Source organism: Chlamydotis macqueenii, chromosome 2, assembly GCF_036417535.1.
Source record: "Chlamydotis macqueenii isolate bChlMac1 chromosome 2, bChlMac1.mat, whole genome shotgun sequence".
NCBI classification, from domain to species: Eukaryota; Metazoa; Chordata; class Aves; order Otidiformes; family Otididae; genus Chlamydotis; species Chlamydotis macqueenii.
Window position 1 is genome coordinate 18,886,085 of NC_141557.1, and position 144,179 is coordinate 19,030,263.

The 144,179-nt window shown below is 39.6% G+C and overlaps 1 protein-coding gene across 3 annotated transcripts; it reads left to right on the top strand.

Moving 5' to 3' along the window:
• Positions 1 to 2,049: 2,049 nt before the first annotated feature.
• PIP4K2A (phosphatidylinositol-5-phosphate 4-kinase type 2 alpha) lies at positions 2,050 to 118,153 on the top strand. 3 transcript variants are annotated; one of them, XM_086742183.1, is made up of 11 exons: positions 2,240 to 2,358; positions 34,294 to 34,458; positions 67,808 to 67,905; positions 68,984 to 69,080; positions 84,605 to 84,757; positions 96,020 to 96,166; positions 98,763 to 98,801; positions 109,442 to 109,555; positions 112,765 to 113,008; positions 113,915 to 114,018; positions 115,847 to 118,153. In XM_086742183.1, exons 2-11 carry the CDS (start codon positions 34,375 to 34,377, stop codon positions 115,925 to 115,927), a joined length of 1,161 nt encoding a protein of 386 aa, XP_086598309.1. In that variant the 5' UTR covers positions 2,240 to 2,358; positions 34,294 to 34,374; the 3' UTR covers positions 115,928 to 118,153. The 3 variants fall into 3 exon arrangements, with proteins under 3 accessions (XP_086598310.1, XP_086598308.1, XP_086598309.1); XM_086742184.1 differs by lacking the exon at positions 34,294 to 34,458 and having other exon boundaries at positions 2,050 to 2,358; XM_086742182.1 differs by lacking the exons at positions 34,294 to 34,458; positions 98,763 to 98,801 and having other exon boundaries at positions 2,080 to 2,358.
• The last annotated feature ends 26,026 nt before the right edge of the window (positions 118,154 to 144,179 follow it).

Here is a 144,179-nt window from a genome sequence, read left to right on the forward strand (position 1 = left end):
TATGGATTTACTCTGGAAAGAAGATGAAAGACACATGTGACAGATGTTAGTCACGTTGATGTGTGCAGCATTGGATGGTGCTCAGATGTCATGTTCTAAGCATAAATGTAAGGAATAATACGGGTACTGAAGTCTTCTGAAAGTCTGACTTCAAATCTATATTTAGGCATCTAAGTGACCTGCTTTTATTCAAAGTTGCTGACTATTCAGCTGCTTTCATTGAGTGCAGTAGAAATATAAGGTTTTTGTTGTTGTTGTTGAATCTATTTTCAAGACAAAAATTACAGTTTAGTGTCTAACTCCTTGCTCTAAAAAAAAAAAAAAAAAATTAAATAGAGTATCCCTGTTCTCTCCTGCTCTTCATAAGATGCAGAGAAGGGACCATAGAATAAATCCTAGTAACTGCTTCTATGCAGGAAGGAGATTAAACGCTACTGGTTTGGACTCCAGCATGATAGGTAACTTTGCTATTGAGTTCATAAGGGCAAATGAGAAATGAAGAGGATGACACAAACACTTGAACAACTGTGTTTGGTGCAACAAGTGTTTACATTTGTAAGCAGCTGTGTGAGTCTGCTTCAGGACTCTGAGTGCACCTATTGACCTTAATTGCTCTGAGCAGCCTCCCCTGGGAGCACCCTCTGCCCAGGACCTCCGCTTAAGCTTGGGGAGGGCTCAGTTTAGGTCTTTGCCTGAGCTATGTTGTAGGTACATCTCTCTCCAGCACTGTCTTCTGGGAAAACCTTGGGCCTATGTTATAGGTAGCTTGCCTGCAGTCCTGTTTCTGGCACTGTCTCCTGGATGGACCCTGTGCCTATGCTGTGCCTTCCTGGATGGACCTGGTTCATCACCTCAGCTTCTCTTGAGTGCTGATGTGTGCTGTTGCCAGCACCTGGCTCTGCCCAGTGTGCGTGGACACTGTGGGAGTGGTTCACATCACTGACAGCGCTGCCTAGATTGGGATGACCCTTGGATGCTGGTTTATGCACCCTCATGGAGCAGCCTTGCTCTTGCCTCTCCCTAAGGATCTGGTCGCCTTGCTGAATGATCAGTCAATGAACAAGGCAAAGAGCTACAGCAGGCAGGTCAGTTTGTGTGATTCAGATGTTGATGGATGAGTTCTTGTAACTGCACAGAAGATGCATGCTCTGCGTTATCCGTGTGTATTGACCCTGAACAGTGACTACAGTTGTCATTAAGGTTCCTCGTTATATGGCAGAGGAAAGTGTATGTTTGGTACCGTGTTTCTCAGTTGGGCAGATGTGCCTTTGCAGGATGTCTTCTATCACTGACCACATCCTCTGTGGCCATAGAAGCAGTTAAGAAACATTTTTTTTTGTTTGGTTTTTTTTTTTTTGTGGGTATGAATAGAGGACTGTATTTCACAGGGGTGCAATACCTTTAAAGAAGTGTGAAACTTCTGCAGGTGACTGAGTTTTCAGTGTTTGCTGTATGCTGGCTGAAACGCCTCGCTCTGCTCAGACTGGAGCTGGGTCAGAGCGGTTGGCAAAGTCCTCGCTCGGACAGCCTCTCTCACTCCTACAGGTCTCTTTATGGGGAAGGGAGCTGGGAACTTGGGCAGATATTGCAGAAAACCGCACAAAGTTAAGGATGTGTACGGCTAGTTATGTAATGATCAGGAGGATGGCAGGTTTTGTTTCCCAGAGGGCTTGGGGATGAGTGTGACGGTGGGAAGGCGGGGTGGATCGGCAGGGGACGACGCCGAGTCGGGGCTGGCTGGTCTCGGCAGGCCCCGTCCTCTCGGCGAGGGTGACCTCCTTCGCGCCCTCCCCCTCTGGGCCGTTGCCTCGCTCGAGGGCCGCCGTGAGGGCGCGGCTTCCCCACAGCGCCGGCGCAGGCGCGAACCCCGGGCGGGGGCGGAGGGGGCATGCGCAGTGGGGCGCCAGGAACCGAAACTCCGCCGGCGTTCCCGCGCCGGCTGCGGGGGCGGGGCGCGGCGTCGCGGTGCGTGGCGGGCGGCGGCTCCCCCGCGCGGAGTAGGGGGGTGAGGGGGGGGAGGGAGAAGGGGGGCGGGGCCGCGGCGCGCGAGCGGGGCCATTTCAGCGCGCGGCACCGGCGGCCAGGCCGGGATGCGCGCGGCGTCCCGCGGCTGCCAGCCCGCCGCCTGTCCCCTCGCCTGCCCGCTGGGCTGGGGCGCTGACTCGCCCCTTCCTCGCCCTCCCGCCGCTTCCCCACGGCTCCGCCGCCGGCAGCGCCATGGCGGCCCCCAGCAGCATCGTGCCCGTCATGGCGAGTAAAACCAAGACCAAGAAGAAACACTTCGTGGCGCAAAAAGTGAAGTTGTTCCGGGCTAGCGACCCGCTGCTCAGCGTCCTCATGTGGGGGGTCAACCACTCGGTAAGCGCCGCGCCTGCCTCCGCCGCCCGCCCCACCGGGGGCTGCGGCGAGGGGGGGGAGGGACGGGACGTGCCGCCGGGAGCCGCCCGCCGGTGATCGCCCCTCCGCCCCGGCGGGGGCTGGGAGCCCGGTACCGAGGGCGGGGGGAGGCCGCGGGGTCCCGGCGGGGCGGGGGCGGTGCTCGCCGGGGTGCCCGTGGTGCCCATGCCCTGTGGATCCGGCGTTCCGCTCGTTGAACGGCGAACGGGGGGGTACCCGCCGGCCGGGGGACCGTGCTGCCGGAGGAGCCCCAGCCGCTGGCAGGGCGTTGCGTAAATGGACGGGGGGGGGGGGGGGGGGGGGGGCAAAAAATACCCGGTTATTAGCGCTTAACTGGCGAAGTTTTCGCCGTGCAGTTGGGTTAGGCAAGTGTCTCTCTTGACGGTTTTGTGCGCTTGGGGGAGGGGAGGAGGGCCGGGTTTTGATGTGGTAAAGCGGCGGAATTGCAACGCTGGCGGAGTGCTCCATCACCCTGCGGATGATGGGCTGCTCTGCCCCAGAAGGGTCCCGGACCCGGCCGCGGTACCGCCGAGCCGCTGCTCTTAAGGAGCCCGGTGAAGATGTCACATGGTTTGGGCATTACGAGGCTCAAGTCGCAGCTTTACATCTTTAAATAGCTGCTGTGGCAGGTTAAAAGTGTAGAGCCCAGAGATCACCTAAAATAGGATACCGTGGCAGTTAAGCCAAAAACTTCTTTTCTTGGTGATACAAAGTCCGTCCATCCAAGTGTTGGGTTTGTGTGGGTTACGTCTTGTTGCTGCGTGAGAGCTTGTGAGAAAACCTGTCAGTGTGCAATTTGAGATTAGACTAGAAATTTTCTAACGGCTTCATGAAACAGGCAGAGCAGTCCACAGTATTAAGCTGATATTTCTTTTGTTTCCTACACACCCAAATTCTGGGAGGTTTTTTTCTTTGTGTACGTTTTGGTAGTTTTTGCCCAAAGCCTGGAGGCTGAGCATCGAGGCTACAGACTGTTAGATCTGAGTTAAACAGCACATTGCCTGGAGTGATGATCTAGGGGGGAACGTTTTAACTTGTACGTACCAGTATGGTGTAGATGACAGGGGAGAAGCCCTGGTGAGGTTAAACAGTCTGCTTAAGATAGCCTTGTGAGGGGGTAGAAAATGGTGACAAAGGATTTCAAGTTTTCTGTAGGTCATTTGTAAGCAGTGACATGCTATGTCATGAGCTGATAAGAAACCAGATGTTTATCTACAGAGCAGAGATCTGTAATTGTGGAAGTGCATGATATGCTGTTTGTCAGAATTGGGCTTAAATACAAGGGTTTCTCTTGCTCCTTCTTTAGTGGCTAGCATTATTCGTAGAAGAATTCACAAATGGGCCTCTTTAATGAAAGAAGCAAGCTGATAATTACAGGGTGAGAGACTTCTGAGTGGCAGTGTGCTGGCTATCAGCAGTCTCTCTGGGGAGAGAGATAGGGAGAAGATCTCTGACAAGAAGACAAATCTTCCTATTGCAACAGCTCATTGCTATGTATGTTCATACTGGAAGTACCACTACTTTCAGAAGGAGGACTTATTCACACAGTGCTGGAGAACAAAGTAAATAGTGACCAACACAACACTGTACATGACTCCTACAATCATGTGCTACTGCAGTGTACGTAGCTGTTTGTGTTAGAAGGTGTAATAAAGAGGCATACTGCCTCATGCACATAAAACTAAAATGCTTTCATTGGGGAGGCTCAAAGAGCAAGCTCAGCAATATGGTAGGCTCAGAGCTTCGTGTTCATAAAGACAATGGTAGGAGGTGTGAGAATCTGCTGCATGTTCTGCAGATATTCTTCTTTTCTTTACCCTGCTGGAAGGTGTAGTTGTGAATAATGCTTTGGGCCCTACGGAAGCAAAATCCCTCTGAATGAGAGAGCATGAAAAATAAGTTAATTTGATGTGTCCAGATCTAAACATCTGTGTTCTTGGCTAAGGAGAGCATTGGAGTGTTGCAGGCTCCTCTGTTAGATGCCCTGTCAGTTTGTGATGCTTGATGTGACACTGTCCAGCAAATGAAAATAGGTGTTCAGTGTAGTTGAACTCTGTTATCACAAATAAGAATTTCTCACAGGAGAAATACAAATTACATGTGTGGATTCATTAAGAACAGAAAATTAAGTGTCCTTAAGTTTCTTAGTCTAAGAAACAGAAATCCATAAGAAAAGGTTAGGCTAGGACATGAGCACAGATCATAGTTCATGATGAGAGTAATTAAATAAACTTAGTAATCTGAAAAACTCGTATTTAAGACTGCTTCCAGTGTGATGCATATCAATTAACAAGACAATAGCAGTCTGAGTCTTACTGTCTTGGGAGATAAGTATGTATTGATATACTGAAGCTGAGATGCAGTTCCCACATTTCTGACAGGATGCTGCCTGCATTGGAAGGAAGCACGTAATGAAGATAAAAAGGGAAAAGCAGATTTTTTTTTTTTCTGCACACTTTTTAACTTTATGAACACAGGGGCAAAATACTGCTATACTTGATAGTTGAGTTTTGGAGGATTTTCAGATTTTAAATTGAATGTGTGAATGAGCTTCATTTAAATAAGTTACAAGAACTATTCTCTTAACTCTCCTGTCCTAGGAGGAAATGTGGCTCTAGAAAGCGAGTTATCAAGCACTGGTGTCACAAAGCAGTCAGGCTTACAGCAAAGGTGTGAGTTCTTAATGAGGGGGGAGGAGGGGGGAACTACAGGGAGATGTCTGTTACCCAAGGTTCTTATTAATTACCCTCCCATCCAAGAAGCTGTAAGCAGATTGCTTTGGTGGTTTCTGTTGTTGTTTAGGCAGAAGTAGAGAGATACACAATGCAAAATTCTGCTTAGTTAATGCAGTCAAGTTCGGTAATAACTTAGGATGGCATATAAGGGGAAAACATGTAAACATTACCCGAGTATCTGAAGAAGCAAGAAGATACGTGATCACATTCAGAGCTGTAAATTCGTTTCTTGGTATACTGAAATACACTGTTGAATGAAACTTTCTGCTAGGTGAAACGGAAAGCAAGTGTGTCCCATTTTGTAGATGAGATTATAATACTGATGACTTGTAGCAGCAGAGACTAATTGTTGTGCGCTTGCATCTTGCAGGCATCTGCATCATTAAGAGTTGATCTTATCTGGTCTCTTACCCTGTGTCAAAGATAATCTGGCTGTGCTGCTGAAACAAATACTTAAACTCGACAGTTAGTATGACTTAAAGCTGTATTTTTAGCTAGTTAACATAATTGTAATAATGTTTAATTTACAACTGAGATGGTGAATAACATCCTTGTTCTTACCTCCACATTGTCAGTGCTGGTGGATTTCCAGTAACTGTGGGAAGGAAGGTGGTATGTAACTTAATTCTTCCATCCTTGTTTTCTGTACCAAAAATGAAAGCCAGGTATTCTGTTTTCTGCAGCCTGTGATGATTGTCCCAGGAACAATGATAGCGAGTCTGCTCCCACTTGTGTTGGTTGTCTGGTTGTGTTAGAAGCTTGTTAGGAAAGCTGGGAATTTGTAGAAAACTAGGCTTAGGTCCTTCAAAACATACCACCCACAAAGATGTAAGAAAATTAATTGGAGGGGGGGGGGGGAGAGGGGTGTAACTAATTTTGAGGTAAAGAATGGACTGCTGGAGACCTTGCCTACTGTGTCAACTGTTAAATGAAATATATTTAGGAGAAGAGAATGAATGCCTAATGAAGTTATTGAGCATACTGTACAAGTTAAAAACAAAACAAACAAAAAAACCCAACCAAACAAAAAAACAAAAACAAAATCCTGCAACCAAAACCAAACATCACGCCTCCCCCCCCCCAGCCCCTGGAATCTGTAATCGCCATCTGTTTCTTGGATGATTACAAGCTGATCTAAAAATTTAGCACTGCCTGACTTCTCAGTGGCACTTGCTGCCTAATGAGCAAGTGGAACAATACAAATACATGGATCAAATTGCTTCCCCCCCCAGCATATTGCAGAGTACATCAGAAAGAGTGTACTTCCCGTGGGTGAAGAATTCAACAGATAATAAACTCTACGGCCTCCTTCAGCTGCTCACGTGAGGCACTGTGAGCCTGATGCTGCTGTTGCACTCTTGACTGTAATCTGGCTTGATCTTTGTAACAAAACTGGAACAACACAAGGACGAAATAATAAAAGGAGTGAGAGCCATAGGACTCCTCTATCCATCAGTGTAACTCCTGAATTCATTCACTGTTACACTGGGAAGTGGTGAGAAAATAAAGCGTGACACGTAGATGCATCTTTCCCCCTTATACATACTAGGATATGTTTGATCATGTTAGGAAAGCTTCTGTATCTGTACAGAAAGCCATAAAATGTCTGTGTTCCTGACAGTTTTCAATTTGTTTTTTTTTTTCTTAGCTAGCTTACTTGTCTTTCCTGTTACAAACTTTTATCCAGATGAATACACAAATAGTTCACTCATGCCTGTCCTTATGTTTTAACATGACACTGGAGAGCTCGTTAGGTAAATGTGTACCCTCTTGGTTTGTGGCATGAATCAAGTTCCTCAGTACTGACTTACCTAGCCTCTCTCCCAAGAATCTCCTATCCTGAAACATTTTATAATTTAGGAAAATAACACTCAAAGGAGCTTATTGAGTAGATCATTAGAAAGTTGAAGCCTAAATTAATTAGAAGCAAGGTTATGCCCACTAGAGTAAAAACTATTGACTTAAGTTTACAGTCAGTTTTCTTTAAAGAGGGGAGAAAAATCCACAAAATAAAGCCACAGTACTTACTACAAGCAATATATCTTTGTAAGTTACAGGAGCTGATAACTTCTGGATCCATGTTTTTAACATACTCTTAAATGATGATGAGACTAGTGACACCCTGAGGATACAGTACCATAGTGTTGACTCATGGCATAGCTGTCAGCACAAGAGGTTGGTTGCAAACTGTCTGAGAAGGGGAGGGCTGCTCATCAGTTGTGTTGTCAACTGTGTTACTAGTATTTGTATTTAATGCAGAACATCACTACTGGAATTGTGCTCTAAGTGGCTTTTCAAAATGCCTGAGACAAAGTAAAACTAAAGTTACTGATCTTAGAGTTAACTCGAGATTTGTAATAGTGGGCTTGGGAAAGAACTGCAAGCCTTACGAATTGTTTAATGGAGATGATGGTAGACTACGTAGGAGAAGGCTCTTTCTAAGAAGCAGGAAGAAACAGCGTATTAAAAAGCATTGATTACAGCAGAGCAGATAATAAAGCAATTAAAACTATTTTAAACTAAAGTCAGCTAGGCACTCAGCCCAGATGTTTGTGTATAGAAGGAAGTAGAACAGGAAGAGCTATTTATTGAAAACTTGTTTCTTTTTTTTGGGTGTCAAGCTCTGTGTATTGCAGAAGTTAATATGATACTGCTTTTGCAACTGAGTGGATGGATTAGTAAAAATACAAATTGTAAATATTTATTATGATTGGGTTAAAGGTAGTAAACATTCCTGCGAGAAATATAAGTGGGAGTGGTATTTCATGTCCTTCTCTGAACTATTGAAAGCAACCCATACAATAGATAGCTTCTATTAGGGGTGAGATGGGAAGGGCTGTGAAAAGAGCTCTGACAGCATTTTCTAAGCTGCTTTTCTGTAGTTTCTCTACTCTGCAAGATAAGGTGCTGCAAATGCTAGAGGTTTTTACCTACAGGTTTTTGAAACTGAATCTCATTAATCACAGCAGGGAGGGCTGGACAATGTGCAGCAAAGCAAACAGGCAGCACAAATTTGTTTTGCTGACTCAACTTACTCCTCTTATTTGAGTATCCTGCATCAGGTGCCTTAAGAGTCTCTAGGAGGTTAATTTTAAATTCCTTGCTCCTTAAAGCAGACACTTGCATTATGCCCATTGGCCAGATCCTGATAGATGTTTGTTTTCTTCTTGTAGTTTCAGGGTGGCAAACTTTAATACAACTGACTCACCCCGTTATGCAGTTCCTGCTGTACAGTCCTGTTTTCTGCTCTTCCTTGAAAACATCTTGTCCTGTAGGATTCCATAGGCTATATGCTATGCAACTTTAGAGTAAAGTGAAACTACCTATTATTTGCTGATCTTCAGTATAATTTTGCCAGAGCTAAGCTCTCAATTACAGTTGTAGTCAGATATCTTGGCTTGTTGAAAGGTTAGTCATCTTTGTTGGACTATTAGGTTTTAAAGGCTTGAAAGAAGTACACACTCATCTTCATTTTCTCGTGACTTAAGTGATTGAATGCTGTTGTGGATAACAGACTCCAGTAAGAATTCGTTATTTTGCTTACTCCCAAGGCCTGTTTCCATGTTTTTCCACTTTTCATACTTGATGCTTACTATTTAGATGTCTAGCAAAAGTTCTGATTTCTTTTCCTCATTTTCACTGTTGGTAAAGCACGTGTTTGCACTTTGCAAAATACTGAAGCAGTCTAAGAAATTGCTGCTTCGGCTATGGGATGGTAATGACAAGCCTTGCTAGTTTTCATGGTCTACATCCCGGTACATGGTGAAATGGGTTACTTTTGAATTGTTGAGATGGTAACTTCTCGCATGTGGTTTGCTATGTGAACATCTGTCTTATGATCTTCCTATAAAGCCTGTTCTATAATGAGTTAATTAGTTTTGTGTTGAGAGATTGCTTAATAAGGGTGTTGTGAAAATTGTTTGAAGTAGCTGAATGCTGTAGTGATGCATGTCACAAACTGAAAAGAAAACAGCTCTATCTTCAAAGACCGAGGTTGAATAGTTTGCAGTAGAAATACTTAATGGCCATACACCTTTTAGAGTACTTATTTTTCATCAGACTTGGTGAACAACTACCTTGTGTACTGAGGCACAGTAATTAGTCTAATCCAGCTCTTTTGTGTGTATTGTAAGTTCCCAAGGCAACCTTAATATTCTTAACACAACTGTGAGTATATGCATGATCCTTTTAGATTATAAGACAAAATGAAAAAAAAAAAAATCACATTCCCTTATATGGTGTTATTAGAAAGCCCGTGGAGCTCCTTGGTGAGGCTGAGACTTTCAGAACCACCTTGCAGCTGCTTCAGCTAACTGGTTTAATATTTCATTTTTTCCCAGTCTCCCTCTTGATGTCTCCATCATATGCTGCCTCACCTCTCAACTCTGCTATTCCTGTGTTTGCATTTTATCAATCAAGTCTCTGTAATTCCAGTCTTCCTGGCTAACAAGTTCAGCCCTATCTATTTTCCTTATCAGTAGTTACCCAGCTCCATAGTAATAATCCAGTAAAAATAATACGCTTTGGGGAGTTTTTAGATGGACCATAATTTGCTGAAGTTCATCGTGCAGCCATGCGAACAGCTGTGCCAGCACAAAGAACGTGGAGTTGGTGGAAAAGGAGAAATGATGGGGCACCATAACTTCTTTGTAAGGAAGCACCAATTTAAACTAGCATTAGGTTAGTCAAACCGTAGCCTCCATGATACTGAAGCCGGCTAAAGCTGGGGCTGCTGGACTTGTTTCCACTCTCTGGCATTGATCTGATCCTATGGTAAGTTCGTCTGGGGAGATGTGCTAGAGGCAAAACTAATGCAGGAGAGTGAACGGGGTAGGGTTTTTATACCACAAGAGGCCATATCCACAAGTGTCAATCCCAGCGTAATAGAGGAGCTGCAAACGTGCTGCAGGGTGGAGGAAAGAGATCGATGTACGTGTAGTTTAAGGTGAGTTTTTATAGTTGCTTAAGAGAGTTGGAGGGACCTGGATAGCTCTGGTGTGTATTCTTTGACAAGTGATCTCCCATCTACAGCTTGGTTTCATGTTTGGTAGCCTGGAGTTACACTGCCCATAGTAAAAAAAAAAAAAAAAAAAACAAACACCACTTGATTAGAGAACTCTCACTGTGGACTCTGCACTTTCAACACAGAGACCTTTCTCAACTATTTTAACCTTTTGAATTAGTAATGTATTTTGTAAGAGACAGAACTGCCTATATTGTTGATTTTTGGTCATCTCTTCAGTCTTGGTCTTTGGAACATGCTGGACCATCTAACCTCATAGTTTGCTTCCAGGTAGGAAGTAAACATCTTCAGAAAAATTGTGATGGCTTCCTAGGGACTTTGACTTTTTGATGTTGCTTTTAGAGGTAAATGGCAACATTTGGAAAACCTTCTAAACAATGGTAATTATTGAGAATCCTACCTTAAATGTTCCGTTGTGGGATATCAAGCATGTGACTGTAGCAGTCACTGGGTTTTTTGGAGAGAGGAAAATACCTGACTTGGTTAGCCTGAGACCAGTCAAAATAAAGCAGCTTAGTAGCAATATTATATGGAACTGCGACTGAGCAATATCTGATTAACTTGTGGTGCTAAGCCTCAATAATTCTATTATTAAACTATTAGTTCTGATATAATGCCCTTCACCTGTGGCATATCTTGTTGTAAAGTAGGCTTAAAGCTGTTTTGCAGAATTTGGTTCTGCTTTGATCTCATTGCCCAGTTTTTTGTAGACCCTTGCTAGGTCATCTAGGTGCCAAATGTGTTTTTGGCACAGCAAGTTCTGATGCTGCAGTGTTGCTGATTGTTTCTGTTTAAGTGTACTTGTTTTCTCCCTCAGCTGTGTAAGTTGTCTGTAGTTAAAGAGTACTTCTTGGTGTTATGGTGTAGTGTGGCCCCCATTGTGGGCTGGATTCTGAGTGTTTATAACAGAAAACTTCCTAGAGGAACTCAGAGGGAAATACTCCTTATGTAATTGTTAGGGCCTTTACAGAGTGCAAATCTGATATATTATGGTTGCCTGGAGCTGGGGGAAAAAAAAAAAAAGCCAGGACAGTCTTTCTGACTTCTTGTATTTTCATCTGAATCTAAAGCTAGTTTTGGGAGACCAAATTGCAAAATACCAAAAATTGAGAAAGCAGCTGCGTGAGGAGTGGGATATCTATTTTTATTTTGATTTTTTTAATTTTGTAGTTATGATCCTAATACTTCATGTTGCTTTTTTCTTAATAAAGGCCTAATGGTAGACAAGGTTACTTCTGGCTTCTATGTAATTCTGAGAACAGTGGCACAAACCTTTGCATTCTGGCTAGTGGTTCTAAAATTTGTGCCTCTTTAATTGAATATCCCTTTTTCATGAAGTATTGTGTGATTTTTCTTTTGCAAGTAATGAAAATAATCAATAAGATGCTGTTTAGGTAGATCTCTCTTCTCTGGAGTTTGTACTTATGTACTATTCTGTTTCCAGGGGTTTTCTGTGCCTTTTTCAATCCTGAAAGAAAAATGATGTGATCTCTTCCAGACTTGCTCAAACAGCCTGCATAAAGTTATACAACTTCAGTTTTAAAGATGGTATGCAAATCAGTTCTTGATTCATAAAGTACATGTCTGAGGCTGGTCCAAGTAGTGATAATATTTTAAGGCTTATACTTGAAATAAAATTATTTTTACAGTGAGTCCTTGAAGAGGAAGTACTTAGCAACATATTCTGTCTCAATTGGCTGTTCAAAAGAGCTGGTTGGCTTTCTGGGAAAGATAGCAGTCTCAAACAAGCTGACTTCACTGGAAAGCCCATACCCAACCTCCTCCTCCTCATGTGTCACCGCAAACTTGCAGTTGGAGGACACAGAAATGACTCACTGGAGCTGAAATGCAGTGTCAGATGCTCAGCGAGGTGCTGCAGCTCAGCACCACCCTCTTGTGCAGCAGCTTGGGGATGATGTAAACTAGGGTTTCTCTGCTTCTCTGGAGAAAATAGGGTTAGCAGAGGATTGAAGGGAATTTTTCTGGTATAAGTATTCTTTTAAGTCGTGAGCAGAATTGTCAGATTAGTTGAGTTCGCAGTCTGACTCATGATTCACTTGCAGTGTGTGATGTGTAAACCAGCCTTCTTCTGTGCTTGCACAGTGGACCAAACAAACAAGAAAAGCTTTCTGGGTATTCCACAGGCCAACAGAAGACAAGTGGTAAAACTATCTTACAGGAACAAAATCTTAGTGCTTGTTAACAAACACATGTACCTGCTTGCAGGCAAAAAGCACTGCAACCACCATGTTCTGTTTTCAGAACATCTTGCCTGTTTCTATGGGTGTAGGGAGTTCCTGATATAGCAGTTTCTCCAGCTGTTATTTTGGGCTTCAGCTGATTCAACAATGCTGCTTTCTTTCCTACCTACAGCTGCAGGCGGTTGTAGCTGGTTATTTCGTTTGAGTGAGCAATGTCCTTCGAGCTATGTTGGCTCAGGGATGTTAATAGGGCTCAGATGTCTCTGGGCTCACAGGATCCTGCACTCCTTGTCCCTCCTCAGCTTGTTCTGCTGTAGAACATCAAAGCAAAACAGTGTTGAGATCTTTAACATCTGAAATCTTGCTAGTGCTCTATGCCTTTTTATTGTTGAGAGTGGGGTGGATTTATTTCATTTTCCACCACATCTCCCAGTATCGCTTGTCAGGGTTTTTTTTTTTGCCTATGTACAGCAATTATCTGTGGTTGGTCGTGGTTTTTGGTTCCCTTTTCAAGCTAATTACTCTTCAGGCATAGTTTTTGTGCTTGATCTTTCAGAGAAGGTATATTGTAAGTTTCTCCTTGGAAGGTGTCATGTGGCAGGATGTATTTTAATATTCCCCTTTTGTTGAGGAAATCTTTCAGGCTTTCATATTTAAGTTGCCAACTTTTTCATTTTCCTGTGAATGACTTACTAAGATTTTCTGGTTGAACATGACTTGCTTCACAATTAGAGGCTATGCATCTAAGAATTTACTGGAACAGCCTGAAAGTAGTGGTTCCTGCTGCAGGATGTGTTGATCACCTGAAAGAAAGATGAAGGTCTATCAGGATCTAAACAGTGGTGATTCTTTTACAATGGGCTTGTCCTTGCTAACTAATGTGGAGTGATGTGGCTGAGGCCTTGTTCACACAACTATAAATGCCCTACAAAATGTGGAGACTCTTCTTTCCTGAAAAGCCATGTTTCCAACCATTTTACAGTAAAATGTATGCAATGATGGGTAGTTTGGGTGTTTGTGTGTTGCCCAAGTGGCTAAGCCGTCCTTATGTTACTTGACATGTACAAATGCCTTTTTGTCTATATCTCTTAAGAGTTATTAGGGGCAGGAAAACATTCCTCTTGTTTGGCTTCATCACAGGATACCATACTATTCTTGTGGCAACAAAAAGCTGAACACAAGTTCTGAAATTAAGTTTAATTAGGAACAGAGGGAGTTGAGTGGTATAGAAATATGGCTACCTGGCAGACAGTATTCAGTCCCTTAAGTAGCTGTTCCTATGTGTGTATGTTTACCTCAATAGCAAGGCTAAAAGTAATTTTTAAATTACATTTGTAGTTTAAGGGAGCCTGTGTTACTTTGTTTACAAAGTGGAATTAAAATGTCATGGTTTAAAGAAATTTGTTACTTTTTGTAGTTAAGGTGGCCAAAGGCATAGACATCCTTGTACTCAGGTGGTGGGACGTAACTCCTGAAACTGAAGTAACCTGCTTGCTTTTATTTTTGGTGAAGACCTCATCCAGGAGATCTGTCACATATAAACAGATGACTCATGTTTCAGAGTTGCTTGTTAAAACTCAAACTTGTATTCTGACCAATGTTAGCCTCTTGATAAGCAAAAATGAAAGGAACCTGGATCATTGGTGTTTTGCTGTTAGACTCCTGACATACATACATATATATATATATAGCCTGCTCCTCAAAAAAAAAAAAAAGGGAAGGGTGTTTGAAACATTCTGTGAGCATTGGATTTACTGGTTGAAGGTTGGAAAGAGTTAACTTGGGAAACTAACACATTTCTGACATGGTAAGCACTGTTTATATTTTAAAAAATTAAAAAAACCCAATACTATGCCCTTTGTTAAAGGAAGAACTTAGATTTTATTGTGTAAAGTTCTCAAAATCAAAGTTATATAGCTATTCATAAAGACAAGTATTTTTACTGCAAAGGCTTCCTTGGTTTTCTTCACCTGCTGCTGAAAACTGACTCAAATAGTGGTGCAAGCTGACTTGGATAATGAAACTTAATGCTATCTTCAAACAGGTGGAAGAAGCAACAGAGGGCTGAGATAGTGAAGTGTGATCCTTGAGCTGCATGTTCTTCACAACTTACCATTGTTTTCCTAGCTGACAGGTTTGAACTCAGAATTGATTTGTCAAATTCATGCTAGCTGTTTTGTGCCATTTTCCCCTTATTTAATAGACTAAAGAATTGAGCCCTATAAGTTTTTCACGGAAGCTATTGCTGTGTGTCACCTCCCTTGCCATGCAGCTCCACTGAGGGATGCAAATACTCAGCTTTCCATGTACTATGGAGTGTATCTGAAGCTTTGCTCTGTGATTCTGATGCACCCCATTTCTTCCATACCAGATTGCAATATGGGCTAATAGTTGTCTGGGTAGTCATGTTTTTTCCCCTCTCCTCATTTGCTTGATATGCCAAATACTTCAAATATAATTCTGCAAGTTGTAACCACATAGTGTACTCAGCTTATGAAAATGATCTCTTGGTTGTTGAAATGTGTTTGGTCAAGGAATGCTAAGCCTTGTTATAGCATTGATGTTGATGCTGTTGTGCCATACAGTAATCTCTCTGCAATTTGTGCCAGACTTCTTAACCACTCTTTGGAAAACATGCATATGTCTGACAAAACTAACTTCTGGTTAGTTTTAGGCGAGCTTTCAGATATACCTCAAGCTCTAAGCCATTAGATATTGTGAACAAAAGGGTCCCCTCCCACCTTCTGCATTTCATGTTGTTTGGAATTGTTTTGCAGTAACAGCTCTTCCAAACTGAGGCTTCAGAGACCATTTTTTCGAGAAGCTTGACAAACTAGGAATGTAAATGCTCAGCTTTTAGACTGCTTGAACATAACATAACAGCATGCAGTGAGTCACAGCACTGCCACTGCATAACTGAAGGGAGCTTGCAATTTTTTAATATTTTAATTGGTTTAAGAAATAGACTAGTCAAAGGATTGGTATTGTTGTATCTTCCAGGACAGAACAGATGATTTCCTGCCTAATTAACCTATTGCTTTGTGAAGTGTTTTCTAAAGCCTTGAGTTCCTGTGTATTTGCATATATTTGCATAAGTAATGCAAGGAGGAGACCGCTCTGGAGAATCTGACCAGCATGTCTGGTGGAGTTGGCAGGATTTGCTCTTGCACTAGCTACCTGTTTCATGGTTCCATCAGAGCAGACAGCTTTGCAGCTACCTTAGAAAGGCATATTAAATGAAACAGTGATAAAAATGCAGTCAGACAAATCCAGCCACATCCTCTGCTCCTAGGAATACAAAATGTTTCCTGTGTCAATATAAACATATTTTATACAAGTGATATTATCCTTGTCACTTAGCTCCAACACTATAAAACTGAAGGTATTTAATCTCGTTGACTTTCCATGTGACTTACCGATGAATGATTTCAATTATTTATTAGCTCTTTTTTCTTTTTCATCCCTTCCAAGGGGTGCTTAAGGTCAGGAAGCATGAAATAACTAAACCAAAGCCAGTAATGCTGCAGTGTAATGGCTTCACTACTGAAGATTTCCAGAGATCTAAAGCTGCACCTTCCCTCTCTCTGTCTGGAAGGGGAAGAGTGTTTCCTAGGACAGAGGGGAATTTTGTGTGGGGATTTACATGTTTTTGGACAGAGTTATGTTTTGCTGTCCAAACAAGTCCACTGCAGCTTGATGTGTCTGCTGGTGTAGGCTTTACCGACAGACTTATCTTAATAAGCCAGTTTATTCTTGAGTTTGTTGTCCTCTAGCAGCAGACACTAAATTCTGTCTGATCAGTTCTCTTATAAGTACCTTCACCTTTCTTAACACTTAATCAATATTGCCCTTTCTATGTCATGAAAAGAAGCACTAAAATCTGATGACTCTGATATTGCCAGTTTAAATAGCAGCCTCTTAGCAGAAATGTTTTTCAGAGGTATTGGCAGCAAATGCCAGCTGACTAAAACATAAAGGAAACAAAGGTGTAGTCTCTGTGTGGGATTTTGTAAAAAATACTTTGGAATACAGATAGTCAAATCCATAGTAACTTTTGGGGATCTTGGAAATGCTTTTGTTTGTCCCAATGGGAGAGACTGACACCAAGTCTTAAGTCTATTGCTGAACCTAAAAATGAATATATTAGCCTTAATCCATCTTAGTATTCTGTCTTTAATGCTGTGGTTTTTGCAGTAGGTGATAAACCTCAGCAAGCTGTTCTGCATTTTTGTCAAGAAATGGGAAAATTATTCTGCATTTTTCAATTAGTCCTCTGATGAGACTCCTTCCTGGCATTATGTGAAACTATGGAAAGTCATCTTTACAGAAAAGAAATTTTATCCCTTTTTTCCTGTGCTTAGAGTCTGTTCCCTTCTATTTTTGAATGTGCATCACTTACACCTTTGTGGCTGTGTCCTGTTCCAGTCTGGGGTTGTTTCTTAGTAAATCTGTCCCCTGAGGGAAAATTTATGCTTACTCAGAATAACAATTTGCTGGATAGGTAATGCTATATTAACTTATTTGTATCTGCATGTCTTTAGAAAATCTGACTATATGCTCCCAGTAGGAGTCTTGGAAGAAATAACTTAAACCTTTGATTCAGTTTTAGATGTTACTTCACTTTTACCTTCTTTGAGCAGCAGGAGTTGTTGGTCTTTGTCCTGTTCTTCCCTTCCTTTTTTTCACCAGGCTGTTTAACTTACCAATTCAACAGGAAAAATATCTTTCTAGGGAGGAGGAGATATTTTTAGGAAGTTAAGTAGTTGTTGATGGAATCTGACAAGTACCAGAGCCAGTACAAAAGGGATAGGCAGGCGGAACCGCCTGGCAGGGTGCAGGGAGTAGCTGGGCAATGAGTCTGTCCGCCTGGTGATGGGAGCGAGCTGTTGGGTTTGGTGTCTTGCATCCCTTTAGCCTCATTCTTTGCAGTTTTAACTTCACTCATGTTGGGTACACTTGCAAACTCTTACAGCAGTAGTACTCTATAGCTGTCTTGAGCAAGCAGATCTATTTACATGGGAAAAAAAAAAATGTAAGAGGACTCTCCTTGAAATGACATACATTTTTCTGTGCAGCCACAGTGCACTGCCATGTGTTTTGTATGGTACATCTAGTAGTTAACTGGCTTACTAAAAAAAACTTCACTTCTGCATCTACTGCTGTCCAACACACTGTTTTAATTTGTGTCTTTGTTCAGAGACTGATATAACTCTCCTCTGCCACTCCAATAAGACATGCTTCAAATTCAAGTGGTTTTTCCCCTGAGTGGCTTATTTGGCTTTTCTTATGTGATCTTTCTACTAGACTGTGTCCCGTCAGTATAAATTGCAGCAGGTCAGCAGTACTACCTGTGGCATAAGGTAAAGGGATAAATAACTCTAATCAAGGCCTTCTCAACTGCGTCTGGCTTTAATAAAAGAAGGCTGATTTCCTACTGCTTATTTTATGCTGGCTCTAGTATTTGTTTGATCATCCAGTAAATCAATTCAGCTTATTAAAAGACCAGACACAAATCTGACAAAAAGTCTTGTGTTTTGGGCTTTTGTTCTCATTTTTGCTGGGTTCATAGGCTGGGCTGGCTTGCTTTCTGATTGAAGGGCTTGGTAGAAGAGGGGAAGAGGAGGTGAGACTGTTCCCACTTGCCAAGCAGCAGACCATGTAATTCAGTTCAGCCCTGAAGCAAAAGGCTGGAAACCAGCAGCCTGAGCTGATCTAACTGCTGGGTACTGGTAAGGTCAATCTCCACCAGCTGAGCTCAACAAAAGGCCTGTCAAATGCCAGAGGTGAAGGAGTGCTGGATCTGACTGTCAAGCTGGCTTAGATGACCATGGAGCTACAGCCAGAGAAGATGAGCAAAACTAACACTGTGGTGCTGCATTACATGTACAGTAAAGTCTTGTGCAGGTGAAGTAGTTATTCTGACAGTGAGTGTTTTTACTTTCTTATACTGTTAGGCTTCCATATGTCAAACCTGGTACCTGACAGTACATATTAATGTGCTTTCAAGACCAGATTCTAGGCTGTGCATGAGTTACGGTGCATCTGCTTTGTGCAGCTATTCTAGCTCTTCCTTTTCTTTAATGATAGGAGGTCTGTGTGGGCTTGAGGAGTCTGCAGAGTTGAGTTGACTCCACGCAGGACATGGGCATCAAATACTTCCAGAGTATTCTGGACCTTTCTGAAGCAGACTGGTTTTGGTTTTGGGTTTTTTTTTCCCTGCTTCACTTTCTACCATTGTTTCTGCAAGAGTTGTTTTAGTCATGGCTATCAACCTTGATTTTTTTTTTTTTTTTTTTTCTGATATCTTAGATCAATAAAATACTATCAGCTGAAGGTCTCCGGAGAGAATTGTGGCTGCATGCAAATGCTCGTGTTCTTGGAAGACGTAGCACTCCCCAGCTTTCTTGGGATGTGGCCAAACTTGCTGATCTCATTATGATCTTGTATCATAAAGACTTTTGTTATTGTGATTGGTTTTAACACTTCCTCCTTCTTTCAACGTTTTCTACGCAATACTATTGTAAGAGCTATGTATTAGTGTATGCCATGACTCCGATGAGCAGTAGATTTGAATTAGCTTTTTAGGCAAGAATTTTGATGCTTCACTCTAGCATACTTGTAGAAAGCACTGGAAAGTGCTTGGGAACTGTCATTTTATCTCCATGGGTTACATTTAATACTTGAACTCAAATCTTGGATGCTAGCTATAGTTCGTTTCTGTTAAGTGTCACTACTGTCTTGCTTTCCTGTGGCTGAAGAAGTCTGGTGATGTAAGGGTTAGCAGCTTTGCAAAAGGTACTGAATGTATGTGAAATTTAGATGATGTTAGGTATGTCTGACTGTGTGTGTCTAATATGCAAATTTACTGGTGCTGAGGCAGACAGCTACTTTCTGTATGTGCAACAAAAGCAAATTGTGAATACTGTACCAGAAGTGGAGAATGGCATATTCAAGTACATCCTTGTAATTTCAGGGGACTTAAAACACAATCAGTGGTCTTGGCAGAGGGCCAGTGGCACAGGTGGCTCCTGGAACTTTTCCAGCTGCTAATGGAGTGGGGATTCTGATTAAATTCAACTGTGGCCACTGCATCTTGGTCTGCATGTTTCTGTATGTGTTAAAATTTATGTTTTTCTAACTATTAATATTTCATTTAAAATTCTATTTTAATACTCAAAGGCAGCTCTACAGTATCCTCACAACGTTCATCCCTCCTATATGTTAAGCACAGTAAAGATCAAAACACCAGTGTTGTGTGAGTGAGAGGCCGCAGTGTACTACATCACATTTTCTAGGGCTCTACTATAAAAACTAGCTGTTCTGAAAGCTTTGAAATATTTCTATGTTGGCAGCCTCAAATCCTCCCAAGAAACACTGCTGCATTAGGTTTATGACATCTTTTCTATTGTTGACATAATTAACTGATTTTAAAAAAAAAAGTAGTACAGCAGAATTGTGGTGTGGTAGATGGGGCCTTTGACAAGACTTCAGGCTTGTAGTTTGGACGCCAGCCTGCTAGATCAGTTGTCTGCTCATCCATTTTACTACAGCTAAAATGGCTGCAAAGAAATGGAATGATAGGGTGATCCCTTATACTTCAAGATATGTCAGTGAAGGGAAGAACTTATCAAAGCAGGGTGGTAGGATGAGGTTATTTTAATTTAATTTGGAAGAAACGGGAGTTGTCAAACTTCGGACCCCAAAGAATAAATATATAAGAATTACTAGGCAAGTGCATTCCTGTTAAAATACTTCCAAATGCTTTTGACTTTGCTGCCACAACTACTATGGGAGACTGTAGCACCTGTATGGGTGCTGGTACTATCCGATGGAGTAGGTGGCTATATTGCGTTAGTTCAGCTCTATGTAGAAGTATGTTAGGATATTTTTTTTTGCATTACAGATTTGTCAGGTTAAGGAGTCAATCTAATTTAATTCAGGAGCAGTAAAAGGTGAGGTAATGCTTTCTCTGTAAAACATCTTAGGCAATTGATGCAAAAACATAACTGCCTAAATGTCTACAAAACTGAATGGCTATGCCTCAGTAAACTTGTAAAAGAGTTGTTGGTGAGAAGACTTCAAATAAGACTGTATCTGTAAGAGAAATAGAAGTCACCCATCTGAATGATTTGAGAAACTCTTTAGGTTCTTGGTTCTTGCTTAGGTGTTTTTTGTTCCCAATTGTTAATATATCATTTTACAATACAATGATGTAACTGAAGTGATGTCGTCTAGATACGTTTTAGTGTCTTTGAACTGCCCTTATTATTCCTTCAGTGTTGTTACATTCTGTAATAAAACTTGCAATGATTTAATGTGCTGTTACATATGCAATGTTATTATAGAGATCTATGAACTTTAAATAATGACTTTTTATTAATTAAAAAAATGATTAATCTGATTCATTGCTGCATTTCTCTCTCCAGTCTTACTTTTGGACCTTGCACTGGTGAGCTTGCAAGGTGTTGTAAGTGAATAGGGAGAAGTCTATGTGTGGCAAGGCTTCTAAGTTCCTGTTAGACTTTGCAGTGTTTCTGGTGGGGCTCCAGCAATACTTGCCACTTTTATATCTTTAAGCAAGACTCCTGTGTAGTGAGGGGAGGCTATTGTGTGCGGAGTAGTACCTTGACTCTTATGGAAGTGGAAATGTGTATTGTACAGAAGAGCCACAAAAATTAAATTATCTTGAGACTAAGGCAATTAAAACTAAAGCTGAGAGGTAAAACTAGGGAGCTATGTTCTGTCCCTCGCTGAAAAAGTGTAAGGTTAAGTGACTTGTTAGTTATCATGATGTGGTGAGCATTAGATATGTCTATTTCAGTGTGTTCTAAAGCCGATATTCTACTTCTAGTCAGAAGAAATATTGACTATTTGGAAGTCAAGTATAAATGTCAGTTGGATATTAAATATGCCAAGTACTAAAAATCTTGTTTTAAACACTGAAGTTTTGAGGGAAGACTAAGGAAATAAAAATCAAAATTATTTTTACTGTTTTTGAACCTCCATTGTGTGTTGTGGGTAAATCAAGGCCCTGTCTTCACACTCTGGAACTACAGGGTAACCTGTTTTGAAATGCATTAGCCTCCTTCTAAGCACCGTTATTCTGGAAACTGATGGGAAAACTAATTCTATAGCTAATGCAAATTTAATGTTGTGGCATAAATTATAGATATTCATATCTCTTGTATAAGAAGTGATGCATGGTCTGTAGCCTGCGGGTGGGGAAAATGAACAAAATTAAGACTGGGTTACACTGTTCAGGCCTTTGTAGTTCTTGTAGACTTTAACTGTTGTTCAGCACAAGTTGGTGATAAGACGATAGTTACTTGTCACTGCAATGTGTGTGCATAATATACATTAACATCTGAAACTGAGTGAAAGAACATTTGGTCTTGTATGTAGGTGGTGTTATTTTTTTTTTTTCGAGGAGAGTGTCACCTACCTATCAAATCAGAACTGACCCTTTTAAAGCTGTCTTGATGTTTCAGGTAAATCTAACAGGTCCCTGAGTAGGTAACACTAGCTATGTTGAGCTAGCATTGTGAAGGAGAAGCAAATGTGTATTTAAGATCATGTAGTACCTCTTAACCAAGTACAGTTTCTTCATGTGAATCTCATAATTGTTTAAGACAGTTTTTCTGTTTTTAAATCCTGAGTTTAACTCCTGTTTTGCAAACATAACTTGGATAGTGTGGTCCGTCCCCCCCCCCTTGTTAGAGCACTAACCTAAAAAAGTTTGATGCTTCTCAGAGATGGTGATTACTTTAGCTGGTAGAGCATCTTCTGTTCCTATCTATCCTACCTTCAGAATAGCTGTGAAGGGATATTCTCCAACAGATGTGTAGTCCAGTACCATTTGGAAAACCATTGGCTTGAATGAAGCGGGGAATTTGGCTGGCCTCACTCCTTCCTTTCTGAAAAAGCACCAAAAAGAACAGTATCGTGCCCAGCTCCGAGTCTGCCTTCTGCTTTTCCTTACTGTGTAAATCACTGTGGGGATACAGACTTATTTACAGCAGTAGCTGGAAGAAGCAAGCTTGATAGAGAATACCTCGAATGTGTGGGTATTTCCAACTTTTTCTATGTAGTATGCTTTATAATTTTGAAAGGTTAAGTTGTCTTTTGTCTGATCAGAGCACTCGTGTTTTAAAGCATACTTACTGCACCTATTTCCTTACTGATGCCGAATAAAAGCAAGGTGAAACTGAGCATGGAAAATACATGAAAGAAAGATGATGCTCTGCAGCGAGTGGCTTAAGTCTGTGGTGTGCTCATGTGAATCTGGCTGTTCTTACTCAAGACTGTGTAAACTTAAGCATAAACGCAACAAACAAGTGTCTGTCTGTTTTCCTATATTTACAGAAGGGATTTCATCAGACTTTTCTAGTAATTTCTGAAAATCCATTCTCTCCCATCATCCCACCTTTTAGCAACTATTGGAGAAGACATGTTTTATCAAAAATAAAGTACTCTAGTTTAAAATTAAGTTTGGGGCACGTAGCTTCCTTCTGTTCAGGAAGATAAGGAGGGACCCTTTAAAAAGCAAACAGGCAAAAAAAACTTTAGCCACAACTTTCTTTTAGCTATTGCTGTTGGTTTCCTTATGCACTAAGTAATTCTTGGCCTTATGAGTGTTCTGTAATGGCTGGAGTTTGTCCTCTGTGCTGGGATCTGTAGGTCTTCAGTCATTTGACTTGAGAACACTAGCATATATAGTTGCATTGAAATAAAGACTATGCATGTGAGGCTTCTGCTTCACGAGTTGGAATAGCTACTATCATCTCAAAAGACTACTGAAAAAACATTTCTCCTTGCTAGGATGTGTGTGGAACATGCAGTCAGAAGTAACACCTGCTGTACAAGATGTTAAATAAGACTTTTTATAAATAAAGAACGTTTTACAAGGACTACTCTGGAAAATGAAATATTGAGCTATATTCTTATTCGCAGTATAGCTGTAAAGCTTTTTGCATTGTATGAATTGTCCCAGCTATTATATAGCAGTGCCACCTGTATCCATGACGCTTACTGCCTGTTGCTCACATCCAGTTACTGAGTGCGTATATCTGACCAAAACAGAAACATTAACCTGCATATTGTCGATTTTGGTCATAAGACAGCTTCATATTGTTTACTTCAGTTACTGATTTGTGCAATATATCCACATTTGAAGCACAGTAATCTATTTTAAGTGATATTAGCAAAAATTCCTGAGGTACATGGGAGCCTCAATTGCAAAATTGTGTATATGGGACAATGCATATGAAAGGACCAGGTGAAAGATAAGCAGTTACTACTTCCTTTAGGAAATGCTTCAGCTTACAATCTGTATAAATCTGGTCTGCAGATTTAAATATGGCAAATATCTGCTAAAAATGATCTGAAGTCTGCTCCCTCCTGGACTTCTCACCTGTTTAAACCAAGACCCTCACTACTTTGATTTATTTATTTTTAGACCAATTGTCTGCTGTTGTATGATGCTGAAACCAAGTTGTCTCTGCTTGAGGCTTGGCTGATGAACGCATGGCTGCAAAACCAGGAGTGGTGCTGCCCTTCTAGGGTCTCTGACATCCTGGTCAATAGTAGGAATGCTATTAGAAAGTAGGCTTTTGTTGGAAGGAAAATGAGATTCTCATAGTGCCAGGGAAAGGATCTGGATCTCAGGAGCTGCAGAGTGTTGAGCACAAGTGGTTTGACAGCAGTACTTGATTATCAGCCAGTAATTAAGGTAAGCAGTTCACCTCAGCTTGAGTTGCTGTGTGCTGACTGCTGCTAGTTTAGCACTAGCTCTGGTATCTTCCTGCTGTGTTGCAGCCTCTGGGTCTTTTTTTGTTTGTTTCCTGTGGTGTGGGGTTGCTTTTTGTTTGTAGGGTTTTTTTACGTTAGTGCTCAGACATACCAGTTACCGAAAAGGATGATGGAGGTATTTTTCATGCCTTTATTTCAGAATGTTGAAAAGAATGATTCTGTTCATCTGCTTCTGACAGGTATATTCAGAACTCTTTAACTGTATTTTAAACATTTTTTGATGATGAAGGAACTTCTCCAAAAGGCAGAAAGCAAGAGCTTGGCTGCCCTCCACCCCTCCCACACATTTTCCATACATGAAACTTTGTACACAAGGTTAATTTCTCAATGTGTTTGTCTATTTTCCTAGGCTCTGCTCTTGCTCTGCCTCTGCTGGGGAGCCTAACTTTGACTTCTTCCATAGCTCCATCTTTAACAGGGGAAAGCTTGATCACTTGCCTAGGGAGTAACCTATGTGATTAAAAGAGGAACAGGTCAGATTTTCAGATAGTGCAATACCATGTGTGTTTATGAACTGCTGACTTAGCTATTTTCTCTTCCAGAGGAATCCTTTCCATTCCTGCACAAAGGGATTTCATCTTCCCCTTCTCCCTAAGCTCCTGTATGCTCCAGATCTCGGAGTCATCACATCACATACTTGAAATAAAGATCCGTGTTAATGCTCCTGTATCTTATCCCACAACAGTAATTCATCAGTATTTGAAAGCAAGCATGTATTTAGCTGATCTGCAAAAAAACTTTTAAAACAAATGTGATATTGAGATAATGCTAATGCTTGTGACTAATCATATCTTTGAGCACAAATGCACTGTTTTATCCTGTGGTCTCCTTTGAAAACATGAGTTTCCCAGATCAGTCTTATTTCAATATAAACTCTTTTGAAGCCTTTTAAACCTAACCTTGATCTAGCATGTGTGCCACGTGTGATCGATGTAAAGGTACTTGTCTCTCTGTTCAGACTGGTTCCCAAGTAACAAACTACTGCCATGTACTCGTTTCCTGTAATAGTCAGGGTTTGTAAACAAAATAGTGTTCTTGTTTGTGAATGGTTTTGTGTAGTTTGTCAGTAATCCATAGGGACCCTGTCTACAAGGGTATATCAAGTGATTTGGTTTTATTGACTTTCATTGAACTACTTCACAGTTTGGATGATAATGTTGTGGAGTTTTAGGGGGAGGATGATCTGGGTGCTTTTTAAATTCGCATATAAATATGTGGAAACTGGATTTATTCCAGTACTGATACCTTGCAGTGAGAGAAGGACTTGGTGAACCAAATAAATTTCAGCTACCACTTTATATATTGAAAAAGAAAAGAAAAACACACACAAGCCCCCTAATAAACCAATTTGGCAGAGATTTAGGAGAGCCATATATCTAACTTTATCAAATCCATGCTTCTGTGTCTTTGGAACTTTTCGCCCACTCCCTCCCTTTTATTTTAGGGGATTGAAACCTAATTTAAGAGTCAATGGAAGCATCTGCTTGTGGAACAAATACTGTGGTGTGCACCAGCTGTGCTTATTACACACTTCTCGCACAGCATGGCTCAAAGAAATAGTAGGTGAGAGTAGACTAGTCTGTACTTTTTAAAGGAACATTTAAACCTTTCTAACCTTTTGTACATCATCAAATACATGTATCAAAGTCTTAACTCATTCAAAGAGATGCTATAAAAAAAAGACAGGGAAAAGAAAAGCTTCTTAAAAAAAAGTAACCAGACAGCTCGTAAGACCTAAAATCTCAAGGTGACATGGAGTGTAGTGAAGGAGATGGAGATATAGGACATGAAGATCATATCAGAAGCAGAGCGCCAATGTTTGCCATCTAGCAAGAGAATTACAAAAGGGCAGAAGAAAGCTGGATAGTATGGAGACAACTGGCAGCAAGACAATTGCCATGAAAACAAAAAAAAAAATGAGCAGAAGGAATGTTCAGATGAGTTAAGTAAAAATCATGAGTCTGGTAGTCCAAATGTAGAAACATTGACAAATTGGTGGGTGACAAAAGGGATCAAAACTGATGATGATAATTTCTTCCTGCAGGTCAGGATGCATTCCTGAACTCTTCTGAACTCTTCTTTGCAAAGGACTCCAGCTGATGAGTCTTAACACAGTAGAGACAAGAGAAGAGTTTGTGGAAGTAGCTGACAACATGGTCAGCAGCTAAGTATCAGGATAGGCGGGTATTCCCTCTGATTCTGAAAACTCAAAGATTTAATAGCTAAATTGCTGATGGTGGCATGTAAATTACTGTCTAACTTCTACCATAGTACCACGGTATAGAGAATGACAGATGTGATGCCAAAATTTAGGTAAAGGAGACTGTAAGTGCACTTGCAGGACTGTAATCCTAATGTCTGAAACAGTCAAATTTGTAGTGTTACTTATGCAGATATCCAATGCTTTTGTTCTTTGTTATAGTCTCTGCTTGGGAAAAGTCAATGTGACTTCTGTAAGGAAACCTGTCTTTGCAACCTTGTGGAGACTGTTGGAGGGCTAATAACCATGTGGATAAGAGTAATTCAGGTGTGTCTAATTTCCAACTGGATTTTGAGTATCCCTCACCCAAGGCTTTAAAGGAAGCTAGTTAGCTATAGCATAAGAAAGGAAGGCCTTTCTGTGGGTAAATAATTCCCTAAAAGATAAAGAACAACGGGGTATGAGTAAATGCTTAGCTGTATCAGTAGAGAAAGTAACTTCCAGGCAGGACAAATTACTGTGGGAATTTAACACTTTCCTAAATTATCTGGATGAGTCCTAGTGACCAGTGGTGAAGAAAGCTTGCTGATGATACTACATAATTTCCAATGTTGTCATTTGTCAAGGTAGCTATCCAAAAGCAATACATTGAGGAGGACAGCCCCAGCTTTGCATATAAAATGATGGATGCTAAACGGGCCATACCCATTTAGGAGCGAGGTCTTAGTTATTATGTCAGCATTCAATAGGAGCCAAGCAATTGTTGTGAGTTAGTAGAAGAGGAATGGAGAAGTAAGCCAGAAAAGGTTGCTGTGCAACTGTATAAATCCAGCTTGCACCCACAGTTTGAATGCAAGGTGCAGTCCCCTCCTCCTGCTAAGAGGTATAGTAGAGCTTAAATCTCAGTTGAGGGCAACAAAGATGATCAAAGATATGGAACAGCTTTGATGTAAAGACTTGATTAAGTCAAGGCTTCTCAGTCTGGAAAAAAGATGTCTGAAGGAGATGTGAGAAGTCTCAAAAATCATGAGTTAAACTGAGGACTGGGTAGGAAGTGGTTTTTGCCTTTTTCCATTAAAGATGTAAAAGCCAGGTTCAAAACAACCAAGTGGTTCTTCATGCAGCAAATTTGGGTTTTTTTAGAGGGTATAAGCTAACGATCTTTATTTAATCTTCAATCATAAATCATTGTGACATACTGCAGACTTGTTGTCTATATTGCAGAAAGAGCACTGAGTTTTAAACTATCAAGGTGAAAGATGTTTGCTTTGTCAATGACAAGTTATTGCTACTCCAGTTCAAAATTAGTGTATTTTCTGTATTTTCTTAAACATCTCGCAGCACAGTAGAAACTTAATTGAATTCTAATGATCCTGCTGTTGTGAATTTGAAACAAATCCAAATATAGTGCTACCTTTTGTTTTTAATGTTTTTCTTTTGCTTCCCTTAAAGGCTTCCCTAGCTAATTCTTTGCAGTTTCATTATGTATTTCATGTCTGTTATTAAAGTAGTCTAAATAAAAATACTGCTGATTGAGAAATGTTGCAATATGTAGTTACTAGTACAAGTTCACACAGGGGATACTACTCGTATGAAACTTAATGTTCCCTTCATCAGTTTAACCTGTGAGACTTCAATCAATTCTGTTGGACATGTACAAAAGGTTCATCACTGTGAGGGAGGCAGCTGATAATCAAGACCTGTGTTTAGTCTTTGCTTTGCCATCTAATCTTGGTGCTTTCAGTTGTCCACTTGGATAATTGAAATGATGAACCCTACATTCCCTTGTAAAATGAGAGGAAAAGCGCTGCTGAAGAATTTATTAGAAGTAGTAAATCTTGCCCTTGTCCTCAACACACCACCTCAGCTAAAATTAAAGATTGTTTCCTTGATTCAAGTCATGTAATCAGCAGCTAGGTTAATAGCTTTTTTCAAACACAGGATTTTTACAGTTGATAAGTTTGAAACCTTTACCTCAAGTGCTGCCTCATCCAGCAGTGACGGCGCTCGCTTGCGTGGACCACTGGCTTCCTTCAGCACACACACACACACACGCATATATATATTTGCTACTGTGTTAGCTCCATCTCATTCTCCTTTTTGAAAATGTAAATAGAGTCTGGTCTTGCATGGAGTGATATCATCGTCATTTACTTTGTGTATTAAGAGATGAGTAAGAATGAGTTACAATGTTAATTTTATCCTGAAGCTTTTAGCTAAGGAGATGAATAAAATACAAAGCTGTGTGAAGTGACCTTTTATCAAAGTCCAAAGCTGCCGCTTGTTTCATTTCAGTCCTAATGAAAAAACGTAAGGCTGAGACGAAATAAAGGAATAGCAGTGAGTAGTCAGAGGTGGACACTTTGTAATCTTTTTACATTATCTAACAAAAACAATAAAACTGCTTTGATACTTTTACTTAGGCTTTAACAGGATTTGAGCAGAGTTACTAATCTGGCTTTTATGAATACAACATCAAAGTATTAAAGAAAAGTAATGATTACTTACCTACTTCTCTATAATGTGTGATGTGTAGAGTTAAAGGCTTTCTGCTCAGTGTACTCTTATTTATGTTAAAGGTTTTTTATTATGTATATGAATATTTTAATAAACAAGAGGTTTTCATATTACAGCATGAAGTTTACATGCCTTGCATTTATGTCCGTGGTAGACTTCCCTGAATAGTTTGTGATCAGACTCTGTTGCGTTCTTACCATAAAACACCTCTTTTGCACCCTGTAAGACTGTCATTGAAGATGCTCAGTTGAATTGAGCTTACAGGAGGAGATGACTTGAAAAACTAGTAATTGATGTTGGTGGAAGGTAAAAATGTACTCCTCAATATAAAACCTCTTAAACCTCACTGATATTACCATATATGGTCTCAGTTATAAATAAACTTCCATATATCCTCTGCAGTCTGTTACTGTAATTGCTATGCCTGAGAGGATGAAAATGTACTGTTTTCCTTTATGTGATAACTTCTCCCTTTTTCTGTTTCTTAGTTATTACTTCATTTGAAATTCAAACATGTTGCCTGCACGCATTCTGTCATCTTTGGTTTGCCCTGTATTTTTGTTTTTTGGGGTCTGTTTGTGTGAGCAAGTATTCTGTGTCAAAAGCTGTACTGATGGGTCTACAGATTGAAGTTGAGACAGAGTGCTTTTACTTTTCTTTAGTCAACTTGAATCATCTAAATGTACAAAAGGAAAATTCGACTTTATATCTTCCTTGGCTACTTATAAGTGAAGGGAGTTGTTCCTGGCACATCAGGGTGACCAAAGGTGTGAGTTGCTTCTGTGAGGTCGTCAGCATCTGATGTGGACATTGCTGGTTCTGTTCCTTGACAGGATGGCATCACAGCATATTACTGAAATGTGAAAACCTGTTCCATTTAGTGATCCTTAAAAAGATACTATGTGCGTCAGTAGACTTCTAATCTGTAGTTTTATTTGAGGATATTTAAGGTGTGTTTTAGGGTCATAATAAGCTCATCTCTTTCTCTTTCCCCTTAAAGCAGTTAATTTGTGTTTGTACAACACCTTTGCCTTGCAGAGGGCTGTTGTGTTATGTTGTCAGATAGCTGGTCATGTTTCTGCTGTTTGTTGGAGGTCTTCAAGGTGTATAAAAGAACATGGACTACAGTTCTAAACACCTGTAGTTTACTCATGTGCTGAAGTATCTTGTTGAGTTCAGTAACATTAAGTGTTTGTAATCATTTAGGTATAGGTTTCCACACTAAGTTTAAAAAAAACTTTTAGGGGGATCAATAAGAGCAGTATTTGTTGACCAGGGTCGTTAGAAGAAGGTCAGAAGATAGCTGTATTAACTCAAAATCAGGGAAATGACCTTGTTCCATTTTGAGAGACTGTTAAAGATCTATAACGTTTTTGAAGACACCCTTTAATAGCTTTTTTTTTTTGCACAAATTCAGTTATTCCTGAATCAAGACTGTAACTGTCAGTTTCAAAAAAATTATTGGTATCTATATATGACTAAGTCTGTAGGAGGAAAATCTTTCCCAGGATATGGGCTTTTTAATCTTGTCGTCTTTTAAGTATGCACTGTGAAACAAATGGCTGTCTCCAGTGAGCTGTACAGTAGCAGCAGGAAAGGAAGCTAGATTTTTTTTCACCCCCAAGTGCCAGCACATGTGGGAGGGGAGACTGAAACCACTAAGCCATAGTACCTCAACCTTCCCTCCTACCCATATTTTTAAGCCTTTTAGTCTAGCGTGCAGTACCTCTTACCCTTTCCTTTGCTTTAACTGTTTGTTCATTCCTCTAGTGATCTCAGTAAATGTGAATGTGCATAGCTTTGTTTTTCTGTTCTGAATTTTGTACTCAGAATAACTTTGTAATACTTAAATTTTAACAAATTGTAAAATATCTCAGACATAAGAGGATTTTGGTAAAATATCTTAGGATTTTTCTTAGGGTACTCTTAAGATCGATCTTTCATGGGAGTAAGAGAAATCTGTTGGGACTTTCCAGATAGGCAAACACATTTTTTTAATTTCAAATTTGATGTCTGTGTCATGGAAGTAATCTGCAAACTGAGTGTGCAGAAAGTATCTGTACTGTTTGCTGCATGGAAGGGCACGAGTGAGGTCAAGCCGCATTGCTAACCAGCCTGTTCATGCTGAGAAGAGAGGCTCCCATAAGCTGTTTTAACTCCTTAAAACAGCAGAGAAGTATCCTGTTGCTCTTTGCCATTTGCAAGTTTAAGCAGCTCATGAGGAGCAGGGGGTGCAGGAACGTGTGGCTGGAAGCAGGTAGGAAAAGACAGCACGGGGCTTCCCTTTTTTGGCACTGCTTGAGCGGTTATATAGGCTCCATTAAATGTAATGAGCCATACTCTTAAAATCCGTATGGATTTTCAAGAATTTAGCACCTTCTGAAGTTTGAACTTAAGAAGTCTCTACTTTCTTCTTTTCCCATGTATAAATGCAAGACATTGGAAAAGGCAAATGGAGAATAAAATAAAGCCTTGTTGTGACATGGTACGTTGGAAGGAATGCCACCTCTGTTTCTCTGGCTAGAGAATCCTTTCCAGGCAAAGCTGATCCAGTCATTCAGTAACTCTCAGCCCTGAAAACTCTGCATTGAATTCCTGTCTTCGACTTAATTCTGATAATTTGAAGGGGAAAACGTTCTAGTGCAGATTTACTTATCATAATCAAAATGAGATGAAAGGCTTCTCTAGACAACACAAGCTTAATTTCTTTTAACTGCATTCGATGGGGTAAAATACCCTCACTGGGTGGTGGCTAAAGGGCAGCAGAGGAGATATTGTAAGACTTTTTCCCCAGCAGAACTGACCTCAACAAGGAGCAAGTATTTTTGGACTTGAGAAACATTTTGAGAAGCTTAAGAGAAGTATAAATGTGTCTGAGTCTAAGGAAAGAGAAAGCTGTGCTTGCATTCTTCAAGACTTCCTGTGCAAAGTCAGAGTCTGTCCTCACACGTTAGTTATTGATTACTATGTCCTGGGGCAGGAGGGGACATGCAGAAATATGCCTTGGTTTCAAAATGTAGTGTTTTGACAATATCTGTTTAAGTGAATGAGAAAGGTCAAGTTAGTCCTAAATTTAATGGTACCAATGAATCTTTAGAAAAAAAAACTTCAAAATTAATTTTTTTATAATAAAGCAAGTTAAGTTTGTCTTCTGTTGCCCCTTAACGCATGTTCAAATGCATGTGCAATTATAAGGGTTATGTCTGATGTTAGTTATGCCTACAAATGTTTTCACTCTGAGATTTGTTGAGTTAGGAATTTTCCCCTGAATGTTTCGCAGCCCAAATACAGTAGTAACAGCTGTAGGTGCCCCCCAGAATGAAAAATACCTATGCCTTGTTTAGAGGGAAAATAAACAACAAAACCTACAACAATAAAATTAAGAGCTTTGTAATGCCTTGGAACTTTAATTCTTAAAATGCTACTTCTGCAGCTGAGAGGCAGGTGTAAGAACCAGGTGAGCTTTGGTTCCCTGAGGAGCTGATGTAGAGGTGAGCCTCCCCTCAGAGGGCTCAGCCCTCTGAGCCTCCTACCTCAACAGAACATACCCATCCAGATTTCTTTGAGTTTTTGAAGGTTCTATGAAATAACTTATGAAACATCTAGGTAACAATGCTGTTCATAGTGTAGAGGCTTTAAGCATATGCAGTGAGAAAATGCATTAAAAGGTCTCGTGTATTCCATCCTACTTGTGGCTGCACCAGCAGCTGCCTAGCAGAACTATTTGGCTGCTGGTTTAAAAACAGACAAACAACAAACCATTCACTGTCTTCAGGAGAAACCTGCCCTTCACTTCTTCCTTCTCCCTCTTACAAAAAAAAAAACTGCCCTGCCCTCCCCACTCAATCTGTATTCCTAAAGAGTGATTTGAAGAAATCTGAGTGATTTGAAGAAATCTGAGTGATTTCACATGAAGCTTGAGGGGAAATGGGATGGGACATTTTTCCTCTTCCAGACATCCTTTTCTGTAAACCTAAAAAATAAACATTAGTACCTACTTGTGTTGTTTCATGGATCTGAATTAATCATGCTCTGTCCAATTGATTATTGAACACAAAGTGCAAATGTGACGAGAAGCTCAGACCTTTTCCTAGTGGAGATACTGGACTGCAAAAGATAAGAGACTGTTTGAAAAATAAAACAGATCAGTTTTTAAATAAGCCCTTCTTTAAAACTTGAAAATCATTATACTGTTTAAATTCACTTCAGGTTCCCACTACCTAGAAAGCACCATCCATGGCTTAGTTCCATCTGGAAAATGTGAAGTCTAAACATCAGTAAGAGCAACACTGTCAGTTCCTAGGTACATGGAAATAAGACCTGGGGAAAAAATTAAAACTCATTCAGAGTTTTAGCTTCAGACCTCTATGGGTTATATACTTTTAGCTTCAAACCTCTCTGGGTTATATACGTGGGCTTCTTTCTGCAAGCGTGTGGGCTAGATTTAAACTTTGCTCCTTTATAAAAACAGATGCCAACAGTGATCCTAGAAATTAGTACTTTCCTATACAATAAGACTTTTTATAAATTAGCAGGAGTTAGTGACTTCAAACCAATGTTGCTGCACTTTAAAATTAAGAGTAATGGATTTTCATATGTCATTGGAGCAAGTAAGGATTTTATGTGGTACGTTTAGCTATTTTGGGTTCTTTAGGTCCTTGTAATAGTAGAAACAATTTTGTTGTCTTTGGGGAAAAATAAAAAGACATTATCTTACTTTTTGAAGATAGTAACTCTTTTAACCTCTTGCAACTGTACTCTTAGATACCTACAAAGAGATGGTGGGGTAAGTGCTCATGGTAGGACAACAGGGAAATAAAATGGAGCAAGCAGTGGTTGTCAGTTTGTCGTGGATTTGCCTAGGATTTGTTTTCGTAGAAGGTGTGCATTCGCCTGCTTGCCAGTGCTGCCTGCGTCTTTCTAGCAACAGTTGCCATCAGCTTAGAAGTGTGGCAGTAGAGTCTGAGCTTTTAGTATTAAAGAAACAGTATTGAACATGTAAATGGTTGTGCAACTTCATTTTGGAGTAGAAGAATGAAGAGTGTGGTAAGAGCATAAGTATGGCATATTTTCTCTAATTTATACTTCCATTTGACATGTGTTCACCATTATTGGATATAAATACAGTCAGAACTGAAATGGCAGCAAAGTAGTGATTCCTATGGGAAGGTGTACCTAGCCTTCCGTATACAACAAGCCATGGTTTGATTGAGGCGAGATAGAAAGCGTTGTTATAGAATCAAATATCTAAGGCTTTATCTAGTTTCCAGTTAAATCAATAAAACTAACTGATCCTAATGGACTTTTGATTCTCACTCTGCCCATTTGTTGATGGGTTTGGGAACACAAGGGACTTGATTTTCCTCATATCTCAATGTGAAAATGATTTCCAACACTACCTTCTTGTCCCAGATCTGACTCTGCTGCCAAACGGACAATTAGCAACTTTTTCTGGAGCCAGAGTTTGAACTGCAAAAGCAAAGTGTAGCTTAGATGTGCATTTGCTTTGCTCAAAGCAGAGATGTGAAGGTGCATCCCTGCTGTGTGTCTCCCTTGGCTGCCACCTGCCTTTGGAAGGTGAGGTCTCTGCTCCAGCCTCTTGAGACTCTGGTGCTCACCAGATCTCCCCGCCTATGCATGGGGATTTCTCCTGCTACTTAAGGAGGTGCAGTGTATGGTTGAAGAACTTAAAAAAAAAAAAAAAAAAGCCACAAACAAACAAAAAAAAACCTCAACCCACACACAAAAAAACCCCACAGATTTTGCCTAGAGTTTTAAACATAATTTTTTGAGAAGACAGACACCTCTTTAGAAGGAGATGCCAATGAAGGCATCACCTAGTGCCTTCACCCCAATCAGTTACTCAAGCAAGCAGTCATCTCTTATACAATATAGTTCAAAACTCATTTAAAAAAAAAATTTACTGATTAATTGTTTTAATAGGCAACACAAACACAGTCTTTTTCTAAAGTTGAAATTGTTAGTGCCAGTAGCTACGGTAGTTGAAATGTGAAGATATTGTGTGCTTGTTTCTTCAAGTTTTCAAGATCAGAGTACTAAACTGGAATAAGAGCTCGTTTACAGTAAGTGCCTTGATCCAAACTAGACTGTTAAAATTAACTTTGCCTGACAGAGGCCTGTTCCGTAGGTGTTGGGAGGACTTCTGTTTTTACTTTTAAATTTAATCTTTAGCTAGGTAATTTAAAGTTGTGAGAGTCTCTCTTGCTCCACATGTGAATAAAGCTGAGGTATGAGAAAGTGAAATATGCTACCTCAAAAATCTTGAAAGATGGTCATTAAAAGTAATCAGATTGGACAGCAAAGCACAGGTAACTTAAAAAGCAGCTTTGCTAAAGTCATTAAAGTATAGTCAAGACTATTTAAGCAGTTACCTTTAGATGCTATCCATTTTTGAACTATTTTGGTTTTCTGAATTTTGGTATTTCTGAATTTAAAAGCTGCTTTTTTTCTAAGTAATTGTCAACTGTCATTTTTTAATGTTCTAAAAAAGACAGAGAAGTTTTTAATTTCTCTGTACTCCAGATTTTTGTACCTGCATGCATCCTATTATACAGCAAAAAAAAAATTAAAATTGTTTAATTTAGTGGAGAGTATGTTTAGCCATTGGTAAATGAAAATAATAGTTAAAGCTCAAGCATTAAGATTAATATGTATTATATAAATCAAGGGATTTTTTACTTAGGTGATGCATCCCTTCATGTTATACTTGTGGTCCTTTTTTTCAATTCTGTTTTACCCAACAGAAGTCTGCCATTCTGAAATGGGCTCTTCCTCTGACCTGTTACTGTTTTATTACTGAGTAACAAGCTTCAAAACTTTAGATGGTTAGCTGTGATGTCCCAGATACGATTTTCAGACTGGAATAGTGTGTATGTACTATCAGACACTCAGATGCAGAGGCAAAAGGTGAAAAAACGAGGTGTGTTGTTTTCCGTCTCCTTTCTATAGCAAAACTAAACCACAGAAAAGCCTAATGATACCTTGGAGACTTAATCCTTTAAGCTCATTTAGGCATGAACTCTGTTGTCGTTTGAAAATGCTGTGGAATTGTAGAGTTTTGTAACAGGAACATTAAGATCGATACAAATGAAGTATGGATAGAAATGTCTGGTATGGATCATGGAAAACTGCAAAGTAAGAGGTTAAAATGGCCTCTGATAACAGAGGACACCATTCCTAGCTGTAAAACGTGAGGAATGTGGTGTTTGTGTCAAGACCAAAAGGCTAAAATGAAGGCCCTGATGACTGGCTGCTGGAAGACGCTTCATCCTAGCGCCAGGAGAACGGCGGTGAAGCTGCAGCAGACCCTGTGTGCTCTCCCTCTTCACTGGGGAGGAAAACCAGATTGTGGGCATGCAGCCTGGCCTAACGCTTACGGAAACTGAAGTTACAGTGATTTTGAGACAAAGGATCACCCAGTAACAATTAGTGACTCCTAAAAATTTGTCAGAAATAAATTTTTGTCACCAGTTGGGAACTCCCAGAATTTCAGGAGGACAAGACGAGCAGGCTTCCCTCTGCGGTAAAGCCCTGTGGTGCACTCAACATATTAGTACTTGGAGTCTGAGAGTGTGAAGGTGTAAAATCAACTTGCCTTTTTTTTTTTCCCCTTCTTTTAGTCTTATCATTCCTGTAAAATCTTGTAGTGAGCTGTTTGGATACTAATTTTCCTACAGAAACTTTCTGGAAGATGTTAAATATATAACTTCTATTTTATTATTGTTGACAGCTGAAGCTGTCAGGGAAATTTAAGCTTGTTAAAAATTAGTTGAGACCCCCACTGTTGTGAAGAGAAAAATAGGATCAAGTATCTTTACTTATGAAGTCCAGCTTTCTGCAAGCAGGGATATAAGTATACAGCAAGGTATCTAAGAACTCTGTGGGCTTTATTACACACAAAAAAAAAAAGGAAATAATCTTACATTTTTGGGTACTTTGTTAGGCTGATAATACTTACTGCAGGGAGGGATGTGTCCTCTGGGACTTCTTAAGATACTTCTACTGCTAACACATTGTAAGTGTTCATGACTCTCATCTCTTGTTGCACATTCTCTGCCATCTTCATCCAGGGATGGGCTATTCTAATGCTTCTGGTGAATCTTGTTGAACTTTCAAAATTTGTCTTAGCAGCACTTATGATGATGAGCTGAGGATAAGACTGAGGTTAAGAGCATCTAAGTTGTTGCCTGAGTATGTTAGTTCTAAAAGACCTCTGGAGAACAATTTGCAGCAAAGCATTTGAGGGCTCTTGCGTCTTCTCTAAGTGGTATCCTTCTGCCCTTGTGGTTGCAGCATTACATGAGCCTGCTAAAATCAATGATAAACACAAAGTGGCATAATAAAGATACATACTGGTGTGTGGAGCTGCCACATTAAACTGTAAAATAATTAAAGTGGGTACAGGAGCTTCCAAAACTTTGAACCTCCAAAAAAGAGAGATGCTCTAATTTGCAGGGGAGAAGAGGAGAGGTAGTTCTTGATGGACCAGTGAGCAAATACTCACTGGGGACCTGTGTTTCCAGGACACTATATGGCCAAATACAAGGAAAGGAAGAAAAGGAAGCTGTGCCTCTTCTAAGGAAATAACCTTTTTTTTTTTTTTTTTTTTTTTTTTTTTTCTTCTTGCTAAAAGCAAAGACTTAACAATGTTTAGTACTTCTCGGGAACCAAAAATGCTCATATTACTATAGCAGGATTATAAGTATGTAAAGATGGTTTATGATGGTTTCAAGCATTGGAACAGGCTGCCCAGGAAAGTGGTGGAGTCACCATCCCTGGAGGTGTTAAAAAAAACTTGTAGATGTGGCACTTCAGGACAGAGTTTAGTAGGCACGGTGATATTGGGTTGATGGTTGGACTTTATGATCTTAGAGGTCTTTTCCAACTGTAATGATTCTATGAACATAGCTAATTGTTCATGGTTGATTAACACAGCTAATTCTTATGTTTGTCATCACCATGAGAAAGGAGAAGAGAAAAAAAAAAATTCTCTAACAAAACCATCAGACATTGTTTTGTACAACTCTAGGGAAGTTAATTTAAAAAGTTTTACTTTCCATTTCCTCATATTAATAAAGCATTTTTATTTAAAAATCTGACCGACTACAGAGCTATTTTATCAAACTGCCTGCAACAGGCTCACGACTTGCTTCCTATCTCGAAAGAGAATTTGCACTCATGCAGTCGTTATTCATACAGATGTTTGGTTTACAGGTGAAGCTGGACTTCTGCAAACCACTGCAGGTCAGGTCAATGTGCAGCTGCACAAGCCCAAGTTTAGCCACTTTATCTAGGGATCTAGGGGAAAGGAACTGCTGCAGATAGTTATTGGTGAGGGGGTTTAATAACTTAAATTCCTATAAGCTGTACATTTCAGTCCATATACATTAAAACCTAAAAAGCAGAAGGCTTAAGTTGTTTTGGCAGTGCTCATCGTTTCTGAATAGGATTTCTACATTGTAATGCCAGCATATTCTATTTTCTCAGCTAAGTTTTACTGCAAAATTCTTGTCCGTGCAGGGTAGTCCTTATGATAGCATCTGACTCAAAGTTTGAATTGTGAGAGGTTTCTTTCCTGTAAATAGAAAAGGGTCAGACTGTACTGTGGTTCCATTTAGGATTATAATCACTTTATGCTGCAATTTGCCATCTTGAACTGGAGGATTACAGTTCTATATGGTTGCCCTTAAAGCACTTTAATCAAATTTTGTTACTAACTGTCATAGTGCATGTTTTTGAGCCATTAAAAGGAAGTTGATCTTCACATTTTTCTTACAGTGGATGATTTGGATTAAAATAACATTGCAGGAGTTTTAAAGAGATCATAAATAACAGCTGTAACAACTTTATCATGCCTCTTTAAAAATGCTTTTTGCAAGTGATGAATGTTTAGAAAAACATCTTTCTGTGACAGGAGAATTGGAAGAAATCTAGTTTACAGAACAGCACTTAAATATTTTAACACATAAATTAGTCTAGATCTTACAGTTGCTTTTGTAGTGATGGAAAAAGAACAGAAACTGGACAAGACTGACTCTGTTTATGCAGCCTCAAAGCACTGTGCGTGACAGTTAACGACACCGTGTTCCTCCCGAGACGGGAATGGCTAGTACAGATGCAGCTACAATGAAAAAACATCCTTGTGTAAGGAGGCAATTGAAGCTTTTCATGAAAGAATTCAAACTGACAATAATTTCCATTGAAATTTCATTCTAAACCCTAAATATGGAGGCCACAGAGGAAACAACAGTGAGCCAGCTGTAGCATAACCTTTACTCAGTAAGTAATTTGTTTTTTAGAATATAGTGATTTGTTCACAAGCTTCCGTGGAAACTTAAAAACATAGGCAATACTAGATTCAGAGTGAAATAGTTTCTAGAGACTCAGAATCTAATGGAGCTGGAGTGGAACCCCAGTTACTGCTGATGGATGCTGTCCTCAGGAAAATCTGTTTCTGTAGTAAATAGCATGGGTTCTTGCAGCAGGAATTGATGGTACTATGACAGCATGCATGGGAATGCAGTCAAAGATTTCGGATTTGTGCAACAGGTGATCACATCACATCACTTCCCCCCACCCCCAGTCTGCCCTTTTAAACACTTCCAGAAAGAAAGGGATGAACTATTGCTAGATGAGAAACTTACTGCCCAGACTTTCCTTAGGCGAATCGTCTTCATGCACAGGACGTATCCCTGTGAGCGGGTCAGTTTGCAGTCCTTGCTCATGCTGGTTATCTATTGAATTTGTGCTCTCTACCCTAAAATATATATTATAATTTTTTTTAGAGAAGATGTTAATAATTGTTCTGATACCTGGTTGTGGCTTCTGAGTTACATGTATGATAAGGTTTTCTCATCCTTTTTTAACCATCTCAGAGGCAGAGGTTGCTTAGCAACGAGCACCTGAGAAAACCTGCATAGCTCTCTATGTACTTGAAACAGCATGCAATTCCCGGTTTTACTGTTTCCTTAGAGGTTAAAAATGCTAATTAACCAAATAGTGCATCACAGTAATGATGTTATCTGTGCTGCTTTTTCCTTCCTTAGGAAACTTTATCGGTGAAGGGTTTAAAAGTGGGATTTTTTCTGTGTGAAGTCAGGAAAAAAAAAATCAGTCTGTTAATCTGTTTGCCTGAAGTTTGCTGCTGTATTAATATAATAGTTTGTACCTGAAAAAACATAACTAACGGGTCTTGTTCCTTCTGTAAATAACTTTCCTTTCTTCCTTCCTTTTCCTCCGTACTCACTATATGCCTCCTGCTAGATGATAAATTACGAAATGCAGTGAGGGAGAGAGAAGTTTGATGATGCTTCCCCTCCTTTTTCTCCTTACCTGCATTTTATGGCCTCAATCCCTCCTTTCATTTTCTTAACACTTCTGATTGTTTTGGATCAATACGCATGTAATAGAAGTTATTTTATATTGTCTTTAAGTACTGAAAAGTTACTTATTAACCTTAGAGTTCTGTGAGCCCAGATGAGTTGGATTTTATCAGCAATGCAGTAACTGTGTTAAATGAGTAAAGGCAGTTCAGCACTTCAAGATGAAACCTGGTGCCTCCCAAAGATCCATTTAGTCCACGTTCTGCCAGAAAATGGTGCATGTTGAGGAAGAGGATGTAAATGAAAAAAAGATACTGTTCCCACTACCAGCAGTAGATGGTTGAGGAGTGAATTTGCTTTCCTGAGAAGGACCTCACTTGGTAGTTTGTGTTGTATCACGAGAGTTGAATCTTTGTACCTTTACCTAATTAATCCTCCATAAGATTTTCCCTTCTTTATACTCTGTGAAACATTTGAGATAACATGGAGTTACAATTCACTGCAAGTAGACCTCAGGAGTTTCAAGCCTCTTGTTTTCATGTCACCTATTGCTACTCTTCCATACGCTTGTATCATAGTCTGTAAAAGTTGGTTTCTTTACATGATACAAAAACTGGTAAAGGGATTTCTTCAGTCCTCTGGTTGCAGAGCATAAGCTGAGCCTTCAAGGACAAAAGGTGGAATGCTGGAGTGTATGAATGCTGCTGTTAGCTGCTAGTGAGCTGTAAAGTTTTAAAGAAAACCAGGCAAGGCTCCTTAAAATGGTAATGTTCTGCATTTTTTCCATAGAAGTGTTTGGAAAATGTGGTGATTTGATCAAGCACCAGAGCACACAAAATACACCTCTGTTTTTATGGGTTGAAGGATGTGACAAAAATATCAAATTCAGTAGTGTCATTGAAAAAATCCTACACAAGCACAGTCATCTTCCTAAGAAATATCAACTGATTCCTGTTGCATTATCTTTCTCTTTTAAATTATGCACATCCTTGTCAGAGAAGCATCTGCAGCTGATTTGAAAACAAGTGGTTAGGCATTAAAATGGATTCTTTGATTTCTGCTGTGCTGTCAGCTGATGATAGTCAGTGTGAAACAGAACAAGGATTCCTGTGGTATTGTGTGATCTCTTACAGCTCAGGATCGTACCGAGGGTAAGGAAAATGCCCCTTATTGTTCTGGCTTCGTGCTCTGGATCAGAGCAGCACAGTCTGCTTCCATTAGCCTATGCCCATCTCCAATGCTTTTTAAAAAAAGGCACTGCATATTTCTGAGGATATTTCTGAATATTGTCCTTGTCATGATTCACTTTCGTGCTGTACCAAGACTAGCTGCAAGAGAGTGGAAAGGCAAGTGTCAATGGTCCTTGCTGTTACCAAAAATTCCAGCAGCTCCAGGACTCTATGGGAGTTCATCTCCTGAAACTGCCCTCATCCAGCAGCCTTGCACAAATTACGCAAGCTATTGTGTTTTCCTTGTCATCAATGCTGTAGGAGGAATAGCAATCTCATCTGTAGTAATCTTAAGAGATTTGGAAAATGGTGCTTTCTCTGCTGAGATAAAAAAAAAAGATCGATCAAACTCTATATAGCCCCTAACTTCCTCTGATGGTGAGACCGGTGGCTAACTGCTTCTGTGTTTATTGTGCTCGCTGGTAACTCACTTGAAGGCTGGTGGGACTGGAGTGAGCTCTGAAAAGCCTGGGATACCCAGCCACAGTGGTGATAGGGCTTTAAGAAGGAATAAAGGAATTTCCTCCATGTGGAAGAAATTATTCCTGTAATGAACAGTCAACCTCTTACTTTTGATGCGCCTAGTTTTTCTTATCAAACAGAAATTGTGTGAAGGACTTTCAGAAGCTATATTCATTTTATTTAACAGGTGTTTTGGTAAGACAGGACAAAAACCAGATCTACAATATTTTGTTATATTGCCTCCTCTGACTTTCATAAACTGTTCTTCAATATCAATGTATTAAAAGCTGTAAAATACAGGTTTTCTAGATCTTCTGTTTCCTGTTTATCAGGCATGGTTCAAAAGAGTATATTGAGTGAAGTATAGTCAACCTGTACAGTCCTCCCATGCATCTCCTCTAGTCCCCATCTGCAGGAAAGGACACAAGAAGAATATTTTCTGGTGTGATTTTATTACTCATGTTTTTAGATTTATCTTTATTTCTTTGAAACCTTTGAGATAATTAGTAATGCTTGGTATTTGTTCCTATTTAAGAAAAAGGTCTTTAAACCTTTAATTCAGTCATTGCAGATGTTTTGCTGCAGCACCCTATAGTTCTCAAAGCCCACGGTAGGGATGCGTAAATGTCAGGAGTTGGCAGAGTATGTGCCAGCGTGCTCCCGTAGGCTTGCACAACAGCAAGTGAAATGTTGGTATTTAATTCATGCTAGTTTTTTCACTGATCTCCAAAAAATTGCATGTCACTTGTATACGAGGCAAACCTCTATTGAAAAGACAAAAAAAGAGACTGAATTAAGTGAGAATAAAATGAACTTGTTAGAAATCTCCACTGTAAGTTTCTTATATCTGTATGCAGCGATAAATATTTATTGTGAAAATAAAATCGTTGTGTAGCTTCTTGAGTTGTGGGCGGTTTTGTTGTTGTTTTTTAATGTGCTAAAATAATGACACATCAATAGTTGGAGGTAGGCTCTACCTCTCCATTTTTGTACTAATTCTTTTTGCTTTGAGGTCACTGCATCAGTGGAAGATAGCATCCAGCCCAAGACTTCTCCTTGCTTGGTTAGGGATTTCTGGTACAATTACGGACACTGGTGTGTCTGTGTTCGAGTTGACAGTGTGTTAGTAACTTGGACTGATCTGTTGCTACTGCTAGTAGTGTAACCGCAGGAGCAACGCATGCTTGTGTGCTTATGAGAAGCGTAAGCTTTATAGCTCCTGGGGAGGGTTTTGTAGCCTGGGTGGGGCTCTAAGCAGGCAGCATTTCACTGCTGTGTGTGCGTGGGGTAATTAAATATATGCCTGTGTGAGCTCCTGTTGGGTCTGTTTAGACCTAAGTAAAATTTCAGGTCTGATAAGGTCAAAATTACTCCCATGTATGTTCTCCGCTTTGTGACTTGCTTCACGAGTGCTGCTGAAGTAAACCTGAAAAACTGGCCTTGGGTTTCTGTATCTTGTTGAAGACCTGCTTTGAACTGAGTTATAGGGTCTGAGCCAGCTTGAGGGGCTTTTAACACATTTTATGTTCTCAAGTTGAAGCAGGAGATACTTTTAAACACATTTTTAAACTTTTTGAAAGATTAGTGCTATAATTAAATACAGGATTTTTCATGAGACTCCCTGATTTCATTGTATTTTTCAGGGAAATAGAGGTAGCTTACTACTCAAGAGTCTGCAGATCTATATTGTTTGGTGTTACACTGTCTTAAAACACCAAACTGCCTATCAGGCAGTGAGACAGAACTATGCCACAGAATGTGATTTTCCTAGTACTGATCATGCATTATGGTTATACTGTAGATAGTATAATGGGAGTTACTATAAGAATTAGTACCAACCAGTAAATGTGGTGGTGCATGAAGATTTTTTTACATATTTTCAAATAAACATAACTTATGTAAAGAGGTAAAGCAAAAAAAAATTCATGTACCCCATGTAGACCACTAAATACCGCTGTTTTAAGCAGGTTATAGAGTGATTTGATGCAAACATCTATTTTTATTTTGTATTTTTTAATGTAGAGGAAAAACATTCCTACATTTCCTGGTTAACGGAGATATCCCAGAATAATCAGATAGTAGAACCTATTGCTAGTATTCTGTTCTAACTAAAATTGTCAAAATAGCATGAAAAGAATTATTTTTATTAATTCAGTGTTTGAAACCTGTAAGTAGATCTCAGTAAGCTTCTGGAGCTTTGGAAAATTGTGGCATGTGCCGTGTCATTTGCTTGTTTGTAACTGTAGTCTGACAAATTAAACTGTCACAGTCCTATCCCATCAGTCTCCTGAGAAAGCCCCGTTCAATTTGAGGCAAGACACTAGTTGTTTAGATGCAGCTGATGCTTGGCACCAGAAATAAATGAATGAAAAGCCTCGATAGGGACAAAAGGATTACCACAGGGTTATGGTATGGACTGCTTAGGGTGAAATAGCGTACCACAGAATAATATTCTACCTGATTCACTGTTTGCTGTCATGCTGTGTATCGCTCCATCCTGCTCTCTTGTGCCGGCTTCGATGCTATGTGGCACACCAGTGAGCTATTTCAGCCTGTTAACTCACTGAAAGGAGAAGGAAAACCACTGTAGTTGTCCCTGTGGCTCAGCAAGAGCCAAGCATCCTCTGGAGACTGGTGGCAAGGCGAGGAGGAAGGGGAGAGGCACGAAGAGGGGATGCACTGGATCGGCTTGGGCTGTTTGCAGCCCCACCTTAGTCAACAGAAGGCAAAAAAACTGCCTTGATATTAGGTGCAACAAATGACTTGTATGGAAAGTGATTTTCAGTAAAAAAAAATAAAAGGCCATTTTGAGGGCCTTTTACCTTTTCTTCCTGAGGCTTTACAATTTTTGGTTTTCAGCTTATGGAAAAGCAGTTAAATTTAATTCAGAAAGCAGCTGACTTAGCTCTTCCTTGCAATAAAAAGATTTGGGTGAGAAAAGATTGGAACAAGAATAACGCTCTTTTCTGTTCAATTTGTGGTGCTTTATTTACAATGCAGAATTGCCATTTTGCCTGTATTATCGGTCAGTCTCCTCTTGTTTCTTTTCCAAATCACTGTATATGAAAGGCCTAGTAACCTTCTTCTGTTGGTTTATCTGTTTAGAAACATGCACAATTACGAAGATAGTGGGCAGATGATGTGCCCAGAACAACTTGCAACTCCAGAAATAGATGTTTTAGGTTGAGTGTCACACTGATACCTTGGATTTTGCTTGGATTTTTTTTTTTCTTCCTTCCTACTGCTGAGTTTCTCTCTCCTTCATTTAGGTTTTTCTATAGGATTTTTTGGCTTTTCTTCTTGTTAACCTGTCAATGTCAGTGGGAATTTTCATTAAGTTACTGTGATTCTAATACTGCAGCCTGGGCCTTATTCTCTTGGATATAGGGAAGACAAACACTGGGAGTCTGATTCACCTTTTTATTTCAGTGAATTTATGAGGCAACTGCATAGACATCATTGCAGATATTTTTGAACCACAGCCTTTGAGATGAAAGGGCACTCAAGCCTGTGAACCTTAGCAGGAGCTTATAACACGATGACTGTGCATCCTGTCTGGTATCAGGAGACAACAAAGTCCGCTACATCTTGGTGGAGACACTTGTGGGTATAGTTATGTCAAACTCAGAAACGCGAAGGGTGTTGTTCTGGTTTTGTTAGTGAGGGGGGGCCTAAGGCGGTAGCTTCTGTAGGAAACTGCTAGAAGTCGCTCCCCTTTGTCCAGTGGACTCGGCCGGGCCTAGGGCGGACCCGCTGCTGGCCAAGACCGAGCCAATTGGTAGCAGAATGTCCCGTGATAACGCCTCTGCGATAACGTATTTAAGTAGGGGAAAACAGGAAAAAGAGGAGGAGAAGATGTGAAGCAGCTGAGCGGGGGGCAGAGAGGGGGAGGCATGAGCCTCATGGGCCTTGCAGGCCTCACCCTCTGGCCTCCCGCCGGGCAGCCGACTGGGCCCAACTCGGCCCGGCCCGGCTGCAAGAAGTGGAGAGGAGATGAGAAGTGAATAAGATGTAAAAAGGATCCTGAGAGGCGTCTGCCAGCCTGTTGTGAGGAACGGCTGCAGACGCCAAGGTCAGTGAAGAAGGAGGGGGAGGAGTAATATGGCTCCTGGCCAAGATTCCTCTGCAACTCGTGGTGAAGACCATGGTGGAGCCGGTTGTCCCCCTGCAGCCCATGGAGGTCCACGGAGGGGCAGAGATCCACCTGCAGCCCGTGGAGGACCCCACGCCAGAGCAGGTGGAGGCCTGAAGGAGTCTGTGGCCCGTGGAGGGCCCGCTGGGGCAGCTGTTCTGGAGGGACTGCACCCCGTGGAAGAGATGACCCATGCCGGAGCAGTTTCACGAAGGACTGTGGCCCGTGGGAGGGACCCCACGCTGGAGCAGAGGAGGAATGCAAGGAGTTCTTCCCCTGACGATGATACAGCGGCGTAAAACAACGCGTGATGAACTGACCGCGACCCCCATTCCCTTTTCCCCCCCCGTGCCGCTCGGGAGGGGAAGGTAGTAGAGATAATGTTAAGCCCGGGAAGAGGGGGGGGGGGGGGGGAGGTTATCTTGTTCCCTGTCTCATTCTCCTGCTAATTTTAGAAAATAAATGAATAGTTTTCCCCAAGTCGAGTCTGTTTTGCCCGTGACGGTAACTTTAAGGATTTCTCCCCGTCCTTATCTCAAACCTTGAGCCGTTTTTCTTATATCATCTCCCCCTGTTCTCTTGGAGGGTGAGGGGAGCGGGAGAGAGACTGCGTAGTCTGGTCCCGATCGGGGCTGAACTACGACAGGTGTCTATATCACTGCTACGTGCCTGAGCTCCTAACTTCAGACTCCAGTCAAAGGCACCTTTACTTGGAATGTCTGGTCTTTAAAATATCTGTCTTACATTGTACGTTTCATACTGTACTGGTTTGTCTTGAAACTGAATACAGAAATCAGCATCAATTCTATTGTGCAAAAAAACAGAAGTTTTTTTTTCTTACTAGATAAAATTCTTGTTCTTTCTGTTTTAAAGGCTCTGGCTTGTTTTATCTTGATCCAATGTCTTGGTGTGGCATTTTGGAGAGATGGAAAGGCTACCTATGAAAAAACTGCTGTGAAACTAATTTAATCTGTTCTTCTTTTCTTGTTTATTGGTGCTTGAGCAGAAAACCAAGAGATTATTTTGGAAGAGACCCTGACAAGCACTTAAAAAAAGACATCATCAAGATGAGTCCCTATTCTTGAAGGCCAGAAAGCTTTTGTGAGGAATCTTTCTTCTGACTGTAGACTTTCACACCCTTTTCATAATATTGCTCACTCATCTTGATTGTGTCCACAACCATCTATGTATGTGTCGCACCCAGTCCAAGGCTTCCTGCAGAATGCAGTTTGGGAGGGAGTGGGAGAAGGAAATCAAGGTGTTTGGACTTAGATCCTTCTCTGCCCAAAGGCACAGATCTTTACTGGAGCTGTGAGACTGGAAGGTGACTGGTGCGTTGTGAACACGCATCCTTCTCCTAGGATCGCTCTGGTCTTCTCAGAGAGCAAATCCAGCCTGTAATCAGTGAATTATTTACATCGCACATAGAAACTATCTTTAGGACTTTATCATTGTTGCATACTTTCTTTTCTGTTAATATAGATTTCTGCTTCTGGAAGTTAAGTGTGGTTCGATTTTTCCAGAAAAAGAAAATGGTGGTTATTTTTAGCACAAGCCTGCTTTCCAGGTTGCTGTTCATCATCATGTTGCTAAATGGCTCCTCAGAAATGTGGCAGCAGGTTTTTGCCTCTGTGCTCGTAGGAGATATGCGTGTGTTGCTTTTTGCAAGAGTTGATATAAGTCCCGTCAAATCCTTCCTAAAGGTATAATTAAGCTCCTTCAGTTCATTAACCATTTCTCATGGGTAATGCTCCTGCTACAAATAAATATTTTCATTTAGACAGTGACAGATGAGAAGAGCATGGCTTCTCCTTGAATGGCAGCACTCTTCATTTTTTTTTGTAACTCAGGTTTCTTAACTAATGAACAGAAAAATCTTACTAAGTCAAGCTTAAAATGATTATACGTTAAATAGTGCACCTAGGATTTTATATTTAAAATAATTGGGAGTCTTTGTAAAATTACAGTGAAAGTAGAGGTCAATTAGTGCATGAAATATAGAAGTTTTCACATGGAAAAATTACGTATTGTAATAATTCTACTAATCAAAGAATTAGACGCACTGATATGAGGTGAGTCTTATTAAAAACCGCATGACAGTTTGTGACTGGTTGTAAAATACAATTTTTATAAGTCAGAAGAATATTCAGGAAACATAATACAGTGATTTAAAAAGAGAACAAATCTCAAGCAAGTTACAGTGTAAATGACTGATAATTCAGATGTAGACTTAGGGGCAGGAAAATATCCTCTGTCAATAACACTGCATATTTCATGTCAAAGTGTGTTGACAAGACACATGCTTATATATGAAAGTTGCATCACATTAAGAAACCAAAACTGAGGCTTTATTTTTTTCTGTTCTTCCTTTTTTCTCTTCCCCCTCCTCAGCCTGCAGTGAGCAGTGCTACTAGTTGAAAGTGCTCGCATAGGTTTACTTCTCACAAAAAGAGCGGCTGCTGACCGGCCACCTGCTTGTTACGTGCCTTTCCAGCACTGATGATTTCGGTTTTTTTCTCCTAGCACCTTTGCACATGCTCTTTGCTATTTGCTCACATGACTGTATTTATATTCTCTGTGAGGTAGAATGTATTTTGCATAAGAGTCAACAGTCTATCCTCAGTCTGCAAAAATTGTTCATACTGTGTAATAGTTCTCGGTAAGTAGGTGCTTTGCAAGTGTTTGATTTGCGGAGTAGCAAAAGAATGGTAAGTGAAATCCACCCTGCCTCTGCAGCAGCAGATGCCTAGAGCCGAACTAGTCGGCCCTCGGCTCTGCTTGGAATTAGTGCAGAGAAAGAGGTGCTTTAAGGGCATTATCTTATGGACTGTTTTAAAGATTTGATCATGACAAGATCAGTCTGGACTCAGTTTGTTGTTGACTAGATCTCCATCATGAAAAGTGTGACTGAGCCTTGTGCCCAGCTCTTGGTGTTTCCATAGTCAGTTGAATTCTGCTCTGTGTGAGTATTGCTGCTCCAGTGTTTTATTAATAGTTACAAAAACTATTTACAACTTTAATAATTGCCTTAAATCTTAACACAACCTAAAGTTAAATTCTTCAATCAATGTAATTTCTGTCTGGGGAAGACCAAAATTTGCTGAAGGACGATGGAGGAAGGAAAGTGCAGCGAGCGAGAAATTATTTAGGTGTCTGCTGTATTTCCTGTAAATCAGGAGTTATTAAAAGGCTGATTTTGGTTGGAGTGGGCTAAGAAGAGAGGAGGTTAAGAGGCTAGTGACACAACTCAATATGAACATTTTGGATGGTTCTTGGTCAAGGTATAACTGTGAGCTGTTAGCAGCCTCCGGCAGGTTGGATCTTGGGTTTTAATTATGCTTGTGAATGGAAACTGATAGCAATTGAAACAGCAACCAGTTTGAAAGGTAAGTAGCTGCTAGCGAAGTGTCTCCTGGTTGTTTTGTGAGCAGCGTGTTTCATTTTTAGTGAAAACACACAAGTAAACTGCTTTGGAAGTGCCCTTATCTCAGCTAGTGAACGCCAGATTTGCTTTTGTTTTTACTGCTTGCCAGGAGACATTAATGTAAGCAGGATACTTAAGCATACTGTTAAAAAGCACTTTGTAGCCAAATTCAACCTGCTATTCAGATACGTCAGTAGTGTAAGGAAAGAAGGCAAGCTGTAACACTTATAAGATAAAAAGCAAGTTGTATAAATTTCTTTGTTGAAACCGTTTACTTAATGTTTCAGATATTCTTTTCCTCTGTATTGAACCAAATGCTTTCAATTTACTTTTAAAATGTTAACAGTAAAGTGGGTATTTTACAGATAAATTACACTTGTAATTTGTCTAGCTTCTATAAAACAATAAATACAGTAATTTGTGAACCCAGAAACATTTTTTCCTTTAAGTACTCTCCTTTCGAAGAATCAAATTTCAAAGTTTCAAAGAACTACAGCAAAAATTAAAATGACCAACTATGTAAAGATGGGAGAGATGCTGTTAAAGAACATTTCAGTAATTTTACTGCAAATGCATTTCTTCTCTCTCTGAGTGGAGCATTAAGTCCTTCTCATCGTCTGGACTTTTCACTTGCTCCAGAGTGCTCATAAAACCAGAGTTCAAATGTCTGGTGTGCAGAGATGGTCTCAGGAGAGGAAGGAGATTATTGCAGTGATGTTAGTTTTAGCGAATTGTTCTTCTTTTCAAAAACAACAAAAAAACCCCTTACAGCTAGTAGCAGTTTGTAGGTTAGAGGTTCTGAACAGCAAATTGGGCAATGTTGGTTTTTATAAAATTATAACACTCTTTCCAGCAGGAGATTCTTTAGGTATCAAAATTCAGATCTTCTAAAGTTAAAGTTGTTCTTATTTTATGTCACTCACTTTTTAATATTTTCTTTAGGCTATAAGACCTGTATATTTTATAGGAAAACAAGTTTATTGACTTGCAGGGTACCACTAGTCAACAGTAAATTAACTGCTTAATGCTAACTTATTTACACAAGTATTTGCCCAATATCTGTTGTGGATTTTTGTTTTTACTGTAGCTGACAGTTTTCGTAGGAAAGAGACCTCAACAGCAATTAATGCTACTTCAGTTTGAAAAATTTAATGTAAATAAATCTTCACTAGCAAGGTTTGCCTTCATGTTCAACATGTTCAGAAACATCATCTGGCTAGCTCTTGGGAGCAGACACTTCCCCAAATGGAACAAAAGTCAGTGGGAGCTGTTTCTATTGGGCACTCCTGAAAATCAGACCAGAAATACTCTAATCTGGGCACCCAAAAATCTGTGGAAGGTTGGGTCCTGAAGACACAGGTGCACCAGCCATGCTTCTAATGGGAACTGGTTTCTGACAAGCATAGCTAATAGGCTAATAGCAGCTAATAGGAGCTGCTATGCCTTTTCAATTTGCTTGTGAAACCATACTCCTTCCAAAACAGCTTGTACTGATGTCTCCAGCTCATGTGAGATGAAGTAAGCTGTGATGGCAAAAGTGCAGATTTTTTTTCTGACATAAATTAGTCCTACATTGTGGTTTACTGGTGACACTTTTCAAGCACAAAGCTAACTCTAGCTTTTATTATGACCCAGATAAAACTAATCATTTCCAGATGGTAAACCAAAGTTAAATACTAAGAGAATAAAGCATTCTGTGTATGTAACTTTCATGTGTACTAAAACCTACAAAGAAGTAACTGAAATGTTTTTCTGGGTGCTGCTAGTTCTTAATTCCACTTTACTGTTGAGGAAACTTGACTACTTTCCTTGTGGGTTTCATCTGAGCTAATCATATTCAGTTCTCCTTGACGTGTTTGATTTCATTAATGAGTCACTGAGAAACAAAACCTCTACTTCTACAGAGGGGGATAAGTTACCTCAATTCTTTGTGTATAACTATACATTGGCCCTTCTAGGGCTTATGCTGTGATATTTGCACTGCAAGTGATGCTCAGGGGCCCTTGGAAGAAATATAGGACCTTTCCTCTCCTAGGTGGTATGCAAACGTGGAATAAAATACTAGTTCTCACTTCTAGGTCTTTCAGTCCTGGGTCTGGTCGGCATGTTCACTACTACGGTCAAGAGTGGTCACAGTACCACTGTATAGCCGTCATTCAGTATTTTAACAGAGATTAATACGAGGCTATTTCTAGCACTGGCAGATAGATGGTATGTTCTTTTAGAATGTGTATTTATTTAGTTTTTTCTTTGATGATATCTATGTTAGTATTTGAGGTCACTTGAACCAGTCAGGGCCATATGAGTCATCTTTATCCCATTCAGTTTACACATTATGGTCTAAAACATTTCTTTTCACTTCCCCCCGCCTCCCCGGAGTATGATTCTAGAAAAACAACATATTCCTCATGTTGTGCCAAGTGCTGCTCTACAGAAAATCTACTTTAGTTGATCTGTCTTGCCTTCTGGGCTTATCTACTACTAGACGGTAGAAGTGGGCGGGAGACAATACAGAAAGCCTGAAGACAAGAAGACGTTATTACACTGCTGGCAGCCTTCCTGTGTTTGAAACTTGCAAAGACGTCTTTGGTCTAAGGAAGAAAAACAGAGATGAGTGTTCTGGTTTTATTTAGTGAGGGGGGGGGGCTACAGTGGTAGCTTCTGTAGGAAACTATTAGAAGTTGCTCCCCTTTGTTCAGTGGACTCGGCCGGGCCTAGGGTGGACCCGCTGCTGGCCAAGGACGAGCCAATTGGTAGCAGAATGTTCCGTGATAATGCCTCTGCGATAACGTATTTAAGAAGGGGAAAACGGGGAAAAAAAAAAAAGAGAGAAGGGATGATGTGAAGAAGCTGAGCAAGGGCAGAGGGGGATTGTGGGCCTTGCAGGCCTCACCCTCTGGCCTCCTGCCTGGCAGCCGACTGGGCCTGACTTGGCCCAGCCCAGCTGCAAGAAGTGGAGAGGAGATGAGATGGATGATGTGAAGAGATCTTGAGAGGCATCTGCCATCCTGTTGTGAAGAACTTTTCTTGTGAGAGGAACAGCTGCAGACGCCAAGGTCAGTGAAGAAGGAGGGGGAGGAGTAATGTGGCTCCTGGCCAAGATTCCCCTGCAGCCTGTGGTGATGACCATGGTGGGGCAGGTTGTCCCCCTGCAGCCCATGGAGGTCCACGGAGGGGCAGAGATCAAGCTGCAGCCCATGAAGGACCCCATGCTGGGGCAGGCAGATGCCTGAAGGAGGCTGTGGCCTGTGGAGGGCCTGCTGGGACAGCCATTCTGGAGGGACTGCACCCTGTGGAAGAGAGAACCCACACCAGAGCAGTTTCACAAAGGACTGTGGCCCATGGGAGGGACCCCACGATGGAGCAAGGGAGGAACATGAGGAGTTCTTCCCCTGATGATGAAGCAGCGGCATAAAACAATGTGTGATGAACTGACCATAACCCCCATTCCCTCTTCCCCCCTGTGCTACTCGGGGTGGAGGGAGGTAGCTGAGATAATGTGAAGCCTGGGAAGAGGGAGGGGTCAGGGGAGGTTATCTTGTTCTCTGTCTCATTATCCTGCTTTGTTTTTAGCAATAAATGAATAGTTTTCCCCAAGTCGAGTCCATTTTGCCCATAATGGTAACTTTAAGGATTTCTCCCTGTCCTCATATCAAACCTCAAGCCTTTTTTCTTAATTATCTCTCTCTACTCTCTTGGAGGGTGGGGGGAGTGAGAGAGCAACTGCATAGTCTGGTCCCGATCGGGGCTAAGCTATGACAATGACCATTGGAAAGATAATCTTCTAACTGAAATTTTAGCAGAGCTTTTAGTTTCACTACTGTTCGAATTCAAATTTTGGAGTTTGTGATATAAAGTTTGCTGGCTGATAAAGAGCTTATTAATGATCTGAAGGTCATACATAACCACAACTGTAACCTAGGCAGAGATAGAGTGCACTTCAGAGTTTATTAATTGCTTCAAACTTTGAAGTTCTACAAACCGAGTCTTAAGCTTTTCATTTTCTACTTAGAGTCACTGGAGTAAATATATTTTTTTTTTCTTATATCTGGGTGTCCAAGATAGGATACCTCTGGTTTGCATTTGATAAATAATGCAAAACTTGACATGAGTTTTCTTTTATACCAAGACAGTAAATTTACTTGGAGAAAGTGTGTAAATATAGAGAACTTGTCATACAGACTTGAATTAGAGAATGACAATATTTTAAGACTTAAATCTAATTGCTTTTCTTTTTAAGGATATATACTTTTTCAGTCTTGCTGAGGCTTAGTCATGGTAGTTCTCAGCCAAGCATTTGGGATTATTTAGTTTTCTTCAGTACTTCTTAGCAGTTGTACATGTTCTTCCTGTGAATAGATAAAAGTTCTGTTTACTTGGGAATTAGAGAGATCTTATGCACTGAGATTCCAAAAGGTAGCATGAGACAAAATAATGTCAAACAAGGCTCTCCTTAAGTGAACCTGTAGAGCTGAGGCAGAAGGAGTGAATTTTAAAGCAGAAGGAGGTGTTGGTTAATGAGAAGCTCAGCATGACCTGGAAACATGCACTTGCAGCCCAGAAAGCCAGCCATCTCCTGGGCTGCATCAGAGGAAGTGTTGAGGGAGGTGATTCTCACCCTCTATTCCACTCTGGTGAGACCCCACCTAGAGTACTACGTACAAGCTCTGAAGCCCTCAGCACAGGAAAGACACGGACCTGTTGGAGTGAGTCCAGAGGAGGGCGATGAAAATGATCAGAGGGCTGGAGCACCTCTCCTATGAGGACAGGCTGAGAGAGTTGGACTGTTCAGCCTGGAGAAGAGAAGGCTCCTGGGAGACCTTACTGCAGCCTTCCAGTACCTAAAGGGGGCTTATAAGAAAACCGGGGAGGGACTTTTGACAAGGGCATGTCGTGATAGGACAAGGGGTAACGGCTTTAAACTGGAAGAGAGTAGATAAGGAAAAAGTTCTTCGCTGTGAGAGTGTTGAGGCGCTGGAACAGGTTGCCCAGAGACATGGTAGATGCCCCATCCCTGGAAATGTTCAAGGCCAGGTTGGATGGGGCTTTGAGCAACCTGCTGTAGGGGAAGGTGTCCCTGCCCGTGGCAGAGGGGTTGGAACTAGGTGATCTTTAAGGTCCCTTCCAGCCCAAACCATTCTGTGATTCTGTGAAATTTAAATGAAGCTTAAATAGCTAAGCAACTGATTTTTGTTAATGTGTAACCAATTATAATTGTTTTGCATTTTTATTGAATGAAGTGAGTGCTGTCTTTCTAAGTAGGAAGGTACCCTGTATACCTGTCTTCTCTGAAGATTCTTGCTGGCAGGCAAGAGTTTGTTTTTTAACAAGGACATCCTTTTTAAAATCGCTTTTGTCAAGCTCCGTCTGATAAAGTGCGAAGCAATGGACTAAACCAGGATTTTTTTTCCTAAGTTAAATAAAACAACCTTAAATAACCTGGATCCACAAACTGGAAACTAAGTTAATCAAAGCAATTTTTATAATTGACATAATAATATGTTTTTTAAACAAATGAAGTCTTATTTGAAGACTATAATCAGTTCAACTCATGAACATGCTTTAAGATTTCAAAACTGGACCTCATCTTCCCTCTCATTTTTTAATTAGAGGACTAGAAAATGAAAACAAGTCTTCTTGATTTTTTGACTCCCAATTGGTTTCTCAGCTTTGAATGACCTGTCTGTTCAACGCTGTTAGCTGAATGAGCCAACAGGAAGAAGATATTCTACCGGCACCTGAAAAAGAAGTTAGTTACCCAAAGCTGGTTTTGCAGTTCAACAAACTGATATTTTTTTTTTTTTTTTTTTAGTGTTCGAATGTTAGCAGCAAAAACAAATGTCAAAATTGTTTTGTGTGCAGGAAGTCCAGTCATTAGTGCAAGTTACTGTTACTTCTCATTTTGCAGTACATTTTACAAGGTATTGAAGTTAAAACTTCATTTAAATAAAAAAAAATACATTTTCAGATGAGTCTTTATTGTAATAACTAAATCTGAGACTGCAGGTGGTGCTTCCAGCTTGGGGGATTTTTAACTCAAAAACCTGTAGTACTCCAAAGTTTTTAAGCTAAGGAATTGCAGAAAGAAGCTTTTCTGTGCTGCCTTCACTCTCCTGCGATGTTGCAGGGTTGGCAAAATGGTCCAAATAAACAAAAATTCTTTTTGGCAGGTTTGGGTTGGATTTTCGCTTTGGTTCGTCATACGACCAACCACACACCCATGTAAGTCAGAAGAGGACAAATGATGGGTGCAGAATCAGGGAAAAAAAGGGGAGGATCAGAAGTGCTGCTTTGGGGGTGATGTTGGCAATGCTGGCTTGTATGAAGCATGGGCCTTTGTATGTTCTTCTGAAAACACCTGTTGCTCACTGAACTGGTTTCCCTCTTGAGTCCTTTCTTGCAACTAGGTAGAGATCTTTCTTCTACATTTCCTGAAAAATACCCCAATATTAACTGTGCACTTTCAGTCAAAAGTTGTATAAAATCATAAATACTTCCATAAGTAACTGGGGGGGCAGGGAGAAATCAAATGTAAGGAAAAAAAGCCTGAGCTTAAAAACTTGAAGTAGATACTTTTAACCCATCCTCGTTTTTGTATCTTTCCTGGTGGTGGAAAAACAGCAAGCACGTTCTTTGCCTTGCTGCGCCTGCACTTCCCTATGACTCCTCATGGTTTGAGTGGCCACCAGCTTACCCTTCAGCCACTCTGCCTTTCTGCCACTCTAGAAATTAATTAACAGTAGAAATTAATGCCTATCTTGTGTGCAGGAAGTCCAGTCGTCAGTGCATTTTACTGTTTTTTCTCATTTTATGATGCATTTTACAAGGTATGCCAGCTTTTGGTCTCAGCCTTCTTGAGAAAAATGGCAATAGCCTTTACTATGAGTTTCTCTTTAAAAAAAAAAAATCTTTTTTAAGTTCTTTAGGTTTATATTCAAATTAAAACTAAGGGCAGTGCTTCCTTTTTAACGTTGTTTTTCAAAAAATATTTCTTAGTAAGACTGAAAATGGAAAAATGAGTATGTGTGCGCAGAGGAATGCGGAGGGCATGAGGGTGCACATTCCAGATCACATATGCTGGTGCGGTGATGGAAAGCAGCTGCGAGTTGGGTTAACTGGCCCTTGTGCTGCTCATGCCTCTGGTCCCAAAAATGTTACTTGGTTTGATATTACGTGGCTTCAGATCTTCAAAAATGCAATGTTGTGCTCACTGTGGGTGCATTGGTCATAATTCTTAATATTTTTTATTCTTTGCTTTGGAGAATTTCCTATACTAAAATTAGTGTTGATCGTTGAAAATGCGTGTTGTTAGCTCAGGGCTTTTAAAAATTATTTTTAATTGATATGTGTATGTGTGTAAAATATGTAATTTGTATATGAAATTCTTACTTAAAGGAGAAATTAAATCTGTTAAATGTTTTTAATTCGGATTTTCCAGTATGTAAATAATCAAAAAGATAGCTTTCCTTTCTCATACTGTTCATCAGCAATACATAAGCTCAGTCAAACATCAGTGATGACAGAGTTTCTGTGGGCTGGTTCTGCTCTTGGAAATGTGGTTCTGGAGTCCAGGAGAGGGACTGAGTGGCAGCTGATCAAATACTGGCATCAGCCATCTAATGGGAAAGTGCTTTTGAATGAGTTTGAAACAACGTTACCATGGATAGTGTAGTAGAAACTACTACTGAAAATTTCTTAACAGTTTGTTTTAGTCTTTATCTTTCCAGTAAAAGTGTTGTTTTGTTGTCACTGTATTCACTGAATGACAAAGTTTGCTAATTTCTGTTTGATCTCCCTTTAGAGAGGCACCGTGGTGCCAGTGTGCGTTCAGATTAATGGCACTGAAACTACTGGAGTTGCTTTTTGTTTATGGGCTATGACAAATATAAATAGAAAGTAGATTTACGTCCTCTTGCCTATTGAACGTGTTCCGTTGTCCCCCTAAGCTCGTCAAATCCTCCAGTAACAAAAATCTGACCTATAAACTGAGGAAAAAGGTCGTGCAATTATATTATGTTGCTTTTAACAAATTCTATTTTATTTCCCATCAAGAGATAAAAAAAAAATGTTTACGTTGAGTTGTTTAATCATTTCAACTTGCAGTTTAATCGGACTAGGAGGGTGATGGGACTTGAGAGTCAATGAGCTGCTGGCAACTCCACTGCTCCCTCCCCTCATGCCCTGTTCTTCTGCGAGGCCAGGAAGGCTTTCTGGGGTTATGAAATACCAGGTAGTGATTTAAATACTCAACCTGCAGCAAAATGAACATTGCAGTTGTTACATCTGGGCAGTTCATATCTGATAAGCAATGATAATAAATCCATGGAATTTTGTGTATATATAGCATTACTGCCAAAATAAATTTGGATTCTGTGTGGAAAAAGGATATCCAGAGTAGAAGCAAAACCTGGCTCATTGTAAACACACCAGGATACTGTTCTTTCCCAAATACCAAACAACTGGCACATAAACATATGGCATCATTAGCAAGAAGCTGCAGAGTATATATCTATATGTGAATGAATGTGTGCTTTTAATATGTCAGAAGGGGAGAGTAATGCATATTTAAAAACTATATTTGAGAGAACAAAGGTTCCTGCCTCCATGACCGGAAAAGAGTGGACAGGAAAGTGCTAAAACAGCACTTTGTCAATCCCAAATAGCTGTTCTGAGGCTGCCTCTCAGCTCAAGCTCTTTTTGGTTTCCTTGAGCATTGAGGCCTTTCATATTTCCTCCCAGGAACTGTCATGCTGACCTAGCTAGTAACAGCTTCTACTGTTGTTCTGACAGCATTTTTATAAACACAGCCCATAGAGTGACTTCATGTAGCAAAAAAATGTCTGAATGGCATCCTGATAAAATCTGGAAGACTGGTAAACCCTCCCGTGTGACTACAGATCTGTTAGCCTGACCTCAGGCATTATGCTACTCTGAAGGAAAAATATTACATGGTAAATACAAGAGGAATACAATGCAAGTAAGATGTGTCAGGGAGATAAATGGAGGGATTTCTCTAAACCAAGGGAATGTGATACCTATTTGAGCTTCTAGTGTAATGTTTTGCATGGTGCTGCATGGAAAATTATTGCTTCTCCTGGAGGACATAGGTTGAGAGCTAACAAATGGCTGGAGCTGAAGGTTAACGTGAGCTGGCGGAGCAGTTCCGTACGTTGTGCGCTCCGCTTACTCTGTATGGTCCGTGTTACCAAGAACTACTGCTGTACTGCTTTACAGAACAGTTAAATACTTGTAATGTGACCTTCATGTGCTTGCTTCTGGTGTCACTCATGTTCAGTTAATTAACTTCATAAATTAGATTTATATAATGCAAATGGTATTGCTTCTGTTTTCAGAAATTTTGCCTCACGGCTTCAGCCTTCACCTAATCCGTAGTCAGAAATGGCCAGAAGGAATCATATTTTAATGTAATCTTTTCACAACTCAACAATTTCCTAAATAATAACATATTTGTGAAGTTGGAATGTGTGACAGCACATTAAACTGGGTTACCAAAAAGCCAGTTCACAAATTGGTCTTCCTTCTACTTAATAATTAATAGTAATAATAATGTGAAATACACTGCCTTCATTATGCTAGTGTAAAAATAACAAAAACATTTGGCTTTTCTACATTTATTATTCCTTCTGAACAATAATGAAGCCCATCTGATGTTTTAAATTGTTGCTTTACGGCATTTATTCTGCAGCCATCCCAGTTTGTCTATCTTAGGCAGGATTCTCTTAAAGCCTTCCTCTTTATTAAGCAGCTGAGTTGCATATGATATATGCAAAATGGTTCCTTAGATTTCTTTTCCCATTATACTTTGCCTTTCTTTGTTAAAGATTATTTTTCTTCTATTGAATTTTATTTTGCAGTTAGAGCATTCACGTAAAGCCACAGCGTGAACATCTCCGTATGTGTTCAGCTGCTCACTGGAATTTTATGGTTAATTGCATGGACTCATTTTTCCCATTCAGAAAAGTTATACTTGAAAAATGTGATCTTAAAAGCCGTTTAAGTCTGGTTTTTGCTTGGTCGGTCGGTTTGGTTGTTTTCCAAATCTGAGGAACATGATTCATGGAATACAAGTGTAATTTTATTTCATTTTGTCCTGCTTGTTGAACTTTTAGTTCAGAATCCACAGTAGGTCATTTAGAAAATCAGCAGAACATTTATCTGAGTTGTATACTACTTTGTATGTAGAATTGAACTTATTTTTGTTAAATCTTTCCCTATGTCATAAGTAAATACTCAGTGCTTCTTAATGTTGTCCTCTTTTTAGATATTCTCTTGTAAAGCTTTTAGGACAAAGCCAAGTGAACTAAAGTTTATCTGTTCCCAGATAAGAATTTTGTTCTGTGATTAGAAGAATACAGACCAGATTGCTATCAGACCTTGTGACAAGTATACGTATTTTAAATCAGTATTTCAAACAATAACTGAAAATACCTATTGCTACAATTGTATTAGTGTATCAACTTCCCAGCACACAAATTGAAGTTTAGAAAAGATTACTTGAGATATTTCTAGTAAAAAAATAAAATGTTCTTTTATCGATTTTGTGGCAAATAGCAAATAGCTAGCAAATAGCTTGCAAATTATTATCTGAGCTGTGTGCCTTGTCTTCTTTTCTTAACCGTTACATTAGCAAACAAGGATGAGTTCCTCTGTATTGTGTGTATCACAGCTCGTCCAAATCTTGAAGGACTTCCATTGCTTTACAGTTTCCTTTTGGACTGAAACTGCACTGTTATTTTTCTATACCATTTGCTACTCAAACTGTTTTCAGTGTCAAAAATCTCCACTACAAATATGTCACATTCCTATTAGTCTCTTTTCCATTTCATTACTGTGCACTAGCATCTCTATATATACACTACTGCATTTGTCCTATCTTTTTAGGAGAATGGGGGATTATTATGACAGGCATTATATCTGAGCTGCTTAATTTATATTTGGCCTTTGATTATTTGGCACATTATGAAGTGTTAATTTTTGCACTCATTGAAAGGTGTAAGGAGATTCACAGGAAGTTTAACTACATCTGTAGAGATGGCTTTACGCTTGTCTGATGGTATACAGCAGATGTTCTGGATTTTCTAGGCTGCGAATGTCCAAGCGACTCAAAAGACTTTAAAACTTGCCTCAAAGCATTTGTAAAGGGAATGTGATTTTGGTGCTTTTGTTGTAGGTTCTTTAAACACTGTCACTCCAAAGTCTCTGAACAGGAGTGAAAACCAAGCTGTAGAATGCCTCATTTGGGTTTTAGGCCCTAATATTCCAAACTTAAAGATAAGCACCAAGAAATAAATGCTCTTAAAAACAATTTTTTTTTTCCTTTGTTTTGGGACTGTGCTTGGTATGTCACAATATCCTGTTTGGAGCTTTCTTGAGTATGTCACAATATCCTGCTTTCCACATGCATACGTGTACTACAGATCATCCTTCCCCAAAGATGTCCTTGTACTGTTGAAAACAGCAACTAAAAAGTCTCATGAAAACATCTGGGGTTTGCTGTGAAATTTTTTTTTTTTTTTTTTTAATTCAGAGTTGTACCATAAGACTTAAGAAAAGTCTTGCTACTTTTTGATAAAAAGTAAATAATCTGTAATTGATGTGTTCATTTCTCAGAATTTCTAAATCCATTAAGTGTATTTAATACTTTTGCAAAATATTTTAGATATTCTGTGTTTAGTACTTTGGGGAAAGTATGTCTTTCTGCATTAAGGCAATTAGAAAAGCATTTGGTTCAGTTGGGCCTACTTTTCTAGCATTAGATTACTGAATTTCATTGAAAGCCAACAACCCAATGACAGGTATCACTTGAACTGTAAAAACATGAAGCTGCTCTAGAAGTTGCTGGTAGATGTTTCGAGACATGTAAAACTTCAGTGCCTGTTACTCTGGCAGCTAGGTGGGCTTTTGTGTTGGTTTGTTGGTTTTTTGGTTTTTTTTTCTCTTTATGTATACCTTAAATTAAAATGTACCTAAAGACTCAGAGAAAATTAAATAGTTTACTCTGTGTTTTCTTTAGTTGTATAATTGCTTTAATTTCAGGACTTGTTTCTGAATGGGTAACCAGAAATTACTTATATATGAGAAGTCTCCTGTGCTGTTTAAAACCATAACACATTGTGTAGTTAATTAAAAAAAAAGTCTGGGTAGATATTTTCTACTTTGTGCTTTTAGGGGAAAAAGAGATGAATTTTTGTGTGACTGAAATGGTGAAAACCTCATTTAAAACAAATTAAGGAGTATTTTGCTGAACTGATTTATTTCTCTACAGCAGAACTTAGCTTAACCTTTTATTTCTCTTGCAAGAATGGCTTTGAGTGTAATTTAAACTGTCAAATGACATTTATCAAATGATGGTTTTGCCCTGTAACAGGCAAATGTCTTCCACAAAATTGATTAGCTGCTGACCTCATCCACCCTTTTCAGACCCTTCAAGGTAGATTTCAAAGAGTTGTAAAATAATCACTTCACTTTCAGTTTATACTTCAACACAAGGCATTTACTGTCCCAGTAGCAATACTGGGGTGTGTTCCACATCTGGGAAGGAGAGGATGTAGATGCCTGCCTATAGCTCTGCCTGTCACCACCTGGCCCATTGTGCTTTAACCTAAACCCTTACCCCTTGCAAAATAGGAACAGCTTTGGAAATGGCTTTTTACAAGATAATAGAAAGAATAAGATTAAGAAACTTTATCTCTTAGATGATTGTGCTCTAGTAATCAGGAAAATGCTCTTGTTTGGCAAGACCTGCAGGGTGTTCAGTTATCAAGAAGGTACTGGAAGAATGAAGGATAATAGTCTCTTAAATTTGAAATTGCATACCCCGAACAGTTTTCCTGTGTTGCATTCTTGTTCTCCTGCCTTGTTTTGTAAGAGCAATCCATTAGAAGCCGATAGGCTTACTTTTGTAAACATTAACCTACCAGTAAATGAATTGACTGCCTTTGAAGAGGTCCATGGCCCTATCAGAATGGTGGCTCTGTGTCTGAACGAAAAGTACTGTCTGACTTTTTTTTCTCTTCAGAGCTCTGTGCAAATTTCCTTGCCGAAGAAGAAACTGAGATGCAGAAAGTAAACTATGAACGTAAAAATCTCAGAACTGCTGGTGGTGTTAAAAGTTCAATTCTATTTTCAGACCTCAATGATTTCTTTCTTCCAAAGTCTCTTCCACTCCCACGTCTTCCAAAATCTGTGTTTAAAAAAATGCACTTGACTTTCTCTCAGAGTAACAAACCAGTTGTAGCTTGTTTGTCTCAGCAGATCAGACTGCTGTGAATTGGCTTTCAGTTCAGAGAGAGAGAGTTGGGAGACAAACCGAGCTGAAAAGAAAGTAGCACTTCCACAACTTCAACCTCATCCAGCATCAAGAGGAGCAGGGATTTTCCTGTATGTGAAACTACCAGGAGCCGTAACTATGACTGAGATGTTTTATCAAGCTGTTCAGTGTGAAAACACCTCATCCCTCCATAGGTACAGCTAGTGAATCTGGCTGGCTGATATGTTAAATTAGAAGAAAACTGCAACAATGCTATATATTAAAGCTGATATATTAAATACAAGAAACCATGTACAGAATGAAGGCTTTAAATAAGAAGAGCTTCAAAAGAAACCACTAGGCATTGCTAAGTAGTCTACCTGTGATCTGTAATGTGCTTAGGATGAAATTTTGGACATTGATGTACAATGGCCTCTTTGATTTTGTATAAGTTTTCCATTGGTTTGGGTTTTTTGAATTAGTAACACCAGCTGTAATGTGTTACACAGGTTTCTTGCTGCAGCATCATAGTGATGTAGTGGAGAACAGGATCATTGTTCTGACTGCTCTAGCTAAACGTGCAATATATGCTGTAAATTGCCTTTATTATATGCTGCTTAAATATCTCATTGTCTGCTTTGCATACAAGCAATTTACTGCTGCTTATGTTCTGACAGAATGAAAACTAATGTTTAATTATGAATTGCCCTAGTAATGTGGTGTTTAGGGTGAATGTATCTGAATTAAATAAGAGCCATTAATAATGCCTAACAATTTATGATATATTCATTGCTTGATTTCAAATCATATAAATTAGAGAAGCTTATTTGAAATGTCACCAATATAAGATGGCTTTGTGGGAACACCTCTCTGTGTGCTAATTTCAGAATCATTACCAGCTGAGTCTTACTATTTATTCAATGTCCAGTAGGCTTTTATTATTCCCTTATTTGCAGTTTAATTACAGCCTCTGTTTTCCTGACAGTGTGAATTCAATCCTAAACCTGCAGGAGCAAAATGAGTTCCAATCAGTTGGGTTTTGCCGGAAAGCCTCCTTTTGCTTTGGCCCCCTCCCACCCGCCATGACTAAGCCACAGCTCTGCGCAGATCCCTACGGCCACAGTTTTTTTGTACCATGTGTTTGAAGGGGTGATGCCAGTCTAAGGCTTTTTAAATTGTTCTTCCTTAAAGCTCGTAAGTTGTGGGGGATGTCTCCATCTTGCATAACCACCTGGTTTTATACCAATGTCACAGAAGGTATTTGAATAAATTACTTAAAGGGAGGTTTCTGAATCACTTATTAATATCTTGTGTGCATGAGTTTACAAATGTTGTTAATGGACGTGACATTTTATACATAACATGCATGGTTACTGTGCAATTAAAATCTTATTAATATTTAAAATAATCTGCTCTCTGAGGCTATTATGTGGAATTTAAATTCCTCGAAGATATAGTAAGCATTATCTGTTTCAAATTGGACAAACTGCAGCAAAATCTTGTTGCAACAACAAATCAGGGCAGTTAAAGGATGTATGTTGCAAGACTAAAATAACTTTCTCAGTGTGATGCACATGTGTTTATTGTACAGATGCTATAAATGTGGGTTCTCTAAGAAGTGATTAAATGAAGGTTTGATCCTGAGCCCTCAGCAACAAGTCAGTTTTATGTCCAGTGAGCTCCTTCTGCTTCATTTATGCATTGTGATTGTCTCTTGTAGGAAATTATTTCTTGCTTATGATTTTGTTACATGCAGGAACACTCCTTAGAGGAAAATAGATATTTCTTATTTCTTATGTAATTATAATAGCTATTGTAACACAGTTTCTGTTTTACTTGGGAATACTGAACTTTCATCCTCACAGCCACATTTTGTTTGCTATTGCTAAGGGAGCTAGCTGTATTTAACTGGTAACATGAGGAGATGCACGTAATACTTGGCAAAGGTATCACATGCATTTTACTTAAGATTTTGTGTCACACTTGACTTTCAGACTCAGAGAAAAAGAAAAAAAATTTTCATCTGAGATGAGCGTCTTTCAGATGTGACTGTTTCTTTACACGGTGATGGCAAAGTGGAGAACTGATCCCTCTGACCTTTCCCTTTTCTTTTAGGTTTTCAAGGGCTGTTTGTTGAGGAGGGAGTTTTGGATATTGTTTCTTCTCCCTTCCCCCTGCAATGTGGTTCCAGTTTCCACCAAGATCTAATAACATGGGTATTCCTCTCTGTTTTCTGTGCACTTTCCAATCTGGCCTCATCAGATCTATCAAAAAAATGTACTATTGCACAAAGAACCAGATCTTATACTTGAAAGGTTTAAATTAATTAATGGCCTGTGCCACTGGGACATGCTATTACTCAGCTGGTGTTGCTATACCAAAGGTCATTTCTACTGTGTTTTCATCACCTGCTTTTTTTTTTCTCCTGCTAGAGAGGAATTCCCTAAAATGTTAGAAAAATTGCGTTTACATACCTCAGACTTGAATGACTCTCAAATCCCATCCACTCTCACAAAAAAAAAACCCAACCCTACCCTCTCTCCCCCTCCAAACAAAACTCAAACCAAAAATCTTTTGTTAGCCTGCGTTTTTTACCTGGTTTTACCTGGGGGGGATGTGTGTATGTGTGTACATTTACATCTAGTAGGGAACTTCCTGGAATAATTATTTTGTAATTTTTGTTTAGAATAAAAGAATCTCTAAAGTATGTAAATATGAGCACATTTGGCTATGCTATTCCGCTATGCAGATGACATTTTAAGGCCTACAGGCATGATTAAAACTGTGCAATTATAGCGCAAATTTAAATATTCACAGCATGAAAGCAAATATATAGGTGTATTCAGGAAAGCTTTACGTCAGTAAGTTAAGAAAATGAATGCACATTAAAAAATTGATCAATGCAATTTTGACTATCTAAAGTCCAAATTTTCAAGCAAACTTGCAAATTGTAGATGGGTCCTTTGAAGATGTGCAAGTTCAGCGTTATGGACAATATTCAATGGAAGATACTTTTGGGATCACTGATGGAAATGCACATCCCTCTCTCAAGTGTGGAATTTGTTGTACAATCTGACAGTCTGAGAGTAGGTAATTCCGTGTAAGCAAATCTAATGTTTCATATCTCTGCGTAATACATCTCTGCTCGTCTCTAGTTTTATTTGTACAACAGCCAGACTAGTTCTGCAGACTCCTGAACCTGCCCCATGGTTTCAGGGTGGGATTGGTGTACAGCGATATCTATCAACTGTAGTGAAGAGCACGTATGTTAGATGTAGTGATTTTTGTTCAGCGTTTTGTTATTTTATGTCCTATTTAATGAGGTGTCAGCATGATTTATTAGGTTTGTACAGCTGTGTTTTCAAAAATTTCCTGGAGTTTATTCTTTCTTTCCCTTTGGAAGGAGGAAGGAGTCTTCTCCCTACAAGGCCAAGGAGCAGAGCACATTCTGCCCAACCCAGATATCTTTGTTTCCTTTCTCCACTCCACTATATAACTGCCATGCCTCTATCTAGAGCTTTTCAGGGCTTTCCAAAGAAACATTCTATAGAGTAAATTCCACAGATTTTATCAGTTTTTGTGTGGGCTGCAGATATCTGAATAATAAAAATGAGACATGGCAGGGAACTCTACTGGGTCTTGAAAGTACTGAAAAGTTATGAGGCCGCCTGACCTGTCTGCTTGCGTTGGTTGCTTTCCTCTGTTTAAGAGCTAAAAGGCTCCTCACTGTTTTCTTACTTTGTTTAACTTCAGTTCTGCAGAAGGTCGTTCTTGCACCAAGAGCATTTTTTTTTTTCATCCAATATTTATAACCTACAGCTGTTTCAGGGAAGGTTTCTCCAAAAGCCTCTCTTAAGCAGAATAGCATTTACAGGCAACTAACAGCTTCCTGGTTGGAAAAGTGTTGGATGAGCAGCGCTAAGAGCAGAGGAGCACCTTCTGTGTTGCCATATCCACCCCTACTGTGCATTGGTATTCATGTAGAGTGGGGTTCCCCCCTAAACCCTGTAAAAAAGTGGTGAAGCAAAATGTACTCCACATGAGCAAAAATATTTGACCGAGTAAATCGAGATGCGTAACCCTGGCGTAGAGCACCGTGAGAACATAAGTAAAATGTACGTCATGGCGATATCGTGACTACTGTTGTAATGGGTATCTCATTCGTGATTTGAAAGCACCATTGCAAGCTCATTAATCTCTCTTTTGCTTATCGTGTTGTAGTTAAAATTTACTAAAGTAAGGGTAGATTAATACATGCAATAATAAAAACATTCTTAGAAACTAGAGTAACAGTAAAGTTGTCTCCATTTTATCATAAAAATGTGGCCAGAAGTAGATTTCAAATATATATGAAAAATCCTAATCTTGAGAAGACTGACAATATTTATTTCAAAACTAGAAAGAGTAGGTGGTCCCCATAAATATAACAAAATAAGGACAACCTTAGAACTTACTGCTGCATCTATTTCTAAGAAAAAAAATAGCTAATTAAATGGCTGTCTGACTTGAGGAATCAAAAAAATGTGTGACTGCTGTGACTTGTAAAAATTCAACTGAGGTCTGCACTGCTGGAAGAAACAAGCCTCTGCCCAAAGTGTGTGCATTCACATGTAAGCAAAATTTAATTTTATTTTCACTATATAGTTCAAGACACAGACCTGTAAGACTAGCTTGTAAGCTGCAGAAGTAAATAGTTGTTTGAAATATAGAATTTGAGTTTTCAGTTGATGAAACAGGAACAGGGTGTTGGGATTAAAGACCATTTCACTGGCATCCTCATTGACCTTCTATAAAAAGTACATTCCAGGTGTTCTTTGAAGCATTTTTTTTTTTTTTCTCCCCTGAAATGAGTATAAATATGGAATACTGTTTCTTCTTTTCCAAAGTGTCTATCTTATGATTGCATTTGATCTGGAAATAGTAAACCTGCTTTTGCATTCTTTTTACTTACATTCACTGCTAGGACATATACACCAGAAATAGTAGACTGAATAACATTTTCGTAATTAACACACATGCAGCACCTTAGCAAAACATCAGCAACTAAATATGTTCTGTTTTGTCTAGATCAATGAACTGAGCCATGTTCAAATCCCCGTTATGTTGATGCCAGATGATTTCAAAGCGTACTCAAAGATAAAGGTGGACAATCACCTTTTCAACAAGTAAGTACAAGTAACAGTTCTTTGTAGAAGTGGCAGTGATATTTTTATGAAGTACTATGAACTCTGTTATTTTTCAGTTGATGGGGCTGAAGTTTTGATGATTAAGTTAATCCTGTGATAAGCATAACCATCTGTGCTGTTCTGAAGAGCAGCAACAGGGGCTGCTGGGCAGTATTTTTCCTCCATATGGTTTATTATTGCCTTCTGAGTATCTTACGTACTGAAGGTGATCCTTTCTTGGTGTGATTTTTTTATGGCTGATGTAAGCATTTATTTGGGTATTTTAAAAAACAAAATCATGTGCATGTACTTTTTATTGATTGAAATATTTGAACAAGAATGAGAATTTCAAGCATATCTCAAAGCTGAATAATGTTCAACTTTTTATAATTGATAATAGGAAATAATACTGATCATATAGAAGCTCCAAAAGTATTAAGATCATTTCATGTAATGTCTAAGTTTCTTAAAAATAAATTGCTCCATGAACAGTATTTACACACATACAAAGCTATTAATACTGTTCTGTTTATAACCTGAATTTAGTTCAAGAATATATTTGGAAAAAGGAAGAATTCTGCTACCTTGGGTCTTCTGTGGCAACAGTCAAAATAACTTTTCTCTCTTTAACTCTAGGATGTTAAAATTAGACCTGTACTGAATGAGTCCATTTTTCTTGAAGCTTTGGCACTGTCAGCACTTTCTGGTGTCACAGATGGTGTAGTAATTCTTCTGTAATCCAATCTAAGATTTCACCTTTGAAGTAATTTTAGGGTGACGGGAAAACATCCTTTTCTGCTTTTGAGTCTAAGTTCCAAATTTATCAAAATATAGTTTGTGTTTGTTTCATCCAGTTACATTGTAGCTTCTTAAAAACAAATATGTATAAATTTATTAAACATTATAAAGAAAAAGAAAATAACACGTTGAGATAATCTCATTGGATAAAAATAAAGCATTAGAAGAGAGATTGTGAATCTCCTTATCTGCTTTGTATGAACAGAATTAAGATAGAGTACTCGAGTTACTTATTGCATGTGCAGGTGAATTAAGTTGATTTGTTTTTCTATTCTTTCAGAGAAAACATGCCAAGTCATTTCAAATTTAAGGAATATTGTCCAATGGTTTTCCGTAATCTAAGAGAGAGATTTGGAATTGATGATCAAGACTTTCAGGTAAGTTCACTTTCAGAACACCTAAACTGGTGATGTATACAGATTTTAAAGGCTAGTAATGCTGCAGTTGTGAACAAACAGGCCAATGTGCTGAAATAAAGTTATTTTATTTTGGTATAATTTGGGAGAAAACTAAGAGAAAAAGAAGACATTCTTTCAACTCCTACTCCCACCTGCAAGCGGAACGTTTCTCTTTTACCTCTTTGCCTGCCCTGGTTGTCTTCTGGTTCCTACCTTTCTCCTATCTTCAGTCCTCCTTATTTCCTGTTAGAGTACCTCCCAGTCATAAGCCATATTATGAAAACTGGGGTGATAACTTTTGCAGTGAGACAAGGGGGAAAAATAATGTCTGGACATACTGACAAGAGATGCTATATTCAGCTGGATCACTTAGATAACAGTTGCTTCAGTGGTGTGTCTGTGAGATGTGGTTTCTGAAATGACCACAGTGTTGATGTTTTGGGTTTTTTTTTTCTTTTTCATACTCTTTTTGTTTATAAAAGAGTGACCTGTGGCCTGCCAGCTTCATACTGCTTCATTATGTCTCCATTTCCTGTTGTTATGAGGATCTGGAAACAAATAACTTACATAGAGCAGATGCAGCAAAACAAGAAATTGCTCTAGATTTGGCAGGATTGTTCTTTGCAGTCAAAGCTTCTTTCAATCTTTGCAAAAGAAAATTCTTGAACTCTGCTTCAGTCTGATTTGCCAATACTCACTGACATTCCCTTTTCTATTAACTGTTCCAAATGCACACTATTTAAGTCACAGGGACAGTTCCTTCTGCATTCACGCTGCAAGATGTCCTATCCTAAAGAGCACTTGCTGTATAACCCCGTGCCACTTCCTGTTGTGTTCTCTTGCTCTTTTAAACTATTTTGATATGGGCTGCAATTGTGTTTGTAGCCTGGCACAAAGATATAGTAGGACAAAAAAATCAATAAACAGTTTCAAGTAGCTGAACAAATGGTACAAAATGCATTTGTCATAACACTTCCATTGTTGCTGCATAGAACAGACTGAATACTGCAGATGAAATCTCCATCCAAGTCCTTTATCTATTCCCTTTACCGGTTTTCCCCTTTTCCGTAGTAAGCAATGTGTTAGAAATGCACAGATGGGTTAAAACATGCTTACAGGAGTGTACGTGGAGATTAGGTTATGGGGAGAAGTTATTTGATCCCTTTACATGAAGATTTCCTTTTTCTTGACAAACGAAAAGGATCAGTGTGTCAGAGGAAGCACATGCGATTGCTCCTAAACTTAAAATTCTGGTGTGAGGTCATGCTTGCTATCTTTTAGAAGATAGGGTGGTGATGTTACCAGGCAAAGTTGTATTTCACTAAATATATATTAGAAGACTTAAGGTGCTGTCATTAGCTGAAAGTGGCAAACTTGGCATAATCAAAAATGCTGCATTCCACAGCACTGTGAAATGTTTCCTTTTATGCTGCTGTTCTACAACAGAAGTTTCTGTTGTAACTATGTTATACTGCTGTTTGAATTTATTAATGATGATAATGATAAAACAATGTTAAAGGACTGTTACTAAATAAAATGTCTGTATTTTCAGAATAAACCAAAAATACTTGTTTGTAGCTATGTGTTTTGAGTTTTTTGACAATGTAACCAAACAGCAATCCAAAAGAAGAAAATGTAACTGCATCCTGGTTTGTGATTCAACAAAAATATGTATTAGGAAAAAAATCTTCAATGCTATTTAGTATTTCAGGTATATTTAGTGAAAAACAGAAGGTAGGTAGTATCAGTTTTGACCCAAGGGAAGGTAATGTCTGCATTCGCTATTCTTTTTTTCTTCAACTCAAGCAATTTATCACTCTGAATTCTTATTCTATTGGACTGTTCTGATAATTTTTTTTAAAATGCTCAAAGTAATAATGTATTTTGAACACGCTTTCAAAACTAAATTATTTTTACAGAAATACACATAAACAGAAGTTCAGATCACCTCATGTATAAGATAGGGATTGCAAGAAGTCACTTTCATTTTAGTGTTACGTTCTCTGTGTATACTTTCAGATAATCTTTATCTTCAAGGAGGTTTTTACGATGAATATAGGTTAAAATGATTCTTACGCTCGGGGCCAAATGTAAACTGGAAAAAGCCTGTGCAGTATTGAACTGAGGAAAAGCTTATGGAAGAGATGGCAAATAACGTTCTCTGGATAGTTTTTCTTATATAATGACTTTTAGGAAGGGACTCCTGATCAATTGTGAACAATGTCATTCCCATTATTGAGCAAGATAGGATTGGTTTAGATAAATAAACCCAATTACCTTGTTCATTAGGCAGACACATCAGTTTAAATCAGGAAGAACATTTATTGTAAACGTTTTTGTTTTCAGAATGTTCTGCAGATATCCTTGATGAGTTGTTCCAGAGGGCAAATAGTGCTTACTCATAAGGAAAGACTAAAAAACCCATACTTCACGGAAAGAATTTGGTAGTTTACGCTTGTAATTACTAATTTTAATTCTTGAGATTGTGTTATTCACTTTGTACAGTAATTTTGTGGGCTACTAAACACATAGGCTTAGTTCACATAGGGAATGGTTAATGTAGGGATCTTCTCATACAGAGATCTCCTTTTATCCCCAAATAGAGATTTAAATCACATAGAGATTTTTTTCCTACAAGCAGTCCAACTTCGGAATCAGGGGAATTCCTTAAGTTGTATATGTTCATGCTTTACAGGAAGCCATTTCTAGTAATGACAAGTACCATTCCTGTAATGGACTTCCTTCCTTCACGTGGTGAAAACTTTTTTTTTAACTCCCTTTTCTGAGGTGTCTTTGATAATCTGTCCTACATCTATCTGTCTTTCCTAGCTGGTTGGGCACATCTGAGAAAAGTTTTTATTAATACTGAACTAGGATTAAAGTTTCATGGAGATGCATGTGTGGCTGCTAATACTGAGTGGGGATTTTTTGGTCATTCATTCTTTATTATGGACAGCAATATGGAAGGTATAGTATGAAGTTAGTTAAACCTTGAGTTTTATTCAGAGGTTGCCTATAGTATCTTGTTATGACAAATTAAGTCTTCAATCTAGATTAAGAAACTTTGTTCTTATGTCCAAAAAATCTTTTATTAGACTCTGATCTTCCTTCTTGGTGCTCACATGTTACTAAGCTATTTATTTCCTTCAAATTAAAATTGATATGACTGATTTTTCTTAGAAGAGGGAACACAGATGATGATTAGTCACTATGAATTAAAATTGCATTTGAATAATGGAAAACCCGTAAATTATTGAAGGGAAAGAGATTATTGTTTGGTAGTGTTGGATGTTACAAGTACATATGAATCTCGGATTTAAGATAGTTGTTGTTTTTTTTTTTAAGTGTTAAAGTAATTCCACAAGCCAGAACATTGAATAATGACAAATTTTGCCTTGATAAGGTAAATTATCTTGATCTTGTGGTTTTTTTAGTGTCTTCTATTTCATTGAAGAAGAATCCCTAACTCTTTGATCCTTCTGATGTTGACAGGAAAATACTTGAGAGTTTGTAGCAGAAAAGAAAAAAAAAAATAAACAGATTTAGTAAAGTAAATCCCTCACTATGATCCTAAACCCATTTTTCATTTCTGCATTCCCCTGTAGCTTTAGATATTGGTTTTGCAAATGTTATTCTACTGAAAGGCCTCTTTTTTTTTTTTTTTTTTTTTTTTCTCTTTCCAAAATACATGGGTTAGCTGAGGTAACTTGGGAGTTTCCTTTCAAGTTAGTTGATATAATTTCTTATATTACAAAATCCAAGAGTAGAATTCTGTCAGAAGAATTACAAGAATAACCTCTGTAAATTGCAAAATTATGAGAGATTAACAAGCAAGCAGCTAGCTTAACACCCTCCAACAAACTCTAGAAAAATAGGATCTACTACAGTTACAAATTCTTCTACTGCCGTTGCTCTGGAAAGGGAAATTTACTGTGCTCCAGTGCATCTGTTCTTACTTAAAGTTATTGCTAAATCTCACATCTGGATTCTGCTAGGCAAAAGAGGGAGACTGGGTTCTTGCCCAGTAAAATAGAATTTTTCTTACCAGAGGGCATCAGTGTTTAATGAGCCTTCTGCTGGGGACAGGGGAGAGCACAATTTATTTTCCTTAAAGTTTTAGTATTTAGTGTAATAGGAGACATGTTCAGATCTGACTTTGGCTGTCTGCAGGAGCAGTTTTGTAGAAGTTCTCTGTACAGGACAAAGAATTCATGAAGAACTTTTAGCAGATGGTCTACAAGTTCTTTTTAATTTAGAGATGCTTATTACTTCTGTGTGTACGTCTTTCCATATAAAAGATTGTAATCTGAAATGAAAATTGAGAATTCCTACTTTTACGCGATTTCCCTAATAACAAAGCATGTGAACACAGTATCTCCTACTTTTCCTGATATGTATATCTCCTTACATTTCAATATCTCACACACAGATCTTTCTATTCAGAAAGATTTATAGTTGAGACTCAATATGGCATCAGGACAATAATGGAAATTCTAGGTTCATTTTTCAGAAGTCAGCATTTAATATAATTTTCTTTTTAAGTACCTAAACTTCAGATCACTAAAATTCTTGTCAACCTATGAATATTTTTTTCTCATTTTCTGTGACTTACCTGATCCTAAGATGTCATATTAAGAGCTTAAGAACTAATTTTATAATCTAAGACGATATGTTTATTCAGACAAACAAATATTAATCAGAGCGCTCTGGTGCTGCACTGAAATACATGACTCCATTTGTTGACCCTTGGCTCGGGAAGGAACAAGCCACCTCTAGCATCAAACTGCAGACAAGGTCAGCAATAAATATCTCAGCAACAACTGTGTTAGAAGTTGGATCATCTTCCTAAGACATGATCTTTTCATTGAATGTTTAATAAAATGAATAAAAAAATTCTGGAAGTAAGAACTGTCTTGAAAAGAAAATTCCTGTGCTGATCATTTTATCATGGTAAATCTGTCAGTGCATGAAAAGTTCCTTGAGCTCATCTGTCAGATGAGGTACCTGTAGCAGGGTATACACTTTGTGGATCCCAAATGGACATTGGCACCAAGATGTTCAGAACTGCTGACATCTTGTTTGATGTGGGCGTAGGCAGTAGTGGTAAGGTGTTGAGCCAGCTGTATTAACAAAAGCTGTGGCATTTGTGGACTTTCCACCAAGTCAAAAATGAAGTTTGCGATCTGAATATTATGTTCTAGGATTTGATGCCTTAAGTGTGAGCCTAAATAAGAATTTAGTGATCATGGGACTTAACCTTAGTGGGTACGGCAACAGAAGTGTTAACCTCCAATTCCTCTTAGTCTTCCCTAGAGAAAACACTTTGTCTTACTTCCAGCAGTTCCTTGCGTAAACTGTCATTCACAATTGGGTATTCAAACTAGAAAAAAGTAATGTAGCATGTGCTGGCAACATCAAAACAGTGAGCTGATAGGTGCTTCCTGAGCTCTTTCGGAGATAGCCGTCAAAAGTGAGGCGTCAGGCCAAGCTTTGCAAGGCTGAAGGAGAGAAGCTCCCAGAAAAAGAGCCCTAACTCTTTCCCAGGCAAGTGCATGACTTAAGCTGAAATACAGGCTTACAGTCTCAATAGGATAACCTGATTTAGGAAATAATCACATTTTATTCATTAAACTCTCACTTGAGCAAGTCAAGGAACCTGTAACCTTTCTCCTGGAAGGATAGCTCAGTGCAAAAAAGTTGCTGTTTCGCCTTTCTATTTTTAATGTCTTTCACCACAATAATCACTCCCTGAGTGTGATTTGCTTGTAAATGTTTGTAGGTGTTCAGAGTGTGTACATGCACATTTTAATGAGATCATAGAAGGGACTCAGTATTTCTAATGGGTGCACCATAGGACCACTGGTGGTATGTTTTCGTCTTTTGAAGACCCTGCGACATTCAGTATAGGTCTTTTGAGAGCCTTGCTTTTGAGCTGATGATAAGTCCTTGTGCAGTATTGTCCATACAGCTGCCAAAGGCAAGGGGAGGTCATACCACTGAATGTGCCTGTAGCGGGTGTTACCAGTCAGGTATGCTTTGCCACATGCCAGACTTCTGTTTAAGAAGACACGAGACCAGTGTTTCCTCGTCAGTGTTTCCAGACATGAGCCTGCTCAATGGCAATGGTAGAGTGCACCGTGCCAGCATACCAAGTAAACTCAAGTCTTCCCTACCCTTCCCCATAAGACACAACCAGGCGTCTCTGGGTTTAGTGCTTCTGTTGTTACATTAAAATCCTAGCGCTTTGCCCTTCTCTGTAGAAATCACTGTGAAAACACTGTCCTGACCACCGTCCCAGAAGTGAGCTGCTTTTTTCAAATTATAGCAAAAAAAAAACTTGGATCATCTATGTCCAGTTGCATGACACTGCATGTCTCTGTTTCTTAATCAGTAATCCAGGTCTAATTAATCGATATCTATAATTCCTGAAGTCTTATAAAAACAAAAAAAAAAGTTTGAGCGGAGCTGCAAGCTTGTCTTCATGAGAAGCTGTGCAGGGGCCAGGCAGCACCACTGTAACTGCTGTCACAGAAGAACTGCCAGGCCATGTGTATGTAATTCTCGAACAGCGATGAACCACTGCCAGGCTTTTCCACTGACCTATGATTTCAGTCATCACAGAGCATCATCTGTGCGCTTGTTTTTGCCTATTCGTTCATGCAAAGCTTGCCCAGAGGCACTCTTAAATAGCCTGGGATGTGATCTGATTTGTCTTTAGGGTACATTGGGCTTGTGAAGCTCGTTTTAGCGTTCCACGACTTTCAGATGAGATCACAGTACCAGAAACCATTGTTTGCCTTTGTCCAGACATCGCGAAATGGGAAAGATTTAAATCAATGAGAAGCTGTTAAGCCAGTCAGTTTGAAAGATTACTGTTCTTCTAAAGCTCTCCATGCTTTATCACCAGAATTTTCCCGTTGCCCTTTTTCTCTTTTTTGGGAAAAGCTCTGACTCAATGACAATTTTTTAGGCTCCCTTTTTAGAATTAGTTACATGAAGTATTTGTATTACGTCCAACACATAGTTCACATGTTCAAAGTCTCTAAAATATAATCTCGTCTACTAAAGTAGCAGTTAGAAAACAATGACATTTACATTAGATGTGTAAGAGATTAGAATGAGCTAATTAAATTGACCTTTAAATCTCTCCACCCTCTTGGAGGCTGTGGCTAATCCTTGGCCTCCCACTGTGGAGATAAATATCCATGCTGTGAACATTTTAAGCAAAGTGGGCAGAGGAGGAAGAGCCTCACCAGCAGTTCGTCTTTGAAGAGGAGGGCAATACTTCGCCAGTTATAAATATAGCCTGCAATTATGGAGGGGGGGACAACAAGCTTTTCCTGTACTTTAGTGGCTCTGCTCCATGTGTTTTCTCACAGAAATGGTTTCAGTTGGAAAAAATAGCTCCAAACAACTTAACTTGTTGCTCTTAGAAACAACCAAAGTCTCTCTGGAAAGCAGTTTACTTTTTTTGATAACCTGATGTTGGTATAAGTAGCGTTATCAATGATATCATCAGTGTTACTTAATTACAACAGGCTGCTATTTTTATTGACCGGTGTGCAAAGTAAAAATAGATTTTCAAAGGATAAAGCATTAGGTGGTATTTTAGCTGCTTCTAAGGACTCTTGAGGATATCTCTTACAAAGTATTTGGCTTGATATTTTGTAACTTTGGTTTTTTCAAATACCAATTATCATGGGGCTTTGTAATAAAAAATATTTAAATAATACATTATTAAATTACAATAATCAAAATTTAATTGTCAGTGAGCAATTGATATTTCATGTAGTGAAAACTTGCTGAAGATGCAAAATCCATCCAAATGGCAAAGTGGGATAAAGATAAGGATTTTGTACAAAAACCGCTTTCCTTAGCATTCTGAGCCTGTCCAAATGAGATGCCTTTTAATACAGTTAAATGAATAGTTATAGGGATAAAAAGGAGTGCAGAACTGTGGAGCTGAAGGCTGTGTTCAGGGAGGTAGTAGCTCTGAGAAGGAACAAGAGGTCAAAGAGGACAAGAATTTAGCACTACTGTGAGCTCCTGGCTAGAAGGAGTAACTGCACCCTTGGGTGGATAAATTGGAAGGTATAAAATAAGACCAGAAAGAGCTCTAACTTTTTTTAACATCTGTTTATTTTATACCTGAAGTGAATACTATGTATAGTTTTGGTGCTAGTCATCTTAAAAAAGGATGTTGAAAATTTGGCTGTAGAAAATATGGTGTCAAAGGAGTTTAAGGACATAAATAATGCCTTGTAGTGGGAGTAGCAGAGTTCGACCTGCTGCACTTGCAAAAATTAGGATTGAGAAGTAAATAGGATGTGAGTATCCTTGCAGAAAAACAATACTAGATACTTTAGGAAAGACTAAATACAGATGACTGGAAAAATTAAATAATTCAGATTCAGAATTAGACTCACCTTTTCAGAAACACAAATAATTAAATATTAGAAAAACTACCGTGGTGAATTTTGGTCTTTTGAAGTTGGAAAAATCAAGACTGCCTGTCTGGAAGTTGTACCCTGACCAAAAGCAGAGATTGGAGTTCAGTTTAGGAATGGCTGGGTGAAATGAAATGGCTTCTGATGGGTTGCAGTTGTTTTGGATTCTAGTTTATGAAATTCTGTTGAAGACTTCAGAAAAGCTTCTGTGAACTTCCAAGAATTGTGGATCAGATCGTAAGAATACCTGTGGAAAGAAACTTTTTCCTTAGCTAATATATTTTTACTGTAGGAAATAAAGCTCTAAGCAGATTGCTGAGAGTTTGGGAAAGAGATGCCGAGGGAAGAGAGTGGGTCTGTAGTAAAACTGAATAACCTATCAGGTAATTTGCTAAAGAATACGCTGTTCTTGGTGAAATTATGATGTAATTTGGGTGTGCTGATTAACTTCTTGTATCAATAACTCTTTCGGAAATGAAATACTAGTAAGTGATTAGCTTTTACCCATTTATATTTAAAGCTGTATTATTTTATCAGAAATTAATTCTGTGGTATGGGACAAATTCTTTGTGATTTGTAGCCTCTTGGCACTGAAGACCAGATGAGTATTTCAGGTTGCCTGCTGCTTAGTGCAATATAGGTGATATTTTTTTATATTGATTTGTATAAGGGCAGGGAGATTTCAGGCCAGTGATTTCTTAGAGGGGAACTATGTGGGAGAGAGGGGGAGGTTTGTGAAAGAGAAATTTGTCTAGTAGAGGTATCTCTGAGCTTGGCATGTTAAATGTGTCTTCAGTTGTATAAGTAATTACACAAGTAATTTAGCATAGTCTTTAAATGACCTCATAAAAGTATTCACACTTTAAAAGTACAAAACCTTTTCTTTCTCCTGAGACCAAAAAAACAGCAGGCACAAGATTAAAACTTCACAAATGAGAAGTGAATGGGGAATTGGCAGAACCCGCACACCCGGAGCAGGAGACTTGCAGTGAGTTGCTAAGTGAAGCTGTTAAGTGGAACAGGGTATGTGTGGCTGACAGATGTTCTAATTGTGCCAGAGGACCGAGGCACACCGTGGCGGAGCTGGAGAAGGCTGGGAAAATCTGAAAGGGACAGGGCGGTGTTGATCCTCTTTTCTTTGAGTTTTGTGCTTGCTAATGCTATAGTATAAGCAGGTGATTTTAAACTTGTTATGACATTCCAACGTTGTACAGCTGAATACATGCTCCATTGGTTCCTGACACAATATGGAAGTGCTATGTAGTAGCGGTAAGTGATGGTGAAAGGGTTATTAAGTCATCAAACTTGTGTCTTTTGGAGGATAAGAGTTGGGTGGTTTTTGTCTGTTTCTGAAGGGTTTTCCCCCTGTTCTGGCTTTGTAGCTCATAGATCTGCGCTGAGTGAGGAGTGACTCATTTCCCATCTGTTCATATTCCACTTAGTCCTCCCCTAATTAAGAAGCAGAACCAGAGGGAATTCAATCTGGTATTTGCCATGATCTATCTCTCTCTCTCTCCTTTCCCCCGCCTCAACCTCACTTATATTTTCCTTTTGGAAAAGGGGGATGCTTGAGTTTCATTCTTTATTTCCTTCCCAGTCCCCTACACAAACCTCACCTAGGAAGCAGATATTGTTGCTGGGGATGGTGATGGGTCGCTTATAGCCGAATTTAGTGCTGAGCAAGGAAGCAGAGGAAGAGCCCTATGCTCCTCTCTTTAGGCAGGTTCAGTCAGCTTTTTTTTTTCAAGGCATTTGTGCACAGATATCTACAGTACAACTTATTTTACTCACTTTTTGTACAAATCATCACTGAAACGTATCTGTGTGTTCTAGAAAAAGTCATCTGAGTCACAGGGTTGTTCTACTATGTTTCACAAAACTGCATTTGACAGTTAAGAGACAAGTCTTTACAGTGCATCCAATAGCAGTCTGAACTACAGACCAGTGCAATTCAAATAAATGCATGGTTTTAGTCTGTCTGAGCACTACTACATGTTTCTTATTACCGTCTGCATTAAGATAAAGGTGATTGACTTAAAACCTTGGCTTAGATAACCCTAGAATAAGTTAAACTTTTTAACTTATCTAGATACGTCTAATATCTAATTTAAAAAGAGAAACTCTTACAAACTTTCCACAGTCTTCATGGTGCAAAGTGCTTATTGGATGTCACATGTGATGTTACTTGTCTTTTTATTTAAGATTTCTTATCAGTTATAGGTTTACTAGTGGCTGTGCTTAAAAGAGGTTTAAGTGCAGGACCATCTTGGCCATTTTGTGTGTTAATTTACGAGAAATATTTTCCCAAAAAGAGAATAATATAAGAGAATAATATATTCTAATATATGTAGTGTTAATTTGTTAGTATTTGGCAGGGTTGAATCAAAATTCTTTGATTTATACTTAATAGTGTTGGGTCAAACAGGTAAGTTAACCTCACCTACATCAAAAGGGAAGGGTCTCAGTGTTTTTTAAGTGTTTTTAAATAGCCATGTTGTTTCCCCTTTGAGACCCCTAAACTCTTCTAGTTCGATTCTTTGATCTTACTTGCTAATGATGACTTACCACTGCAGGCCAATGCTTGTCATGCTTTTATTTAAACATTCATTGATGTCATGATCAGGCACCATGTATTTGTATTTTATTGAAGACTGATTTCTAACTATAAAGAAATATAACTAGTGTAGTTGAGAGATAAGATACTTTGCATCGTACCTAGGTGGAATTTGAACTATTTTTTAACTTTTCTGTGTTCACAGAAGTGAGAGTTAACCATTACAAATAAAACTGTCCAAAGACAACTCAGCCATGCGTTTATCAGCACAAGAAAGTGATAATGCAGTTGCTAGTAATCTGCACAATATGAGGGAATTAGCTGTATTTTTTCAGCTTTTAAAACCATACTTATTTAATAAAATAATACAAGTAATGAAATAAAGCATAGCAAATAGTAATATTAAAGATATTCTCCATATTCCACCTTCTTTCAGAGTTCAAAGGAACTACATTCTGTATCTGAGCCAAGCATTATATTGAGAGAGTTATCACAGGAATGGAGAGCAGTAAAAATAAAGTGTCAATGATTTTAATTAGAGACTGGTTTAATCTTAAACATGTTTAATGTTTAAACATCTGATCTTGAACTCCAATTTATTACTAGAGTCAGAGTATTGTAGAGAGGGCATTTGGGCTACCTGTACATGTAACGGTGCTGCTTGGCATGAGGTTGTTTAGTTTATTCTAACAAATTAATATGCATGTGGTAAAATGATAGCTGTATGCCTTCTTAATTAAGCTTGATGTAGATAACTAATAATAAAATAGCCATCTACTAAAAAATAAATGCATCACCATTTCTAACCTATTAAAGCATTAAGAAACAGTAAATTGTGTGCGAAATAATTATCTACAGATGTATTATATTGTCTTGTTAGCAACATTTTTGGTATGATAGTTGTGTTTTCAAATTAACTTGTCATTACAGTTAGCAATCAGGCAGAATTCATTTCCATTAGAAAAAAAAAGTAGCTATTGCTGGAAAAGAAAACAAGTGACTTTAACAAGGTTTCCTCCGGTTGATTTAAGATATGACTAAATGTATTAATTTCTGTTTGAATTTGACTAGTTTCTATTTTTTTTTCTGTCTAGCCAGAATTGTAATGAAACAAGCATGATAAAAGGAGTATTAGTTGATTCATTCTCTTACTGTAACAGCTGTTATTTATTTTTGTTAGAATTTCTTATTGCTTAAGCTGGTCTATATTTTTTAATGTATCAAATATCATAAATTCTGCCCCCTGCCTCCCCTGATGGGAATATATTTGTTTTGATGGGATGCTACATAAATATATCTATGTACTAGATATTCCAGGTTGAACAATGGAGTGAAAGGAGGTTATATTTGCAGGAAGAACTTTATTTTAAGGCCTAACACTTAGAAGAGCTCTCCTGTGCAAATAGTGCTTATGAAGACAAAAGGAGAAAGATTTTGAAAGAGCGTATGGTTATAGGAATAGCATTCGGAAGGTTTGAAATCAAAAGCCGTCATTTTTATCCCTTTCTGGCCACAGAATTAGTAACTGAGCTTCAGCATCTGAAAAGTCCAGAGAAGAAGAATCTCCCATATGTTGTATCTCAGTCAAGACATTGCTAACAAGATGTTTCATTTGTACCAACTAGTCCCAGGTCTGAATTTCACTCAAATCTGACAAGTCTTTTAGTGAAGAATGTTAAAATATACCTCAAGAGTACTGGAAATTTTGGAGAATAATGCTAGTTCAGATCCTCCTTCCCATCTTCCCTCTTTCCCTCCTCCTTCAGAGGTTCAGTGGCAGACTAGCAAGTACACCTTTTTGCAACTTTTTATAGCAAAGCAACTGAAGTCTACCCCCATGTTAATTGCTTTCAAGGTTTATACCACAGGGCTTACTGTTTGGAGACTGGAGTTCTCTGGGAAAAATGCATTCAGAAAACTGTGGTTACTTCTTTATTGCAATAGCTAACCTCAGAATAATGCACCTGTTTCTGCTGGGAACAGTAACAAATAATTACCCAGTAGCTTTTGTTATTGCTAAGTGAATTACAACCTAATAACTTAGCAGTAGTTTAATTCACTGCATACACTAATAATCACCTGTGCTTTAGCTTTTTTCAAAATTAAAAATAATTATTATATTACTACATATTTTCTAGTATGTGATTAAGAATGAATTTGCACATTTTTTTAAAAAAATATTTTCAGTTCTTGATCTTAAATTATAAAATATATGCACTGGAAACAAAGCCAAGTACTGACTCTAGAACAGAGAGGATTTCTACAGAGGATTGTTTCTACCACTAGGTCTGTTTATGATTCAATTTGAAAATGAATGGAGTACTGATATCAAGTGTAGCATTAAGAAAATTTGATCCCTTTGATACCTGTTCTCTTGAGTAGACTTCACCAGTACATAAAAATGTTTCGGTGATGGAGTGGTATGAAATGAATTTGAATAGGAAACATCTGAAAACAGCTAAAGAAAACCTGCAGTAATACTTAAATTCTCTTTTCTACTGTCTTCAATACCACGTAAAGTGATGATGTATCAGGACTCGCATCTGTTGAAACTAGCTATCCAAATCCTACTGCCAGTGCAATGGTTATCCCTGAAGCTTTGTTCTGATTAGTCTAGAAAAATCGTTTATCTATAAACATTACCAGAGCACCCACATCCTCCCTTTCTTCAGTGAACAGAGAGGGTAATGGAGAAAGACATCACATTTTATCATTGACATTAACAGTGATTCTGGTTCATTGCACAAGCCTAGAAATATATAGGGAGAAGTGTGCATAATTAAGGTTTTCATTCTGATAAGACCTTGTACAGCTGTGTGCTTTTAGGTGATTTACTGTTACTCCTATTACTCCTGAGTATTTGAGTAGAACAAAATAACCTTGTAGGAAAATGTTTTTATTTTACATTAAACTGATTCCAGAAAAAAATCTCACATATAGGATAAGTTTTAAATATGCTGAAGGCCTGTTGAAGTCAATGGGTCTCCAAAATATGGAGACATAATTGTATGTGTTCAAGTGCCCTCTTAAACTGGGGCTATAGTTGCCCTTATCTCTTGGTTGAGATTATTACTTTATAATAATTACTGACCTTCTGTCACTGGGATTGAATCTGCATGTCCAACACCTACTGAAGTCCAATAGAGCTTCTGAACAGATTTATCAATGGTAAAACTTCCATATAAGACACAGCTCCTATAAAAATAAAATTTTGTCAGTTTGGTACCTGGTTGTGGTAGACTGAGCCTGTTTCTAGTTACTGTCTGAAAGCTTTGTCATTCTTCCAGTGTAAATCTGTTCTGTGACTTAGTTCACGGTGCCTTATCAAACCACACAGACATGTCATATGCTGTAGCTACTGGAACTGAGCTTTGCCTTTTTAGGAATCTGCAATGATTACACCTATATACAAAAATTTATTGAAACTTTCTGTGAAAATGGTTTTTCTTCTAGGAGGGAGAACATTACGGTGTGTGAGTGTGGAAGAACAGGGAAGTATATTTCAATTTAGCAACAGCTGTTTGTGCATTATGGTACAATGAGGAACTATAGCAGGACTGGGCAGTACAAGTTTATTTCATAAATACCCAGGTCTTCCATCAGTGTGTAATTAACTTGTTTAACTTTTTCAGAGTGTGGTCCATTTTTATGTAAGTAGACTTAAGGTGTAAGAACATCATTGTTCTTCAGCATAATTCAAGCATGTAACAAGTGGCATAAACTCTTACTGGTAAAGAAATATATTTCCACCCAAAAGCAAGTTGTTATGCTTTGTCTATTGTTTTTAAATACAAAGAAATTAATGTGAATACTTTTTTCTGAAAAAAAGCAGAAGGCTGCTTTTGCTACTCTTGAAGTGCAAGTAGTCTCAAGCCTCAGTCTAAAAATGGTCACTAATCTCTAACAGTTTTTCTTATAACTACTAGACAGTCATTAACTAATCTTCTCTTGAGTCTGTAGGAAGGTAGATCTATTTTACAAAAGGATGTACCGTACAATAATAGTACTTACTTAACACTAGATATTAAATCATTGGAATAGCTCGGGTACTAGAACTAAGAAACCTAGCTGTGATCTTGTTTATGCACCAGATCACACTGGCATGGTAGCAAACCCTGCTCAGTTTTGAAGTGATACTGCTACTACGGATGAATCCTCTATTTGTAGCTATTTTGGTGTAATATAGTGTTCATTGTGGATATTTAATTACTGTATGTTTTCTTCCCCAAAGCTGATAAGGTATATGTAACAGTGCAGTAAATTCTCATTCAGCATTGAGAATGACTTTTGAACCCCGCTGATAGGCAATACCTTCCCCCAAACATTGTTTGGTTCTCAGAACATTTTGGATTGCCAAGATAATGTAGTCTGTGATTGCCTGCTTTGCAGAGTTCGGCTCTGAAAAAGGTTTTAAAATAGATGTAAATGTTTTATATTTGTTCTAATTAAAATTGCATATTTTTGTCTGACTTGATGCTTTTTTACTTTAAATCAATTGACAGAATTCATTGACAAGAAGCGCACCTCTTGCCAATGATTCCCAAGCACGCAGCGGTGCCCGCTTTCATACATCTTACGACAAAAGGTATATCATCAAAACTATAACAAGTGAAGATGTAGCAGAAATGCACAACATACTGAAGAAATACCATCAGGTAATGTACTAATTATTATCAGGGTGTGGGATCTCTTCTTAAATATTACAATGTGAATCTTTTTTACAATATTAAAAATTTTAAATTAATAAGTATGAAAAAAGGTCACTTCAGACATTCTCCCTTTTGCATGAGCAATTTACTGTATGTCTGCAATTTACAAGGCTGCACTTTTCTACATATCTCAGCTAGCTTTAAGTAAAATGATATGTCTACCTGATACAGAGGTACTAACTTGGAGGCCTGATGAGGAAGATGCTCTTTACTTCAGCTAGTGGACTCCCAGGCTTGAAGCCTGTCATAGTTTAGCTCCGATCGGGACCAGACTGCGCAGTGTCTCTCTCACTCCCCCCATCCTCCAAGAGAATAGGGAGAGATAATGTAAGAAAAAAAGGCTCGAGGTTATTAAAGTTACTGTTACGGGCAAAACAGACTCAACGTGGGGAAAATTATTCATTTGTTGCTAAAAACAAAGCAGGAGAATGAGACAGGGAACAAGATAACCTCCCCCCACCCCTCCCTCTTCCCGGGCTTAACATTATCTCTACTACCTTCCCCCCCCGAGTGGCACAGGGGGGAAGAGGGAATGGGGGTTACAGTCAATCGATCACACCTTGTTTTATGCCGCTGCTTCGTTGTCAGGGAAAGAACTCCTCACATTCCTCCCTTGCTCCATCGTGGGGTCCCACCCATGGCCTACAGTCCTTTGTGAAACTGCTCCGGCGTGGGTCATCTCTTCCACGGGGTGCAGTCCCTCCAGAACGGCTGCCCCAGCGGGCCCTCCATGGGCCACAGCCTCCTTCAGGCATCTGCCTGCCCTGGCATGGGGTCCTCCACAGGCTGCAGTTGAATCTCTGCCCCTCTGTGGATCTCCATGGGCTGCAGGGGGACAACCTGCTCCACAGCAGGTCTGCCCTAGGCCCAGCCGAGTCCACTGGACAAAGGGGAGCAACTTCTAGCAGTTTCTTACAGAAGCTACCACCTTAGGCCACCCCTCGCTAAATAAAACCAGAACAAAGCTACTTTATTCTGGGCTAGCTTGGAGATGTCTGTATATGTGTATATGAATGATCTTTTTCTTCCTGGTCTGATGACTGAACGTTTTCTGTTTCACTAACAACAGATTTCAAACAATTGAAGTTGTGTTGTATGAGAAATGAAAAATTAGATTTAATTAATGTAAAATTCCTGCTAATAAAAAAAAAAACAGATTTTGCCAATGTGAATTTCCATGAACAACAGTAAAGTCAAGAGTGAACAGTGGAGATCCCTCAAATCAGCCTAGATAGCTGTCATACTGTGCCAGTGAATAATTAGTGTGGATAGCACAGGGGAGAGCAGAATGTGGGAAATACGAGAAGCCTTAATAAAGTCAGTGCTCATTTCTTAGCCCCAGATCTGTTTGGATAAGCTCTAAAGCTGCAGAAATCAGAAAAGCCTCTAAAAATCATGTAAAATATCATACCCAATAGGAGGGGGTTTTTAATCCTTCTTTCCATCTTCCTGCTCACTTGTGTGGGTTGGCATTTCAGGTAAAGACTTCAGGAGATTTGGGGTTGGGGCTTTTCTGTTGTTTTAGGTGGTTTATTTTTTATCTTGCGATGTTTTTGAGTGTTGGGGTTTTTTAAAATACTCTTGCTTTTGTAAAACCAATTTTAAAGCCATCTTTGGAGGTGGAAGGGAGACGAAAGCATGCTTTTGGAGTGCTTGGTATTGAAGATGTTGCAAGCCATCTTTGTGGTGCTGCTTGGCTGTCTCCCTTTCTGCTCTTCCTGTGTTGAAGGGAGATCTCCGAACGCCCTCCAAGTCCAGAGTACCTTGGGAAGCCTTCAGTGTGTTAGATCTAAGAACTCTTTTCTCTGCATGTTGTTTCAGTAACATGTAGGACCACCATGTGGTTTTTTTAACCTAGATAAATATAATCACTATCAGAAATATTCATAAGATCATCTTTTAATTACAATTTTTCCAAATATAAATTTTTAATATCTACTTGTTCGTTTTTCTCCAGTTTCAATTCACTGATTGCCAGCAGCACTCAGCAGATATGTGAAAATTTCTGGTCCAGCTCAGTGTGCTTCACAGCCCAGGTGTGATTGTGTTTGGGACTTTGAGTGGCATACCCTTACATCGTAACCCCTGCCAGGCTGCTCTTAGAGCAGAGCTGTGTTTGAAAGGTGCAGTCTGCCAAGGAAGGGAGCGTGCAGACAGGCTCACCCAGTTATGTAGTGCAGGGGTCATCCTGGGAGGAATAACCTTTCTCTGGTGCATGAAGACTGGGGAGGTGATTCATGTGAATTTTAGAAGACACTTTCTCTCTTGTTAGAGATCAAGTATGCCTAAAGGACCTGAAGTTAGATCATCTGTCCATTATGAACAGTAACTTGTGAACCCTCAGTATCTTGCACCCTGTTTCACCTGCCCAAGAAGGCAGGAATTATCTTCCAGTTACTTCTGACATGATATGAGTGAAAGTCATGCCATTTATGACAAATTATCTCTTTCATCTCTCTTTCTCAAGCTTTTTTTTTCCCCTCTACAAATTCATTCCAGTTTTCTTCCTCAGGTTGAAACTCTGGCTGAGTTTCATTTAAACCATAATATTTGCTCACCTGTTTCCTTATTAAGGCTAACAACTTCAAGATGATACAGTCTAGACCTTGGAAGTAACTCTATCCTTGTTTAGGGATCAAACAAGCTTTATCAAACGTATTCCAAGATTGCTTGAACTGCTTAACAATAAATACAAGAGGACAGCTGTCTTTAAACAAAGAATGCTGGGGAGGGGACCATGTCAAATCAGAAGTGTGAGAGACTGGATATATTCTTCATTCATCGAAGTAGTCTTCATCGCTGGTACTTGCAAAATAGCTGTCATTCTCCTTGTGCCTTTTTGAACTACAAAGCTATTGATGAGCTGTCTGAGAGTTAGTGTGGTCAGCAGAGAAATGCAGCAGGGCAGTTTTCCCATGAACACCTCCAACATCTAACTCCAAGTACCAATGGTTTTTTTGTGAAGTCATCACAAGAGAGAGACATATAGACTGCCACTGAAAAGTAGAAATAGAAGTCTAGGTTGCCTGGTTTTTACTTAACCAAAGTTGTAATGAACATGACTACACTTTAGAAAAATACCATTATTTTCAGGGAACAGGACGGCAAGTGATTTGTTAGGAGTGAAAATAAAATATGTTTGTTTGGCTGAGTTATTAGCTTTCTCCTTTCTGGGTAGAGTTTTATTGCAGTATCACATGGCGTTTTGCAAAAGTAACCAAGTTAGGTGCATTGGAGTGTATAGTATTATTACCACTGTTTAAAACAAAAAAAAAGAAAAGTCAAGAGTGAAACCAAAAAGATCAATTTCCAAGCCTAAGGCTACCTACTAGACATATGTAAATAACCAAAAGTGAACCAGACTTGAAGGAGTATCAGAAGTTACTATAGAAACAGCATATAAGTATATATAGCAATTCCAAATTAAAACTGTTGAAATGTAAATCATAGTCCTGACAATTTTAAATTACAGTTGCTCTCCAAAATTATGAGTTGCGTTCATTCATTTACCCTGTCTGATGTGATGCCTTTTTTTTTTGTGGCAGTCAGGCCCACAACCTCAGACAGATGGTGAACACTTCAGTCTAAACACTGACACTTTCTGTCAACTCATCAGATGAGTCTGATGCTTTTAGTAGTGAGTAGGAACACTAGAGATCATTATTTCCTCTTGCAAAGTTAAAAAAAAAGCAACCAGTGAAACAAAACACTAAGTACACCACATCTAAGCAAACAGGGAGAATAATGTCTTTCTCCGTGTTAAAGTTGCAAAGCACCTTGCTGTTTATGACTAGATGACTATAAAGTCCATTGTACATGGACCAAGCCTTCTGTCTGCATTTAAAGGCAACATGGCTTAGAGCATGAACCAGCTAGGTTTGTAAGTGTTATGGTAAATACAAATACATGTTAGGTTCTTATGCTCTGAATTTCTGTGCTATCCAGTTTCTAACTACTGTAATATCTCCTGATAGCTAGTGTGAAATACTGCTTTTAATCACATTTTGGTGATGATTTGCAATTGGTTTGGGCTACTTACATTACTGGTATACTATCAGTTATTAGTAGCTCACTACTCTTCAGGTGTAACTTCATGTGAACATCATTTACTTATTGAATGCGCTAGAACCATTGCTATACTCAAATGGGGCAGACTTTCAAGTGTGAAAAGCCGTTGCTGTATGGACTCACAGATTTAGTTTGACCATTTAAAATTGTGTAAGTTAGTCAAGCATGTTCACGCTAAATACTTAAATAGTATTTGAGAGCAAAATCAAGTATTTAGTTGAAATACCTCCAAATCTAGTGCAGTTTTGTTTTAAATCTATACTCCTGGCCCCAAGAGCGTGGACCAGAAAAATGGAGTTAAACCTTCTGCTCCTTTGGCATTGTTGAAGGAGAGCTCAGCAGAGTCACCTGTGATAAGTGCATTGCCAGGATTTCATCCTGTGTTTAAGGAACAAGTAACACCCTGCTTCCTCCTAAAGGAAAACTTTGCATTTCAGCATATATTCATGCTATGTTTATATGCTTCTTTTGGATGTATTGTCTTGTGCTGAAAGTTTATTAGTTTACATAAAATACAGAATATACTATTGTAGATATTATTATGTATGTAGATATTTTCTAAACTACAAATATTATTTTCAAGGGCAGAAATTGGCGACAATTGAGTAAAACTCTATAGGCAGATGTTCTAGTTTCTGAAATGTCTCAGTCAAGATACTCTGCCCTTCCCAGTGAGATAAACTTGCTTTAAATCTTAAATGGGTGTAAATTGATGTAGAAGTGGAGTCCTGTGTCTTTGAGAAACGGTGGCAGGCAGGATAGAAATTTTTAAAAGTAAATGAAAGCAACTTGAGTGTCTCAGAAAAAAACAACACCTTTTTTTCTTTTTTCATTAAAATGGACTTCAAAAGGGATTTATTATTCCTCACTGCTGACACCCAGGTGACTTCAGTAAAGAAATTGAGAAGCCATCTCAAAGCAGGGGAACAAGAGGGAACTGTTAGTGTACAAGCCTTCCAGGATAAAACTACTCATGAGTGCAGGTACACTTTAGGTTTTCTATAGGTGGCTGTCCCTGTTGACTGCACATTCTCTTCCCTGCACAGGTAATTGTATGCAGAACTGACACCTATTGCACTGCCTGTTTGTCTCCCTGGCAACCAGCAGAAATAGTGAATAGTGGTAAAGGAGAGGCACTGCCCATTTACTGGAGGCAGCAAACAGCAGAGAGTGATGGGGAAGTGAATGGGAAGAAAGGAAAGAATAGAATGAGGTAAAAAGGGGAGACAACAGCATAAAGGAGAAAACAAAAGCAGGAAAAAAAAATATGACCTTAGCTCCTGGAGAGAAAAAAAATATGAAAGAAACAGGAAGATAAATGAAAGGGGGGAAAATGTAGGCAGTAATGTGGAAAAAAAAAAAAAAAAAAAAAAAGGAAATTGCACCAAGAACAGGATTCAGGGCTGCACAGGAATCAAGGAATAGGACAAGATTATCAAGTGGAAGGTAGGAGAAAACATTAAAGTCATAAATAGGTAGAAAAACTAAATGCTGTAGGCTAAAAGGTTTTTTTTTTTTCCACAGAACTGGTGACAACATAGGCTGGAGAATTCCCCAGAAAAGAAAATGGGGACTAGGTGTCTAGGAATTGGCACTGAGGTGGGCTGACACCAAGCAGGGTAGGTTGCTAAAGCAGAGCTACGTTTAGGTTGGTTATCAATGGCTTGCTTCGTCCCAGCTCCTCTGAGTTTCTTCAGGAGTTGTATCACAAAAAGAAGGGAAAGCGTAGGTAAAAAGACAAAGCAAGACAATATAATGTACTGTTATTTAAACACAAACGTGCACAAAGGAGGATGCGTACCATGTAATGGTGACCCTGACTCTCTGTACATCCTGATGTAGTAAGAGGTGAAGATTTGAGGGAAGTTTGTGAAGAAACAAAATAGAAGAAAGCCCTTCAGCCAGTTCCCAGTGCAAATCAAGAAGCTGCACAGAACATGGCCTCAAGCAGCTTTTATATGAAAAACCAGGAGGAGCAGAAAAAGTAAAGATGAGAATACTTGTTCTCATATGAACAGCCTACATTTTGCCTGCATCAGTGGGCCCACTGTTTCCTATAGGAGAGGTGATCCTGAAAATGGGAAACTCATTAGTGTGGGCGTTAGATGGAATTGCAAACAGGCAATGTGCAACCATGGGCTGGAACTGTTACCAAAAAACACATTGGAAGTATTCACTGAACAACGTGAAATTTCATAAGTAAATATTTAACTACACAAAATGGCAGAATGGACTTGGCTCCATTGACTCTGTTGAGGCCTGGGTTTCAGCAGCAGATGTTTTATATATTTATTGTATTTTACATATATATAAAAGCTATTGATGCTGTGCACAGCACTTTCAGAAGAAATCAGCACACCTAGTGACTCATTTGATTGTAGCAGTACCAAGTATAATGTTCCTGGTATCAGATCTGCAGCCTGGGTAATCACACGTGGTGGTAACGTTTAGATTACATTGCACTTTGAAGTAAAATTGACACTAGCCCAAGTCTGAAACAACATGAAATGTAAGGCTGTAAATCACAGGGCTTGTATCTGAAAACCTGTATGTTTATTGAACTCTTCCTTAAATGAAATTACTTTTCTACATTACTTACTACAAGAAAACAGCTTTATGTGCCTTGAAAATGTATAACTTTCTGTTGTGTGCTGTAGTTCAGCTAATTCTTTTCATGTGTCACATAAGTACCCAATGGATAATTTTCTGTGAAATTATTAGGGTTCAAGAAAATGTCAATAATTGGAATATTCTGAAACGTGACATAATTCTTTTTGGGGAGTGATTCCGCATGTCAGCACACATGCATACAACACATAGGTGGAGGATATTTCTGATTGCAGGCAAAAGAATTTGGAAAAGGAAGTTGAGCCCAAAAAAAGGAGTATCAACATCTTGTCCTTCACAATGTCCAAAATGTTTTAAAATAATTATATCATCATTCCGTTTCTTTAATTAAAAGTATCCTAATGAATGTATAGATTTGTCACATAGGCTTCTGATAATTCAAACTTGATTGCCTTAATCATGATGTAGCAAATAGTGAATATACTATATAAAGGGGTGTTGCATATTTCTGAATTAGTGTTTGCAAGATAGTCCTATCTGTGAGAAATAGGAATGTTGTGTTTTCACATAGACCCAAGATAGATATAATTCAGGATTTAGTCTTCACTGTTGTCAAATCATTCCACAGATTATCTCCAAGGGGAGGAAGAGAAATAGCAGAAACTGGAATTTTACCCTGTACTTTTTTTAAAAAAGCCAAAAGTGGCATAACTTCTTTGCCCATAAATTATACGCACTATGTTATCTTTTAGTCATCCTGATATCTTACTAGAATTACCAAGGGGAAGCGAGAAGCTAAGAATCTTATTTTTCATGTAAAATGAGATTGGAAAAGTTCTTTTCTTATTGAGGAATCTTGAAGCCATATTTGTAAAAACAATTACTGAGAATATAGGGTCACAAGCAATTTCTTACCTAATTTTCAGCTTTAAGCATGGGGTTCAAGAGAGCTCAGAAAATTACATATTTGAAACCTATACTGCACAGCTGATAAAATGGGTCAACATGTTGATGATACTTTATTTTGTTAATTGTGATATTGTCCTCATGCTGTGCAGAAAAATGGAAATTGTCTGAATTAACAAAACATGGGGTGTTTATTATAACACTCTTTTTTAAAAAGATTAATTTTGTTACTGCATATAAGAACTTGTAAATGTATTAGCTAAGTATTACAGTTTTATTTAGCAAGGCTGCTTGATAGAATTGTTTTAATGTTCTTTTTAGTAAGAGTTAACATAAAGGAGTGAAGGTCTTTTCTCTCACTGAAACTTAGCAGTCCTGTTAAGCATGTACCGGCTTATTTTCTAGGCTCACTTTTATTCCAGCTGTGAGTGGGAAGCTTCAGGAAATCATTCCTAAAAAGCACCTTGAGGTGACTAAATTGCTACTTCATTTGTATCAAGATGGACAAATTGAAAATCTACCAACCACAGTCACCAGTGCAAGTCCTGCTGGACTCCCACCCAAACAGATGACACGTTTTGCCTCCTCTGTGATGCAGATATGGGGGATTGATAGTTTCAAAGGTAGGAAGTTCTAGACCAACCTTGTAGATGCTGAAAGCAAGTGGCATTCCTTCCTCTTTCCTTTGTCTCCTGATCAGGATAAAAAAATGCTGTCGTGGGAAACACTGAAATCACTTTAGGGGCTTTTCTTTAAATTGCAATGGCACAAGTGTCCACAGTCAGCAGCGAGTAGGAAACAACAGTTGCGGTACATGGTCTGCTTTGAGGTCTCTTAGAAGCCTGCAAGAATACAACCAAGTCCCTTTTTATCAAATGAAGAGCGGTGCTAGCAGAGATTTTCATGTCCTCTGCTTCATGCTAGTAACATTGCCCTTTCAGAAGGCTTGTTTGCAAAATATTAAAATGAAACAGTGTTAGCAAATGACTAACCCTAACTTTAAAATAGGGCTTAAGTGACTCTCATTAATTGCCTTTTTTTTCTTGTAGGTAATGCAGAACAGTTGGGAGGGGGTTGTATACTGCTAACCAAAGGATTTATTTTATGTTATTACAGTGGGTGTGTTGCACGTGTTCTGTATTAATGACGTTGCTGTTTTACAGATGGTGACGCTCTGGACCAGAAAGGTTAAAGTCGGAGAGTTAGCAATAGCTAGGGTGAAGGAGGTGGTTTAAGTGTCAAGACTGTGACCTTAGCAACTGAGAGGAAGGGCATAGGGATGTTAGTGTGGTACTTGAGATGCGTAGCTGCCATTCCTTCACGTGGCACAAACTTTGTCTGATTTCAGATAAAAGTTTCTGCATCTCAGATCCCCATATGGAATAATAATATATATTTCAATTTGAATTCTGTAGTTAAGAGCCATATGATTAGGAATGGCTGATTCCATTAAAGAGTTTAGTGGCCTAAAATTCTGTGGCACTAAACTCTTCTTGGAAGTTAGATTTGTTTTTATCATCCTTGCAGAACCTAATAATCTTAGAGAAGGAATCGCTCAGTAAATGTTTTTATAAGAATAACCCCACCTTCTGTAAAGCATTAGAAAAGTATTTCCCTTTAGGATATATGCCAAGTACTTGATGTTTATAATAAAATAATCAGTGTGGTTTGACTAATAGGGATTAGTGTTTTAAACAAGTTTTCTGTAACCTCAGCATTAATAGTTTTGATTTCACTTTATGATCGGATCTCTAAGTAAAATTACTGGTGGTCAAAATGAGCTATGTGTCCTGTAACACATTTTAACTACTTTGTGAGATTGATAACAGGTCTGTCGTTGAAAATCCTTCTATTTAAGAACTCCAACTTAAAACTTCTGCGTCTGTTAAACACAGAGGACTTCTCAGGTGCAATCTGATCAATCTTTGTGCACTGCTCAGGGCTGACATTGCTTTTGTGGCCTTTCACCGCCAAACTCCTTTGTATTTTGAGACATACAATCATATTTCCTTCCTAAGATCTGATTTGCATTCACGGAGCCTCTGCAGTGGCTTAAGATGTTTTGCCCATTCATAGGCAGTTTGAACTTAAAAATGCTTTGCTGTGAAGTGGCACAACTGCGTCGTGACAATGTGTTCTCTGCTTCGGGGCTTGTAACCTCCAGTACAGCAACAGGGCAGACAGAAGGGACTGTTACAGCCGAACTGTGCCAGCAAGATTCAACAAGCTCATATGTCAGAGTTATTAGTCAAAATTGTGTTCGTTTCAGTCAACAATTTCCATCTTTGTTCATTCACTTTGTTTCTTGCTGGACAGGATTGTTTTTAGGACTCTTTTAAGTCTTTTTGGTTTTATTTTGCCATTTAAAAAAGGAAAGTCTGTATACGATACATGCAGATTACAGTATAAAGTTAGTGGGAGAAATCCCTTAAAATTAGAAGAGAAGCCCAAAATCACAAAACCTCCAGGGTTCCAAGAGCTTTTTTATATTATTTGTTACCATATACAGACTATCTTTGTTAAGCAGTTCAAATTGATTATTCGGTTAACTTGTTCTAAATCTCCTGTATTTTAGAATAATTTGTTGCTAATAACCAGGTGGCTGTGGCACAAAAAAAAAAAAGCAGCTTAAGTATTCAATGAATATTTAAAAGCTGACTGTTGGTTAGTTTTTGTGTTTTCTGATTGGGGCTTGAATTTTTAAATTTTCTACAAGTTCCTCTAAACTTGGTAATAACAGAAAGAGGAAAGCTGGTGAGTCCTTTTCTGGCTTGCATCATTGTGTCTTAACTTTTCCTTGGTTCCACAAAATACGAGTGAATGTGTTTGAGTTGATTTTAGGATTAACACAGTATGGGCAGTTTTATTCTAGGAATAAGTATTTGTTCTTCGGTAGTTCTTGTCATCAGTGTAGTCTGTACTTTCCAATAGAAATTTGAACTATTAGTTGTAAGGCAAGTGAATAAGAAAAAAAAACAATCCGGTTTCAAGTGCAGGTGGCAAATCTTTTCAAGATTAATAGTCTGTTTGTAATGGAATATGGTGACCTTAAGGAAATCTAATTATTCATAAATTTTAAAATACAGAGATCTTGCACTTCACTGCTCTATTGACCCTGAAATGCAGCCATCATCTGGGAACTAGCAAAAAGTTGGTTATAGTAAATAAGACCCCTTGCTGGTGACAGCACTGCACCATAAATGTTCATCATAATAAGCAAATACTGAGAACAAAGAATCATACCAATTAAATATAACCTGGGACAACAGAGTACAAAATACAGCAGTGTGATGTTAAAAAAAATATTTCTGTTTTTTTGACATCAGTACCAAATACGTTATTTGCATTAGGTGTGCTTTTTGCACCGTAAGAGTGGAAAGGTCTGTCAAATGGATCCTGTTCTTTCTATGAGATTCTCTATAGAAGTCAAGGGTTATAAGTTAAGCAGTTAAAATTATGATTTTTAAATACCGTCCTAAAAGCAGGATAACCTCCTGATGAAGAGGTTTGTTTTGGCATGACTTTTTTGAAGGTTTATCTCCACATAAATACATATTCAGGAAATAAATGTGTTGTGTCTGGGTGTTTTATCTCTAAAAATGTATAAATATATATTTATATAATATGTATCCATCCTCATTTCTGTTTTTTCTTTTGCTCCTGCAGTTTATTGTGGAGTGTCATGGGAATACACTTCTTCCCCAATTTTTGGGCATGTACCGGCTTACTGTTGATGGAGTTGAAGTATATATGATTGTTACAAGAAATGTGTTCAGCCATCGTTTATCTGTTTATAGAAAATATGATTTAAAGGTGAGAAATAACTGCTGATGAAGTAACTGAGAAAGCTGAAACTTTTTACTATAAATGTCAGATTATGCTGATGCTTGACTATTGCTCAGAAATTTCATTAATTTAAAATTGTGTTGTGTAAGAGCTAGCATTAACTGATTTACTTCTGCATCTAGGTTTAGCAAAACTGAAGAATAGTTTTATAGAAATTGTACAAATTTATTTGTATTGTGCATTTTTAAACAGAGCAACTTAACCAGGTTTGTTTGTTAAATGTAACTAATGGTTAAAGGGGTAAAACCCTTCACACAAGTACAGTAATAATTCTGCTTCCTATAGGTTTTAAAGCCACAGCTAATTCTGCAAAAGGCTTTTATAAAATAACTAAATATCATCATAATTTAAACCAATTAAATCCTACTAACAAAGTACATCACTGCTACAAAAGCTTCATATTTCACTTTATATTTTAAAAATATTTCAAGTAAAAAAGAGAAGGTTCTTAAAAAACAAAATTTCTGTTCCTTTTATCATAAGATGTGTTTTTATTTTGTTTCAGAAGGTTTATTTTCTCATTGTAATTTTACCTCTAGTTGATTTATGGTGCTTACAACAAACGTCCAAAATATAGCCATAGTCTTAGTCTTTCTACCTAAGGGATTGTGTTTTAATTTCCTCCATGAAGTCTTCCCTTAGAAACCTACGTCTTTCTAATACATTTAATTCTATGTGTTGAACCACTAAGTGCATCTGCAAACTTGTTTTAAGGTGTTTATTTAGCATTCTATATTAAGAAATTTGTAATGTTATGTACTGCGCCATCCTTTCCTCTTGTCAAGTATCTGCCTAGCAATTGATTAGACAGTTGACTAAACGTGATCTGTGAGAACTGATTTCCAGATTGTCAGCAATTGGCTTTTTGGTATTTAATATTATTAGCAGCAGAGCTTACCTGAGAGAGATTCTTTTGTTTTCTTCTTTTTTTTTTAATTTGAGAGAACTGTATGTGTTTTAGAGCATCATAATGTCCAGATGCATTTAAAAAGGGACCAAAGCACAGCAGAAATAAACATAAATTATACACAGTATGTTCTTAGTGTTGATGTCAACAACTTTTGCTATTGTTTACCTCAGTGAATGCTTTTGTGCTCTATACAGTTTGTCCAGCTGGACAGAATTGTTTAAAGGTAAAGTTCTATTGCAATTTAAATTTAACATCAATATGATAATATTCTTCAAAAGAAACTCCTTCACTGAGCAGATTTAGTGACACTGCACATATTACAAATCACATTTTCTTGATTTTCATTGCTACAGCATCTGCGGTTTTAGGTTCAGAGTCCTTTTTTTGTGTGTGAATATTTTTGACACCAGCTTAGAGCTCGCTTGTAGTAGAAGTCTCTACCTGTGTACATACTAAGAAAAAGAGATCACAGAGCAGCACACGATTTCAAATTTTTTGCTATTGTAAATCTCCTTTTCTTCCTCCAGTTTGGTTTTCAGCTTATCTTTTTTCAGGCCCAGTAGTCTCTTGGAGCCGTCTGTTGGAGCACCAAATGCAACATAAAAGGTGTATTGTCAGTAAACTAAAATGTCAGATTGTTACGAGGCTTTGTTATCAGTTAACGATATAATACAATGAAATCCCTACTTCCTGGGCCGTACATAATAACTAAGACGTACTGTCCCATTTATCTTTTCTCTCCATCCTTTCTAAGTTTTCTAAGTTTCTCTCTGCAAACAGAATAAAACATGGTATAAGAAGATGTGATTGGTAATCCTCACATTCTTTAAACTAGTATGACTCCACTCTAGCACATCTTTACACAATGCACACCTTCCAACAAACAGTAGAGCTAATTTACTCATCTTTCAATGTCCAGTTATCACGTTTGTAGTTATTTCTTGCAGTACTGTTACGTGATAGACAAATACTGGGTACTTAAAAGTGTGCTCCTGCTCCCAAGGAAATATGTACAGCTGTTTTTTGTCACCTCCAGCTTATTCAGAAAGTACCATATTGTCTACTAGTTTTAAGCTAAAAAATAAATCTAAAAAAAAATTTTAAATATAAAAAATGGCAAGCACTGTAAATCTTGTGAACCCACAGTTGGCCTCATCTCTTCCTTTGACTTCATGTTGCTGTGAGGTGCTTTATTCTTGTTTGTACTTTGTTATCTTTTAAATTTTGCTGTGTTTACATTGTGTGACATCCTTTTCAAATATGCATTATGTGTGTCTAAATAGCTATATAGAATAGGCTATTCTATGACCATACAGCTAAACTGGCACAAAAAGATGAGAAGTCTGACAAGCAAAGTGAACTTCCAGGATGATAGCCTCAAAATGAGGATGAGACATGAGAAAAGCTCCAGCAGTCAGGAGGGCAATAGATGTAGAGCATTTGAGGATTTAATCCATCTTTCTTCTCTCATGATACATCTTCTTCAAGTGATTGCAGCAGTTCAGTGGCCCTGGGCATACTGTATCACCTTTCTTTAAAATTGCTCTCAAGTTCAGAAGGATGCAGTTCATCCACTTTTTGACCTGTTATCTTAACATTTTCAAATTAGTTTCTGACATATGCACATTTTTAGATCAATTTTTTCTGTTTCAGGGCTCTACTGTGGCTCGAGAAGCCAGTGACAAAGAAAAGGTATGGTGCATTTCTGTTCTTTTTCAGTTACCTAACCTGCTAGCTAGTCTCAGGACAAATATAACCAGTGCTATTCTGCCCATTTGCCCCTTTTCTTTATTTTCTGTCATATTCTCCCCTCTTGAGTTCTACCTTATTCCCTCCTTTATCTTTCCTCTATTTTCTGCAGACCTTTGAATGTAGGTTTGCAGTGGTGTTGAGATTTCAGAGGTAAGTGAGCCAATCCTCTATGTCCTTCTTTTCGGTTTTTTCTCTTCTCTTCTTAGTTTCTTCAGGGGCCTGCCCTGTGGTAGGAAAACATCAAGACTTTCTTCTCTTCCCTCCTTCATCTTCTTTCTCTTGTTCTTTAATATTGAGTTTTATGGATACTCCATGTCAGTTAATGGAATGAAAGTGAACGCAAAGGTGAACCAAACCTTGAATTGTGAGAACCTTTGGGAATGTGAAGCTCATAGGAGGGAGCAAAAAACTGATAGACTTAGATGTACATGTAGCTATAATCAGAGACAGCCTCCCTCAGATTCTAGGCTGAAACTTTGCACTAAAAGGAAATTGATCACTTTGGTTTTCTCCATGTCCAACTTCAATTCATTTGGAAAATGTAATGTTCTCAAAATCTACATTTCTGAGATTTTAATTAAATAGCCTGATGGCACTTCAGAAGAGGTTTGACTAGAGATTCTACAGATAATTGAAGGTGGAACATAGTCTCCATCATCTGAGACATCGTAGATTTCCAAATCTGGGTGAAGTCTAGGAGCCCATGACCCTTATTTTCTTAATTTTTCCAAGCACGTTCCTTCTGAATTAGCATAAGATCATTCCACAGTTCACTTTAAAGACTTCATTTTATGTTGTCCCCAAATTCCATTCAGCTCATTTGCTTTTCTCCTAAGCTTTAGTTGTACCATACCTGCCTCTCTGAGTCTTCTACAGATCACACAGCTGCACTAAGGAGTAAGAGACGTGCAGTAGCTGTCAGTCCTACAGTTCTCACTGCATGAAAAGCTGTGCAAAGTTTTTCCACTTCATCCTACCGAACAAACACTTACAATTCTTCCAGTATTAGGCAACTATCCCGTCCCAAATGCCAGCTGCAGTTACAGCAGTCAGAGCAGTCAGCGTTAACTCTTTTCCTGTATTGGGCCCTCGAGATCATGTCTTCAATGGTCTCTGTTTTTTTCTTGTGGTCTATTTTTCTTCTTGTTTAGTAGCATGACTCCAGTGTTTTTAAAACAGAGGGGTAAACAATACTTAGTGGCATTGAAAACCTCTGCTGGTAGTACTAAAATAATCTGGTAGAAATGGAGGGCAAATTATTTGGATGGGACTACTTCAGGTTGCAGCATTAATGCTTGGAATAGTAATGTGTAATTTAACAATATTTTATCTATTCAGCCGTGCAGGAGCTGATACTGTACAGATATTTAGTGCAGTGGTTTTGAGCAGTTTTAGAAATATGTCTCACAATAATAAATAGATGAATAATAGTACACATGTACTGTAGTTATAGGTTGAGTGAGAACCCCAAAGAAACAGTGCCTTAATTTTTTTCCTATGTAAGTTCATCGCAGTATTACTATTGAACTTGATTATAGCTAAGTTGAAACAAAGTTGTGTAGTTTTAGTCTCTAAATTTAATGTGAAATCATAACTTCGGTAAGGCCAATAAAAATTCCTATCAGCTTCAACAAATCTAGAACCTCCCCTTTTATTTTGAGTACTTCTGTGATTCTATATGTTAAAAAAAAAAAAAAAGTACTGCCAAATTCTTCTCCTGCTATTTTAAGTCTCACACATTTTCTTTTCAAAGGAATTTGATTTCTTGGAGACAGAGCTATACTAAGCTTATTGATGGGAGCAGACAATTGAAGGCTGTTAGAACAGCCTTCTGTTACTCATCATTCGCTCAAATACCAGCGCAGTGCAGCAGGGAAGCCACAAGCAAGCACTCAGAACAAACATTTCTAAGGGAATTAATTGGGTAGGCTTCTAAGTTCATAGAGGGAACAACATTTTACAAACAATTTAAGAAAGTCTCTTAGGGATTCAAGCAAGGGAAAAATAGTATTTTGTTTATTATGTATTCTTGTCTAAGTTTTGGAGTTTGCTGTTTGATTTGAAAGGGTCAGAAAACAATACCGCATGTCTGTATGGTAGGTGTTCAGAACATTAATTGTCACTGCAATCTGAATATCCCGCAGTAGGCTCTAGCACTGCAGTGGTTTACTCATCTAAACTACTCAAGTGTTTCTAATGCACAGTTTTTAAGCTTAAATAAAGAGAATGTTGTGTATTTATATCAATAGACAAGGAAAGTTTGTTTTTGAAACTCTGAGCAGTGCTAAAGACCTGCTGTCATGAGGTATGTCTCTGCACGTGTGGCACTAATTTCAAGACCTTGAGGACTGTGTGGACATAAGTGTGAAAACGGTCTGTTATTCGTAACTGGCAAGTGAGAGCCCTGTAGCATGTTTTTTTTCACTTCCATTTTCTCTTAGTATATGTCACTATTTCAGACTTCTGGCTTGTTGTCTTCTGTGGGAATCTCAAGTCAATCTTAAAGGTGTTAAAAGGCGTGGAAAATTTTACCTTGAAAAGGGAAAAAAAATTTAAAAGGCATTTTAGCAAATACTCTGAAGAGATTTTGGTCTCTCCTATGTTAGAAGAAATTCCTCTGAGTAATTAAACAAAACCAGACAGTCTCAAATACTTCACTGGTGTAGTAACTTATTAGCTAATTTTTAGCCAGAGGCAAGTTAAATCATCAATTTATTAATATCACTCTGGAATTACATTAATAATAATAGAATTTCAATTAATGGCAGCATTATTTAATTACTTGTTATAAAGGTATCCACTGCTATTCACATCTGAAAAACAAAAAAGGAATAAAAAAACAGGAAGCTTTTGGTGTTAAAATGTCTGACAGTGCTGTAGTTTTTAAATGGGCTTTTAAGTAATTTGTATTTAATTTCAGATGCTGATGTTCAAGTAATCAAATGGTTTTCAGAATATCCAGCATAATATGTTAGCTTCTTTTAAAGCACCTGAAGCTGGAAAACAGAAGAGCAAGTCTTTCGATCACATTCTAATGCAGGCTGTAAATTTTCGATAAATTACTTTGAAATGGCAAACTTGGCTAAAATTATGGTGTTCTTGAATCTTTTTTTTTATCGAACTATGCTTTTGTGACTTAGTTAATAAAGAAGAGGCAATTGTGCAGAAAGATTTAATGGACTATAAAATAAGAAATCAGGGAAAATGTATTTTTCTCCTGTAGTTTTGAGGTGTAAAATAGGTATTAGTACTAAAACACTTTTTTAATCCATTTTTAGGAAGAAAAGCTGTCTAGAATGACTTTGAGAATGTTATTTTTCTGTCCTGTTTTCAGTTTATCTCCTGTTTGACTGTCTTCAACTGTTTAATATCCTAACATACTGATGAGAAGCTCCGAAACTGTCATTTCAATATTTTGTGGTAATCAGTGTGGAGACAAGCTCCATCCCTTAGATTTCACTTTAACATACAATTCCTCTCATTTGCATTATAAGTGATATTTTTAATAATGAAAGCATCACTTTCTTGGCAACAAGTATCATAACCTGCATTTACAGATGTCTTGAATTTCAAAAGAACAGTATATTTCAACAGTTGTCAAATTCTGACAGCTGCTCTTTTTTTTTTTTTTTTTTTTTTTAGGCTTTAGTTCTCTGTATTTTTTTATTATTATTTTAATAGTGGGCATTTTCTATTCATTCCTTGGACAATTTTGCCCTCTTAAGTGAAAGCAGGATAATGCAGAGCTCCCCTGGTGGTCTCTCAGCTCGCAATTACGCTGCGCTTGCAGTGTGACTTCAAATTAGCAGTTACAGCTGAGGCTACTTGTATGTATAAAGAACTTAAGTGTGTTGCTTGTGAGTGAGCAACTGAGGAGGAAATTGAAGAAGAAAAGTAAAACCTAACTGAAGCCCACCATATTTCATCTTTCTGGAGCAATTTCAGAGATTATTGCGTAGTTTTAAATTAATCTAAAACTGGTGTCATTGCCACCTTTGTGGTATGTGTTGCTTCATAAGAAAGCATAAATGCAGAAAAATTACAGTAAATACATTTGAACAAAGGATTTTCTATTCAAGTCCCTTTTTAGAAAAAAATACAAGAGTTGACAGCTATGTTACATTTTAGTTAAATTGCATGCAAAATACATAGCTCTGATAATTAGATTGGAAGATGCTGCTAGGTGTAACAAATCACCTTCGTGGCTTTACTTTTTATTTTATATGTTACAACATATAGTAATTAACTGATTTCTGAGAGGACAATTAGAACTAAAAGAAGAAGGATTTTAGTATAGGAGCAATGCAACAAGATTACTCATTACTCATTACTCAATTATTTTTTTCCTTTGATATCAACAGGTAAAACTTAATTCAAAGTAGATCATCCCAAAATTTGAACTATTTTTTCCTGCTGCTTTTAAATTGCTAATTCCAGAATAACATTTTTTTACTTATTTCTTTTAGTGGTTTCAGTCTGCTTCATATGCTGATGTCACACAACAGAAGCATGTCTTAGATTTCTCTGTGAAATGAATATCAAGGTTGCATATACAGAGATTATAACTTTCAGATCATCACACTGCAATACATCGCAAAGATAGGAATAGACATTCCGAGTTCAGATTCCTGTTTCAGCGTTTAGCCTTCACATGACACCAACTCCATTATTGTTTTTCAAAACAAATCACTAGTTTACCTTTGTTTGGAGTTTTTTTTTGTTTAAAAGTCTGTTTTCCATATGTTAAAAGAATTAAAAAAAAAAAGAGGAGGAACTTTGTCTTGCATTTTATATGTAATGTTCATTTTGCATCAGGAAAACATTAACACTAGAGATAACTCTGGATGCATTTCCATGAGCATAGAAAAGATGCATAGTTACTACCTTGGTACATGCTCGAATTCCTAATCCATCTACAACATCCTGCACAGTTGTTTGGTTTTTTTTTTTGGCCTGCAAAAATGCCTGTTATACTAGCTAAAACCCTTCCAGTCTTCCCTCTCAAACCCCATTTTGGGGTTACAGCCCTATTTCCATCGCCATTTACAGTCCTGTGATGCCAAGTGTAGCTGCAGACCTTCGTTTGATCAGAAGCCTCTGTCTAGGAAAAGGCAAATTGCACAACAAAAATTTGGTCGCAGCTCCCATAACTACTGAGGGGAAGAAGCTGCAATCTTCAGCCTTCCAAAGAAAGCTCTAGTTATTCTTCCATCTTGTAGATCTAGTGACTCCAGACTTTTGATTTAGTTCAAAACTACCTGTGCCAAGTTATTGGAAACTATATTTAGCATATAAAGCATACCTTTTTAAAAAAGGTAGTGCCCTCCATATATGCTGGTGAGCCCTGTTAGTCTAAAGTTAATCTAAAGTATTTAATTTATTTTTTTTTTTTAAAGGGTGTATGGGAGCTATTCATTGTGAAAAGTAGCACAGGGTGTGGAACTTCAATTTTGGCAGATGTTTTATACCATTTTCAGAAGTTATAAACTGTAAGCCAAATTTTGCCATGATTAACTGTGTGAATAGCGTGACTTGTGCCTAGTTCCAAACAATAAGGCTGCTATGCAACATTTCTCCTACAGCCTAATCTTTGCCTTTGTTAGGTGAGAAATTGCTGCCAGATTGTGAAGACAATTAGTCTTTTTCCTTTTTCAGTCTAAGACATATTCTGAAACTAAACTGTCCTACAGCTGTTTTAGCAAGCTTCTTCCAAAATATCAGCATGAATGTTAGATATTGTCATTGGTTTTGGTCATGATGCACAAAAATCCCTTAGGGGAAAAAAAAATTGCTAATATTCATTTCAACACATTAGGATACAGTGCTGAATTGAGATGTGTTAAGAAACCTGTACAAACTATTTCCACGTTCATATAGAAATAAAATTTCATTTGAATCTTACCTTTCAATAATTATTTTATTTCCAGAAGTAATGTCAGTGGACTGTTTCACCTTAATTTTAGTTTTTGAATCAGGCTTTTACATATTCTGTCATCTTAGTCAAAGAGTTGTTATTGCTTTTCAGCCTTTTCAAAGGCAGTGAAATCTTCCTGCTATTAAAATTCTCTGGACCATGGCGAACTTCAGAATACAAAACTGAAATGTGCAAATAACATGCTTTTTTAAAAAATAAATACTTCATATTTTTAAAATCTATTGTGCCTTGCTTGCATCTTTAAGTAGAGGATTTAAAATGATGGAGAGGGTTCAGAAAGAAAATGTATTATTAATTTAGTGGAAGTAGTTAGATGTTCATCTCCTGTGCAGCTCTTAAAATATTTAGTTCTTTAATGATAGTAATATGTTCATTATAATGAATTACATTCTAGGAGAATCTTTTTCCAACAAGGATTTTGCTTCATTGGAAATATTTGAGATGTCATTAAAAATTAACTATATTGATTATTTCATTAAAGCAAGGTCTCATTTTTTTCATTCAGATGGTGTTTTTAAACTGCCACAATGTGATTTTCTTTCTATTTATTTATTTTGGTACATAAGAAGAAAATGTATATATGAGGATTTTTCAACATAAACGCATATATTATTAATTTTAAATAACTGAGAGCCCCTCCTGGTCACATATTTCATAGTTTTTAATTCTTAAATTCACGAATCAATTTTAAGACATGAATTTCAGTTAAAGTACTACTAGAATCGCTACTAGTGCTGACTGTCATTAGTAGTATTTGGGACTGCAACAGTATCCTAGGGCTGTTCAGCTTTATGTAAATAGGGAGAACGCTACTGCCTAGCACACCAAAAAAAAGCTTTGTCTAATAACGCCTAGAAAAAGGGAAGAGAATAGGCTGGGAGGCATCATACAAATAATGTGGTGAGAGCAACCACTGGCACATAGCTTTTTACCTTCAGTTTCTGATATGCTTCTTCCGTCTTCATTTGCCTCGGTACTGGCTTTTGATTTGTGCAGTTCTGCACTTGCCAAGTCTTCACAGCTACGGGTGTTGGGGTGAAGAAAAATGAGTTCAGATAAAAATCCTCAGAGGGATTATTGAGGACTGAGGGAGCCTGCACACGATGCAGTGTCAAGTCTGGGTTTTTGGGAGAGCTGATTCACTGCCCTCAAAGTCCTTGGGAGTACCCCTTGGGTCTTGCAGTGGCAGGCAAGAAAGGTGGCTGTGTCAGCTTTGCTAGCTCACTTTTATTAAAAATAGATTAGAGACAAGGTTAAAGCAGAGCATGGCACCTACATGACTGGCTTACCAACTCTAGCATCTTAAAAAAAAAAAAAAAAAAAGACATTGCTTGTAATTTATTTTTACTGAAGATAGGACTGTCTTCAGTGGGGAAGCGTGCTTCCCCCTCCCACTGCCTGCTGTGTCTGACTGGCTGATGCTGTGCTGTGCAGGAAGTGTGTGGCCGAGCCTAGAGATGAACCTGCATCTCAGCATCTTAACCACAAGCACATCCTTCCTCTTTACTCACTCCCGCCTTTAAACAGCATTAGTAGAGGGTTTTTGTCAGTGTTAATGGGCTTGTTTCCCTTTAACCTGTGCTTAGTTTAGTAAATAACTTGGATATACAATGTGGAAAGATAATCTGAGTAGGTTTTTTTTGTTACTTTGGGCTAGAAATGAAAGGAGCTTGGTTTCCTGCATTTTTTCACTATTGTTTCATCTTAAATTAATTCATCCAAATCTCCACTCCATTCTTAAGCATCCCTCGCACTGTATTCTCCATCCTCTGGTGTTGGCAGCGTCCCTGGACCCACGGTCCCACCTCTGTAGAATTAGCCTTCGTCCATGGGACAGTTTGCTTGATTTTGTATGATAATCCCTACAGCTGTTAGTCTGGAATACTTATCTGATGTTTCCCCTACTCATTTTCATCCTAAACCACTTACTGAGTAGGCCAAGAAGAAAATCGATGCATGCTTTGCTGTCATATTGTAGTAAACAATTCATTGTGAGCTTCAAGAAGTGTCTAACGTCATCTTGAATTGAAGCAGCAGAGCACTGCAGGATGACAACTCCATGGAAGAAGTCTGGGACGAATGAATGGTTATAGCTCTGTTTCAGCTGCTTGGGTTTTTTTTCCTTTTATTTTAAATTAAAGTAGAGGGTCTGTATTAGAGGCTATTTTAGTATATCAGAATGTTCTAGATGCAACACAGTAATAATTCAAAGCAGTTAGACTAGGACCTTATTTTTTTCCAGAGTTCGTAGGTGTCAGGATGCAATGGTTTTAACACGGGTTCTTAACTATTAAAATGTTACCAGTTGTTTAAGTGGTTTTGAGCAATTATCGGAAGAGAAGGGTCACTTTTCTAAACAAAAGCAGTGTTGTGGGATCTTGAGCAATTCACAGATTCCAAGTCCAAAAAATAAATTTGGGCAGTTGGGGAACTGACTATTTCAGCCACCTCTATGCACAGCCCAAGAGTGAAAAAACCTTTTGGCCACCGTGAAGTGCATTTCACGGTCTCTTATGATGCTCATAATGCTGTGCTTTCCAAAGTGTATGTTTTGGAGCAGATAAAATAACCTCTGACATTCTTTTCCTTACTGTGTCATAGGAAGAAAATAAACTTTATGAAAAATGCCATCTCCGGTAAGGTTATAAGCAATGTCTGACTAGTTAAACTTATGGAGGACGTTCCAGTAGGCTGATGTTAGCTGCCTTTTATTCCTAGCAGAAGGACTTTCAGATTAAGGGGAAATTATTTTATTCAAAGTACCGATCAGGTCATGGTCATTAAGGTTTGCAGCACTTGGTTGTTCTGCAACATTTTCTTTGTAAAGAAAAACTGTTCTTCCCTATTATTGATTAAGGGAGGGAGAAAGGCTGGCCATTGCTCTTAATAGGCCAATTTTTAAAGACTTGATTGCAGAAGCTGCTGTAACTTCTAGTTTGCTTGACCACAGAATCATAGAATCACATGGTTGGATGGGACCTATAAGATCATCTAGTCCAACCGTCTTCCCACTACCATTGCTGCCACAGCTACTAAACCATATCCTGTATCTTCTCATCAAGCCGCCTCTTGAACACTGCCAGGGATGGAGACTCCACCACCTCCCTGGGCAGGCCGTTCCAGTGCCTTACCACTCTTTGAGAGAAAAAGTTTTTCCTCAAGTCCAATCTAAACCTCCTCTGGTACAACTTGTGGCCATTTCCTCGGGTCCTGCTTGTTGCCTGGAAGAAGAGGCCAAACCCCTGTTCATCACAACCTGCCTTCAGGAAGCTATAGAGTGCAATGAGGTCTCCCCTGAGCCTCCTCTTCTCCAGACTAAACAATCCCAACTCTCTCAGCCGCTCCTCATAAGACTTGTGCTCCAGACCCCTCACCAGCTTTGTTGCCCTTCTCTGGACACGTTCCAGGGCTTCAATGTCTTTCTTGTAGTGAGGGGCCCAAAACTGAACACAATACTCAAGGTGCGGCCTCACCAGTGCCGAATACAGGGGGATGATTACCTCCCTGCTCCTGCTGGCCACACTATTTCTAATGCAGGCCAGGATGCCGTTGGCCCTCTTGGCCACCTGGGCACACTGTCGGCTCATGTTCAGCTGAGCATCAACCAGCACCCCCAGGTCCCTTTCCTCTTCACAGTCCTCCAGCCACTCAGCTCCGAGCCTATAGCGCTGCATGGGGTTATTGTGGCCAAAGTGCAGGACCTGACACTTGGCCTTGTTGAACCTCATGCCATTCAGCTCAGCCCAGTGATCCAGCCTATCCAGATCCCTCTGAAGGGCCTCCCTACCCTCAGGCAGATCAACACCGCCACCCAACTTGGTGTCATCTGCAAACTTACTGAGGGTACACTCAATCCCCTCGTCTAGGTCATCAATAATACCAAATACCCTTAAGGAACTGCTTTTGTTTGTTGACTTGCTGGGTTGTTTTAAATAAGCTTCCAGTCACTGCCCTTTGAAAACAGAGCCCATTTGAGGGATCTTAGTACTGAGTTCAGTGGTTACTCTGTCTGGTGTTCATCAGTGCTGTTGCAGATCAATTCATGGGAGAGTTAAAGATGAAGATAATCAATTAATGCTCCAATATCAATAATATTTAATTATGTATTTAAAAGGCAGTGGTCATCTTTGGCATTTGCCACTTCTAAGCAGCATTTCATAATTCATGTTCACCTGATGCTTTCAAATAATTATTTGGTATTAGGCACTTATAAATATTCACAGTAGCTATGTAAAATGCAGTCCAATCTGGCTTTGTCTATAAGATCTGATGCAAGCACTTTGTTATGAGGTATAGATTGTGTTTCGATTTCCCTTATTGCCACTCACTTTGACAAATGACATCTTGGAAGAAGCTCGATGCAAGTCAAGTACTGAGTCAGAGATTTTGTCTTAGCTACATTTGCTGAATGCCTGGTAAACATATATCTTCTAGGCCATTTACAGGAGGGATAAACTAAGGAAACGACTCCGTGGGTGCAGTAATGGAGAGCTGTTTGTGATGAAGATGTCTCTGCTTCCCCTAGAGAGGCGGCTCAGGCGTGCTCCAGAGGCACTGCTGCTGGCAGACGGGCCGCGCTGGGCCAGCATCTTCACCACGCTCCTCTTTGTGATCCCGCTCTTACAGGAGTTTTGGTTTATTTTAGGCCAAAGAGCTGCCGACATTCAAAGACAATGATTTTATTAACGATGGCCAAAAGATTCATATCGATGAGAATAACAAAAAGATGTTCCTTGAGAAACTCAAAAAGGATGTTGAGGTAAGAATGTTCCTGTTCAGTTACATGTGATTAAAATGTGTGGCAAATTACAGTTATCCCAGGAAATCATACCTGTAATTCATTAATGAAAACTCTTGTTTATAAGACTGTATGCACTGACTGTTTTAAATGAAACACAGTTTAAACTTTCAGGAGTTGATCACTGCTTTTGCTGATGTGATAAATGGCTTGCTGCCGTAGCTGGTTGCCATACACTGTCCCTGCCTTGATGATGTGATGTTAAAATGATGGTACTACTACTTAGTACTTAAGTGCTTTACAAGCCTAGTACTTCCAAATGCCCTCAAGAGAGGTGAGTATTGTTAGTTGTATTTTACAGGTAGAGGTGCACCAGAGCTGAGGCCAAACACGAATTGTCGTCCGTAACAGAGGTTGTAGTATGCTCACTCGCAGCCTTGCATGTTCTATTTGTTTCATATTAGTAATCCAGTTTTAAATCATCCTTAGTATCACAACAGTAGAGCGCTTCAGTAATTTGTATACAAGTTGAACTCGTTATCTTAATGTGTCTTTCATATAAATTTGTAATTGGCTGAATAGTCAATACTTAACAGTGAAGTATTAATGTGTGAATTTAATGTAATATTTTATTATAACTAATTTAGTTCAGCAAATAAAAGAAAATAAATATTGGGCTAACTCGTTCACGTAGCTTGACTTTAGTTTGCATAATTGAAAATATTGTCACTAAACACAATATTTTGCAGTCCTTGTACTCAGAGCCTAAAATATGTTTTCCTTATTGCAAGAGACCTGATAGCAAAATATGTCTGTGACTTAATAAGACTTTTAGCTATTTATGTCAGAATGGCTCTGTGAATTGACTTGACTCGTTCTTCAGATCTATGTCTCATTAGTTGCCCAAAACAAAATGCTGCAACTTTAGAATTTACCCAATAATTTGCTTTTGAGGAAATCTCATTTCCCATCATAGTAACAATGAAAAATGTATGGTGATTCTAATGATGAAAACAATGCCTGTTTATTTTATATTTAAAATATTGTGCCGAAAAACTGCTCTACCGATGTCACAGCTCTAGAGATAAGTTTGGGTCTAAGTTTTGTGCTTTTTTTAACATGTACTGGTGCTTCTGACTGATGCTTTTGCAGTAAATAGGTTGTAGACAATGTCTTAAGTATGCGCAAGGAATGCGGAATATACTTTATTATCCTAGAAAGCAGATTGTGTGCGATCTACATCATTTACTGGATTGTGAATATAATGGCAGATTCCAGGTCATGTCCTGAGAGGCTAATTTTTATGGTTTTGAAATTTATACAGAGCATTGTTAAATATCCATGTAAACTACTAGTGTGAAGAGATCTGGCACCTGATTTTAACTATGGCAAGCTGTTCTTTAACTTCATTTTTCTTTTATTGGTTCATCTGCCCTTGTTAGATAGCTGATAGTATACACGTTGTACCCAGTGTGTAAACACTCACATTTCACTACAATGAAAACAAATGCAAAAACACTTAACGTATTATTATCTTATCACGCAGTATTAATAGTTAAACATATTATGCAGTATTCTAAGCTATATGACTTTATATCCGTTCTTGTTTGTCATTAAGTAAGTTTTGTTTCCGTATTTCTCTCTTAATGGAGTCTTATGTCCCCTCCCTATGTTCAAACAGACAGATACCTATTACTGGAGTTTTGATGCCTGTTTTCCTGTCTGCTTATTCCATTGAAAATGTTCTGAGAAAAAGCACATAAGGATATTTTTTCCAGATTTTTAAACTGTATTATCTTTTCCTTGTGCTGATCTCCCTAAGTCTTTTTGCTGTCAACAGCAGTACACTTTTTTTCCCAAGAGACATTATCTTCTCATTTACACTTCACTCTTTTTTCCCAAGAGTCTGTTCTCTTTCTTGCCTTTCTGTATGGTTATTGGTAGATTTTTCTCCTGTCTCTCTCAGTATTTATCAAGTACCTAATAATATGCCTGGAGTCCTTCCACACCATCGCCTTTCACCAGTCTCATCTGTCCTTCTTGTATATCGTTGTATATCATCTCTTCAAACTTAAATCTCTTCTAGTCTTGTGAAGAGTTATTTGCTTTATTACATTTAAATGATTAGAAGCCATTTTTTTCTTTCTTCTTAAAACCTGTTCTAAATCTCACGCTTCTTCTAGCACTTGAATTTACAGTCACTTTCTTGTCTCTGATTTCTCTCTCTTCTCAGAATCAGGATTTTGACTAACTAGAGTTTCTTATTTCCTAGTATTTTATACTTATCACTATCACTGTTCCAAAGTCTGGCTTAAGTCCTTTCTTCTCTGGTCTGCTCTAACTTCCTTTTTATAATCATTTAGAGTTTCCAAAAATGTAAACAATTTGTGTTTTCAGCCTCTTTCTCTGCATACCATAGGCAAGTTCAAAATTGCAGTGCTGCTTTTGGCTGCAGAACTGCTCTGCCCTGCCTACCCCTCACCCCCTTGAACTGTTTATCCCATCTTCCTGCTTTTGTACCTTCCCTATTTCCATCCTCTCTTAGCTTTCTGCTTTATCCTGTTCCCCTGAACTAAAATAACACCATGTCTATATGTAAAGTGTATTCATCTTTCAGTTTTCTAAAAACTCTCATGCTCTGTCTTTATTCAAAATCCCCCTTTAATTCACATTCATGTTTTGCTTACATGATTTACATTGTGAGCCTGTCACTTTAAGAGAATTTAGCATCATTTCATGTCTTCATGATGTAAAACTTCACTACTATCTACTGCAAGAATATTTAAATACTTCTTCACAATTCTTTAATAAGGCTTAAAAGGGAGTGAGGGGCATGTTTAGCACCAGATCGTAGCACAGCACACACCTGACAGCACAGAGGCTGGTCTGGACGTTCAGCGGTGACGGGAGAGCCCTAACTGAAACACGAGACAGGAGTGACAGTCATCAGCTTGCACAGGCACTGGTCTTCACTACAGGAAAAATTATGTTTCCCTGAGGATTTTGAGAGAGGGGGCTACAGCTTTTTTATATTATAAGTTGCTGTTACTACATCTAAATAAATGCAAGTATCTTTCTGCTAGCTTTGTCACTTAAATCCTCATTTTGCTGTCTCTTAGAAATGCCTGTTTTTCTCGACGGATGACATCTTTGTGTAACTTCTCCTGTTTGTAAGTGGAGCTTATGTTTTTCAGTGATATATTGATAAGTTGCTTATTATCACTTTCTAGTTCCTTGCTCAGTTAAAACTCATGGACTACAGCTTGCTGGTTGGAATTCATGATGTTGAAAGAGCTGAACAGGAAGAAGTAGAGTGTGAAGAGAATGATGGAGAAGAGGAAGGTGAAAGTGATGGGACCCACCCCATTGGAACCCCTCCAGACAGCCCAGGAAACACGCTGAACAGCTCACTGCCTTTGGCTCCAGGGGAATTTGATCCAGCTATTGATGTTTATGGAATAAAATCCCATGAAAGTAAGCGCTAATAAATATTTTTATGTTAAGTTTTTTTGATTCTTGCACCAGAATCCTAAAATCTTCGCAACCACGTAATGGCAAAGTTAAACTGCAAAATATACATTCTTTCTTCAGAAAAGGAAGTGAGTTGCTCTTTGGCGCAGCAGAAAGCAGAAGACACGTATAATGCTCAGCATGAACATATTTCTTAAATATTGTGATGTGTGGGGATGCAGTCAAAGAATTCACCTACTACACATTCAAATTGTATACTGGCTTAGCTATTGAAATACAGCAGTTCTCAGTTAATTCACTTTTTTTTTTTTTCATCCCTTTCAGGAAACAGAGTATCTGTAATTGTTATTTTCCTGGCAGATAAGATAACACTGGTAAAAACAGTCTAGAAAGAATGAGAAAAGCAGCATTCCAAGTTATAGTTCACTTTTTTGGTTGCTTTTCGAAGATTTGTGCGCTCATACCAAATTTTTCTGTATTCCAGCTAAGAAAGTCATCATAAGGAGTGTGTAAGAAGCCTGAAACTGGGTTTGATGTTAGTGGGTAAAACTAAATATAACTAGTTACCTATACTTTCTTTATGAAAAAAAAAAAAAAAAGATGACTTCCCTGTCTTGGAACTAGGAAGATAACATCCACGTTACTTTAAGTGAGCAGTAATTCTTATTTCTTTATGCTGGTGTTTTGTTTTACACTCATTTATGGGTTTTTGCATTATATATGAGTGCAGTTAAACTCTTCAGTTAAGGACAGCTTGAGGCTGTGGTCTTTACAGATCTGTGATTCTGACTGACCTTAACCTGTCTTAGGTGCTGACTGAGCCTTATAAAGTCTCCTTTGTTAGAAGGAGGACTCATGATTAAGATGTCTTAAAAGTCATTCTTACTGCCATGTGTTTGCCATTTGCAGATGCACCTAGGAAGGAAATATACTTTATGGCCATTATTGACATTCTTACTCATTATGATGCAAAAAAGAAAGCTGCCCATGCTGCAAAAACAGTAAAGCATGGGGTAAGTATCTGGGTTGTTTTTTTCCTCTGATTCTATTTATACGTCTTCATTTTGGTTGTTTAGTGCGCTGATCTAGCACAGTTCAAGAAAACTAGGAAAAGGGAAAATAGATAAGAATTCTTTTTTATTTTTTTTCTAGTTTAATATGTAATACAATAATACAGAGTAACTGCTACACATTACGTACTGAGAGTGGAACTTTCTTTCCAGCTGTACTCATTGCTTTCTTACCCATAAAGAACTCTAGAGAGAGGCCTTTTTAGGACTTTGTCCTATATTTCTGAGATGCACCTTATTCTTGCAAACAAAGCTGTTCACTGGATACTTGTATTAGTATATGGCACTGTGAAAGCTGTTGTGACTCTTATTTCAGATGCAGGGCCCTAGTGATTGTTTCATTATTTGGTACAGCCTGTTGAAAGTTAGTTCTTCAGCATATAAAGTGGCTTACTTTAGAAGACTTACTCAAAAAAAAGTACAATTTGCAAAATTAGGCATAAAATGTACATGTTAAATACTTGGAGACCATTCAGTGAAGGCTTCTGTTTGACTGCCATGAATTTATTTATTTCGCCTTAAATTACTGCTTTAGCAGAAAACTCTAAGGAACCATGGTGAAGCAGCTCAGTCTTTCAGAATTACAATTTATATCTACCATTATCACTCTTACAGTGATTTAAGGTTCAAGTTTCATAAACTTTTCAAAAAGAGCATAATCGTTCATGAGGCTAAAATCCCTCCTCTGTCTAAGTATCTAAAGCATCAGTGTATTGTGAGAGGTTTTAAGCAAAGGGCTTGGGGCTTTTTAGTTTACAGTAGAGAGTGATGTGGAATGCTCAGCAATAAGCCCTGCACAGGCCTGTGGAAGGTATTTTTTGTCTCTAAAACAATGCTCTCATTACTCTCTCTGCTCTCAGAGCACCTGAAAGTTGATGCAGACCATATGCAGCCATTATCTGGCAATTATTAATGAACTTTGAATGTGGCAGACTTTAAAAATTCACTCTTCTGGTTTAAATAAGGGGTAGAAATATGTTGTAAATAACAACTATGTTTATTAAAGCTGACTGTGATTAGAACTTATTACAGAACATTACTTTTGTACAACCGTTTTGTGTATTTCGCTGTCTCCATCCTCAGCCACCTGACACTGAAGTTTGTTCATTAATTGCATGCTTGCAATTTTCGCCTTTTGTAAAACAGGAAAAATATACATAAAAATGTGGCTAAGGCTCTGAAAACCTCAAATAAATATATGAATGAAATTGTGACTTCACTGAAATAGTAGTTGTACAGCTTATTCAGTGAGTCCAGATTTAAATACATATATATTGAAAAAACATTACTAATTGTTTCTGCATATTTCAAACAAATTATTTAGCGTTCAGATAGCAATATACATTACACAAGTGTTGACACGCCAGGTCTGAGTGTAATTCATTCTCCCCTATATGAAGACGCTGCTGCTCAACAGACCTGAATCTGTTGATGAATCAGTGGGTAAGATGGTTAAATGTGCAGTAGAAATTATATAGGAGACTGAAATACAATGAAAGTCAAGTATGGAAAGTAAAGAGAATACGTTTCAGAAATGGAAGATGGGTGTCCCACCGTTACAGTGGTGAGTACCAACTGTCGCTGTATTTGAGTGAAGCCTAAAAAAGCATCAGTAAGATTCTGCTGGAGGGCCATTACAATTTGGCTTTCTAGTGTCTGGTTCTGAGACTGCACATGAAATTCATTGAGTAAGAAAGATTCTCAGTGACAAAGCATCAAATAAAACACTGGTTCTTCCTTCTTTTCTCTCCCCTCCCAATTCTCTGTATAGGCTGGTGCAGAAATTTCAACAGTTAATCCTGAACAGTATTCAAAGCGCTTCTTGGACTTTATTGCCAACATCTTGACGTAACCTATCATGTTACATAGGACAGACATGAGACCTGGGGACAGCAGCAGTGGCTAAGTATGGGGAAAACAAAAAGGAACTCAGAGAAGCGCTCATCTTGCAGAAAGCAACCCCTTTGTTTACATCTGCTGGCAAAGATGACTGAAGTGGGGTGGAGTACTCGCTTTAACAGCTGCCTGATATTCCCAGCATAGTTCTAGCTATTTGACTCTTTTGTGTGTGCAAAAAAAAAAAAAAATTAAAATTAATTAAACAGCTTACTCAGAGTGCACTGTGACAGTAATACTCTGATGCTACCAGCTGAAATGGAATAAATGAGCAGAGGTGTGGGGTGGGGGTGGGAAAGAGTAAATGCATGTTAAATCTACAATATTGATATCAAATTGTAAACTGTGGATCAGTTTATTTTTTGAACTGAAAAGATACATGACAGTATTCTTCATGACGATGATGACAATAATAATAAAAACCTTACTGCGAATGTTACACTTATACCCTGCACACTGGCACTCCTTAAAAAAGCAGTTGCAACAGCCCTTGGTGCCGGAGGCTTTTCCCATTCCGTTCCTAGCAGCTGGATTTTTTCCTTTTTTCCTCCCTCTCAGTTTTATCTTCTTTTCAGCACATTGCATCAGGAAGTTCAGCCTCTCAAACACCTGAGAGCTGGTGTCTCTTGTCTTACAAAGAGCTAACGTAATTCATGCTATGTGTACATTTTTGCTACAGTAAACTTACATTAAGGGAAAACTTTGCTTATTTCACTTTGTTACCTGAAGTTTTCATTTGTTTTATATTCTTGCCATATAGGAACTAATAGTGTTACAAGTGGGAGAAAAGCTTATCTGAAGAAGCGCATAGTTTTGGGCAATAGTAGCTCCATCTTTCACCCATTGTGAAAGATATGCACACCGACAGAAATTCCATCCCCTTGTAATTTACTGGGAATTTGAAGCTTATGTTGTACTGTTGAAACAGCGGTATTTTATTTTAGATTATCCCTCTAAAAATGAACCCTGAATTTTACTGTTTACATTATTAGGAAAGCAGGGATATTTCTGAATTTCAGAGCCGTGTACAACATATGACTTTTGAGTTTACATGTAAAGTTATTTTGCAGTACAAATGAAGTAATGTTTGTCATCTTCCAAGGTTTAATGTGCAGTAGTGTACTAAAGTGAATGTCTCGCTCAGCTCCACGATAGACTCTTTTACAATAAAATGAGAAAGGATATTTCAGAGGGGTTTTTCCCAAGGTCATCTTTTAGCATCAAAATGACCTGTTTTATCATTTACTCTAGTTTGATTGTATAGTACATTGCCTAAAACTGTGCTGATCATGTTTAACTTGTTTAAAATTTTTAAACATCATTATATTTTTTCTCTTGTATTTTTCCCTGAAAGACTCCATGCTTGAAAGAGACAACTTTACATATGCTTAAAAGTTTATCTACTTATACACTGTGCTAAAGCTGTGCCTTTGAAATTTCTTTATTGAAATTGTTAGATTTTCTAGGCAATGTAAGAGAAGTCAAACCCTCCCCATCATTGTTCGTAACAAATCAGGAGTGCCAGCATGCCTTCTCCATAACTAACGTCAGTGCTGTTAAGCCTGCAACTGTGCGTAACGTATGTAGTGGTTTATTTCAGAGGCGCCTATACAACAGCAACCTGTTACACTCTCTTCAGCGGCCAAAGGCAATACTATCCATGTTGCTGTATACTATTTTTTTTTCTTCTTTCCCCAGCTTTTCCTACAGGATTTTTTGTTACATTTGACTTAGTGATGTCTGCAGCACTGTAATGTATGTGTATACTTTTGTATTGTATGTATTTAAATAAGTTGGTACTGTGGCTTGGTTTTTTTGGTTTGTTTTTTTTTGTCCTCTTCCTATATACCCTGGTTGTCTACATTCTCACCCAAATTTCATTTTCTGAAGCATGCTGTGGCCCCTTGAAGTATGGGGCCACAGGGAGACCCTGAAGTGAAAATGAGGTACATGTACTTGGAGTACATATTTAATTGCGGCCAATGAGTGTACATTTTTAGATAATTTTAGACATTTACAGCAAAGCTTTCTTTTTGTCTGTGTAGCAGTTTTGTCACTCATTCTTGTTGATAAACTGTTTATTTGGACAGGGCAAGGAAGACTCATTATCGTATATGTTAGTGCTTAGATTACACTCCAAACATGAGCAAGGCTTTATAAAATAAAGCACTTTGATGACTCACTAGGTAAATCCTTTGTTCTTGTGTTTCAACTATGGTTTTGATCGCTTACAGATGAATTTTAGATGTTAAAATGAATGTGTAGCCTATATCACAAAGGAAAAAACAAGAAGAAACTTAAAACTTTTTCATTGGGTTTTACCTTGCTTCTTCCATGCTTACTTTAAGTGGCTTGAAACATTTAGCCTTCAGGTTTTTGGGCTTAGACTGTGCTCTGAGAGCAAATACTGAGGTTTATAATTCACGATTCTATGGACTAAATCCTAGTATTACTACAAAAAGAGGAAGACCGTCCACAACAGTTAATTGATAGAAGAATTGACAGAACTTTGCTAATGTGTGTAAGATCTTACGCTAAACCAGCTATTTAAAAAGTACTTGGGAATAAGCCCAAATAATTCATGGGGAGGAGGGAGGGCTTTCTGTTCCAGACTTTCAGGGCTTTGATTGTCGGGGCTTTCAGCATGTGATACAGCACGTGCCGCACATCATGGGCAAATGGCAGAAAAGGGTCTTTTTGTCTTTATTCTGACTGACTTCTAATTCTCTTCATGCATTTCAGTTCCTTTCAGTTTATTGCACAGATGTAGCAAGGCAATATTTTCACCAATATTTTTACCTGTCAAATACACATGACAGAATTAATGATAAAGTAGATATTCCCCACAGAGAAGATGATTGAGGAGCTATTCTATTAAAAGTAGGTGAAGTGATAGGGAGGGGGAGAGATTCAGCTTCTTAATTACTCACTTAATGATGTCTCTAGTATTAATCTAAGCCTGCACTTCACACAGCTGCTCCAGCTGCTGAGGGTTTCGTATGAACATGGTGTTCAAGGAATGCTGCTCAGTTTAGGTGGACACGTTGGCCACGGTGGACAGCAAGCTCCCTGGATGGTTCTCTGTACATGCCACTCGAACCATCTACCATGCCTTCTGAACAGGCTGCCAAGTTTTTGTGCTGCTTTTACAATACAGATGCACATGGGTTGTTGGTGAGTAATTTCTCAGTGCTACCACCCTCACAACAGAAAAGGAAAGCTTCTAATGTACATTCCCAGCACAATGTGCCAGATCTAAAAACCTGCTCCAGTTCTCCCACTCCAACAAACTGTTCAACAGCTGAAGTGTCACTTAGGCTTTCCTCTTTTTGCCTAAGACTTCTGGACATGCTCAGATTGAACTTCCCAGTAAGTAAACTACATTTAAGTTTAAGCCAGCCCTGTCTTTTGAAGCATGGTTTAGCAGAATTACTCCTGCAGTTCCCTACAGCACTGTTCTCTATCTGACGCTCTTGAGTCCTCTTCTTACAGCTACAAGGCCCTGCTGCTACCTGTGGACATCCTGCTTATCCCAGTGTCTCCAGGCAAGGGCATCCCCAAGCCATCTAGCTAGTGATGTTTCCCTCCTGCTGCTTCTGCATCAGTAAGGGTGATTGCCATTTCTCTTTGTCGAGTTTGCTACAGGACACCCTGTGTTTGACAGGCATTGCTGACCTCAGCAAGCAGCTGAAGGATCTTGTCTTTAGTAGAAGTGCATATATGACAATGTATAAGAAACAAATATCTTTTCTGATAAAATGTTTTCTCTCCCTCTCTCTTGAAGAAAACCTGAAGGCAGTGATGATATTCAAGGTAGGAGATCCAACTGGCTTGTTAATGCAAGGACTGTGGCAAAAGAACTGTTTAAATTAAAAATTCTCGGAAACAATATTTTCTATGTCAACTACATAACCTAAATGTATAATCTGAATTTCCAACTCTCTCCCGTGTGCTTACCTCTTCTTTTCCAGTGTAATACTAGTTAGCAAGTCCCTGCATTGAGTGGGATCATTGCTTTCTGATGGTCTCATACCCCACCTCTATCCAGTGTCTGCTCTCTATGTGCTGTCCACTTGATTTGATTTCTTTCAAGCTCTCATATATTTAATGGGGAAAAAAAAATAAAATAGAGAACTGTTAACTTAAAGGAGAAATGTTTCAACTTTTCCTTTCTGTCCTAATTTCTTTATGGCAGGTGTTGTTTCTGGAAAGCAGCATATCCTTTACAATGTGATGCGGTAGCAAAGAGCAGAGGCTGCATAGACAGAGCAGTGTGCTTGCTGTCTTTAATCTGATCTGGGCAGCCGGTTCACTCCTGCATGAGACTGACCAGAGATCTGCTCTTGTGCTACAGCAAGGGAATGTGCATGAACAAGTGATTGAGGAAGAGCTTGAGAGCAGCATCTTCAAGTGGCAAAGGCAGTTTGTGTGAGATTAAAATCACTAACAATAGCCTTATTAAAACTGTCAGAAAACAGGGCTGGAAAGGGCTTGAAGAGACAGTTAGTCTGTCCCTGAGCAGTTCAACCATAGATAAACACTGGCAAAAACTGGATTAATCTTTTCCAGGGAGTGTAGTTCCACAACTTCCCTGCACAATCCCTTCCCATGGGTCACGGGCTATATCATTAGGAAGATTTTTTTCTAATACCTTACCTTGACTCTACATAACTACAATTTAAGCCCATTAATATTTATTCTGTCTACACTGGACCCTTAGAACAGTTTATTCTCTTCCTCCTTCAGTTTCTCTTTATGTGATCCTGCCTCTATGTGCTGAACAATGTAAATATTAGCTTTTGCACATATTAAATTGAATATTTCCTTTCCTTATTTAACAAAATAATCTAAATTGTTTAAGCCAGGCAGAATGACCTGCTCAATTTTTTGTAATGCCTAATTTAAAAAAAAAAAAGTCATGTTAAAATGGTGCTTCCTAACCCCAATAGTCAGTCACATTTTATAAATGGATTTACAGATTTCTATTTTGAGAATTTCCTAGCCATCCATATACCATCTAATTAAAAAAAAAAATTGTAATAATTGCTGTTTAAACAGAATGTGGTCTCAAGCATGCAGCTACTGCTTAGCTGTAGTTGTTGCTATAACTGCAATAAAATAGAAACTGCTTTTCTTTTTTCCCAAAGTAAATATCATGATCTTAACTTTCCTAATTATATTCTCTTTTTTACAGCTTCTAGTCTCATCTCCGTCAGTGATATGACATAAAATAATTATTTGGTTGTAAGTATTAAGATACAAAAAATACTTCTCTGCAAGCTGGCATAAATTCATTCTTACCTAGTGCTCTGAATGTTGCAGGCGTTTTAGTTATTGCCTAATATGCTTTGAGTTTATAAAGAGCTCATACCTTGTTCCCACTCAGTCTGACTCATTTGTAGTGACTCATTTTATTTAGCAATGTGTGTCCTACTGGAATAAATGGCGTTTGTGAGAACCTTGTGTTTGAAAGAGATTTGGCACTTGCACACAAGCCTGGAAGGTGATTTAACTCATTAGGTTTCTCCATTTCTGTGGTTTCACCTTGCCTCTGTGTAGGAAGACCCAGGCCAGAGCAAGCTGCTTTCTTTTCCACTTTATGTATTTTTAAGTGGATGCACGTGAATATTTTGTTACAAGAATATCTCAAGTCACTCTGTCTACAGCATAGGTGGCATACCAGGGTGGATATAAGGGCTAGCTGCAGCTACTGGGCTAACAATTCCAGTTTGCCTTCCACCACCTGAGGATAACAGGGTCGTGTTGGATTCTGGTTCAGAGAAAGTCCCATGTTCTGAGATGTGCCTGCTTATCCCAGCAGACTGGATTCAAGTGATACGTAAGAATCCTTTCTACCCAGGTAGGTCTGATTAGTGCCCACTGTAACTGGGTGCATGATTCTAAATTGAACTTTACACTCTGGGTCAGGGCTGTTTCTTCCTTCACACTGTGGAATTGCTTAACAAAATCAAAATATTTTCTATCTTCAAGGGCTTTACTCTGAAGTATTTCCACTTAGGTCAGTAGTCAAGTCTTAGAAGTTTATTTGTGCATCAGCTGCACCAAAGACTTTGTATTTGGGGCAGGGCATCTGTTAAAATATCAAATTATACTGTGCAGTTATGATCATCTCTTTATAGGGTACAATTGAAAGAATCTGCTTTTAATTAAGCATGATGATGAGCATGCTAGCAGTTCATACTGCTCTGCTTCAGTCACAGCAGACCTCTGTGTGGAAGGAAAAAGGGTGATGTTTGGTCTGATCCCATTGTAAAGTGCTCTAGAGCAGAAGTTTCTAAGTTGCATTTCACATGCTGCAGGTTGCAGCATCTCTGCGCTGGGCTGCTTTGTCATCCCAAAGTGCAGGAGCGTGGGATGGCACTCGGTCTGTTGGAAGGGGGAAAACTGAGGCGTTTGTAGCCTTGAAACTGGACCCAGCTGTACTATGGTGCTTTTGGAGGATCCGGTCTGGAGGTAGGAAAATATGCTTTCTGTACAACCTGGTGTTATCTGAGGAATTGTGGTGTTGAAATCGCATACTGGAATTAAGTAATGTCCTTAAATCCTGTATCGCTCCTCCTGGCACTTCCCCTGTCAGCCACTAGCCTGACAAAACTGAAATGCTGCTCACTGTCTACCCTTTTACTGTTTTGCTCTGGGGCAACCGAAGTGTGTTACAGGGCTGAGAAGGCTCCTGGGGCTGCTGGCACATGCAGCTCCCAGAGCATTACCAAGTGGAAGAAAATAGATGCTCTCCCTCTGTTATTTAAATGTTTTCTAAACATTTTCTCATGCCTTATGTAGCCTGCTTATCTCCGATACCAGTCTCCTCATCAGACATAACCAGGCTTTAGGAAAATTTGCATGTGGCTCATTGTCTGCGTTTGTATCTCTGTTCCTGTCCCGTTCATTGACAGGTAGACATACAACTGCCTTGTCTGACACCAAATTGCAGGACAAAGTGGATAAAGCCACCCAGTTTAGTCCTCCAGTGAGTCCATTTATAAAGAGGAGAGGGGGGAAAAAAAAAAAAGACACAACAGAAGATCAAGTAGGGACAGACAGACGGACATGGCCTGCTCCACTCAAAACTTGGCAGCTAGGGACAAATGTGGGGCAGAAGACTTCTCCAACACTGTTACATGACTGCCTTGCCTGCACAAGCCCTCCACAAACGATGGCATCGGATGCGTAATAAGCAATTAGAAGTAGAGCAAAGCAGAGAGAAGAACTGATCAGCCTAGACAGCAAACAATAGCACCCCATTAAAGTAACCCAACATATTTAAAAGCAATGTAATAAAAGCTTCAAGAAGATACCCATGCAAAACATAATTAAACTGCTGGGCTCACATCATGTGGTGGTGTATTAATACAGAAAAGGCTCTGAGTAGGAAGATAGTCACCTGCAACATTTTCATCATCAAAATAAGCTGTTACTGTGTGTTGCAGTTCAGCTCTGATCAGGACCAGACTACGCAGTCTCTCTCTCCCCTTACCCTCCGAGTGGCACAGGGGGGAAGAGGGAATGGGAGTTATGGTCAGTTCATCACATGTTGTTTTACGCTGCTGCTTCATCATCAGGGGAAGAACTCCTCACATTCCTCCCTTGCTCCATTGTGGGGTCCCTCCTATGGGCTGCAGTCCTTTGTGAAACTGGTGCGGCGTGGGTCATCTCTTCCACAGGGTGCAGTCCCTCCAGAACAGCTGTCCCAGCAGGCCCTCCATAGGCCACAGCCTCCTTCAGGCATCTGCCTGCCCCGGTGTGGGGTCCTCCACAGGCTGCAGATGGATCTCTGCTCCTCCATGGACCTCCATGGGCTGCAGGAGGACAACCTGCTCCACCATGGTCATCGCCACAGGCTGCAGGGGAATCTTGGCCAGGAGCCATATTACTCATCCCCCTCCTTCTTCACTGACCTTGGCGTCTGCAGCTGTTCCTCTCACAAGAAAAATTCTTCACAACAGGCTGGCAGATGCCTCTCACGTTCTCTTCACATCTCATCTGCTCTCCACTTCTTGCAGCTGGGCTGGGCCAAGTTGGGCCCAGTCAGCCACCTGGCGGGAGGCCAGAGGGCGAGGGCTACAAGGCTCTCACCTCCCCCTCTCTGCCCCTGCTCAATGTCTTCACATCTTCCCTTTTTTTCTGTTTTTCCCCTTCTTAAATACGTTATCATGGGACATTCTGCTACCAATTGGCTTGGCCTTAGCCAGCAGCGGGTCTGCCCTAGGCCTGGCCAAGTCCACTCCGAGGGGAGTGACTTCTAGCAGTTTCCTACAGAAGCTACCATCCTAGGCCCCCCCTCACTATATAAAACCAGAACACTGTGACCCAAACCAGCCTGCGGAAACGCTGTTTATTGGGACGGGGTTTTCTTCTGACAGACCCAGAAGTGTGTTATGTAGCCTGCTGATCTCTCACCTTCTTAATTTGGTCTCTTCATCAGACACGCTCCCCACAAACATGTGTTTTGGCTTCATTCAGTGTACGAAGTTGTCTGGCCCAAACATAATTGTTTTCACAGGTACATTTGGGCAAGGGAGAGGGAGGGTTCCTCCGTAAAGAAAGAAGCTTTTCAGATGAGAAGGTGGATGTGAAAAGACTGTCATTCTCTTAAGGTCCACTGTGAAGCAGCCTCTTCCTTCTCAAGCTTTGGGGTTAGGACCCTGAGTCCAGCCTTTAGGTTATTAAACAGAGCTCTAACTGGCCGCCTTGGGGAAGGTGCCTCAGCTCTCTCACCAGCCCATTAGATGCAACCAGTGCTGCACTGAAAGAGCCAATCACAGCTGGTGTCCTGGAAATCACCCCGTCTGACATGTATATACTCATGCTTTGCACATGTGGCTGTTCTGGAAGATCCGAATACAAATGTTTTAAACATAAGATGCTTTCCCAAAATGGGATTCTGTACTTAGGAACCTCTGGAGAAGAGCTGATGTCCCGCACGTTCCTGTGCTGTTAAGCAGGGCTTATTCCTCTCCAAAGGCATAGTGCCCTGCATCACCACTGAGCCACTGTACTCAATTTATTAGCAAGATTCCTAAGACAGCATTTGTTGGATTCCTGTCAAACATGGCTTCAAAGAAGGAGGGAAAGAAGGTACAGAGCTGTTGTTAGTAACCAAATTCCATTACGCACTAAAAATAAAAAGCTTTTTCAAAAAGGTGAGAAACAAGACAGGTTGCAGCCTAGTGAAGGTGAGTATACATCCCAATTTAGAGCAAGAGGGTGGCAAACATTACACAGTGAACCACGGCCAACCGCAGGGGCCCAGAAGGAGAAGGCTGAAGATGATCTTCAGACATAGCTAAGCTTTATGCTGTTAAGCACTTTAAAAATCAAAACTACCAGTTTAAATTAATCCGTGCTTTATAGGCAGCCAGTGTAAGGAACACAGCTGGGACATAATAGGATCACAACAACTCAAGCCAGGGAGTAAATGAGTTGCTGCACACTGCACAAGCTGTGAGCAAAACAGAAACCCTGCTCAGAGGGAATTGCTCCCCTGTGCTCGCTGCACAGCCTGGTGAGCACCAGGGCAGGCGTAGACCCTGCAAGGCAGCCAGAGCCCAAATAAAGACAGAGACTGTGCTCTAGAGCAAAACCCTAAAAGCAGCATCCAAGACATCTGGGAGGAAGGAGTGGTTGGAGGGAAAGCCGATGTACTTAACTCGTGATGTTTCCAAACGTATGTTTTCTCGTTATATGGGGCAACTAAAGAAGAGAAGAGTCTGCACAGTTACATGGCTTGCCAGCTCCTAGAAAATGTAATTTCATGGCTAGCCATAACCAGAGGGCTACATTTCACAGCTTCTCCTGAAAATGAAGGGGAGAAAAGTTCAAATAGTTCAAAGAAACCAGCCAGGGATCACATACAAATATACTTCTGGATATTTTCTATATTTTTTTTTACCAATGTTTGGCTTTAGGTCTTTCGTATGATACAGATATTGCCATGAAGTCACAGCCAAGAACTTAGTTTTAGACAGGCAAACTGTTTCTAATCCAAATTGATGCTTTTTTGCTAAACAAAGTGATTTTAAACAGACCTCCCAAGTAACTTAATGTTGTGTTTGAGCAAGCTACTCACAATGAGTGCTTTAGCCCCTTCTTGCTTGTTCCACGACTTGAAATGTTACCTTTCCAAACTAATTCACAACTCAGAGTGCACTGTTCTGGTTTTTAATCACTGTAGTAGAAAATGGCCTCAGTTGTTCCCCTTGCATTGCCCTCTCCACAGTCACAATCGGGTTTGGCTTTAACTATAACTTCCCTATAGCAAAGATTTACGGTGGTAAAAAGTTGTACTGTTTCTAAAGTGCACTCTGTCAAGCACAAGCCATTCCTTTGAACCATTATTCACTTTGGAACACATTCAACACATCAAAAGAAATCCAGGGGCATTTGAAATATCTTCTAACTTACAAATGCCTCAAGTTAGAAATTAAAATTTGATCCAAAGCCCAGGAAAGGCTCCATCTAAATACAATAGTTATTGAACCAGGTTCTTCAACCATAACCTTTTCATCATCAGTGACTCACATGAATTAGTCTCTGTGAAACTAGAAGGTGTAGCTGTTTTAACACCTCAGGTTAAAAGCCCCCAAATTTAGTGAAAATTAGTGAAACACCCAGTGCCAGCAAAAGCTCATTTCCTGTCTTTCTTGCCATGGATCTGGATATATCACAGTAAAAGTACTTATGTTGTTAGCCCATATTCCAACATTTATTTAGGATGTTTATTGAAGTACATTCTGCTTTGTACCAGCATAAGAAGTATGACTGTACTTGTACTAAAAGCTTCCCAGCATAACTGCAGCTGTAAAACAAGCGTCAAACCTCACCAAAAAGTTTACTGAGTGTAACTATATTAAGTATAATTAGTTAGCAAGACAGATGTTTGGGCAGCCCTTCTGCTGAACAGTATCTTCAGTCTCATTTGTCTAATGTTCCCATAGTACTTAACAGCCAGCTTAAACATCCCTTCAACTGTCAAATAAATTCCCACAGACCAGATGAGAGCAGAACAAATTGAGCTCCAGCACACACACACAGAGTATGTGCTAGCTTGCCTACAGCGTAATTGGTACCATACAGCTTCTCTGTGCAACAGGATAATTCTGCATCCTAACCAAGGGAAGGGAAAGCAAGCTTATACTGTCAGCGTTAGACCTTCTCAACTCCAGAAGAGGCTTAAATAATGTAATTTAAAACACAAGCATGAACATTTCAACTTTGAACTGACTGAAGTGATGTAGTAAGATGATGCACTTCAGTTTGGATTCCTCAGAAACCTTCCATGAGGAGTAAGACATGGCAGAAGCTTGGTTTACAGCCAGATACAAAAGCTTTAGTGAAATGAAAACATGGGAATAATACTTCTTTCACAAAGCTATAATATAAAAGAAATTTTGCTCAAAGCCTTTTCAATACTGCTCATTTTTGATTGAGAAAGAAATACCACAAAATCCATTCAGAAGAATTTCATTGAAAAAAAAAACATGGAGAGCAGACCTCTCAGTTCTAGCAACGTACGTGTCAGTTTGCACCACTGAAGAACCTATTCCTTCGATACGTATCTATCTTATCTGTAATGTAGACCTACGTCAACGTGCTCCTCCTACAGGTTCCAATACGCAATAGATGGAAGAACCTGCCCAGGTGTTCTGCTGTCTTGCTCTGGTAAAGAAGACAGAAAGAGTATCAGCAGAGTAATAATTATATTTGCATTTACGAAAATAAGTTGGAACAAGGGTCTTAACAATTCTAAGCATCAAACTTTTTAACTCACCAAGTTGCATTGTGCAAATGAACGAAGTATGTGGGAGATGAGCAGAAGAGAAATGGAAGGTGACAGCTGTTAATGTACTTGGACAACACACCCCAATGGATGTTGTCAAAGAGCAGAATGGTGTCAATTCCCATTTCTGCAGCTGTGGCACACCCCTTTATTCACACAACACACGATCTACAATTATCCTGCAGAGGTCACAGGAGTCAGCTATCCCTTTCATCTCATTCACATCAATTAGAAAAATACAGCAAAGTTCACAGAGATTGATTTTTTTACTTTTTATGGCAGTTAAGGCACTGATTCTTGACTCCAGAAGCTCACAGCCTGCTATCATGTCCTCGGGGCAAGGGCTGGGGGCTGCAAACAGAAAGAAATAGGCAGCTGTTCTGGAAAGAAAGTTTAAAAATTAGAGATACCTTTGGTGCATGATCCAAGGAAACATTATTAAAGATGCCCCTGGAAGCCACAGTCATTCTGGAGAGAAACAATAAGGGAAAAGAAAAAGGATGGCAGTGGCCTGACTTGATTTTAAGGCAGCAATTTTGCCACCCACAACCAGATGTTTGTAGAGCAGAAGCACCAATTGTGCTGATCCTGGGACAGCTACCAACTATTGTGCCCGAAACCTCCATCCGCAGCAACGGTATTAGCTGTCAGTGCACATTTCCTAACGCGGCGACATTCCTCTGTCCTCTTGCTTTTGTCCAGGCTTTAATCTTGTAATTAGTGCCAATCTTCTTCAGTGTTTTGGTAGAAAGCCATCCTCAAATCCCCTCCTGTCCGCTGTTGGGCAGCTTTCCCTAGCTTCACCTCTGAGATGCTCTTTATGCAATACACATATTTCTACACACACAATAAGATTCGGGAAATCTACAACTTGGAGGACTGCATGGGATCCGAGTACTTCTTTGGCATGTAAGTTGTAGTGTAGTGTTCAAAACCATAAATAACCATGTGTGGAAAAGTGAACATCTTTAGATCTATAAAGTTCACAATTTCTTTTCAAGCTTCCTTTTTCTATCACCAGGCTTGACTGTAAAACAGAGCCCCTGAATGAAAACACACTGCGTCAGATCCTCCTGTGCCATTTTAGGTTATCACCTCATCAAGAGAGAAATCCTCTTAAAATTAAAAATAGCCTCCAGGCTCAAAACTAGGCAGCAAAATTATTCCCAATGAGATAAAAAAAAAAGGAAAAAAAATGCATTCTCCAGCTGATTTATTAAAACAGGCAAAGCACATGTACAGTGAGACAGCAGCCCACTTTCCTTTCATGAGGAGAACTGCTTTCCTGAGTCTGGACTCATGCCCATAGCTATTCCCCCCAAATGCTGCCTCTCTGGCAGCTCCACGTTCTCCACTCCATCACTGTCTCATACACAGCTTATGGGAAGATAATGCAAAGCCATAGAGAAACAAAGAAAAAAAGGAAAAAAAAAAAAACCACTTTTTTTTTTCTGACCTCATACAGCCCTCAAATCTCTCAACAGGAGGTACCCCGCAATTTTTGCTTTAAGGAACATAAGACAAAGCCTGAAGACCCCCAGTTGCCAGAAGACACTGACCTGCTCTGCAACGATCTGCACTGAGCTACCCTAGCCCAGGTCTCCCCAAACATGTCCCCTTTTCCAGCTACTGGTCATGGAAATGCAATGCATTTCTGAAATTCCTGTTCAGATCAACTGTGACAGGACAAGGGACAATGGACAATGGCTTTAAACTAAAAGAGGGTAGGTTTAGATTAGACATAAGGAAGAAATTTTTTACAATGAGGGCAGTGAGGCACTGGCACAGGTTGCCCAGAGAAGCTGTGGATGCCTCATCCTCGGAAGTGTTCAAGGTCAGGTTGGACGGGGCTTTGAGCAACCCGATCTGGTGAAAGATATCTCTGCCTGTGGTAGAAGGGCTGGAGCTAGATGGTCTTCAAAAGTCCCTTCCAACCCAAACCAACCTGTGATTCTAACTGCACGTTCACACACTGTAAGTCAGATGCTGCCTGGAAGCTTCAGATTTGCCGTTAATGGACTGCATAGCTGATTCACACATTCACAGCAAGCCCAAAACACTCCCCGAGTGCCAAATTTATTGCACATTTACAGTAAATCCAACGCTTCCCAGAAGCTTCAGGCTCATTGCACATGCTATGCACAGTAAAAGTGTAGCGATTTCTGCCCGGGAAATCCCCCGCATGCAACAAATGGTGTGGTAGCTTCACTCAGTGGCTAAAATTAAACATCATGGCAGCTGCCTTGCTGATGGTGTTGGGCCTGGGAGGCAGGAGACCAACCCGTATTCCGAAATGTAATATAAAGCAAACCCCAGAATGAAAACCTCCCTCCGCTTACTGCTCTAGATGCTGTGCAGGAGGGTGAAACTGAAATCACTTTTCACTGGCGGCTGCAGCTTGGCTTCAAGCAGCAGTCCTTGAGTTAGAGCCCACCGACCTGAGCCGTACTGCTGTCAGTGTTTCCAGCTGCCTTCCTAGGGGAAAGGGTTCTCACTGGCTAGCAGAAACTACTGACATTACATACAGGTCTTTAATTGTAGCTGTTTCTTCCACTGGCTTATCAAGAACTGTATTCTAACATAAGAAACATTTATCTAAGTACTTTTATGTTAATATCATCCTTCATCCTGTTAATATAGTGTATTCCGTTGTAACCAGTGGAAATGGCACATCAGCAGACAATTGGGGTTTTGCTTAAGTTTGTGATTATCCACACAAGAACTTCACCATACGAGATTAACCGTCTGTAACTAACAAAACTACCTTGCAGCTTTCCTTTCCACTTCTGCAGTTACACAAAATCTATTTTTGAAGGTGCACTTTTAAGACTGTCATGATAAATGGAGCATGTTGGTGAGGCAGCTTATTATCTCAGTTTAAAAGAAATCTATTTAATTAAAGCAAAAAAGTTTATTCGCACAACAGAGACTGAAATTCCTAACATCTGGAAAATATAAAAACTCTCATTAGCCTACAAAGTCTCAGCAATTGCTAAAAATCATATAGATATTCAATACCGTGGCACAGTTCTAAAGCTTCAGTGTAGTCATTTATGAAACATGGTCTTCCCCTACTTTGTATGTAAAGCAGTTTATTTCAGGTAGTATATGCACTGATCGTATCTAAATTAGTTTTGAAGGGGTATGTTGCTACCTAGCTTATCACATGCAATAGTAAGTAGATTTTGAAATCGTCTGGCAATTACATTTCTTAAAGCCTTAGTTTTGTGGAAATAGATCAAAACCGGTTTAAAAGCAGAACTATGATCTAGGGTTATACTGCCTGCCCTGTAAGGAAATAATTTGCAATGTACATCATCTAAAGAAATACCTTTTGGACTACCATGGTGTTTCATTTTTTTCTCAAAATTCCTATTATTGGGGAAAAATAGAATACAGAGACAAAAATATTTTCGTTGACTCTCACAAGTCTTTTATTAGACTCAAGAGGCAAAGAAAACACGTAACACCTGGATTTCTAATGGTAAGAGGAAACTGGAATTATTTTTATCTATTTCCCCTCTACACCTCACTACGTTTCTTCAGCCCCTCATTAAGTCAGATGTCAGGTTGGGAGGATACTCTTTTTCTCCGACCTTGCTCGGACGATGCATTAATTCTCCAGCTCATTTTGTCAGCATAGTTTTTTTCTCTCACGTTTAACCTTCTCAGAGAAGGATTTCACCTTTTTTGCCAGAAGTAATATGTTCACACACACCTCCTCCTTGGTTTTTTAATTCATCATTAAAATGGTATCCTGTGCTTCAACCAGGTTAATCTCAAGTGTGCACCACAGACATTACCTCATCTGCACAGCATATGCAGTTCAGTGTATGCAATCTCCTTTATGTGACAATCTCTTCAAGATTGCAAATTATCATTTCCCTATCAGAAACATGAAAGCATTTTTCACATTAGGAAGAGAACGTTGGCACATAAAGGCACCATCAAAACTTCCATTATCTTTAAAAGACAATGAATGCAGAGTAAAAAAAAAGCACGTTCTTGTTCACATGGAGTCAACAACAGTGTCAGTTGGTTTTATAAATAAATTAAGATTTTTTTTTGTATTTATGCACTTTCTTTTTTCTTCTGTAAAATGTTAAAGGCTACAAACTTTTCTCTGTGCGCTAGCCGATAGATATTCCATTATACTTGAAGGGATAACAATGAAAAAAATTTATGCAACCTATGCACACAGCAGTTGTTCAAACTTAGCTGCTTGGCCCAATACTAGAACAGTCAAACCTGCACTGAAGAAATATTTTTAGTGCTTCGTGTTTTGGCACAAATTATTTATGACCCAGGATAGCTGGAAAATTATTTCCATAAGCAGCTTTCTTTTCTTCTTTCTTTTCATCATTTTTCCTCTGAATGCTGAAGCTCACCATAGCCCATATGTACATGCCTTCCCATGTTCTGCCAGTGATACTCAGTTCGCTCTTGTTTCTGTACATAATTTCTGCCTATCTAAATTGTGTGTATTTAACATTGCTAATTTTTAAGCTTTTTAAGTTTCAATCCTATTCATGTTGGTAAAACTACTGGATTTCCAAAAAGAGCAGAACCAATCACTCAAAAATTAACATTGTCTAGCTTGCCTAAACCTGAAGCTATTATACTTTCCTCTATGTTATACTATTTCAAGGAAGCTTCACAAAGGATAAGTTTTCTTTTCTATCTTTGAGAAACAAAAAACCCGACACATTTGCAACACACATACATTATTTTGTTATCTAGAAAACGGCCACATACTAAATAAAAGCATCTCCAAACCCACATACATAATACTTCCAAATCTCTGATCTAACCAAACAGTTTGGATTTAGAATCCACATCTCCACTAACACCACGGTTGCATCTGGACCATTACGTTTAATAGCCCTCAGTGGACCTACCCCTCCCTGAACCCTTTAATACCTTTGGCCTCTGCAAGTGTTGCATGTATTCTCATACTTCTCGCTCGCTGCAGTTCTATGAGCCTGAATTAGCTGTACTGGCAGAAATCTCCAGGAGGTTTGAACAGTGTGTTTGGAGGATTAAAACGTTCAATACCACAGAGCAGAATAAAATGTCTCTCTAACAGAAAAAAAAAAAATGGAAGAAAATACTACCCCAAAATAAAATTAAATTACATTAAACTAAAAGGAACTTCTGACTTTACAGTTTATATTAATAAGGTTTTTCGATCACTTTAAATATAAATTGGAAAAAAAAGTCTGGAAAAAAAATCCCTACACCTCCCCATCTCACTGATTCTACCCTTTCCTTCAAACTATTCACAGCAAACTCCCAGGACAACAAAGAACTGACCTTAAGGATGATCTCCATCAAATGTCTTCTATGTTGCTTTTAAGTCTGACTAGATCTAGACAGCATAGAATATACAGTACCAAAGCTCAAGGAAAGGAAGAAATCTCTACATTAAACACAGATAACGCCTATATTACTTATTAGGAGATGTAAACTACATCCCTGACAGTAAAAGATAACTCACGCAGTATTTCAGGACCACGCATTGACAAAGTCAACAGAAGGGTGCAAAATATAAAAATGTTTATTTAAATAATAAAATGCAGCTCAGAAGAGAGACTGACTATGTATGTGAGCCTTAGCGTTCATTAACGCTCACATTTCACCCAGGACAAAGAGAGGCTGAGGGAGAGCAAGCACAGGGCTGTGGGGATGTCAAGGAAACACCACTCCCAACAAATCCCAGGGAATTACGATAACATTGCACGACTTCATTTCCGACATAAAACTGCTCCCAAGCTCTGTATTCCTCAGCCCAAGAGAAGCTGGATAACACAAGAATTTTCTGTCAAGCCTGTTCAGACAGACAGACATGGTCTGCATGAGCTCCGCAAACAGACAAGAGCACAACAGACACATGCAGGTAACCATAACCAACAGTTTTGTTAAGACACAAATTCTGCAGAGTATAAAATATTTATCATTGCCACAGGTGGTGTAACAGCTTGTTGTGCAGATGCTCACAAGGCTGCCTATTAAATCTATAAAAGGAGCAGGTTTACCAGCTCTACCTGAACTCAGCAGTAACTGAAACGCAAGGCCCTCAGGTACAGAAAAGCCCCCTGACTTCCTTCTCTCTGGGTGATTGTCCTTTGACAAACTTTTCTTAACACAGACAACTGTTTCTGGATGCCAACATTACCAGAAGGTTGATAACTGAAAGGGATCTGAAAACTCATGGCTGTGAATGTCGCAATTGGCGTTGGCGTCAAAGCAATTCAGCTGTCTGTCCTTCCTCCAGAGCCTCGAACTTGCAGGGTGCGTAGTCCCATGCCCAGGGCAAAGTCAGGTATGCTGGGGAATACATCGAGGCACCTACTCAAAAGCAGAAAGGCCAGATCTGATTGCAAAGACCCAGGAGTGCTAAATCAACCAGCAACCAGAGCTCCAGTTCAGACTCAAGCCTCCAGATGCTCTTCCTCTTTTCATTTCCTCTCTGAATTGCTCTCTAACATCTGTGTTTCCTTTTAAATACCGTGCTACGATCCAAAAGCATTTGTAAAATATGTTAGTTTATACTAGGCTAGAGTGCTAGTGGATAAATACAAGGGTTATATATAAGTACATACAGAAAGTACGGCAGAGCAAACGTCCAGAAGGCAGCATCTCCTGTTCACGGTCTCTCCAGGCAGCATCTCCCAGCTCCTACACATGCTCATCTCTGCGAAAGTTTGCCTCGATTGTTGCTGTTTCCTATTTTCCCACCTTCAGCTGTAAGGCAGCCCAGAGAGCAACACATCTGCTGAGGAAACGAGATTTCTAAAAGCTTGCCATTCAGTTACCTAGTTTTTTTCAAGTCATGTCTCTTCACCTCTAAATTCATTTTGAGAGTCAATGAGTTTTCAGTTGCATCTTTGCGCAGTGCTGAGCCCTTAGAAAGCAGAATTAACCAGAAAGACAGCAACCAGAGGCCGTCTCAGCTACGTAACAGTTTTAAAACCCAACTAGAGACACAAAAAATCATGGAGAAACAGTACAAAAGCCTGCTGTTCCTGCCTATAGCACTATCTGCTCCTACTCCCACCTCATTAATTGCTAGTTTTCCTGATTATAGAAACAGCTTTTTCTACTGCTGAAATGTATGGCATCATGCCATTTGCATATGCAAACTGACATACGAACAATGAACCAGTTGCACAGTTCCTTAGAGAGCAACAATGCAGAGGATTTACGACATGTATATGGCAACAGGCAGGGAGGGGAGTACAGGGAGATGGACATACAAAACAGCTCATGATGTTCTTCTGATTGTTTTTCTAATAAATAATCTTTCAGGCAGTTTCTTGAAGCAAAATATTTACCACATTAGTGGACTACTGACACTGGATTTGGGAAAATAATAGAATTAAAGATCTGTGCAACATTGATTTGCCTCCAGACGCATACCTGTTTATCAGATTTTAAGATGATCTTTGATTACATGATCACACACTCTTCTGCCACAAGATGTCTATGTTATTCAATGTGGAGAAGACAGCATTAATTTAACGTACAGAAGCCTAGCATTTCGGTTTTTTCCTGTTATTCGAGGTATAATCCAAGACTTTATTTTTACATGCTATTTAAACTCTGTTATCCAAAGGAATCACTCATCTCCTTATGGACATTCATCACTGTATCAAAATGGTTCACTATTTTTTTATCATTTTCCTCCTAGCTTAGATGTGAGACACCATTATTACTCCGATTTTACAGACCATGAGCCACCTTACCAAAGAATATCAAAATGTAAGATGTAGTTTAATGAGCAAATAGCTGAAAGGGACTCTTTCCTGGGAGTCCTTTTCTGGGAGTAGTTCTCAGTCTCTTTATCTATTCATCGACGGTCTACACAATGTCGTAAGATCTTGATCAGTAGATCTTGCACATGGCACTGAAAGCAGGGCTGCAGAAAGTGAATGACAGGAACATGTTATTCTTACAAGCTCTGCTAAGTGATCACAGCCCTACAGGACATTTCAGAAAAGTCGAATGGAAATCAGAAATGCAGGTGATGCTGGAAGGACAGACAACTACTTTGAAAATTGATTTCTCAGAGGGAAGCTGAAGAGACCGTTCAAATAAGCACCAGAACACAAGCTTGTGGCGTCAGGTGCAAATGGAAATATTGAGTGAAAGGAATTGATTTTACTACAGTACAATTCACTCCCGAGACCACTACTACGTGCAGTCCTGATGCCCACTTCTCCAAACCTCTCATCTTCCTTCCAGACAGTAGTACAGAAGTGATGACAATTTGGAAAACAAGTGGTAAAATTACAAGCCAAAAAACAACTGCAGGGCTAGGTTGGGCTGGATGGTTGTTGTCCTTTCTGACCCTGGAACTGCGTTCTCAACTCAGCTCTTTTATAGACACTGGCCAGGCCCATAAGTTTTGTAGCTTCCCATGAAAACAGCTTTTTTTTTTTTTTTTTCCAAGTTTTGCATTTAAGCTTTCTGCCACTAAGTAGAGGAGCATAAAGGTAGGATTTCCCCATGCACACAGATGTAATAATTTGGCTTCTGATCTTAGGTGAAGACACGGATGTCATTTTTAACTTTGTTTCCTAAGGAAACCAAGATGCACAGGCACCATGTGTCCTTGTATGAGTCTGACCCAGTAAATGTCCAAATCCTCTGACTAGTTTTAACCAAATTTGACAGAGGAGTAGAGATTGCTTTGAGCTATGAAGTGCTTACACATTTGCATTGAAACAGGAGCTTGGGTTGAAAAGGGGGACTTCATGAACACTCTGCACAAGGAAAACTGGCAGTAGAAGCCCTCGAGACAACAGACACTAAATGAGACACCACATGAATATCCTACTCACTCGGAGCGCAGAATCAATCACAAAACACAATTCTGTAGAAAGTGCTGGAAGGGGTGTAGGCAAATGAAGAGAGTTACTTGTTTTTGGTTCTCCTCAGAAATAGCAGAGCCTGGCCCCAGCTGCAGAAAGGTGCTGACAGGCCAGAACTGAAGGGAGGGGAGGAAAGCCGCCCCTCAGGGCTGGGCCTAACGCGGCTGATGGAGCTCTGGCAGGGAGAGAGCTGGCCAGGCCGGGGCAAGGTGCTGCTGCCAAGTCGGAGGGCAGAGATTGCGGGGAGGGTTCATCTTCCTCTACACGCCAGGCTACACTTCACCCGCAGCCCGAGTCTGCTCCGGTCAGTGCCCTGTCATCACAGGAACCTGCTGAGTTGAAAAGCAGATGATGAGTAACTCCGTCTATGAACAGTACCTGGCAGATTCTGCTCCATTTGACTCGCTTACTACCTGAAAATGCAGTCACCTAAACATAGGTGAAATCTCTACCACCTGAAACGCATCCTTCTGTTGTAAAATGTATACAGAAGTGCTAAATAAATGGAAAAATCCACCCCCCCCCCTTTTTTTTTTACTAGGAGGATATATGATCCAACTCACTGTATGTTACAAACAGTATTTTTCAGATAACATTTAACAAACTTCCTTAATGAACTAGGCTTGTAGTAAAGTATCTGAATGAATCATGACACTTTATTTGACTGATAATCTGCAAACAACACTGGTACCAAAAAAAAACCAAAACTATCTTAATATTTTTGTGGAAACTCTAATAAATGCTACAATAAATTCTATTAAACTATTAACAATGCTTCCTGGCAGCTCTGGTAACACCATTTCCCCAGTCACTCTTTCTTTTCCTCTTTATTCCCAAGAATAAACATTAAGTTTACACAAAAGTAACCAATCCTTATATTATATTGTTATTCAAAATCATTAGTGATTTTCACTTGTTAACTTGAAAAAACTGTATTTTCTGTTCTGATCCCTTCCGACAAGTATTAGAGATGAAAGGTTTACAAAATCTAGCCCTGTCACAAGAGTATAGAAAAAGCAAGTGCTCAAGCAGTCTCAAACCCCTTATTTACCTCGCTGTACTTCACAGAGGTGACACACCTGAGAAACAGATGTTTCTAGAGTTAATCAGTTCTAAGAACCACAAAGCAGTTTCTTCACACATACGTATTTAATATCAGAGGATGATTTCCTATAAACAAAACAAATGTTTTGGCTTAGACAGTTATAACATTTTCAGTTCGTAAAGAGTTCTTTGTCTTCAGGCAAAACCTTTTGGTTTTGAATTGTGAGAAAATAATTACTAAATCTATGAACTCTAGCATTAGTATAATCTGGCTGTATTTCTCAAATAGACCTATGTATCAGCAAGTACGTATTCCTTTAAATATTTTAAGTGGAAAAATCCTCCAGGGGAATAAGTAGGACAAACATGTTTATGATTATTCAGCACTGTAGATTGCTGAACTGGTGATGTCAGCAGTACAAGGCATCTCTGCAAGAAAAAAAAACCGAAGCTACCATTCGAATGGCCATCTCTATGTCCTCGCATGGAAAGCAAATGCCTCATCCTGCTGGCCCAGAGCAGGTGAGGGGGATCTGCTCCTCACAGCTGCCTGTGGGAAAAATACACCAGAAGTAACATTGAATAAATTCAGCCTCCAAACTAATACACTTCAAAGTATTGCATATTAGCAGAAAGTATTCTATTAACAATCATTCTTTTATATTCAGTGCTTTTTAATGTTTTGAAAAGGTGAAGTGAACCTACTGCCTCAAATTCTCAGTGCTGGGTGTTTAGCGAATCCTCCTGCATCGCATCCCTTTTGACGAGGACAGGAGCAAATGCTGTGTTACAGGATGACAGGGGCTGTGTCCCTGCCGTGACATGGGGCTTCTTGACAGGCCTCGCTGTCACTTTGCATCCATATCGGTGGAGCTGCCGCTCAGCTCAGCACCAGCTTCGGCTGCAGTCCGGCAGACGCTGTGCTGGCTTGGCCCTGCCGGCTGCCCGCTCCAGCTGGCCCGCGTGCCAGACCTGGCTGCGACGCTGTACCTGCGGCTGTGCCTCCTCATGCGACGCAGCATGAGGCCAACTCCTTCGGCGACCCACCACCACAGCAAGCGAGAAAGTGGTTCCAGCGGGTGTCACTTCTCACTTAGCACCCACCCAGCATCACAGCACCTTTATACAGATAAGTCGTCAAACCCAGGATGTGATTTATTTTCTGCCACTAAACATCCCATCTTAGTTGTTCATTAGGGAAGGCAAGTTACCAGCATCTAATTGTCCCAGCCGCTGGCAATGACACTGTGCCCCCTGCAGTTTCTGCAGGATACAGCCCCTCGCCCGCCTTCCTCCTCTCAGCTGCCGGGCAGAGGGCTGGTTACCTAAATTGGTTTTTTTCCACTCAAAGAAAGCCTAGGTTGAACCTGTACGAAGCACACCAGCACAGCTAGCAAGAGCTAGAGTCTGGCAAGATGCTTGGGCAAAGAGGGGCTCTGCACCTCATTAACTGCTTGACATTGCTCTGAAGGTACTCAGCAGAACATCTTTATCAGCACAAAAAAAATATATTTCCAGTGAAAGCATCCTTTTTCTCTGCAAGCTCATCCTCACTCCTTCCTTCTCTATGAAGCAGGCCAGAGACACCTGCACACCCTTTCCATGTTGCCAGACCAACTGCAGACCCCACAGAGCCAGCATCACTCCTTCGGGGTGGGATGCTGCTGCCAGCACGAAGCTCAAATTGAGGGCAAGGGCAATTATACTGGTGGGGTCTTCTAACCAAACTTGCTAATAAATAACAGCTGCAAATTCATAGATGGACTGTTACTGGCTGTATAAGTACCATCCCAAATTATTTTCCCACACAGAGTTAAGTACAAGTTCACAGGAATCCTAAATTATTAATACTGCAAATAATGTTATTAACACTATTGCAAATAATGTACAAAGCAAATAAAACACACAGCAGATGATATTTCTGCAGAATGATTGAGAACTACTAAGAGCACAAGCTTCACTGACTATATCAATTCCTAAAAGACTACGATTTCATCTAAAACTTCCGTTCTAAATAAACGATGGTTTCTGTAACATAAATAAAACACTTCTCTGGCTCAAGCGCAGGCAGCATGTTGACCCACTTACACAATCATCGTTTCCTGCTCATAGGTGGTAATTATCACATCTGTGTTTGCTTCTGAAATTGGAATTTAAAACACAAATTGGTTTCCCTAAAATGGAGCCAGTGTCTGAGGCTCAAGGAAACAGATTTCTGTAACACTTAAGGCTCACCAAATCTGCACTGACCTCGGCTGAATTTAAGGAGGCAGAGGAGCGCAATGAGGTTTGGGGGTTTTTTTTTGCCCCAAGTGAAACTCTGACTCTCATGGAGTCAGGGAAAAACTCCCATTGACTTCAATAGAGCTAAAATACGGTCATCTCTGCCACTGCCTCCCCCTTCAGCAAATAAAACGTTGCGGGGCGGGGAGGGGGAGTAATTAGAGTGTAATATTACTTTAAGTTTTACAGAACGGCTAACACACTTGGTGACTTTCAAAGGACCTCTTTGTTTTTAAGCAATTTAGCTGCTCAAGACAACAGCAAAGAGCAAAATAAGAAGCATCCACTTCTGCACTCCCGTGTGGTTGCTTTAAGATGGGATCTGCTGTTTCCAGGTCCCAGTGGGAGCTCTCTTGTCTCCCCCTGTACTGGTAAGTTCTCAGGGGGGCTTTCTCTCATTTTCCCACCTAGCTAGCTCATTTCGTTAAAAATGCTAAATTATTTGCACTACATCACTACGAGGCAAGGTGGCATTATTCTCTTAGTTCTACATGCAAGACCTTGAAAGACGAAATTTAAAGCTGAAATGTTAGATCTCTCAAATGGTTTTCATCAGGGAGCAACAAGGGCTGGCCATTCCCTCCAGGTCCGCAGAGCCGGGGCTACGGGTGTAGCTGTAGGTGCCCCTACAGGTACCCCCCCAGCCCGGGACAGAGACTGACGGCCGCAGGCTGGGCTGACGTGGGGTCCTAGGCCATGGGAAGGGTGGGGGAGGGCCCAGGGGAGGCTGGGCAGCGACAGTAAGACCTGTTAGTGCCCTCAGTTTTGGATGTCCCAACTGGAAACACTGGGAGCTGGGTCTTGTGAAATCTTTGTGTTCTGTAGAGCTTCACAGATTCGTGGCGTAGCTCTCCACAGCTTTAGCAGAAGCTTCTCCCAAATCAGATCCCCTTCAGCTTAGGTCTCATCTGCTCTCTGAGGACCAGAAATAAGAAGAGCATTAAATGGCCATCTCAGAAAAGTTTGTTGCAGGAACCAGCCCGGTTGCCAGATGAGCAGAGTGCAGCAGAGGCGAAGCAGTGCCCCAGCAGCCCCCACTTGCTGCCTGCAGGCTTTCCTGTCCGGAGCTGCCTGCTCCTGCTGCCCACACAACACCGCAGCCCGCACAAAGGGAAAACGGTGACTCAAACACAACCTGGACTCACTTACAGGGCAGGGGGTATCTTCTGCATTAAACGAGGGAGTCTTGCAGCGAAGATGATGTAAAATATCAAAATCAAAATGGACCAAAAGCCCTTTCAGTAAGGCCGCATTAACTTGTAGGGAAAAGTTTTGTCCTGGCATTTCCTAATTTTTGGATGCTTGATTTTATGTGCTTACTCTTTTGATGGTATTTTATTGTGTGAATTTCCTACTTAGGAAAAAAAAAACTCTCCCACTGAGAATATTAAGCATCATGAAAAATAAACTTTTTATTGATTATAGTTCTATCTATCCCACACTCCATCACCTGCCTTGGGACATCGGAAACTGCAGGTGAGTCCTGTGTGACTTGTGTTAATGAAGATGCAATGTAGGAGTGTGCCTAGGGAAGGGGAGTGAACAATTTCCCAGTAGAATTCAAAGTTATTAGACTGGGGGGGGGGGGGTGGAATAAAAAATAGCCATAACAATTCTTCAGTCACCGTCACTCACAGCCACACAAATAGCTCTGCGAGCACAGCACAGCAGGCAGCGCAAGGGCAAGAATGAATAAACTGGAGATAAGAGGGGAAGAGCGCCTCACGCAGCCTTACCACCAAACGTGAGGGCACAACCAGAGCCAGCGGCATCTCCTCTCTGGCTAACGAGATGGTGTGCTCGTGTGGCTCTTGCACTTAGTGCTGCGGCAGATCGCTTCCTGAGCACTAATTTACAAACTCATGTTTTTAAGCAGTTTTCTGAAAGCTTGTTGCTGCGTTTCCATGCAGAACATTAGTTCTCTCCCTTTCCGTCTGGAAGGCAGCATGCTGGATTTAAGACGGTGCAAACAGTAGCATTAGCAGACCACACGCAACTGGACATGCTCTAGCACCTGACATAAAAGCTGCTTATGTATTTGGTATGAGAATCACTGCATGAATCTCACCAGGGATCAGGCTCCCTCCATTCTGGCAGAAGGTCCTCAGCATGGACTGTGGGATAACTTTTGATTTGCTGTCTTGCTTGCCCCACAAATCTGGCATTCCTCTCTGCGCAGCACCCTAGCTTCATCCAGAAGGATGCACGTCCTTTGGCAGGAACAGTGCCCTCAGCTAACTAGCCCAGGGAGACAGGCAAGGCTTATCTCGCGAGCCTGAGGAAGGACCTAGAGCCCAGGTGCTGGTTCCCTGGCAGGGGCTGCAGGCCACAGGGAGCCACACTCTGCCCATTTCTCAGATGGCGTATTGAGGCACGACTACAGTACCCCTTTGCGCCCCTTGGCACTGCGCTGCGCTGTGTGCTAGCCTCGCCGATGGCTCAGCTACACAGTGCCAAGGCAGCCAAGCGATTTATGTCGGGGACCGACTCATTCTCGCCTCCCAAAGCCGACAGGAACAGACCTGGGTTGGGGCTGCGTCGGCCCCAGCGCCGGTGCCAGAAGCTGGCCCCGCTCAGCACCCCCAGCCCATCCCGCCTGGCTCCAAAACCCCCCTGCGGGGCCCGAGGGCGGCCCGGGTCCCCACTCCGACCCCCGAACACAGGCCTTGGGGCGGCGCCCGGCAAACCCGGGCCGCCCGGTCCCTCCTGCCCCGGGGGAGGGTGGATGCCCGCGGCGGGGCTCGGTGGGGGGAATGGGGGATCAGTCTCCGCGGGGGACGGGAGGCCGGCGACGAAACGGGTCCGGGACAGCTGTGGGCGCCGGTGCGGGGCGGCGGGAACGCCGCTGCCCCGGGCATCGCCCCGGCTGCCGGACGCCGTTGTCCCGGAGCCCCGCCAGCTCCCCCCGGTGCCCCCTGCAGCGGGGCTCGCTGGGAACCCAGCCCTTCCCCGGGGGCCAGGCCGGGGGCGGTGGGCAGCGCGGGGTTCACGCCTTGCACCGCTGCGTGCGGGGACCAACACCCAGCCCGGGGATCCACTCGACACATACAAAAAAGCCCTAATTACAATAATTTAGAGGTGCCTAAATGACAGCAGGCTCGATTTTGGGCTGGATTTGCAATTAAGGGAGGATAATTATGCCTGGCAGTGGCGCAGGGTATTAATATTTATGGCAGGAGCTGGAGGCCGCTGCGGCGAGGCGGGGGGCAGGGGGATGCGTCGCGGCAGAGCCGAGGCCGGAGCCCCGCGAGTCCGGAGCCCACGGAACGGCAGGAGCGCGGCTGTCCCCGCAGCGCTGGTGGAAGCCAGAGCCGGCCAAGCTTTACACGCACCCTGTTCCGTGTATTTACATCACCCGCGACACGGATACTTCCTCTGTAAACCTTTTACCATTCAGCAGGCACCTCCTGCACCTCTTACTCCCGACCGTCGGTCCCGGGGGCTTTCCATGCCTCATTAACAGATTGGTGGCTAAATGAGGAGAATTAATTTTTAAACCCCTTTAATTGACTTTATTAATTACACCAGTGCGCCCTCGACGACCCCCGCGTGTCCGGCTCCCTCAGCAGGTGGTGCGCGGGGGTGTCCGGCACATCGGGGCGGGAGGGGGGTTAAATGGGGACGAGAAGGAGCTGCCAAACCCCCCGACGGCAGCGACCTGCCAGCGCCTTTTAAAGACCGGTTACCAGTCATTTACGGGCGCCTTCGCCGCTGCCGGGCTCAGCACAAAGGCGAGAGCCGGGGCGGGGGGCGTTTCTCCGGCAATTTCGGCCACTTGATTGCGGAGAGAGGAGAGGGAAGAGGTTTTAAAAATCAGCGCGCACTCCCCGAAAATCTACACCACCCCCACTACCCCCGCGCCCCTTTCGCGCAAGCAGGCGGCTCCGAGAGGGCAGGCGGGGAAAGGCCCCCCCCGCACCCCGCGCCGGGCGGAGGGGTGCGGGGCCCGCAGCGCGGAACGGTGCGGTGGCGGCAACGCCGGTCCCATGGCAACCAGGAGGCCGAGCCCCGCTCAGCCCCCCTACCACCACCCCCTCGGAGGGCGGGGGGTCCGGCCGGGAGGGGCGGGGCTGCGCGCAGCCCCCGCCAGGGGGGAGCGCCTGCGGGCGGGTCCCACGCGCGAAACCTGCCCGGGTGGGGCCGCCGGTAACGCGCCGGTAACGCGCTTCTGTCGTTCCCGCCGCGGCTGCGAGCGCAAACGTGAGATG

Coding starts and splice junctions, on each gene's coding strand:
- PIP4K2A (XM_086742184.1), top strand. CDS start 2,218: ATGGCGGCCCCCAGCAGCATCGTGCCCGTCATGGCGAGTAAAACCAAG. Junction 109,556..112,764: donor AACTCAAAAAGGATGTTGAG/GTAAGAATGTTC, acceptor ATCACTTTCTAG/TTCCTTGCTCAGTTAAAACT. Junction 113,009..113,914: donor TGGAATAAAATCCCATGAAA/GTAAGCGCTAAT, acceptor TGCCATTTGCAG/ATGCACCTAGGAAGGAAATA.